We start from the raw sequence: 124087 nt of genomic DNA on the forward strand, positions 1-124087 counted from the left end.
GGTACATAGCTCACATGGTACATAGCCCACATGGTACATAGCTCACATGGTACATAGCCCACATGGTACATAGCTCACATGGTACATAGCTCACATGGTACATAGCCCACATGGTACATAGCTCACATGGTACATAGCCCACATGGTACATAGCCCACATGGTACATAGCTCACATGGTACATAGCTCACATGGTGCATAGCTCACATGGTACATAGCCCACATGGTACATAGCTCACATGGTACATAGCCCACATGGTGCATAGCTCACATGGTACATAGCTCACATGGTACATAGCTCACATGGTACATAGCTCACATGGTACATAGCCCACATGGTACATAGCCCACATGGTACATAGCTCACATGGTACATAGCCCACATGGTGCATAGCTCACATGGTACATAGCTCACATGGTACATAGCCCACATGGTACATAGCTCACATGGTACATAGCTCACATCGTACATAGCTCACATGGTACATAGCCCACATGGTGCATAGCTCACATGGTACATAGCTCACATGGTACATAGCCCACATGGTACATAGCTCACATGGTACATAGCTCACATGGTACATAGCCCACATGGTACATAGCTCACATGGTACATAGCCCACATGGTGCATAGCTCACATGGTACATAGCTCACATGGTACATAGCCCACATGGTACATAGCTCACATGGTACATAGCCCACATGGTACATAGCCCACATGGTACATAGCTCACATGGTACATAGCCCACATGGTGCATAGCTCACATGGTACATAGCTCACATGGTACATAGCTCACATGGTACATAGCCCACATGGTGCATAGCTCACATGGTACATAGCTCACATGGTACATAGCTCTCATGGTACATAGCTCAGATGGTACATAGCTCTCATGGTACATAGCTCTCATGGTACATAGCCCACATGGTGCATAGCTCACATGGTACATAGCTCACATGACACATAGCTCACATGGTACATAGCTCAGATGGTACATAGCTCTCATGGTACATAGCCCGCATGGTACGTAGCTCACATGGTGCGTAGCTCACATGGTGCATAGCTCACATGGTACATAGCTCACATGGCACGTAGCTCACATGGCACGTAGCTCACATGGTACATAGCTCACATGGCACGTAGCTCACATGGCACGTAGCTCACATGGCACGTAGCTCACATGGCACGTAGCTCACATGGTACATAGCTCACATGGTACATAGCTCACATGGAAAAGTCATACAGAAAGAGGAAGGTCAGGCTACAACACATGTTAGTTAAGTGTTCCTGGCTAAAAGAAAACAGAAAAATACAAAGGTGTAAGATTACCAATCAGAAACTACAGCGATCATATAATACAAATAATAACAACAAATGATGCTTGATTAGAATAATTGTACAAAGGCCCTTTTGTGAGAGTCCTACAGTCAGGCTGTCAGGTATTCTACGAAGTAATTCCAACTTCCTAGAACCACAGTTCCTCTACAGCTCATTCTTGCCAACATGCCTCATATGATGCTGTTTCACTCGTCAGAAATATATAATCTTTGAGATAAAGATCATCTGAGCTATTTCCCTGGTAATACATTGAGAATAACAAATCTGTGTTGACATTGGAGAGCTCATTACCGTTAGCCGTTAGCTAGGGCTGAATGATTAATCGATTTTAAATCGAAATCGCGATTCTAAATCATGCAATTATCAAATCGCAAATCTGGGTCCAGTGTAGTGTTTTGTATTATTATTATTTTTATTTTTTTGTTTTGTTCTTGTGTGTCAGTCATCCACACCAATCAGAAGTGCTCTGCTCCACATATACCAGTCATTGTTAATCAATCAGAAGTGGCCCATGATGGAGGCGTGTGGCGCAGTGGATAGAGCCTTGGTGTTGGGATCAGGTTAAAACCCCACTGCAGTCAGCATGTCGTTGTGTCCCTGAGACACTTCACCCCAAATTGCTCCCGTGGGGATTGCCCACAGTATTGAGTATGTAAATCGCTTTGGATAAAAGTAATAGACAGATTGACCCAATCACCTGCCAAGTGCTTCTGAAAGTGCCTGCCCTTTCCAAATGGCTTCCAATGGAGCTTTAGATGCTTTGGTGAAACAAAGCACCTGAGTCAGGTTAGTAATGCTCCATCACATGTTTCTATTACAGGGAGAATCTTAAACTGAAGCTTGACTTTAAAGCAACCCAACGGAAGTTTCATGTAAGTTTAGTTCTTTCACTCGTAGCTCGGGCTGCGGGGGTGCTAGAGACGGGAGCACGTTGATGCGACCTTCCTAGCCGGAGTTATGGCCGCATTTTACAATAAACTTCCGTTGGGTCGCTTAAAAACAAATATCCAGAATCGAATCGCAATATCTGTCAGAAAAATCGCAATTAGATTATTCCCCCAAATCGTGCAGCCCTACCGTTAGCAGCTAGCAGGCGGTTAACGAAGCGAGGGGCTTTTGACCTCATTTATAATGCACTCAAGTACTACTAAGTAAAAATGTGTATTTTTACTGTCATTTCTGACGATTTACTTTGTTTTTAGGATGGATGAACACATTTTTCAGGATATGCAAATCAGGAATGAAGTCATTTTAAGTATATTTTTAATCTTATTTTTCGCTTCATATCACCTTGATCTGAAGTCAATTTGACATTGTCTTTTATCTCTCTTGCAGTGGAGTTGTATAATACAGAGATCACATCACAGTCTGAACCAGCAGGAGACGTGACTGATGTTACAGTATATCACACATGAGTATTGTATTATGATCCTTTAAAGGTGACTGATGGATCGGATATCTCAGCAGCGGAAACAAGCTTGAGACTGGAATTACATCTGTGTGTGTGTGCGTGTGTGTGTGTGTGTGTGTGTGTGTGTGTGTGTGTGTGTGTGTGTGTGTGTGTGTGTGTGTGTGTGTGTGTGTGTGTGTGTGTGTGTGTGTGTGTGTGTGTGTGTGTGTGTGTGTGTGTGTGTGTGTGGTGTGTGTGTGTGTGTGTGTGTGTGTGTGTGTGTGTGTGTGTGTGTGTCCTTGTGTGTGTGTAAAGGCTTTTAAACATTTATTTGTGGTTTAACTCCTTTTAGCCAGGAATAGAAAGGATGAAAAGACAAAGGGAAAGAAAGCAGAGTCGGGAAAGCTTTAAATAGTTCAGTGAGAGCTTTTTCATGTACTGTATGTACAGTATTTGTTGTAGTTATTTATTTTCCCTAAGGTTTTTCTACACATTATATCTAAAGTTTCCTATACTTTTTCTGAATGGACAAGGTTAAATATCACTGTCCCACATTATGCCATAGTGTATTTTGCATTGAGCTGATGCAGAGTCAAAACATTTAATATATAGTTGTTCCTTTTCATTGAGAGGTTTAATTTAAATAAACTTTATTGGCACGAAAGACCAAAAACATATTGCTAAGCAGTACAGAAAGTTGTTATCAATTACAGATGATTGGCAATAATTATACGATCATGTGCACATATCAAAATATCTAATACAATATATAAAAAAGGGATATTTCTAATAAAAGTTTTAATTTTTAGTCACATTTACTTCACTGGAGCTTTTCTCCTTGGATGTGAGAACAAACTTCTTTATCAAGCAAAAGGTAAAGAAATACATTTCCATAACGACAGTTTAGCCATCCATTGATCCTTCTTAGAAACGGTCTGTTCTGCTTAGAAACAGTTTGTTAGCTAAAATTAACAACCTCTGGCGTGTCCATATTGACCAATCAGAATTGAGTACTAACTAAGAATAGAATAGAATCGTTTAATGTCATTATACATGAACAATGAGATAATAATAAATGCTTCTCCCTTTCAAGGGTGCCATCAAAACAAAAACATCACAACATAAGACAACAAAATAAGCCGCGTATGAAAAAATTAACAACCTCTGGCGTTTCCATATTGACCAATCAGAATTGAGTGTTCAACTAAGCCGTGTATAATGCTGCTTGTGGAGCGGACAGTGCTGTTTGCGTGGACTTATTTAAAAAAATGGCTGTTTCCTTTATACACTTGGGAGAGAAATAAGGAAATAAGGTCCATCTTAAAATAGAACTAACATTACATTTAAGATTGAATTCTTTATATTTCCATTCCAAGTGAACTTTGTTAACAATATTTGCTTCGTAAACCCTTTTCAAAGTTTGTTGTACCATTGTGATAAACCAGTTTCATGCAATTCAGCAGATGGTCAACAGTGTGTATGAATGTTTAATGTACAGTACGACCAGCTCAGCAGACACGAAACATCAGCCGTGTGTGTGTGTGTTTGTGTGTGTATTTTGGGATCATTCTGCTTGTTTCTGAGTGTTTAGAGGTCTAAATTTAGCTTTGCACAGCATCCTGCTCACATGTCCTATTGATTCTTAGTTTATATTTACATTCGGGGGTCTACAGATCGATGTGGAGTCATCGGATCACGCTGCCGCATCACAGGGTCGAGTCCGGGTCATCGCAGGATATCATAGAGTTTGATTTTGTGGTGGGTGTGTTTTTTATATGTCCATAAAGCCGTCAGTCACGTGCATGCTGAGAAAACATAAGGGAGGATTGCTGACATGCTGCGGGGTTGTGGTCTAAACTTTAGGTCCATTATCTTCTCTTAGTTGTACCACTCTAACCTCTGAATGCTGACTCAGCAACACGGCTGATAAACACACAGGGAGGAGTACGGTATGATGTTGCATAAATCTGAGCTGGTTTTAGCAACCCTGAACTTCTGGGGTCAGAAAGTTTGAGATGTTGAGGCTTAAAAGGGACAGTTTCCATATCCCTTGATTGAACAATAGGAAGGTTTCCATCGTAACAGTTAGCACATTTTTACAGAATTTCTAGAAAATCGGGAAATCAAAATGTGGATAATTGGTGTTGCTGTGAAGTACTGTTTTGTGATTATTAAGATATGGTAACTGAGATAAAGCAGAAGTTTACTCCACTCAGAAAACCATTATATCATTGTAGAAGAATAGGGGGCAACAAGATGATGTAATAAAGTGGTGCAGGATTGTGTCCTAAAACCCGGAAAACGACTTATCATTTTACCACTTCCGGTTCCTAGTCTCAGAATAAACAGTTTTTAGAATGTTTTTGTGTTGTGACGACTAAAATAAGGTTTGTGGTTATCAAAAGTGCCAATAAATACCCCACTGGTGGATTTTAAAGCGGTGGTTGCTAACAAGTGTCTAAATGAGACGACTAAACATCATCACGCCCAACATTAGCCTCCTTTAGCTTAGCGGTGGTGACGTGAAGTCATGTGACCGTGCTGTAGTTCCTTTGTAGCCCAACATTAGCCGCCTTTAGCTTATTGGTGGTGGCGTGAAGTCATGTGACCGTGCTGTAGTTCCTTTGTAGCCCAACATTAGCCGTCTTTAGCTTAGCGGTGGTGGCGTGAAGTCATGTGACCGTGCTGTAGTTCCTTAATAGTCCAACATTAGCCGCCTTTAGCTTAGCGGTGGTGGCGTGAAGTCATGTGACCGTGCTGTAGTTCCTTTGTAGCCCAACATTAGCCGTCTTTAGCTTAGCGGTGGTGATGTGAAGTCATGTGACCGTGCTGTAGTTCCTTAATAGTCCAACATTAGCCGCCTTTAGCTTAGCGGTGGTGGCGTGAAGTCATGTGACCGTGCTGTAGTTCCTTTGTAGCCCAACATTAGCCGCCTTTAGCTTAGCGGTGGTGACATGAAGTCATGTGACCGTGCTGTAGTTCCTTTATAGCCCAACATTAGCCACCTTTAGCTTAGCGGTGGTGACGTGAAGTCATGTGACCTTGCTGTACTTCCTTTATAGCCCAACATTAGCCTCCTTTAGCTTAGCGGTGGTGACGTGAAGTCATGTGACCGTGCTGTAGTTCCTTTGTAGCCCAACATTAGCCGCCTTTAGCTTATTAGTGGTGACGTGAAGTCATGTGACCGTGCTGTAGTTAATTTATAGCCCAACATTAGCCGCATTTAGCTTAGCGATGGTGAGGTGAAGTCATGTGACCTTGCTGAACTTCCTTTATAGCCCAACATTAGCCTCCTTTAGCTTAGCGGTGGTGACGTGAAGTCATGTGACCGTGCTGTAGTTCCTTTATAGCCCAATGTTAGCTTTGTACTTCAGAAATCATAAAGTGGTGTTAATATGTTGAGATTATCCTGCTGAACAAAACGTGTTAGTATCATAAACTCGTCAGTCAGTTTGTAAAAGACCTCTTGTTTCCAAACTGGTCCAGTGTAGTATATTTAGATTTTTTTTTTTTTACAGTTATTAAGAGTTTCATCTATTCTGGTCTGAGTCTTTGAACCTGAAAACCTCTGCAGCTTTAAATAACAACTCTTGTGCTGAAAATAGACTCAGCGTGACTTCATTCTTTCTATTTATTTTCTGCTTTCATTTACTGTTACTTAGCCTCTTTTCCTTTTTCACCATCTCTTTCATATAGTTCTGGTTCATTCTCTTTGTTATGTCATCACCGATTTTCCTTTCTTTTAATTTATTATGCCTTCAGTGAATTGCATAAAGGCACAATCTGCACATTTTTGAAGAAGCTTTAACAGGCATTAACAGTTTGCTGTCTGTTTGCAGACTTGTTACTGTATAATTAACCCTTAGACGCATAAGTGGGTCTTTGTTGACCCGGTGAGGTGGTTTTCTTGAAGTGTCTTTGTAATTACATTTTTTTATCATTTCATATTCCATCTATCCCTCAAAAAACATGTTTTGGATATCATGCTATTCAAATTTACATTTACATTTTAAGAAATTGTAGTTTTTGTATTACTACCCCAAGCTTCCATAAGTGGGTCAAAAATGACCCGCATGCATTTTCTATGGGATCCTCTGGGAACCTTTGATTCTTATCACCTGTTGCTGTCAGGACTACATTCACTGTGGACCACACAGACGACATCACAAGTGACACCTCTCAGGAAGATTATTTCACACAGCAAGATCTGATACCTGTCAGTATAATAATAATAATAATAATACATTATATTTGTATGGGGCTTTTCAAGGACTCAAAATCGCTTTACAATATAAGGGAAGGTTAGGGTGGGGGGTATAGGACTATCAAACTTGATCAGCCGGCATGGATTGATGGGGGGGGGGCTATGAGTAGACAAGAGGAGAAGAGATGAGTTTTGAAAAGGGACTGGGATACTGTGAGGGTCTCAGAATCGCGGAGATCTTTGCATCGATATGTTCAAAACGTTTTTTAATGTAAACAACATTTCTAAAATTATAAATAGTGAAAAATTAAATATAAAATATTTCTAGTTTGAACCAAAATATAATACTAAATGTTATACAAGTGATTTTTCTTAACCAAAATGACAGAAATGGCATAAAAACACATATTATTCTAATACAGGTCCTTTTTGACCCACTTATGGAAGAGCGTAGGGTCCAGCCACTCTAAGGGCATCTAAGGGTTAAGAAGTAATGTTGCTTGTCAGTTAATCCTCATTGTCTCTCTGAGGTCACATTGCATTGTGGGTAATGTAGAAGAAAAGGAAGAAGTAGGTGTGGATGGTATCTTTGGTTTTGCTGCATTGATTTTGATCTTTTTTATCTGAGCTGTCCATTTTGAGTCTGACAGTGTTATAGGAGCATAATGATAAACCAGTGGAGCGCTTTCTTGAGATAAAACTGTGTCTTGTTCAATTTGTTATCACCAGTTACTCATATTTCTGTGCGGAGAGTCGTTCAGTTATAGGCTGATCCTTATATAGAATATATCATTTAGTACCTTTTTTGGACCTGAAGAGATACCATTATCTATGTACTCACAAACTTTCATCATCACTCCATCAATTAAACATGGAAGTGGATTACACTGGAGGAGGAGGAGAAAGGAGAGGAGAAAGACCTGAGGAGTTAGGGAAGGTGATGGAGAGGATGGAGGGAAAGAGGAGGAGAGCAGGGAGGCTTTTAGCAGCCGGCTGTAACCCAGAATAGAAGTTTTCGAAGGGGGAAAACAAACCGAGCCGCTGATCAAACTGGACCGGTCGATATGGGTGTCCTTGAACAATCCTGGACCCGTCAGTCCGAGGCAGAAGAGGAGCCTCGAGCGGAAACAGAGAGCAGCAATAAGCACTAGAAACATATTTAAATTAAGTAGAAGCTGAGGGACACCTTTACACAAGGCCACAGATAGATTATATACTCAGGGTTTTAGTCTTGCATGAATAAAAGATGTGCCTGAGTAGAAACTGAGCCAACCAGCAGAGTACATACATGTTTTCATATTTAAATCCACTTTTGTACATGTTCCATCCACAATGAAACAGAAAATGGTGATGTACATTTTCCATGGTTCATTTTTTTATTAAATATTGCATAAGGGACATTTCCTTTTAAGAAGAGAGAGAAAAAATACGAGGTCATTAATGCAGATTATGAGACAGTAGACTCCTGGGCACAGACTTGCATAAGGCTACAACACTTCATTGCAAGAAACATATTTTTGATTTATTTCACAGTCTAAGAGTATATCATTGTCTTAAAAGCTGGCAGGTTGATATCATTCTGAAGGTTACACATTATATAGATGTACACCTACTGTATCTATCTGTATAAAAAAAGCCTAAAATGTGTTTTTGCCTAATTTAGAATACGTTTTAGAGTGTTGCTGGAGCTGCTTCCATGTTAGCATTTAGCCCTGTTCAATCTAAACTCCACTCAGAAAACAAGCGTTTTATAAATTGTCCTGTTGCGGAAAGCCCTGGCAAGTTTTGAAATTAGACTTTTACCAAGTCAACATCATGATGTAGTTATTTTGGCATCCTTTTGGTCACTTTGCAATTAAATCAAAGTCAAATCTGTTTATTTTTGGTTCATACCAATCCAATAAACCTGATTGATTCCTCCGTGGCGTGAATACATCTTGTGGTCGAACTCACACAAGTTAAGTGAGGATACAATGCCCTTTGTGTTTGCTGTAAACACAGTATTTGATGTTGAACATGGTGAACAGCAGCGTTTCCGCGTCTTGCCGTCATTTGACGCCCTTATTCAGCTCGGAACGCCCTGAACTTGAGCCGAGGGCGTCCATTGTATTAATTGAAGATAAGATCGGAGTATTGAAGATAGTTTCCCCGACATCGGCGGTGCCTGCCACAGGGCAACACGGAACGTGCGTGATTTGGACGTGATGAGGGGGGACGGGTTCTAGTGGAGCATGCACGTGAACTGCGAGCGCTGGAGCCTCGCAGCGGCAAAACTGAGGCTCCGTGGTAAACTGTGGTAACATGAAGAGCCGTTTGGGAGGCGAAAAAAACGGCGCTTTAAGAGAGCCGAGCCAACCAAATGATCCGGCTCACTAACGTAAAGAGATAGTATCTATAAGGGGCGGCTCAATACAAAATTCAAGCCCCCCCCCCGCTCTCGGGGTGGACGCCCTCTCAGCCCTGGTCTGGCGGAAACACTGGTGAACAGTATACCTGCTAAACATCAACGTGTTAGCATTGTCACTGTTAGCATCTACGACTGTTTCAATGAGTGTTTTGTGTTGTATTTGTTCCCAGTTCTCTCTTCCAAATGAAGGTTTGACCTCAATGAAACCCCCTGAATAAATAAAGTTAAGCTAACGAACTAAAGAAGGATAATCTGAAGCAGCAGTTTGTCTTTGCTGACTCTATAAAACACTCTGATGCAGTTAAGATATTCTTCTTCTCTGATCGGAGCGTTCACCCCACGGTTTAATTGCCCTTCCTGCTCTCCTCTCAAAACTAATTACCATTGGCTGTCTGTCCGTCTATTAGATTGTGATTGGCTGGCTCCAGTGTTACAGGTGGGAGATAAGAATCGGTCTGTGTGTTCGATTGGCTACTTCAGCACTAATGTTTCCTTATCTGCTCCAATCGGGAAGCAGCAGACAACCGTCTCCTCAGCGTCTCCTTTGTTTTTCTACTTAAGAGTAAATTATTATTGTCTTCTTATCTCCTGTGGTTATTTACCTTTTTTTTCTTCTTTAAGTCCATACTCAAGCACTCTGAGGTACAGTTTTGGGGTACTTGTACTTTACTTTATGCTGTACATCTCAGAGGGAACATTTTACTTTTGCCTCTACTAATATTTTACACAATTTGAAACAATTAGATGTTCTCAAAAGTAAAAAGTTCTCCAACCTGGTATCTTTCATTACTGCATGACATTGCCAGCTATTACACCACTCCTAGAAAAGGAAAACCTTGATTCAAACACACTCAGTATCTTGAAACCAATATCTAAACTCACCTTCATCAGGAAGGTTAAACATCAGCAACTTAATCGCTATCTTACACACTTGTTTCCGATTGTTTCATAGCAAAGAAACTGTTTTTCTTAAGGTTGTTAATGACATAAGTATCAACGTTGACAATAAAAAAAACTCACTTTTAATACTCCTAGACCTAAGCTCCACTCTGGACTTGATGGATCTGCTGGAAAAGCTGGGAAAGTGGCTTGATCCATCTCAATTTCCACTCCAACAATCACAAATTGGTGTTTGGGGTCCCACAAGGCTCTATCCTGGGTCCTCTTCCGATTTACCTATATATGGTTCCTCATCAGCTTCCTCAGTTACACCAATGTCAAACAGCTTCTCATCTAGCTATCTAACAATGTCTTTCAACCCTCTGCTTCCTTATCAGCTATACTTAGAATAAATCAACGATTGGATGGCAGCAAACTTATTTTAGCTGAACACGGAGACAACTAAGATCTTTGTAGTTAAAACACAACTCAAAGAAACTCATACATACGTTATATAAAGTTATGAGCTTTCCCTATACCTGCTGCAACATCATAGTGATACACATTAATGCATAAAACATACAACTACATAACGAGTACTTTTACGTTTTGTTACCTTTAGTATGTATACACTACACTTTTAATATTGATACTTTAGATATATTTGTATGCTTATACTTCACTCGGGGAAGATTTTGAATGAGAAGGTCTTGTTTGTACACTGCAGTGCTGCTTCCTTGAGTAAATGATCTGAGTTGCTCCACCTCTGGTCCGTGTCTTCGTATCGTGGCTCGGTGCAGGATGACATAATCCTGACCATGAAATATTTAAAGTTCTGGGAGAGCGGCACAGAATAACCGGGCTGACCCGGGACTCCTGAGATTCCCCCCCCCCACGCTTGGTAAAACCTTTATTTATTATGACAGATGACTCCGGCTCCTCGGAGGGTCACATGGTTTACTGAGAGGCCCATCGGCAGTCTGATAGTTGGTGAAACAACGATGCATTCTTCACTGCATTGTTCTTGTTGTACGTCGATTTTTAAAAAGCTCTGAGCGACTGACTGACTGTGGTAGCCAACGTTTTTAAAGGAACATTTTGTTTTCAAACATGCAGTCTAAAACCTAAATCTTTTAAGAACATTTCTTGCATGACCATGTTCCTGAAAACAATAACTAACGTCCTCCACTGCATAGTTATAGAAACATGGATACTGAATTATAACATACTTTTGTGCGTCCGGCATATTGGAGCGAGCAACAGAAATAAGCTATTTAAATTAAGCTACAGACCTGTAACTGTAATTCATTCAATTCTGAGGAGTCCAATACATTTAGTTTATTATTGATGTAAAAAAATTATAGATTCGTGTACCAGTGATCCTTAAACCAACTTTATCTTCATCTGGACTTGTATTCACTGCACACATGCCCACATCTACATTTCTTATGTTTTATTGTGCAAAATGTTGTAGTACGCTTGTTATTTGATTCATTTAGGCACATGGCGAAGTGACTGATTTTGTGTATTCTGTATTCTGCTCAATACAAACTCGTTAGTGGAATAAACTGAAGAAAAAAACATTTAAATACAGAAACTTAAGTTTAAAGGCCACAGAAGCGTCACATCAGGATCAGAACAAACTATGTTTTTATTTACTATTTTGTGCTCATTATGTCTGATTATTGTGTCGTATTTATCTTTCCTTTTGCTTTTTGTTTATTTCTCCTCTCTCACAGTCCTTCTCTCCCCTCCACTACTTTCCCTTTCCTCTACTTCCACTTGTATTCATGTTATTCTCTCCATTTCCCATTTTTCCTTTCCCGACATCTTCTTCCACCCACCCGACCGTTATCTACCGACGGATTCTCATACATAAATATTATTTCATAATCAGATCTTAAAAGTACTTTGTGGGGTTTCTGTATACATTCAGTGTTTATGGTCCAAACCTCTTTGTGTATTTCTAAGCTGTTTGATGCATTTCTGTCATCATTTGCGAAGAAGATTAATCTTTCTTTTTCATTTAGAAACCTGCAGTGTTCACATGTTTGTAACCTTTATCTAACCCCTGAGTCTCTTGAGATGGAAATCTTTTTTCCAAGGGAGACATGGCATAGACAGTGCAGCAGATACAGTTATAAAACACATCAGACAGAAGGAAATCTTTGAACACACACACGATGAGACTGAATCCAGCTGGAATGAGGCTGCTGCATTTCTCTCTTACATGAACTTTTCCATTTTCCCAAGAGGACTAGATTATTAAAATCGAGTATGCTCTGCAGATTACTTTAAGTATTTATAAGTCCAGGGAGCATGAAGGAGAGGGATTTCCACAGTTCAGTGCAAACCCTGGTAACCTGGTATGGAAGCCTCCAGGTGGAACAAAGCCGGGGGAAATGTAAAGATCAAGTTGTCTTTGTAGACTTTGTGACGGACAATTTACCAAACCGTAATGCGTACAAGGATGAGTACGGGAAGGAGAGTTAGGTAGAATTGGGAGGGATGAAACCCTCTGTAATGGTCACACATGCAGAGCACACAGCACACACAGTGTCATTTGTTCTCTGCTTTTAACCCATCCTAGCAGTAGAAGCAGTGGGCAGCTATTGTACAGCGCCCGGGGAGCAATGGGAGTGGGGGGGGGAAGGGGAGTGTCCGGGGCCTTTCTCAAGGGCACCACGGCAGGGCAGGAGGTGAACTGGGACCTCTCCAAGTAGCAGTTCACACTCCATATTTTAGGTCTGGTCGGGGACTTGAACCGGCTCCCAGTCCAAGCCCCTACTGACTGAGCCACTGCCGGACATGTTATGAATGTAGAAGTGTGTAAAAGAGGCAGCATGCGTGTAGACAACGCCATAACCTTTATTTATAACTGGATGTCATTCAACTTCTATTCTCTTGTATTGTTCGTTAGTTGAATAAATTAATTCAATGTAATGTCTTAGAGGAGATTGAAATTGCTCTTGAGCTCAGTTTATCTTCTGGCACTGACTCCGGACACTTTTTATTTGCTATAGCTTTCTAGTTGGATGTGTGTTTCGGTATTAAGTGATGATTGAAAGGCAAATTATTGTTTTACTTTTGGGAGAATCCTTGTCATTCTGCCTTTTGTACTTTGATCACCTTACGAAAAACCTAATAAAAACATAACAAAATAAAGCATTTAACCTGCTCATTAATTGTCCTGAACCTGTATTATTTATAATTAAAGAGTTACCTGATTCAATAATGACTAAACAAATAAGAAAATTATTTTTATTTTTATCTTACAAGTTACTACAGTTTTCCACGTGAGTGTTGGAGGGGAAATTGCTCTTGACCTCCGTTTATCTCCGGCCTTGACTCTTATCATATTCACAGATACAAGATATTCTCCTCTACCTCTTCTCCTTTCTCCCACTTTGTCTCCCCTGACCTCTCCTTGTTCTCTCCTCCTCTTTCCTCCCCCCTTCCACTCATCTGTCCTCACTCAACCTCCATTCTCCTCTTCTTCCATCCCTCTCCACTTCTGGCTTGGTGTCAAACTACCACTCGATGTGTTGTCCTCCTCTTCCTCCTACTGCAGGACGGAGACTTGGCTCACGCAGCTGCAGATAATGACCCCAGAGAGAGTGGGTGAGGAGGGGGAGGAATCTGAGATGGTTTCGGGGGGGGGGGGGGGGGGTATACAGAGAGGAGAGAGCAAAAAGGAAGGAAGAGGTATAGAGGCCGGAGGGATGAAGAGGGAGAGAATATAAACGTTCTCCTCGCCTTTTCTGCTAACCAGCTACAAGCGCTCTAATGCTACCATCCATTATTCAACATTAGCAGCTCCAGGCTCACACACACACACACACACACACACACACACACACACACACACACACACCTCTCTGCAGTCACAACCTCCGACATTTTATAGTTACACTTACAAAAAAGTACACACTTTTGTTTGATGTCAGCCTCCTGTTACTTCATGTATTTGGCGTTGTCTGTATGCTCTTAGAGTCAATGTATGAATCTTAATCTCACACACACACACACACACACACACACACACACACACACACACACACACACACACACACAGAGCTAAGTCTAATCACCTCTCTGCAGTCCCAACCTCTGACATTTTAAAGAGTAACTAAGGATGCTTGTTTCACTGACCTCTGCTTGTTTCACATCAGCTGCAGGGCGGGTCGAATATTTACGGTTCAGTTATTGTGGCCACAAATAGAATAATAAAAAGTTGTATTGCAATATTCTTCCCAGAGGATAAACTTTATTGAATGTCACAGTAACAAAGACGCAGACAGAGTAACCTTGAAAAACAGAATGCAGTTGTTAAACCCCTCGAGCTAGATAGATTGATGATTTCATTATTTACAATTATTTTATTATGATTTAAGTTGAATTTGCATTTTTGAATGACTACATTTGAGGAATGTTAATGATTACAATTATTGTAATTTATGTGGTTAAGGTGGATTTATAGAGCAGCGATAGTGCAGTCGTGATTCAAATTATAATTAGTAGTTGAACACATAAATAAATGCATGATCAGAAAGCCACATTATATACAGTTTATACAGTTATTGCATCATTTATTTGAATGATACTGACATAAAAATGTTGTTTTGTGTGTGTGTGTGTGTGTGTGTGTGTGTGTGTGTGTGTGTGTGTGTGTGTGTGTGTGTGTGTGTGTGTGTGTGTGTGTGTGTGTGTGTGTGTGTGTGTGTGTGTGTGTGTGTGTGTGTGTGTGTGTGTGTGTGTGTGTGTGTGTGTGTGTGTGTAATGCATAATGTATATGTAATGTATGTTTGTATATATACACAGTGTAAAGGAGCTTTACAATACACAGGTCGAGGTTATCTCAGTAGGTTGAACATGCTTTGTGTGTGTGGGGGGGGGGGGATGCCTGCGGGGGATTCTTGGCAGTAATTGGTTGAACTCTTGACCTTCTTCTTTCTTCTGCTACCTTTATTCTCTGTGCAGACTATTTACCGCAGCAGCAGCGCAGGAAGAGCATTTTTAATCAATCTGAAGGTGTTTTTAAGCTCATTTAAAGATGGACATTGATTTTTTTATGGCACAGAAATCAAAGTTGTACACGTTGTTGTAGAGATGAACACACTTTAAATTACTTGAATCACACACAACTCTGACTGCTGACGTTTGTTCCAAGTTCATTAAGGGAGCTTCATCACACACACACACACACACACACACACACACACACACACACACACACACTCACAAGCTAATTTATGGTCCATTAAAGGAACATTGTGTGTGTAGTGTAGCAGTCTCAAGGCTGCTACAGAATTATTGCTGCTCTCTGGTAGTAAAACACACACACACACACACACACACACACACACACACATACCAGCAGCCTGATGCTTTATGGCTGCAAGTGTGTGTGTGTGTGTGTGTGTGGGTCCTTTTAAAACGTACTTTATTGTGTGTGTTTAAAGCTAATTGTGTGTATTAGTGGAGATCCAGGGTCATTCAAGGATTCAAAGCTTATTTATCTTTTAACAACACAATGAAATGTAGCCAATTTATGCTAAACAAGAAAAACATGTCATGCATTCCTGATTTATTTTTATTTGATGTGCATCAGTAGCAACAACAACTCCATGGATTCTCTGGGAAAGACAACACTCACTACTCATTATTGCCCCCATAAATAATCCCATTATTATTTTTGCCGTTTTTCTCAGAATTCGGTTTGAATCTGCGAAACATTTGGCAGTAATTCTGGCTAATGACGTGAAGCTGCTCTTCCATCTCCTCCTCTCTTGACTCTGGATAAAAGGCTGACAACAAGAGGGTTTCACTGAATGTTGAAGTGGTTATTTTTTAATCGATAATAATTACAGCTTTTCTCTGCTAAAGTGCCTTTCTCCGAGGCACTCACGATCACTCCTGGTATCCCAGTATAGCTGACCAAAGGTCGGTCATCATGGTGGCTTCTGGTGTCAATAAGAGCTGGTGGATGCATGATATTTTTTTTCTTGTTAACAGATAAATAAAAAGAGGTGGACAAAATGGAGCTTTTAGCTTTCCAGAGAGCCACAAGTTTGGTTATCAATCTGGGTTTTATGGCGTGCTGTGACTGATCTGGTGTCAGGTCGCTGTGATTCTGTCTGATGTAGGTTAGCTTCTTCTGTCCGCTGGGAGCTGAGCTATTATCGGATCAATTAGATTGACAGGGACACACACTTACTGCAGGTGTAGAGCACATCTGTTCAATACAGTGCAACACAGTGGAACAACCCTGCAATCAATTATCACCTCTGGGATGTACTTACAACTCCTGCAGTCATGTTCCTACCTTGGAAATGTTTTGGTTGCTCTAATTATCAATTTATTGAGTACAAATCCTGTTTGAATGGGTTTGATTTGTTTGTTTAATTAGATCTAATTGGATTTAGCTTCACTTGTGCAAGTTCTTCCCATGTGTTCAATTGGTTTGCTTTCATATCACTTGCGAAATCTAATTTAGGAGTTTTCAATATTTGCAAGAAGCTGTAAATTGGTAAGTTTAATAAGCATGGAATAAGAAAAGCTAGGTTGAGACAGAATGAGAAACACAATATGCGTCGTAATGATGGTGGTCGTGAAGTGGTGTTACCTGATGTGCATTATTTGTATTTTCTCTAAACAGTCAGAACTTAGCACATAAGGTCAATAAACTGTTAGCTAATGAGGCAGCCGTGAGCTAACAGCTGGCAGATGCTCCCGTCTGCCGTCAGCTTCATTTATTTGCATGTATTTCCACATTTGCATCCGGAGCTGTACTCACAGGTCTGTCAGCAGCTGGCCCTCTCTCTGTTTCCCGTTTGTTTAGTGTTATTGCTCTCATCCACATTATTCTGCATTTATTTGCATATGGAAAGTTATGAATATGGGACTTTTGAATTGGCTGCAGCTGATAGTAAGTTACATTTTCTTAGACAAACTTTAATAAAACGAAATTGTTAGCTGCTAAACTAACCCTTTGGCTAACTGTAACACAACATTTTTGGCTGAGAACAGATCGATGGATAGATAATGTAATGTAGACTGAATGAATGTTTTATACATCAGGACGGCAGATAGCTTGCACATCTTCCGGCGCAAACTGAAAACTCATCTCTTTCGACTCCACTTCGAGCGATAGAACTATTAACAAAGCACTTATATACTAATAAAGGACTGGCTTACCTAAAGCCAGTTGAGTAGCACTTGAAATGTTTGGCTCTATGAAACCTGATGTACTTATATGATTCTGTTTTCTTCAAGGTTGTGTCTTCCTGGTCGAATGTACTTATTGTAAGTCGCTTTGGATAAAAGCGTCAGCTAAATGCAATGTAATGTTTTGGCTGCTGATAAAGCTTGTTAGTTAATCTGTATTCAACTGTTAGTCCTCAAACTGAGCCGGTAGCGAATCTAAAAACCTATTGTTTTAGGTCAATTTGCCTGTTCGCTAACATGAGTTTTCAGCTGTATGTGACCAACATTTTTATCCACTAAACGTATCCATTACAACCTGATAATGTTAAACTAAACCAGCTTTAAATAGTTAAGTTATGTACAGCTAAGCCACTAAACTGACTAGTTAGCTCAACTGTACCTTTAATTAGCTGCAATCCAGCTAACTTGAACAATGCTACCTCAGCTAAACTGATCTGTAAGCTAAACTAAATGAGACAAAGTTGACCTCAAGCTAACCTGAACAAGCTATTCAAGTAGTGATGATCCTTCGGTTGGACTGAATTGAGCTTTTATAATTTATAACTTGACCCATACTGTTTTTATCCAACAAACGCACCCATAAACTAATCTAAGTGGATCTGTTTTAGCTCTTAACTGAAACATTAGCTAACACTTTTAGCTGCCTAAATGCACAGATTTTAACCAAATTGTTAAGTAAGAAAACATAAAAAGCTTTTTAGTGGGACATGAGTCTGAACATTTTTATAACCCATTCATAGTAGTGATGATTCATAAGTTGAACTGAATTTGACCCATAGGCCTACTGTTTGTAGCCAACGAACGCACCCATAAGCTAACCCAAATGGATCTGTTTTAGCGCTTAACTGAAACATTAGCTAAAATTACCAAACACTTTTAGCTGCTAGACTGATTTTAAACAAATTGGTAAGTAAGCAAAAATAAACAGCTTCCTGAACTTTATCAGATTACATAAATGTGAAAATACTGTTACCTTACCTAACTACTTGATTATGTTGTTCTGTATACAGGGCCGATTCTAGAGTATGTGGGGGCCATGGGCGGATCTACGGGGGGGGCAAGGGGGGGAGAGCCTTGCCCCCCAGCTGCCCCCCTAACTTTTGTTTCCCTAAAACTGTACTAAAACAAACCTACACTATTTCCACAAGCTTCTCAAGCAACAAAACAAGCATTACATTAGTTAAAATGGAATCATTTTAAATATCATTTTAGGCCCGTTAAAAACGCAGCTACGGCCCTGCATTAAACTGCGGAGCGGCGTTCACACAGACCGCGGCTCACACCGCTGCAGAGAGGGAGTGAGCTGTCCCAGCACCTATGGATCAGCTTCCCCTGGGAGCATTTCCCTTTCCACTAGTTTTGTTTTTACTAAGGACGAGAGCTTGAAACTAAATATTAATAAAACGCTGCCGTTTGAATCGATAGCGTTTAACAGACGGGCGCTGTTTGGGGCGTTACGTTACAAAATACTACGCAGACAGCGTTAGCTGGGAGATCGATCACTTTGCTAAACTACGCGGTAGCCTACTATTAAATCCACGTAAACTACACATCACAGCAATGAGGCCAGATCAATGAAACCAGGATGCATCCTTTACCGTAAAAACTGGATCCAAACACAGCTGCCTGTGTGTGCTTGATCAATACTTTCTGATGTTATATGATATGCTACATATTAGCTAGGCTACATGGCCCTAACGTGTAAAGTTATACAAGCATTTGTACCAGTGCTTTTCACAAGTAGACTCTTGCAGGCCAGAGTATAGGAGTGATTCAACAACAACAAAAAGACATATGATAAGTGATCAGGACGAACAGAAAGAGGAAAAGGAAAAGAGAGATGAAGAGACCAGGAGGGTCAGAGCAGGAGGAAGAGGAGGAGATGAAGACATTAGTGAAGAAGAATAAATATATGTGAGGAATAAAGATGAAGTATCAGAAAGAGGGCCAGAGGCAGGGATCAGGAGGCAGATGAAACTCCAGCTGGACCACATGGTATGTTCTTATTCTCCTTACATATTCAATTACAGCAGCTCAATCTAGCAGCTCTTAGTATTGACAAATATTGATTGAAATGTGTTGCTGCACAGGTCACCTGTAGCTCTCTGAAGAGATGGGTGATGTCATTTGTGTACTTAATTATAATTAAGTACAGTATGCATAATTCTGAGTATTCTCTGAATCGGGTGCCTTTTGGGTCTTTATATCTTTGAAAAATGAAACCAAAATGTTTGGTCATAACATCTGGGAGTGGACTACTTACATGTTCCCACCTCAGGCACAAAATATAAATAATTACTAGGAATTTCCTTGAAAAAATGTAACATGGTTGAAGTTTTTGACAAAAAGTAGGCATGAGACCTTGTTTAGCTAAGATATGGCACCACATGGAAGTCAAGGACATTACAAAATTGTAATATTTTTCAAAACTATTAATTATTTACTATTATTAATTCATATAACAGAGTTGAAATGTTGAGTTTATCAATCTTAATCTGAAAATACAAAAACTGAAATATAGGTAAGAGAAGAAACGGACACTTTTGTGATGTAATTCCCTCAATGCAGATCACACATGGACTGATCCACACATGGACGGATCCACACATGGACTGATCCACACATGGACTGATCCATTATTTTAATAGGAGGGTAAATGGTATGGCGTGACGGGGTTGAAACAAACTGAGGGACAATATTGCAATTTCATAGATAATTCAAGTATTTATTCAGAATTGATTTTTGATCAGTTAAAGTTGACAAGCATGTGATTTATATTAGCAGCAACATTTTGGGATAATTGGCCATTTTGATTTGTTTAATATTAAATTAATATGTAATAATGCTTAGTGAGGACATGCAAATATGTCTGTCTAATACTAAGACAACCAATTTTTTTTAAAACAAAATATATATTTAATTTTACATTGTAATGCAAAATAACCTGTTCCATTAATTCATTGCTTTAAAATACATTATGTAGTTTCCTTTCATTTAAAATGGTTGAGGTAAGCTTGGGGGACTCAAAGGGCACCCGATTGTTTGTCTGAACACCTTGTTTCTCTTGTGCATTAAGAATACTTGTGTTAGGGCATGAATTAACAATAAATAGGTTATATACAGTATAAAATACCACGTACTGCCCGCCCTCCTACTGTATGCCACCCTGGCATGACCTCTTGCCTCCCCTTTGTCCCCCCATGTAAATGTTCTAGAACCGCCACTGGTGGGGGCCCTAGGCAAACATTCACTGGGGGCCCCTCGAACCAGCTTTTCATCACCACGCACAACCCCCCCCCCCCCGAAACTTAACTTATGAAGCAGCATTTAACAGCGCGCTATGCATGGGGCACCCTAGAGGGGGTTTCCAGACATGTCATTGCTGTAAATTAAAGGGGGTTTCATGTTGTCGTTGCTGTGGACCTTCTCAATCGACCTTCTTTGGGGGCCCCCTTCTGGTCCGGGGCCCCAAGCAGTTGCATGCCTTGCCTGTCCGCAAGCGGCAGCCCTGTCTGTATACTACTTACACTTAGATATTCATAGTTGAAATCTTATTTATGAACACAAACACAGCAGGGATCCCCCCCCCCCCCCCCCCCCCCCTCTTGTTTTTATTTTACAAACTTTACATCCTGAAACAAAGCCTGAATAACTGAGCAGAATTTGTAGATAAATAATAACAGTAAAATGTCAGGGAAGCATCTGGATCGATACCAGGGTCCCGTTGATGTTCGGGTGGATCCAATTAGTGATCCGGCACAGATTCATCCCGCCTGTTTGGCCACAGTCTGACATCTCCGTCAATTCTTCGTTTTTGCCAACAATTACAGATGACTTATTTTCCGCTCGGGCCTCTCCGCCATTGATCCGCTCCTTTCTGCCAATATCTCTCGGTGCTGAGGACGCTGGAGGTCCAGTAAAACTGACCTGAGTGCTGGCATCCCTCCAAACTGAGTCTGAGCTCCCACAGTTACCCAGCGAATGACTGTCTGAGATTCACTGTCTCTGGATCAGTGGGACAGTGCATTCAAACTCAAACTAAGTAGACAATTAGGTTTCAGAACACCACACTGGAGGTTTCACATGTTTCAGCCCATTAGCTGCTCATCACGTCTACTCAAGCTTCAAGTTCTGTATAATCAAGTGGAGCAGTCTTTGGCGATGGATTTACTCCCACAATGCAATGTAACACAAACAACTATTTAAAAAACTACAATTAAAAGCAAGTTGAGACGACATACGATTGTTATAGGCCTTCAATATGAAAATGAATGATCTTAAATGTGTGTAGACAGTATTGCAAATCAATAAACTGAAGGTTAGCATGAATCCATGTATGCATAGTGATACAATAAATACTGTATACATATACAAACAGGTTATAAAGCATGTAGTCTTGTGTTTTATGGTTTACCTTGGGTATTTTTTTACAGAATTTGTAAAACAATAACAATCTGTCTTAACAATAATATGTAGGTGGGGTAGGTAATTCACTTCAGAAACACTTGTTGTTATTTTCCATGGAATGCTCTTAACATCCCGATAGCAATTCATATATTAAATGCTTTGACAATAAATACATTCAAAAAATATCATCTATGGAAGCCGTGGCGCTGTAAAAAGCACGACCAATCATCTGAGCCGGCCCGGCTAAAGTAACTGGATGGCCTACCTGCCTGTCAGCCTTCCATCTGGGCACAAACTTATCTCGTGCCCTCATTGGTCATGTGCACGTTCCTGTGTGTTGGAGGAGGGGCTCTGTAAGGAAGTCTGAAGGAAGGGGCAGATTTTTTCCTGTCGTGTATTTTCAAATTCTAGCGCACTCGAGCTGGTTCCTGTCCTTTAAGTAGAGAAGGTAATACTTATTAAAAAATAAACTACTTGTATTCTTTTAAACTCTTGCAAAAAAGTTGTAAACCAGTTTGGATATTTCTTCTTTTCAAGGCAGCTATTTGGTTTCTTCTGATGAAAAACAGCAAAGCCTTTAACAATTATAACATTTCGGCCCATTCCCAAACCGCCCCCTACACCCTACCCCTACACCCTACCCCTACACCCTACCCCTCCGTTTGCACGTTCTCGCGGAGGGTCCGCCATATTGAGGGCTGTTCCAAAGCAACGAGTGTGGAGGGGGAGTGGGCTATCAAGCCCTCAAACAGCGAGTCTGCAGCGGTGCTGACTTGAGACCGGTCTCTACCTGACCGGAGTCACGCTGTGTGTGTCCGTCTAAGAGATGCTGATTTGAAACCGTTGTTACATACAGTTACGGCATTTCCTGTTTCTGCCGGAGAGAGGGGAGGCCGTCCCAAAGCTTGCTGCTGTATTTACTCCCTCCATCTGACAGGAGGGAGCCTCGAGTGTGGCTACAGACGGAGTTCACTCCATCACGGAGGGGTAGGGTCGAGGGAGTGGTTTGGGATTGGGCCTTCTTTTCAGGCAGGTAGAGTCACATTCAGGAGGTTCAGGTTCCAGGAGTACAAATGTAAATATGTAACGTAAAGTGAAGTTAAACACGGTTTAAATCACACATTAAAAAAACGAACAATCCCTATAAATGTATTTAAATGTAATGCATAATGTTTATAAACCCATTGAGAGTTTAAATATATTCTAAGAAGTAGACAATCATCTCCCACAGCCTGCTTTAAATACCAGGAGACTCTTTATGAAACCACTTCTTTCAAATGAGCTTTTAAAGTAATAAGAAAGTAAATTAGCTCTCAGATATTCAGATATGAGCATTAACTCTGCAGAAAGGGTCGCGGCCTTTCTTCTGAAGGACTCAGACATAATCCAGAGCAGCAGGAACATCAGCGAGAGCTTCATCACCTTCAGGTCTGATTTACTGTAGACTGCACGCTTTGCATATTGGAGTAAGAAGGGTTTAATACCACAGAGACGTTACTCAAGAGAAGAGGCAACATGAATAACTTAATCACCAGGATATTAACAAAAAGTCATAGATTTTTAAAAGTAAAAAAATTAACTAATGTCATAGCTGTTAGATTTAAGATTGCGTCACTTTTTTTTGTTACTTTTCGCAGTTTTTCATGCTCTCCCTTTTTAGTAAATAACATGTATTTCCAGATAATTTTAAATACAGAATTATATTTTGTGGTTAACTGAAGGTTGAGGTGGAAACAATCCTAAATGTTAAGCTAAATAAATATTTTAAAAGCCTCCTGGATCAGCAAGAAATGGCATTGTCACAAAGCTGAAAACAGTTTTTCTGAGAAATGCATAAAAAAGAGGATTTTTTGAGATACGCGGTTCCCACAGGACATACACACATTTGATGATCTTGAAAAATATATGATGCGACCAAATATAAAAGGTAATCAAAGATCTACCACAGTAACATGCTGACATCTTTGGGAAAAATATCCAAAGAATGTGTGAAAAACATCTGAAAGAATTACCCAGAAATATAATTAAAATGGACCGAAAATATGTTGAAGATGTCATTTAATATTGTGAACTATGTCAACAACAATATATACAACATATGATGATCTTACAGGATATGATGCGTTGCTGCAGATTAAATTACTCAACCGTTTATAAAGGAGGTAAGAACATCTACAGCAGTAAAATGCTGAACAATATTGGAACAATATCCAAATAATATGTCAATAAAGTCTGAAAAATTCCCTAAAAATGTCTGAAACATTTCTAAAACTGTTTGGAAAATGTCAGAAGAAATGTCCTATAAATATGTCTGAAAAAATGACTCAAAATGTTTCGGAAAAATACATGTTAAAGGTGGGGTAGGTAATTTATTTCAGAAACACTTGTTATATTCCATGGAATGCTCTTAACATCCCGATAGCAATGAATATCTTAAATGCTTTGACAATAAATACGTAAAACAATGTCATCTGTGGAAGCTGTAGCGCTGTAAAAAGCACGACCAATCATCTGAGCCGGCCCGGCTAAAGTAACTGGATGGCCTACCTGCCTGTCAGCCTTCCATCTGTGCACAAACCTATCTCGTGCCCTCATTGGTCATGTGCGCGTTCCTGTGTGTTGGAGGAGGGGCTCTGTAAGGAAGTGTATTTTCAAATTCTAGCGCACTCGAGCTGGTTTCTCCAAAATTACCTACCCCACCTTTGAATGTCTGAAAAAAGGACTGAAAAGTAGTGATGGCGAGATGAAGCCTTATGAAGCTTTGAAGCTTTCCAGCCAATTGGTTCGCAAAAGGGTTCATCTCATGAGGCTTCATCATGGGCTTCATTTGAACACAAACCCCCTGTTGGTCAAAGTGTGTAAAACAGGCAGATTGGACATCTCAACAGTGTGCTCCATCTCATACCGAGTTCCCATTGAGTAAACCCTTAGAATAACTCTAAACAACGAACATTAAATCATATCTTCATGTCAACAATATTGTTTTTATTCCAGTTGAATGATTGTGATTGAAAAGCCTAAGGAGGCTGGTAAACATTGCAAAGAGGGATTTGCATTCCTTCGTAAACGTAACCATGTTGTAGCCTGAGAAAGGCTAAACCATATCAAAGAATACATTTGTTAACTACATTATCTCATTTAGCTGTAGCTTTTATAAACAACAACAAATACGTAGGCCTATTGACCAGTTGTTGAACCAGGGACCCTGCGGTCGTGAGTCAACTGCTTTCCAGCTGAGCCCCATACTGAATCTCCCTGAAAACACTGCACGATATGTATTCATTTATTTATTCATGTTTTCATTCCTACATTTATTTATGCTTGTATCTATTTATACTTATGAGTCATGACATGTTATAAGTGAGGGTCTGAGCTCTCTTAATTCCATCGTGTCACCGGGCCCGGGTACAGGAGGGGTAATATGGTTCTTCTTATTATACATCCATGGGTATGAGCGTTGTGGTTCAACGGTTCAACCGATCTGATTCGCTTCGTGAAGCAGTCACGTGGTATCAACAGGCAGCGAGGCTTCGTTTGTCATCGGTGACGTCACTGGCCCAAAACGATACAAGCCTCGATACATGCTTCACAAAAAGCTTCGGGGATTACTCGACACACGCTCCGAAGCCTCGGCGCAATCCGTAACATCACTAGTGAAAATATGTTAAAGGTGACATGTCATGCTTTTCCGGTTAGTACCCGTCCCCTTGTGTGTTATGAAGGTTTTTATGAATGTAAACGGTCTGCAGAGTCAAAACCCTCAAAGTACACCCTGTAGCGAGTAAAACTCTAACACAGAAAATACCTCCCCAAAACGCCTCGTTGGAGATACGTCACTGTCCATTTGATTCTTCCGGGTACATCATGATGTCATGTCGTCCCCGGAACGAAATGGACCAATCCGTGGAGCCGTTACGTTACGTCCGCGGAGCCGTTACGTTAAGCCCCCACTGATTGGTCCAAATTGACCAATCCACAGACTTCCTCACACACACACTCAGTGCAGGCAGCTCTGCTGATCTCTCCTCCCTGGCTGCAGGCTAATAACAGACAGTTGGGATCGCGGCGAAATTCTCTCTGCAGACCCATTCTCTCTGCAGACCCATTCTCTCTGCAGACCCATTCTCTCTGCAGACCCATTCTCACAGCGTTTATCAACCTTTTTCTTACTCAATATCAAGCCACACTTATTGTTTTTACTTCGGCTGTGACTTTGTGTGCTCAGGACGAGTTTGGCTGTGTTTCGATGTGTATCGCTAAACAAGGAAATCACACCTCCACGGAGCTCAGCGCGATTCACAACGTCCCGACTGGTCCCGACCAATCGGAGCACACTGGGCTCACAGGGAGGGGGGGGCAAGAGCTGCAACGAGCCGTTTAGTGGAGAGAGTGAATACACGTACTTTACAGAGATGCTGTATGCGAAACAATGTGAGTTTGGAAAATTGCACAGTATAAATCTATTCTAGTAGACCTCAACAATGGAATTATGATCAGTGGAAATGGCCATGACATGGGACCTTTAAAAATGTCTTGTAAAAATGACCGAAAACATATGATGGTCTTCTAGAAGGTGATGCATTGCTGCGGATTAAACTATTCAACAGTTTATAAAGGAGGTAAGAACATCTACAGCAGTATTTTGCAGTGGGGTATTAGTACTTTAACTGCAGATAAGGATCATAATACTTCCATTACCACTGAGAACAATGTTGTGTATCTACCAGAGGTGTGGACTCGAGTCACATGACTTGGACTCGAGTCAGACTCGAGTCACCAATTTGATGACTTGAGACTCGACTTGACAAAATCACAAAACACTTGCGACTCGACTTGGACTTGAACACCAATGACTCGGGACTTGACTTGGACTTGAGCCTTCTGACTTGAGGTGACTTGATCATTTAATTCAGAGGTCTCCAACACGCCGATCGCGAGCTGCCGCTAGAAGAGCAGAATCTTCAGCTGCTCCTACTCTTGCTGAGAATCCTTGCAGGCAGGGGCGGGACTTTATTTAGCTGGGCCACCATGCGCCCAATCATATGCGAGGACACACTAGGATCATACCATTATGTGAAAGAAGGGTGGGGGGCACAGCAGGTATAGTGGTACAGGCCAGCTGCACAGAGCGACGGGGAGACGGATTTAAATGCAAGCGCGTCGGAAAAAGTCAAGAAATTAGCGAAAACCGGAAAAAAAAGCAGCATCTGGCTGCTTTTCAATGATATTCAAGAAAGCAAAGCTGAGTGCAGGATTTGTAAAATGAAAATAACCTTTTTTGGTTACCTTTATTTTGGTAACCACTCAGGATTTACTGTCAGAGGTGGGAGAAGTTCAGATCTTGTACTTGAGTACAAAAGTAGTGTAGGAATAGTCGGTTACAATAAAAAGTCCTGCATTCAAAATGTTACAAGTAAAAGTACAAAAGTATTAGCATCAAAATATAGTTAAAGTACCACCTGCAGAGGGATCTAGATGCAGGTGTTCTTTTCCCCATAGGGGATAATGTGCCTGGCTGCACATTATCCCTGGCATAAAGATAGATTGTGGGTCCCTTACAACATGTTGTACACAGTGGAAATAAACATTCTGGTTACCTCAACATCAGGGATCTTATACATTAAACTCCTTCTGAATCAAACTGTCACGGTAGCCTTACCTTACTGATCCCTCTTAAAATAGAAAAACACACGTTACTTTACTTAATGTGACTAATAAAGAGCAGTTTGATTATTAAGTATTATTCTGTTGATCGATGTCATTACATTTGGTGAAAAACACATAATGACTTGTTTATGACTCGTTTTGTCAAAGTTTAGGACTTGGACTTGACTTGAACTTGCCCATCCTGACTTGAGACTTGACTTGAACTTGAGCGCAAAGACTTGAGACTTGACTCGGACTTGCAAAACAATGACTTGGTCCCACCTCTGGTATCTACCGTACATTAAAGCTTGTATCTTATTTCATATCTGCACTTTACGGGAACAGTAAAAAGCCAAATCTTTTCTCGTCTCCATTAGATATTATGAGTGGGAATCAACTCGTCCCTGTAATTGGAATCAGCAGCTGTAATGAAACGTACAAATGATAAAAATGAATCCTCAGGTGAAGGTAATGTTTGGTACAGTAAAACGTGGATCAGCAGCTGTGAAGGCTCTGAGCAGAATCACACAAACCATCCTGGCCTTCTGCCCACTATCTAATCTCCTCTTCCTCCTCTTCCTCCTCTTCCTCTCACTACCTGTGATTTATGGCTCTGCTATGAAAGGTGAAGGCAACAACCGGTGCAGCAGCAGAGAGACAGTGATATCTGGGACAGCATTTCCCATTTGGTTTCTCTCAGCTGTTTTTTTCAATCTCACCCTGCTGCTGTTAAACTACTGAATTTCCCCACGGGGATTAATTAAGGTCCATCTTATCTTATCTTATCTTATATGCAAGTGGTTAAGGACGAGGGGGTGTTATGGTTTAATGCTGGGGATGTTTTGATGATGCCTAATGGAATTTAAGGGTGGGACCAGTTGGCTTTTCTCTCTAGTGGGACTGTGAGCTGTGTTCGGGGTGCAGAACTTCTCTATCCTCTGAGGAGGGAGTCGCTCTGTTCCTACATTTGAGATCGATTTCACTTTCTTTATGACTTTATTAAATATAACAAAAGACAAACTTTGTCCATTTATCAGTTTCTCTTAAGAATTTCCTCCACATTTTACTTTTATGTATGCACCGTGACACCAAGTCAAATTCCTCGTACGTATCAACCTACCTGGTAATAAACCTGATTCTGACGTGTCTCCCTCTCTGTCTTATGAATCTCCAAAGATGAGCTGGAGGACAAAGACAGGGATTTTCTTGGTTTTGCTACCTAGAAAAGCTGCAGAAAATGGACGATGTGTGTCCCTCTCTGCAGGTACGGAGACATGGTTCCTAACACCATCGCCGGGAAGATCTTCGGCTCCATCTGCTCGCTCAGCGGCGTGCTGGTGATCGCTCTGCCCGTCCCCGTCATCGTGTCCAACTTCAGCCGGATCTACCACCAGAACCAGAGGGCGGACAAGATGAGGGCGCAGCAGGTCGGTTACTAAGACCACTTAAAGAATAAATAATGATATGTTATGTTGATGAAGAGAATAGTGAAACATGTCACGACGATGTGGTTAAATGTCTTGTTTGTGTCAGTCCAAAGGCAAAGTATAGACCAGGGATGTCCACACCTTTTCCACTGAGGGCCACATACAGAAACATATATATATGAAGGGTTGGGCCACTCACTAGAGCAGTGTTTCTCAAACTTTTTCATACCAAGGACCACTTAACCAATACAAAAACACTCGCGGACGACCTAACTCCACAAATATCAAAAAACACATCGTTTTTCTAGAACAGATTACAAATCGCCTGAAAATGGTACAAACAAGTGGCAACATGTGTGACGAAGGTGTTGCGCTGGGCTATATCATGCAATCGAAAGTGAAACTTAACCACGCTCCTTTGCGGAGATATTTCCGCGAGAGTGAGGAAAACTGAAATTAATGTATTTATTTCAAATGTGAAATGTTACCAATATACTCACGGACCACTAGGGGGCGCTCACGGACCACACTTTGAGAAGAACTGCGACTGGAGGTATACTGCCTCATAAGTTCAGTTATAAAATGCTTTTTACTTTATTGTGTTAGCAGCTCATCCCTTAAAACAGAAGCTTCAGATTGATTATCATGAGAGGAAATATGAAGGGTAGATTTGAAGGTTGTTATGAACATTTGTTATTGGGCTTTTTTCTTATCAACTTGAACATGTTTTCAACTTTAATGGACTGAATTTATTTGAAAGTTGGTCTTATTAACACGTGAAAACTGTGTAATATATTTGAACATGTATATTTAAGAAGAACAATATAAGACAAGCAGAAGTTTATTATACTTCAGTCATTATACTTTTTGAATTAGCTGAGGGTCAAAATAGTCCGCGGGCCGTAGTTTAGACACCCCTGGTATATACAGTTAAAGATTCAAGGCTTTTACTGTCATGTGTACATAGCTACAGTGTAGTTATGACAATGAAAATCTTAGGTCACAGGCTCCTCCAGCAGTGCAACACAATACAACAGATAATAGTGCAAGTAAAGAAAATAGAATATAATAGAAATAGTGCAGAATAGTCTCTATGCAGTCATTTGAACATTGATATAAGTGGCAAACAGATGAATGTTATGGACGTTCTTTCAAAAGTGCAGGTGTTTAACAGTCGTATGGCCTGAGGGATGAAACTGTCTCTGAGTCTGGTGGTTTTAGACCTGATGTTGCTCATGAGAATTAAGAATAACTAATGATAAGTTAATAAAGATAACAGTGAAACATGTCAAGAGGATGTTGGTAAAGGTCTTGTTTTTGTCAGTCCAAAGCACAAAGTATATATAGTATATATATATTATATATGTATGAAAGAAAATGGTCCCTACTTATATACATTATATTTTCAGTCAGAGAAACAGTTTTTTATTTCCTGCAGAGCCTCGAACTATTCACATTTCTGGATGTACCCTATAAACTCTCATCCAAAAAGAAATGTGATTCACCAGACAAGAGATGAAGTCTGACAGGCTTTAACCTTAATACTCCTCTGTGTGTGTGTGTGTGTTGTGTGTGGTGTGTGTGTGTGTGTGTGTGTGTGTGTGTGTGTGTGTGTGTGTGTGTGTGTGTGTGTGTGTGTGTGTGTGTGTGTGTGTGTGTTGTGTGTGTGTGTGTGTGTGTGTGTGTGTGTGTGTGTGTGTGTGTGTGTGTGTGTGTGTGTGTGTGTGTGTGTGTGTGTGTGTGTGAGATGTGCTGACGGTGCTCTTCTTCTCTCTCTGTCCAACAGAAAGTGCGTATGGCTCGGATCCGCATGGCGAAGAGAGGAACAGCCAACGCCTTCCTCCAGTACAAAGAGGACCGAAACATCGGGGTGAGACACACACACACTGTCAGTCGATAGTTTCTCACTATCGAGCAGGAAGGGTGGATTACGGTCCGGTTACCTCAGACAGTGATGGAGCGAGGTGGAAAGAGGACCAAAGAACAGATAGAAAATGAGAAAGACAGGCACTTTTTTTATTATATAAAAACCACAATTTAACTACAAAGTGCTTCTAGATCCTTTTACAAAAAATATAATGTCTAAGGGCCAAAAAACATTATAAAAGGACATTTAAATACAATTAAAAAATGTCATAAAAGAGCCCAGCAATCAATCATAATCGTTTTTTTAACATACATACATATAGTCTGAACTACAAACTCCTCTTTAACTTAATTAGTTCATTTATTTTGGTGATTTTAAATCTTCATTATCCAATGTTGTTTTTGTTTTTGTTTATTTATTAATTTATTGTCGATTGTGGTTGTCTAGCCTTATACAGGTGATATGTGCTAGTTAACTAATTTGCATATATTTGTGTTTTTTATTGTGTGTGTGTGTGTGTGTGTGTGTGTGTGTGTGTGGTGTGTGTGTGTGTGTGTGTGTGTGTGTGTGTGTGTGTGTGTGTGTGTGTGTGTGTGTGTGTGTGTGTGTGCGTGTGTGTGTGTGTGTGTGTGTGTGTGTGTCTGGTGTGTAGGACCCTGACGGCTGTGTGAAGAACAGATCAGCGTTCGACCAACAACACAACCACCTGCTGCACTGTCTGGAAAAAACTACGGTGAGGAACCAAAACATGTCACATATTCAGCTAAATATTCAGAGCAAGAACCAACACTCTGGCACCAAGACTCGGCCCTCGTTTGAATACAGATCTGCAGACAGACCTGTTTTACCATCAGTGCTCGACACTAATGGCGTCTTATGAGAGGCAGAAAAAGTCTTTAGGACGCTTTAAACTCACTGTCAACGAGTCGAGGGGATGCAGCTTGATTATTCTACATTATGATCAACACATCTGTGTTAAATCAGCAGAAGGAGAGTTAGTTCTCACCGTGGTCTCTACTTCACTGGTATTTGTATCCGCTACTACATGGTTCTGGTGTCATGAGATATGCACAGAGACCTGAAGTTCAGATCTGCTTTCACAGTTTTTGGACAGAAGTTGTTAAAACATCTCTCAAAATCTCACTCAAATTTTAAATGTACGTTTATTCAGGAAATTATTAAACGGTTCAATATTCATATCACTCCGGATTAATACTGTTCCTCTGTGCAATTTGAGGATTATTTTAGTTTGTAGCAATAATATCATCATTATTAATTAACACATCAAAGTCAACTTTATTGTCAATCTTTCAAGAGATCGAAATACCGTTTCCCACAATCCCGAAAACACAAATACAAATATATATAAAAATATGTATACAAAGATGTATATCCTATACACAATCAACAGACACATTTATACACATATACATATTCGTTGTTTTTATAAACTGCAATACAATGTGATAATGTGACCCCCCCCCCTCTCTGACAGAACCATGAGTTCACCAACGAGATGAACTACAGCGAGCTGTGCATGACGGAGTCGGTGGGCTTTAAGACGAGTCGCAGCACGTCCCTCTCCAGCCACCAGGGGGCGCAGAACAACTCGTCCGGCTGCTGCCCGCGCCGCGCCCGCCGCCGCGCTGCCATGAGGCTCGCCAACTCCACCGTGTCCGTGAGCCGGGGCAGCGTGCAGGAGCTGGACACGCTGCACCTGAAGACCACCTGCATACCCCCTCAGACGTAAAGACCACCAGCACTGACATAAATGATTCGTCTATTCTAACATTATTAGAATGGAGCGGTGCAGGGATGACGGATTTATCTGGAAGGAAGCTGCTGGTTCCCTCGAGACAAAGCAACGGGATTTCTCCATAGGATTTTGGAAAATAGCTCGAAATAAGATCTGTGGAAAACGAGCCTGTTTGATAAATGCACGTTTTGTTCAGCCGGATCATCTCCACATGTCTACCCTACTTTTATAATGTTCAAATCATAAATCTAATCTCCAGAAGCAAAATGCTAACGTTATGCTACAAAGGAACTACAGCCGAGTCCAGCAGCACGACTTCAACGTCACGCCAACTTCAGATCCATATTCAAACACACAGATTCTAGATGGTACGAGTTGAAGCGTTAGTTTGAACAGTTAGCAGGAGGCAGGGACTGGCTTTCAAGCAGAACAGAAACTAACTTAGAGGAGTGTTTACGTGTTCGGCGTAATGACGTACAACGTCCTCGACAACTTCTGTAGTCCTATTCAGCCACTTGGTAACAACCATCGTTTCTCAGACACGTCAACTCTTCAGAAATCACCAGTGGGGTCACTGCTGATGGATTTAATGTCGTAGAACAAAACGTGATCCGTCTCTTCAATGTGTCTCAACCACAGAGCTTAGTTCAGATAGTTTCCTAAATCCTATGGAGAGATCCCATTGGCTCTGAGACGAGGGAACAGGAAGTGGTGAAATGCTGACTCACTTCCTGGTTTTAGGATTCGTTCCTGCACCGCTCTATTATACCATTTATAATAAAACAAGTGTGAAACATTTCCATTAACTCCAAAGTGTTGCAAAAATCTACATTTTAATCAAAAAATATGGATGTATTTATTTGCAAAGATATTTGTACACAACCAAATACTCTGCTTTAATTAAAGCTGAGGAGTTTAGCCTTTAAAAAAAATCCTTGAGAAAATGAGTGGTCTTTTTTGCTCATTAACAATAAAACCATATATGTTGTGTTCCTCTTCCTCTCCTCAGCCGCTCCAGTCTGAACGCCCAGATGTGCGACATGAAGCTGAACTGCGGGGATCCGGACTTCACGGCCGCCATCATCAGCATCCCAACCCCCCCCGCCAACTCCCCCGACGAGAGCCTCCCCCCCTCGCCCGCCCCCATGCTGGGCATCCTGAGAAACACCCGGGCCACGGCCTACATCCAGGACTCCGTCAAGATCTCCTCCTTATAACCTCCGACCTCCTTCCTCCTCCGTTAGTAACCCACTCTTCCCTACCTCCTATTCCCTAATAACCTCCATCTGAACCCCTGATCCTGAACGCAGGGCACTGAGGCGGAGATCTTGGGGCGAAATACAGATACTTTGGGTTTTCTCTCACTTCCTTTTCCCTTTTTTTGTGGATTAATGGAGATAAGCTTGAGAAAAAGTGGTAGAAAATAAAGGAAAAGACGCAAAACTGGAGCTAGGAAATCAACTTAAGGGATGAACTAATAGGTTTTTTTCTGGATCCTTCCCTTATGCATTTTGCCCCGTCACGCACCCCCTCCCCTGCACAGTGTGGACCCTTTGAATCTCATTGCACAAATCTCGCTGGGGTTCAAACGACAGAAAAGAAGCCAAGACTCCCAAAGAAAACATTTAGCGTCCCGAAACATGTGACATCGGGTCGATTCTGAGTGCCACTGAACGTAACGCTTTACAATGGGGAACGAAATGACCCAAAGGAAGACAAGTTGACGGGTTGGTCTCAGAAACAAATCTGAAGGACTGTCGGACTAGACTCACCTGTGATTGGAACAAGACGATCTGTAGACAACCCAACAACCCTCAGCGGCTCCTTTAGCTACAACTACTTTACTTTGGATGTTTTAGGTTGCGGGGAAATACGTGAGAGGAAAACCAAAACACGTACGGATCGGTGTTTTGGCTTTATTCCAAGCAGGATGGTTTCGAAAGACCTTTGAGCCTGAGTGCAATGACAACAATACTCAGTTGGACCTCTTAAGCTTGAAATGTACAGGATGGAGGTTGAGAAAAAACCCCAAATATCTACAAGAAGAGGATGAAACATGAATCCCAAATCCGATGGAGTTCAGGAGTAATGGATGGTCTCTTCACTGGCTCTGGTTCAGCAGCTGAAGCCCCTTCTGGTCACATTTTAAGGAGAAGTAATGAAACTTTGATCAGAATCCAGATGGACGACGGGGGAAGAAACTTGAAAATGTGTGGAACCAGACGCTGCTAAAAACGCATGAATATCAAACTGATGTCTGCCGAGCCTTTTCACATCCCTACACTGAGCTGATCTGAACTCTAAGAAGCTGAATCGAGCAAAAACTGAGCAGCGCTGGACTGGGTTTTTCTAAAAAGGGACTTAAGATTCTGGGCTGGATTCATCTGGTCTGAGATGGACTCGTCTGGTCTGGCTGTAGCTTCTCACTGACGTCCAGACCGGGGAAGCCTTTTACTTTTTCAAAATATGCAACATTACAACAAGCAGGAAAAATAGCATCAACAAATGAACATAGTAATACCAATAATAATAATGTGTGTGTTATAAAAGAAACTACAGTAATTATTGCAGGGAAAGTAAAGCAACGTAGACATCCTCTTGTTGTTCGATCTCTTCAGAGAGAACAGGACGAGTTCTCTGCAATACATTAATGCAGCGGGAGAGGAAACAAAACGCCGAAATATCCTCAGCGATGTCAGCCGGTGACGTGCATTCTGGGTAAAAAAGAGTTGTTTTTAACTTAATCATGAAGGTGGTGAAGATCCATCTGCAGAAGTTGACATCAAAGTCACTTATGTATTTATAATGGGTGCTCCATCTTGAGCGTCAGCAGTGGAAAGTAACCCCTTAATATGAAGAGCTACGCATGTGAAGTGTGCAAAGACAGGAGCGTTACTTTAGGCGTGCGCCCTCATACCAAAATGCAGATTTCACCCGTAAAATGCTAAAGTGATGCCAGAAAACAATATTTCTGTTCATCAAAAATGGTATAATTACTGTCAAATTGTGTCAAATAGAGCGTCCAGTAGGTCTGCAGCAGGCTGACACTGAAACTGATATTTCTGAGTTTCTTTTACTGTCCTTTTCTCTGTAGAGGAAGTAGAGAAACCGTAACTCGAGATTTCTTTGATGTTTGAGGTGCAATATATGACTCAGCGGTTTTAAGACATGAAGACACTTTTATTTTCAGCTTCGCTCTAATGCAGGAGAGTCCAAACTTTAAAGTTATAAGTTAGCAAAATCAATCCAATGTAGGTCATTTGTTGGAGCAGGGTATATCTCGTGCACAGAAAACATCAAGTTAAATGTATCTATATAGCACATTTAAAACAACCTCAGTGGACCAAAGTGCTTTCCTGTTTTAAAATAAGACAATCAGAAATCAATAAAAGATTAAAGACATCATTGTACACGGGTAAAGATAGATCAAACGAAAATAAATACAATAAACGTTACAGTATAAATCAATTAAAACCAAGATAGCTTGCTGGGGCTGAACGCCAGAGGAGACATGGGTTTAGTATGAAGTAAAGCTACTTTAAAGAGTCCTCTCCTGCTGATGTTCAGGTGTATATCAGTATGTAGTGTCTCTACTTTAAAGAGTCCTCTCCTGCTGATGTTCAGGTGTATATCAGTATGTAGTGTCTCTACTTTAAAGAGTCCTCTCCTGCTGATGTTCAGGCGTATATCAGTATGTAGTGTCTATACTTTAAAGAGTCCTCTACTGCTGATGTTCAGGTGAATATCAGTATGTAGAGTCTCTACTTTAAAGAGTCCTCTCCTGCTGATGTTCAGGTGTATATCAGTATGTAGTGTCTCTACTTTAAAGAGTCCTCTCCTGCTGATGTTCAGGTGTATATCAGTATTAGTGTCTCTACTTTAAAGAGTCCTCTCCTGCTGATGTTCAGGTGTATATCAGTATTTAGTGTCTCTACTTAAAGAGTCCTCTCCTGCTGATGTTCAGGTGTATATCAGTATTTAGTGTCTTCTACTTTAAAGAGTCCTCTCCTGCTGATGTTCAGGTGTATATCAGTGTGTAGTGTCACTACTTTAAAGAGTCCTCTCCTGCTGATGTTCAGGTGTATATCAGTGTGTAGTGTCACTACTTTAAAGAGTCCTCTCCTGCTGATGTTCAGGTGTATATCAGTATGAAGTGTCTCTACTTTAAAGAGTTCTCTCCTGCTGATGTTCAGGTGTATATCAGTGTGTAGTGTCACTACTTTAAAGAGTCCTCTCCTGCTGATGTTCAGGTGTATATCAGTATGAAGTGTCTCTACTTTAAAGAGTCCACTCCTGCTGATGTTCAGGTGTATATCAGTATGTAGTGTCTCTACTTTAAAGAGTGCTCTCCTGCTGATGTTCAGGTGTATATCAGTATGTAGTGGTCTCTACTTTAAAGAGTCCTCTCCTGCTGATGTTCAGGTGTATATCAGTATGTAGTGTCTCTACTTTAAAGAGTCCTCTCCTGCTGATGTTCAGGTGTATATCAGTATGTAGTGTCTCTACTTTAAAGAGTCCTCTCCTGCTGATGTTCAGGTGTATATCAGTATGTAGTGTCTCTACTTTAAAGAGTCCTCTCCTGCTGATGTTCAGGTGTATATCAGTATTTAGTGTCTCTACTTTAAAGGTCCTCTCCTGCTGATGTTCAGGTGTATATCAGTATTTAGTGTCTCTACTTTAAAGAGTCCTCTCCTGCCTTGATGTTCAGGTGTATCAGTATGTAGTGTCTCTACTTAAAGAGTCCTCTCCTGCTGATGTTCAGGTGTATATCAGTATTTAGTGTCTCTACTTTAAAGAGTCCTCTCCTGCTGATGTTCAGGTGTATATCAGTATTTAGGTCTTTTTATTACCTTGTAATAGTAGTCCTCTCCTGCTGATGTTCAGGTGTATATCAGTATTGTAGTGTCCTCTACTTTAAAGAGTCCCTCTCCTGCTGATGTTCAGGTGTATATCATGTATGTAGTGTCCTACTTTAAAGAGTCCTCTCCTGCTGATGTTCAGGTGTATATCAGTGGTGTAGTGTCACTACTTTAAAGAGTCCTCTCCTGCTGAGTGTTCAGGTGTATATCATGTGTGTAGTGTCCTACTTTAAAGAGTCCTCTCTGCTGATGTTTCAGGGTATATCAGTATGAAGTGTCCTACTTTAAAGAGTTCTCTCCTGCTGATTGTCAGGTGTAGATCAGTGTGTAAGTGTCACTACTTTAAAGAGTCCTCTCCTGCTGATGTTCAGGTGTATATCAGTATGAAGTGTCTTCTACTTTAAAGAGGTCCACTCTGCTGATGTTCAGGTGTATATCAGTATGTAGTGTCTCTACTTTAAAGAGTGCTCTCCTGCTGATGTTCAGGTGTATATCAGTATGTAGTGTCTCTACTTTAAAGAGTCCTCTCCTGCTGATGTTCAGGTGTATATCAGTATGTAGTGTCTCTACTTTAAAGAGTCCTCTCCTGCTGATGTTCAGGTGTATATCAGTATGTAGTGTCTCTACTTTAAAGAGTCCCTCTCCTGCTGATGTTCAGGTGTATATCAGTATTAGTGTCTCTACTTAAAGAGTCCTCTCCTGCTGATGTTCAGGTGTATATCAGTATGTAGTGTCTCTACTTTAAAGAGTCCTCTCCTGCTGATGTTCAGGTGTATATCAGTATGTAGTGTCTCTACTTTAAAGAGTCCTCTCCTGCTGATGTTCAGGTGTATATCAGTATTTAGTGTCTCTACTTTAAAGAGTCCTCTCCTGCTGATGTTCAGGTGTATATCAGTATTTAGTGTCTCTACTTTAAAGAGTCCTCTCCTGCTGATGTTCAGGTGTATATCAGTATGTAGTGTCTCTACTTTAAAGAGTCCTCTCCTGCTGATGTTCAGGTGTATATCAGTATGTAGTGTCTCTACTTTAAAGAGTCCTCCCCTGCTGATGTTCAGGTGTATATCAGTATGAAGTGTCTCTACTTTAAAGAGTCGTGTTTAAAAAACGACAAAACCTTTTTGTCCGAATGCACGCCATCAGCCAAACTCCAGCTGCGAGTATTTCAGTGAAGCGTTTTTTTCCCTCGACCGCTCAGAAGCGCGTGCGAGTGAGCGATGGGAGAAAAGAAGACGTACATACTGTAACATATTTTGTATCATAAACTTTCACCTGCATCTTCCAATCAAAGTCCTCAAACCAAAAAAAAGAAAAAGACAAAAAACAGTTAGGAAGCCGCGGTGGTCCTGGCGGCGTTCTGTGCATGAGTACGGTAGAAGTAGCACTACTGATCAGAGAGAAGACACACGACACGATCTCATCATCTGTTATTTTGCATGATGTCGTTTCATTTTCCTCTCATTGGTTTGTTTTCCTCACCCCCCCCCCCCCCCCCGTCCCGTCCCGAATCTTTTCAAGACGAGTGTTTGCACCGCGAGAAATAAAAACAGATTATATAAATTAATTTCAAAAAAATCATTCAGGCATGTTCCTCGCCAGAATGCAAAGTGTACATGTGTGTGAATGGGCAGGTGTGTGTGTGTGTGTGTGTGTGTGTGTGTGTGTGTGTGTGTGTGTGTGTGTGTGTGTGTGTGTGTGTGTGTGTGTGTGTGTGTGTGTGTGTGTGTGTGTGTGTGTGTGTGTGTGTGTGTGTGTGTGTGTGTGTGTGTGTGTGTGTGTGTGTGTGTGTGTGTGTGTGTATGATGAGCAGTCACAAATATGCATGGATACCGTTATAGGTATTTGATCTGTTTTCTCCTGCAGTTAGAGGCGACTGAGAGGAGGCCGAGCAGACGTCTGTTCGCTGGACGCTCATTTATTTAACTTTTGTCATTGTTTTTTATTTATAAAATACGTCTTACATAGTCGTGTCTTTATGTTTTAACTTGTGTCTGTAGCTGTGGCTCTCAGCTGGACTTTACATCGTTTATTTTAGTAATAAATACGAGTAGTTTCTGAAATAATTAGCACCATAAAATGTTCTAATTTGTACGTTTGAATATTTACTAATTGGTTTCTTTATCCCACCTCAAGGTCCGCTTACAAGCTTTTACCGGAGCGTTCAATCAGAGTCTATGCTAAGAATTGCTAAAATGTGGTTCAGATTGATCGTAAACAGAGAGAACATTTATTAATTTGAACCCTTTAAGATTGTAATTTAGGCTGGAAGTTACCTCTCTCAAACATTAACAAACCCCGACTTAATCGATACATTTAAGACCATGAAATGTTGACTACATTCCCTGTTATTGCTAATTAAAACAATCCACAATGAAACTGCCAAATGAATTCATGCCCCTTTGGTCTTCCATACAACAGCACCTGGTTTGTAATCCATCACACAGACAGCAGTTTTAGCAGAATTGATTCCACATTTTTGTTATTTTCTACATCACGAACCAGGGGTTTGAAGTGTGTATTCTAAATTGCTGAATTGAAAGGGAATTACGTTACTTTTCTTGTCATTAATTTGATCTTTGGTTGACCCTGGATTTGCAAACAACGCTTCATTGGAGGCGTGTGGTGCAGTGGTTTAGTGTGTTGGGGTCACAGCCCTAGTTCAAACCCCACTGCAGTCAGCGGCCGTTTCTCAATCGCGAGGATGCTTGCTTGGTAGCACATGTCTTCCGAGTCACTTCCTTCAGAAGCGAGGCAAGAATCCTTCCTGGCATTCGGAAAACAAAGAGTGGACCAGGCGAGCAAGTGTGCAGGTGTGCGTCATATGAGAGGCCCCGCCTTACATTTTCCGCCACAGATTTGGGGAAATTGTCCGTGCGCAAAGCATTGTGGGGATTTTAAGACCGCAGAGTCTACCCATGTGCAGCCTCGAAATTACCCCCAAACCAAGGACGCGGCCTCGGTGGAATTCCAAGTATACTGGAGATTGGAACAGTCCTTCGGCGGCACTCGATGACGTAGCATCCTTGAAATATTGGCTTGGAAGCCAGTTTCCTCGAGATTGAGAAACGGCCATAGTGTCGTTTTGTCCCTGAGACACTTCACCCCAAAGTGCTCCTGTGGGGATTGCCCACAGTATTGAGTATGTAAGTCGCTTTGGATAAAAGTGTCTAACATGTGACATGTAATGTAATGTAATATCTCTGTCATTTTGTAGGAACAAAAGTTTTAAATATTGTTTTATTAAAAGTATTATATTGATTTAGAATCTCATATTTTTAAGATTTTTTTTTTCTATGAATTAAAGCACTTGCTCTCCATCAGTAGCAATTATTAATATAAAGTTTGATAGTTTAGTCCAGAGGTTCTCAACCTAAGGGTCGTGCCCCTCCAAAGGTCACCAGGTAAATCTCAGGGGTGGAAAGAAGCAAATGATTTCTAAAACATAAATCTGTTTTCCCTTTCTAGACATGTCTCCAACATTGTATTTGTAATGCAATAATGATTACATTACATGTTAGACGCTTTTATCCAAAGCGACTCACATACTCAATACTGTCCCCACAGGAGCAATTTGGGGTGAAGTGTCTCAGGGACACAATGACATGCTGACTGCAGTGGGGTTTGAACCTGATCCCAACACCAACGCACAACCCACTGCACCACACGCCTCCCTAGGGTCAAAAACACTCCACGGGGAGGACTTTGTTGATTTTATGGGGTATAAAACATGTTTCTTTATTCAACACTTGGCTTTTATCTCAGGATGTGTCTTCATTCATGTGGAGAAATATTAACAATGCATAAAAGAACATTTACCCCAAAAAGAAAACAGAAGATTTACGGGTTACTCGTACAGTTTATCAGATGTTTTTCACTGTTATGCATTGAATATAAAATGAAATATCCTTTCCACTTTGTCGGGGGTTGTCCCTTTACCCAAGGATTACAAAAAAATTACCACTGTCTTAAAAAATACAAAATATCCAGGTATTACGATCTGTCTTAGGAGTCCAGCACCCGTAGACAGGGTTTCATTCGTAACCCGTGTGTTCTTCTGAAGCAGGATGTTAAATAGCTTTTTAACTTTCCAAAAGCTCTTCCACTTTATCCGCATCTGGAGTGGTGTTTATGCAACAGATCCGTAAAGTGGAATCCCTCTTCTTCAAATCTAGCAAACTTTATTTATCTGACAAAGCACATTGGTCTCGTGCAGAGGAGACGGAGAGAGGTGAACACATAATGAAATGTGAGCTTCGATGATCTGTTGAGATAATAAGCAGCACTTCAGATGCTTCTGTATATGTTGTGTCCAGTGACCTGATGTCGAGTCTCAGAGAGCGTGGTGAGCGAATGAATGAAGGAGAAAACAGCATTAAAGCACAGAGGTGTATATTCCATTCCACTAATAAAGACAACAGAAATATGAAACACGGCTGCTTGTTTTCTGGACTGTTGCTCATGGATATCACTTAGAAAACTGATTTACACACTGTACATTTTACTCCAATGGGAAGTACATTTACTCAAGTACTTAAGTACAATTTAGAGATACTTGTTCTTTACTTGAGTATTTCAATGTTATGCTACTTTGTATTTTTACTCCACTGTATTTAATAACTTTAGTTACTTCACAGATGTGGATGAATGACTTTAATTTAATTTAGTTCCACCTGGAGTAAATCCACCAGCTACCCTGCAGTCTACAAAGTCATTCAGACTAGCTGCACCTTTACCAGCTTTGAGAACACTTTCATGTTCAATCATTATAAAACATATCATATCTATTATTCTGAAATGGACCAATCTGCACAACGACTACTTTTACTGTCACTACTTTCACTATATTTTGATGAGAATACTTTTCTACTTTTACTTGAGGAACATTTTGAATGCAGGACTTTTACTGTAACAGAGTATTCCTACACTCTGGTACTTCTACTTTTACTCAAGTACAAGATCTGAGTACTTCTACTTTTACTCAAGTACAAGATATGAGTACTTCTACTTTTACTCAAGTACAAGATCTGAGTACTTCTACTTTTACTCAAGTACAAGATCTGAGTACTTCTACTTTTACTCAAGTACAAGATCTGAGTACTTCTACTTTTCCTCAAGTACAAGATCTGAGTACTTCTACTTTTCCTCAAGTACAAGATCTGAGTACTTCTACTTTTACTCAAGTACAAGATCTGAGTACTTCTACTTTTACTACAAGACCTGAGTACTTCTACTTTTACTCAAGAACAAGATCTGAGTACTTCTACTTTTACTCAAGTACAAGATCTGAGTTCTTCTATACTTTTACTCAAGTACAAGATCTGAGTACTTCTACTTTTACTCAAGAACAAGATCTGAGTACTTCTACTTTTACTCAAGTACAAGATCTGAGTACTTCTACTTTTACTCAAGTACAAGATCTGAGTTATTCTATACTTTTACTCAAGTACAAGATCTGAGTACTTCTACTTTTACTCAAGAACAAGATCTGAGTACTTCTACTTTTACTCAAGTACAAGATCTGAGTACTTCTACTTTTACTCAAGTACAAGATCTGAGTACTTCTACTTTTACTCAAGTACAAGATCTTGAGTACTTCTACTTTTACTCAAGTACAAGATCTGAGTACTTCTACTTTTACTCAAGTACAAGATCTGAGTACTTCTACTTTTACTCAAGTACAATATCTGAGTACTTCTACTTTTACTCAAGTACCAGATCTAAGTACTTCTACTGTTACTCACAGTACAAGATCTGTAGGAGTACTTCTACTTTTACTCAAGTACAAGATCCTGAGTACTTCCTACTTTTACTCAAGTACAAGATCTGAGTACTTCTACTTTTACTCAAGTACAAGATCTGAGTACTTCTACTTTTACTCAAGTACAATATCTGAGTACTTCTACTTTTACTCAAGTACAAGATGCTGAGTACTTCTACTTACTCAAGTACAAGATCTGAGTACTTCTACTTTTACTCAAGTACAAGATCTGAGTACTTCTACTTTTACTCAAGTACAAGATCTGAGTACTTCTACTTTTACTCAAGTACAAGATCTGAGTACTTCTACTTTTACTCAAGTACAATATCTGAGTACTTCTACTTTTACTCAAGTACCAGATCTAAGTACTTCTACTTTTACTCAAGTACAAGATCTGAGTACTTCTACTTTTACTCAAGTACAAGATCTGAGTACTTCTACTTTTACTCAAGTACATGATCTGAGTACTTCTACTTTTACTCAAGTACAAGATCTGAGTACTTCTCGCACCTGTGTATTCCTCTTCAGGACAGAAAAGGCACATATGGATGTGTGATTAAATGCAGTAACTGATGTAACAGCGACATCTAGTGGACATACTGTGGATTACAAGTATATTTACTTACTGCACACACACATTTGAGATACTGCTGTTAGTGTTAAATGTATCATTCACTCAAAAACATTTAAATATAATAAACTTGTAATCTATATTTCAATCGGTCATGACTGGACAAGGTTTCTATACTGTCTTAAATTAAATCGTCTTATTTAGTTCGTCTCCATAAAAGTCATTAGAATCAATTCAAATAATCCAAAATGTATTCAACAAATAAACAATGATGTTTTATTATAGATTGATTTTTTCTGATCATTGGGAGTGAAAATATGCAAATTACCATCCAGTTGATTAAATATTGCGCAAATGATATGATAAATGAGTTTTAGATTATATTGTAAACTATTAATCTTGATCTGAATCTTCAAATAACTTTGAACTGTCAAACACATATTTTAGTTACCATATTTTAAATGCAGGAAATGAACTAAAGTACGTAGGTAAGTGAAGTGTACTAATATAGAATATGTTTACTGGCCACCAGAGACTCTCAGTATATTGTAATGCCAATACTTTTAAATAAATTAAATCAATACAAAAATTAAATGCAAAGACTTTGACAGAATGTTTCACATGTTGGTTTATCTAAATAATTCATGAGAGCTTCCTCCTGCTGCTGTTCTGCAACAAGAGAACACCAACAGCTGTGAGGCTTTCATTGCCGCAATGCATCATGGGAGATTAGGTGGTTCCTCTACCTGCGGTGACTCTTCTCCTCCTTTATCCTCTCTGGCTCTCTCATGTTGCCTCCTTTTCTTTACCGGGGTGCATTTCGGGTTTTCTCCCGATGTGGACGCGTTTAATCCGGCTCTGAAACTCGACCCGGTACCAGCACCGGAACCAGGGATACAAACTCACTTTAAAACACCATCAATCGTTGTTTTTGGCACATTTTCTCCATTTGTTCTACCTGTTTCTGAGGACAGAAGCACCTGTTGCTCACCTGTCAGCAAGGAAGTGAGGAAACACGAGAGGAGCCGAAGAAGGAATATAACTAAAAAAATATATATAAAGGAGGGACAAACACACTTTTAGTCAACATGGATTTAATGGATTCAGGACCGAAGTTCAACCCGAGACAGGTGAGTTCTTACCTGTAATATTCACCCGTGCGTGACGTCACAGCCCGGACAGGTTAGTCGGTTTCACTCGAGATAAAAAAGTGAAACCGAGCAGAGTTTCTGTGTAGATGTGAAACATAAGAGTATTAATACTCGTCATGTGATTTAACATAATCCATAGTGGGTTTTATCACAGACTGTAACGTGTTTCCCAGCAGGCTGCACTGGTTCCAATGGTTTTGTGTCATTAGTAATGGTTTACATACTATCTGTCATGATGGTGTTGGATTACAGTACACACAATATGCTTCAGATATAACATCTTTACAAGCTATTAAAAATATCAATTATACACGTTAACAGTACAGATATTACTATTTGCTTATGTTGTGTCTGTTGTTTGCACTGGTTTTAATGGCTTTGTATTGGTCTATAGTAATACTTTCTAATGGATAATACTCAAACATACCATACGTAGACTACATATGACATAAAGCAATCATTAAATGACTGAATAAAGCACATTAAAACACATATTTACCTTTTGTATTTGCTTATTATGTCGATTATTGTCATTGTTGTTGATTATTATGAAATCAATAGAAAAACAACACATTTTAAATCATCTGTGTTTTTCAGTACAGAATACTGTTTCTATTGTGTCTACTGCATCTGAAACTATTAGTCCTTTAATTAAGTAATTAATTGAATTTAAACTACCATTTAACAGTAGACCATAGTGACTAAGTACTCGAGTATTTCCATTTCTACTACTGAATACTTCTACTCCACTTCATCTCAGAGGGGCATATTGTACTTTTACTGCTCAGATAATAATACAAAATATATTTAACAAATATATGATGAGCAAATATTAAAGATTATTTTCTAGAGCAATGGATGGATGGAAAAATGTCGTGTGTGTGTGTGTGTGTGTGTGTGTGTGTGTGTGTGTGTGTGTGTGTGTGTGTGTGTGTGTGTGTGTGTGTGTGTGTGTGTGTGTGTGTGTGTGTGTGTGTGTGTGTGTGTGTGTGTGTGTGTGTGTGTGTGTGTGTGTGTGTGTGTGTGTGTGTGTGTGTGTGTGGTGTGTGGTGTGTGTGGTGTGTGTGTGTGTGTGTGTGTGTGTGTGTGTGTGTGTGTGTGTGTGTGTGTGTGTGTGTGTGTGTGTGTGTGTGTGTGTGTGTGTGTGTGTGTGTGTGTGTGTGTGTGTGTGTGTGTGTGTGTGTGGAGGTGCAGCAGCTGTATGTCACACAGGGTGTGTATCACAGGATTAAACAAGTCAGTCAGCTGCAGAGAAAACATTCCTGCCAACACCCTGCTGCACTTTCTCAGAATAAACAGGTTCACACACACACACACACACACACACACACACAAGTCTACTAGATATTGTCCAACTCTTTTTTTTTGACAAATCCTATGTCATTTGTCGGGTTGCTTTCAGTGGAGGCTTCCTGCAGGATATGAGTCCGATTGCTTCTGGCTTTCACCATCTGAATTTTGTAAAACATCCAATCAAAGCGATGTTTCTCTCTGAACTGACTCAGAAGTGACCAAAGTATCCTTTCACACGCAAACCAACAACCTTTAGAGCCAGGAGAAGAGGCAGAGGTCACTTGAATCACACAATGCTCAGAGCGGGTTATCATAAAGATATTGTCTCCCTGCTCGTCATGAATCAATAAGTTCTCATTTTAGTACTCGAGTCAAATTATTTATATTAACATGTAACGTTCTTTTGACTCCTTAGAGCAGCCTAAATGATAAATACAGCCAGACTACATGTCTCCCTGACTGCTGTGTATCCAGATGTTATGTGTTTATCTGAGCTTTGACAACATTTACATTTTATGAACGTGTCCTTCTACAAACGATGTCTCTGTTACTCTGTTTTAGTCTAGAGAAGCTCTACCTGCTGACTGTGTGTTCTGATGTAATGACCAACAGCCAGGGGCGGTTCTAGGGGGGGGCCAGTGCCCCTAACACTGACCTCTGTGGCCCCCCTAACAATGAAAAGTTCTTTTTTTTTTTTTTTTAAATGTTAAATGTGTTAGTGCAAACATTGCACTATAACTTAAGCTGAAGCTAACAGTAATAACTATAAGATCTATCTGACATAAATAAGTGTACTGAAACAAATACCAATAACTGTATTGCATTGTTTTCTTATGCGCAATTACTTCATACTGTCTAATTCTCTTTTTCGTCCTGCATTTATTGTGCCCCCCTCAGAAAATAACTGGCCCCCCAGTGGCCCCCCCAGTCAAATTGGTCTAGAACCGCCACTGCCAACAGCAGCTGATGTTTCAACAGATAACACAGAAGCATTTAGAGGGACGAATAAACCTCACTCTCTCTTTAATTATATCCTACTTTTAAACTTTGTTAGCTGTCATTTGGCCCTTCATGGTGTTTGTTTGACAGATAGTCCACGTACTGCACGTCCCTGCAATGCCTCGTTTTAACTTACGATAAGATTTAAGTAAATGTTCTCTTTACACCATGTAAGCCGAGGCATTGCAGATAAATGGAAATTAAAAAGTGTGGGAAATAAAGAATTATGAAATATAAACATCTCAAAATGGAAAACACAAATGGAACTAAAACAGTAAAAAATATACAAGTTGACCGTGAAGATACTCATCTGTAAACTACCTGACAAATTAAACAATATTGAAGGGCTAAATTACAGCTAACAACATTTAAAAGTAGGCCAGTATTTAGATTTAGTACACACATCCTGTACTCAAGTAGAAGTACAGATACGCGTGTTTAAAAATACTGTGGTAAAAGTAGAAGTACTGACTAAACTTCTTTACTCAAGTCAAAGTAAAGCGGCTTTGAAATGTACTTCAGGAAAAAGTACCCATAACTAGCAGCTGTTTTAAAGAGTACCTGACCTCCCTTTATATTAATAGAACAATAATGTCATTGTTAGCTAATTAATGTTTCCATGCTGAACAACGGCAACATGACAACGTTTCCATTGGTCCCTCTTCTTTAGAGAAGACCAGGAAATGATGGATACACGAATCGTGTTCAAATCAATAGGCACGCAATGACTCTAAATAATAATGATCACGCACCAAACACACATTCAGACTAAAGGAACCAGCTGTTTGGGAAAATGAGAGAAGTAGAAAGTACAGGTATTTGAGTTCAACATGTAAGAAGTAGAAAGTACAGGTATTTGTGTTCAACATGTAAGAAGTAGAAAGTACAGGTATTTGGGTTCAACATGTAAGAAGTAGAAAGTACTGGTATTTGGTTGGTGGTGGTGATTGGCTAATGGTTACACAAGACAACACATTATGACATCATAAAGTGGCCAAAATCTGATCAGCTTATTTTCAGACAGGTTTTTATAGAAATGGATCAAAAAGAGAGAGAATCTTTGTTCCTGAAACTTTCAGAGTCTCTTTCCACAGAGGGGACACATGTTAATGTAGAAGAGACATGAAGAAGAGGGGACACATGTTGATGTAGAAGAGACATGAAGAAGAGGGGACACATGTTGATGTAGAAGAGACATGAAGAAGAGGGGACACATGTTGATGAAGAAGAGACATGAAGAAGAGGGGACACATGTTGATGTAGAAGAGACATGAAGAAGAGGGGACACAAGTTGATGAAGAAGAGGGGACACATGTTGATGTGGAAGAGACATGAAGAAGAGGGGACACATGTTGATGTAGAAGAGACATGAAGAAGAGGGGACACATGTTGATGAAGAAGAGACATGAAGAAGAGGGGACACATGTTGATGTAGAAGAGACATGAAGAAGAGGGGACACATGTTGATGTAGAAGAGACATGAAGAAGAGGGGACACATGTTGATGTAGTAGAGACATGAAGAAGAGGGGACACATGTTGATGTAGAAGAGACATGAAGAAGAGGGGACAGATGTTGATGTAGAAGAGACATGAAGAAGAGGGGACACATGTTGATGTAGAACAGACATGAAGAAGAGGGGACACATGTTGATGTAGAAGAGACATGAAGAAGAGGGGACACGTGTTGATGTAGAAGAGACATGAAGAAGAGGGGACACATGTTGATGTAGTAGAGACATGAAGAATAGGGGACACATGTTGATGTAGAAGAGACATGAAGAAGAGGGGACACATGTTGATGTAGAAGAGACATGAAGAAGAGGGGACACATGTTGATGTAGAAGAGACATGAAGAAGAGGGGACACATGTTGATGTAGAAGAGACATGAAGAAGAGGGGACACATGTTGATGTAGAAGAGGGGACACATGTTGATGTAGAAGAGACATGAAGAAGAGGGGACACATGTTGATGTAGAAGAGACATGAAGAAGAGGGGACACATGTTGATGTAGAAGAGACATGAAGAAGAGGGGACACGTGTTGATGTAGAAGAGACATGAAGAAGAGGGGACACATGTTGATGTAGAAGAGACATGAAGAAGAGGGGACACATGTTGATGAAGAAGAGGATTTTGTGTAATAGGTGACCTTTAAGTATGTCTTATCTGATCGCATCTTGCACCCCAGGACACGGACTGGGACGCGGCCTTGCAGTTCCTCCCGGCCCCCGACCCCCGGCAGCATCAGAAGAAGCCGGGTCAGAGGAGGCAGATGTGGGTCGGAGTCGGTCTCCTATTGGCTGCTTCTGCTGTCGCTCTCATCACCGGCCTGCTGGTGTGGCACTTCCACTGTGAGAACTATCACACACATGTTAGCCTTTGCAGACCATTTACATCAGTGGTGTCCAAACTACGACCCGGGGGCCAAATGCGGCCCGCGGACCATTTTGAATCGGCCCTCAGCAAATGAAAAAAAGCATAATGACTTAAGTAAAATAAACTTCTGTCTTATATTCTACTTCTTAAATATATATGTTCAAATAGATAACACAGTAGTATTCATGTGTTAATGAGACCACTTTTCAAATAAATTCAGTCCATTAAAGTTGAAAACATGTTCTAACAAATCTTAGTTGATAAAAAAAATCCCAATAAATCGTTTCCATAACAACCTTGAAATCCATCCATCCAACCATCTTCTCCCGCTTATCCGTGGTCGGGTCTCGGGGTAGCAGTTCCAGCAGAGAGCCCCAAACTTTCTTTTCCCTGGCGACATCAACCAGCTCTGACTGGGGGATCCCAAGGCGCTCCCAGGCCAGCGAAGAGATATAATCCCTCCACCTGGTCCTAGGTCTACCCCTTGGTCTCTTCCCAGCTGGACGTGCCTGGAACACCTCCCTAGGGAGGCGCCCAGGTGGCATCCTAACTAGGTGCCCGAACCACCTCAACTGGCTCCTTTCGACGCGAAGGAGGAGCGGCTCAACTCCGAGTCCCTCCCTGATGACCGAACTTCTCACCTTATCCCTAAGGGAGACACCAGCCACCCTGCGGAGGAAACCCATCTCGGCCGCTTGTATCCGCGATCTCGTTCTTTCGGTCATGACCCATCCTTCATGACCATAGGTGAGGGTAGGAATGAAAATGGCCCGGTAGACAGAGAGCTTTGCCTTCTGGCTCAGCTCTCTTTTCGTCACAACGGTGCGGTAAAGCGACTGCAGTACCGCTCCCGCTGCTCCGATTCTCCGGCCCATCTCACGCTCCATTGTTCCCTCACTCGAGAACAAGACCCCGAGATACTTGAACTCCTTCACTTGGGGTAAGGACTCATTCCCTACTTGAAGTGGACAGTCCATCGGTTTCCTGCTGAGAACCATGGCCTCAGATTTGGAGGTGCTGATCCTCATCCCAGCCGCTTCACACTCGGTTGCGAACCGATCCAGTGAGTGCTGAAGGTCGCAGACCGATGAAGCCATTAGAACCACATCATCTGCAAAAAGCAGTGGTGCAATCCTTAGTCCATCGAACTGCAGACCCCCTCCCCCACGACTACGCCTCGAAATCTGATCCATGTATATTACAAACAGGATTGGTGACAAAGCGCAGCCCTGGCGGAGGCCAACCCTCACCGGAAATGGGTCCGACTTACTGCCGAGGACCCGGACACAGCTCTCGCTTTGGGAGTACAGAGATTGGATGGCCCTGAGTAGAGACCCCCTCACCCCATACTCCCGCAGCACCTCCCACAGTAACTCCCTGGGAACTCGGTCATACGCCTTCTCCAAGTCTACAAAACACATGTAGACCGGATAAGCGTACTCCCAGGCCCCCTCCAGGATCCTTGCGAGAGTAAAAAGCTGATCCGTCGTTCCACGACCAGGACGGAATCCGCATTGTTCCTCCTCAATCTGAGGTTCGACAATCGGCCTGACCCTCCTTTCGAGTACCTTAGAGTAAACTTTCCCGGGGAGGCTGAGTAGTGTGATGCCTCTGTAATTGGCACACACCCTCTGATCCCCCTTTTTAAAAAGGGGAACCACCACCCCGGTCTGCCACTCCTTCGGTACTGTTTCCGACTTCCACGCAACGTTGATGAGACGTGTCAACCATGACAGTCCCTCAACACCCAGAGCCTTCAGCATTTCCGGGCGGATCTCATCCACCCCCGGGGCTTTGCCACTGTGGAGTTGTTTGACGACCTCAGTGACCTCCCCCCGGGAGATTGGTGTTGATCCCCCGTCATACTCCAGCTCTGCCTCTAACATAGAGGGCGGAGTTGTCGGGTTCAGGAGTTCCTCAAAGTGTTCCTTCCAATGCCCTAACACTCCATCAGTTGAGGTCAACAACGTCCCATCCTTACTGTACACAGCTTGGATGGTTCCCTGCTTCCCCCTCCTGAGGTGTCGGACAGTTTTCCAGAACAACTTTGGTGCCGCCCGAAAGTCCTTCTCCATGTCTTCTCCGAACTTCTCCCACACCCGCTGCTTTGCCCCGGCCACGGATGAGGCTGCTGCCCTTCGGGCCTGTCGGTACCTTGCAACTGCCTCGGGAGTCCCCCGGGATAACAAATCCCTGAAGGCCTCCTTCTTCAGTCGGACGGCTTCCCTGACCACCGGTGTCCACCAGGAGGTTCAAGGGTTACCGCCCCTTGAGGCACCTAGGACCTTGAGACCACAGCTCCCCGCCGCGGCTTCGGCAATAGAGGCTTCGAACACCGACCACTCTGGTTCAATGTCCCCAACCTCCACAGGAATGCCCGAAAAGCTCCGCCGGAGGTGTGAGTTGAAGGCCTCCTGAACTTGGGCCTCCTCCAGACGTTCCCAGTTCACCCGAACTACACGTTTGGGCTTACCAGGTCTATCCAGAGGCTTCCCCCGCCACTCGACCCAACTCACCACCAGATGGTGATCAGTTGACAACTCCGCCCCTCTCTTTACCCGAGTGTCCAAAACATACGGCCTCAGGTCCGATGATACGATAACGAAATCGATCATGGACCTTCTGCCTAGGGTGCTCTGGTACCACGTACACTTATGAGCATCCTTATGTTCGAACATGGTGTTTGTTATGGCCAATCCATGACTAGCACAGAAGTCCAGTAACAAACCACCACTCCGGTTCAGATCAGGGGGGCCGTTCCTCCCAATCACGCCCCTCCAAGTGTCTCCATCATTGCCCACATGTGCGTTGAAGTCTCCCAGCAAGATTAAAGAGTCCCCTTCAGGAGCCCCATACAGGACTCTTTCCAGGGTCTCCAAGAAGGCCGTATACTCTGAACTGCTGTTGGGTGCATAAGCACACACAACAGTCAGAGTTTTCCCCCCCATAACCCGCAGGCGTAGGGAGGCGACCGTGGCAAGCCCGGCCACCAGACGCTCGCCGACGAGTCCTCCTTCTGGGCCTGGCTCCAGAAGGGGACCCCGGGCTTCCTCCGGGCCGGGTATCCTCACTTCTTGTGTCGTCTTTCATGAGGTCTTTTGAACCAATCTTAGTCTGGCCCCTTGCCTGAGACCAATTTGCCATGGGAGACCCTACCAGGAACACAAGGTTCCAGACAACACAGCCCCCAGGTTCATCAGGGCACACAAACCTCTCTACCACGGTAAGGTGCTGGTTCTTCAGAGAGGCCTGCTGGTGTGGCACTTCCACTGTGAGAACAGCTATCACACACATGTTAGCCTTTGCAGACCATTTACATCAGGGGTGTCCAAACTACGGCCCGGGGGCCAAATGCGGCCCGCGGACCATTTTGAATCGGCCCTCAGCAAATTTAAAAAAAGCATAATGACTTAAGTAAAATAAACTTCTGTCTTATATTCTACTTCTTAAATATATATGTTCAAATAGATAACACAGTAGTATTCATGTGTTAATGAGACCACTTTTCAAATAAATTCAGTCCATTAAAGTTGAAAACATGTTCTAACAAATCTTAGTTGATAAAAAAAATCCCAATAAATCGTTTCCATAACAACCTTGAAATCCACCCTTCATATTTCCTCTTATTATAATCAATCTGAAGCTTCTGTTTTAAGGAATGGGCTTCTAACACAATAAATGAAACCCTCTGGAGAGCTGTGTTGTAGTCTTTTTGTTTTCCTAAAGCATTTTCAAGTATCAAGAATAATGTATTGATTGATTTTTCTAACTTATAACTGAACTTATGACGCAATATAACTCACCTCACTTCAGCGGCCCCTTCGTATCTTTTTCTGTTTGTGGCCCTCAGTGAAAACAGTTTGGACACCCCAGGTTTACATGCACAAAAACCTATAGATAAGATTGGAAGTACTTTATTGATCCCAATTTGGGAAATGTTTGCGTTGCAGCAGCATAAAAAACAAGGCATTGGAGAAATTAAAAGAAATAAACAATCCACAATGTAAACGTCTCAAATAGAAATAAAATAGCATTTAAAGAATTACATGTGGAAATACAAATTCTCAGTAACAAAATATAAGCAAGATATTATATATGCATTAATTGTGCAAGGAATGGATTGTGAAATATTAGATTGAATATGAATGTAAAATGTACAGTGTGATTTTGAGTCCAGTTATCAAGAGAAGCTCTTTTTAAGAATAAAAGACAGCACAGATGAATACAATTAAAGATAAAATCAAAGATAACATTTAAATTTTATACAGTAACTTTAAAATAAGAAATGATTAAAAATGAACATTATACATATTTGGGTCGTTTAATACATATTAGATATATTTACATGTATGTGTGTCGGTAAAAAGTTATTGTGAAAACAGTGTGTGTTTTATGGCTTTACAACCAGGGCTTAACCATGTACTGTAACACACACAAAAGTACATGTATTGTATATCAAATCTGCTCTATTTGCACAATAACTTTGACTTGTATACATACATGTCAATATATTTAACAATCCAGACTCAAATATGTATATATGTTTAATTCAATTAATTAATTTCTTGTTTTAACAGCTACTTTCCTGTATATACTTTTAATTGTATCTATCATTTTATTAATCTTGTGGGAATCTGTACTGTACTTTCGCTCTCACTCTGTTGCTACTTAAACTCCTCAATTTCCCCACGGCGATTAATTAAGATCCATCTTATCTTATCTTATCTTATCTTATCTTATTACGCACTACAGGAAAGAGAAACCCCAAAAAGCAGTAAAGGGCCGCTTCAGTTCTTTCCAGAATAATATTTGTGTAGTTGCTGTGTGACTTTGACAATATTTTCCTATTCAAATGTGATGATTTGGGCATTGAAGGATTGATATCCAGCATCGTGATTAACAGTGTAATCCTCCGTCTCTTCAGTACGCAGAGACGTCCGAGTGCAGAAGATTTTTATCGGCTCCATGGGGATCGATAACCAGCCGTTTGTCGCCGAGTACGAAGATCCAGAAAACCCCAAATTCACTCACCTGGCGTCTCTGGTCAGGAAGCAGGTGAGACTGAAGATCATCTGCTCAAGAACCGTGTTCAAGCAAGGGACTACTTTACGTACCATTTTATGATACATATACTTCTACGCCACTCCATTTGAAGGCACATTGTGTACTTTACACTTCCTACATGTATTTAACACTCCTTTGTTAATAAAAACACATGACATGCTTACAGTATTTGATATAAGGCATTACTGCACTACTAATACAGACAAACTACAATGTTAAAATTATAAGAACGTTTTTAATTAATGTATTTTATAATAAAGTTATACTGTGAAAGAGCCAGTCTGCATACCGAGTACTTTTACTTTTGATACCTGGAGTACATTATGCGGATAATACTTTTGCTTAAGTAACATTTTGTATTCAGAACTTAGACTTGTACTTATGGCTGTGCGATTATGGCAAAAATCATTATCACGATTATTAAAAACGATTATCCATTTACTTTGAAAACATCCATTTATTGAAAAAAAAAGAAAGTGAACCGTATGTTTTTAAGAGTTGATTACCCTGAACTTTAAGTATAATTCAACTGAAAAAACAATTAAAAAAAATAATCATTTTATTTCGATTACATTGCTTTCGTAATCGTTGTTAAAATACGATTAATTGCACAGCCCTACTTGTACTGCAGTATTTTAAGATTTCAGAACTTCTTCCATCACAGGATTGTAGTATTTTTACAGTACTGATACTTTCTGTATTTGTTGATTTAATGATCAACTGGACGGATATGATAATGTTTTTATTTTTTTTTCTGTGCCTTCTGTCTTTCAGCTGAAACTGATTTACTCCAAAAACTCTGTGCTGGCCAAACACTTCAAAGGCGCCTCAGTGCAGGCCTTCAGGTACCGACCACACACACACTGAGATGTTTAGACTTTACTTAAGGTGAAGTATTTAATTAAAGAGGAACTGAACACTTATCCACTCTCCTGAGTTACTCTCAAACTTGATCAACCGGCATGGATTGATGGGGGGCTATGAGTAGACAAGAGGAGAAGAGATGAGTTTTGAAAAGGGACTGGAATACTGTGAGGGTCTCAGAATAGCGTAGATCTTTGCATCGATATGTTCAAAACGTTTTTTTTGTTTTTTTTGTTATTATAAATAGTGGAAAATTAAATATGAAATATTTCTAGTGTGAACCAAAATATAATACTAAATGTTATACAAGTGATTTTTCTTAACCAAAAGGACAAACATGGCATAAAAACACATATTATTCTAATACAGGTTCTTTTTGACCCACTTATGGAAGAGCGTAGGGTCCAGCCACTCTAAGGGCATCTAAGGGTTAAGTAACTATGTTAATTTGGGCATTTTTCCTGTAATGGAGATTAACACCATAGTATTTTCTACATTGAACACGTTATGAAATTATAGTTAAATACATAAAAAAACACCCAAGAGAATACAAATTATGACAATCAAAATTAGGATAAAACGGGTATTAAATACAATAGTATATCTCAGTGCAGGGTCAGATATGAAAAGTTATTTGATGAAATAAAAGGCAGTGGTAAAAATATTTTTAAGAGTTTTTGCAGGATATGTTTTCTTTAGTAACTCTTCTTGTTGTCTCTGCAGTGAGGGAGACAGCGGCACAGACAGCGTCATGGCGTATTATCAGTCGGAGTTCGATGTTCACGTCAGCCAGCAGGCGGCGCTGGACGAGGCCATCGAGTCTCAGCAGGCGACGGCCTCGCGTCACTCAGGACGACACGGACGAATCCTGCTGAAACCTGCCGACGCTCTGAACGTCCACAACGTCGTGTCCCGAGGTCTGAATCCATCCCAATGCTTATATCGAATATATAATAATTCAAAGTCGACTTTATTATGTATTTATCTAACAGGGACAGTGCACATTAATTAAAATCCAAGAGTATATAACTTATATATAAATCACTAATATTAATGTTTGATCTTTCTGTCCACAGCTATAGACCCACGCTTGAACAGGAACTCTTTATTGGGTGAGTTTGGTGGTGTTTATTTTTTATTTCTCATATGAATATCCTTAAAATTATTTTGACACATAAAACCAAATATGTATTGGTTCTTTTTAGTTTTTTTATTAGTTGCCTTATTGATAATCAATTACATTTATAGTGAAATGTTTACAAAATATGTGTCTAATTTTTCGTTTTCTTATGTACTTCTAGTAATTTAATTACATGTTTTAAAGACATTTGTTTGTGCTTTTGGTTGTTCATGTTGTGTATTAATCAATCAAAATGTGATCACAAAAAAAAAAAGTTGATTGTAGTAACATAACATTTCCCCTGTTTATTTTCCAGTGAAAAAGTCGTTTGATGTCCACGTCAAAGAGCCCGGTGTGGTTCAGTCTCCGGGGTTTCCGGACTCTTCCTACCCTCCGAACGTGTTCCTGCAGTGGAGGCTCCGGGCCGACCCAAAGCACCGCATCTGGCTGGACTTCCACACCCTGATCCTGGAGGACGACTGCCAGCAGGACTTCATCCAGATCTACGACTCCCTCGCCCCCATCGAGCCCCGCGTCCTCACTGAGTGAGAACCGCATACTTTAACAACTTCTCCAGCAAATCGTAAAAATATTCGTTGATAACCAAATGAAGAGGGGAAATATATGTCTCACAGAGGACATATTCTGCTGATGTTCAGGTGTATATCAGTATGTAGTGTCTCTACTTTAAAGAGTCCTCTCCTGCTGATGTTCAGGTGTATATCAGTATGTAGTGTCTCTACTTTAAAGAGTCCTCTCCTGCTGATGTTCAGGTGTATATCACTATGTAGTGTCTATACTTTAAAGAGTCCTCTCCTGCTGATGTTCAGGTGTATATCAGTATGTAGTGTCTCTACTTTAAAGAGTCCTCTCCTGCTGATGTTCAGGTGTATATCAGTATGTAGTGTCTCTACTTTAAAGAGTCCTCTCCTGCTGATGTTCAGGTGTATATCAGTATGTAGTGTCTCTACTTTAAAGAGTCCTCTCCTGCTGATGTTCAGGTGTATATCAGTATGTAGCGTCTCTTTAAAGAGTCCTCTCCTGCTGATGTTCAGGTGTATATCAGTATGTAGTGTCTCTACTTTAAAGAGTCCTCTCCTGCTGATGTTCAGGTGTATATCAGTATGTAGTGTCTCTACTTTAAAGAGTCCTCTCCTGCTGATGTTCAGGTGTATATCAGTATGTAGTGCCTCTACTTTAAAGAGTCCTCTCCTGCTGATGTTCAGGTGTATATCAGTATGTAGTGTCTCTACTTTAAAGAGTCCTCTCCTGCTGATGTTCAGGTGTATATCAGTATGTAGTGTCTCTACTTTAAAGAGTCCTCTCCTGCTGATGTCCAGGTGTATATCAGTATGTAGTGACTCTACTTTAAAGAGTCCTCTCCTGCTGATGTTCAGGTGTATATCAGTATGTAGTGTCTCTTTAAAGAGTCCTCTCCTGCTGATGTTCAGGTGTATATCACTATGTAGTGTCTATACTTTAAAGAGTCCTCTCCTGCTGATGTTCAGGTGTATATCAGTATATTGTCTCTACTTTAAAGAGTCCTCTCCTGCTGATGTTCAGGTGTATATCAGTATGTAGTGTCTCTACTTTAAAGAGTCCTCTCCTGCTGATGTTCAGGTGTATATCAGTATGTAGTGTCTCTACTTTAAAGAGTCCTCTCCTGCTGATGTTCAGGTGTATATCAGTATGTAGTGTCTCTACTTTAAAGAGTCCTCTCCTGCTGATGTTCAGGTGTATATCAGTATGTAGTGACTCTACTTTAAAGAGTCCTCTCCTGCTGATGTTCAGGTGTATATCAGTATGTAGTGTCTCTACTTTAAAGAGTCCTCTCCTGCTGATGTTCAGGTGTATATCAGTATGTAGTGTCTCTACTTTAAAGAGTCCTCTCCTGCTGATGTTCAGGTGTATATCAGTATGTAGTGTCTCTACTTTAAAGAGTCCTCTCCTGCTGATGTTCAGGTGTATATCAGTATGTAGTGACTCTACTTTAAAGAGTCCTCTCCTGCTGATGTTCAGGTGTATATCAGTATGTAGTGTCTCTACTTTAAAGAGTCCTCTCCTGCTGATGTTCAGGTGTATATCAGTATGTAGTGACTCTACTTTAAAGAGTCCTCTCCTGCTGATGTTCAGGTGTATATCAGTATGTAGTGTCTCTACTTTAAAGAGTCCTCTCCTGTTTGTTTGTTTGTTTGTTTGTTTGTTTGTTTGTAGCCTTTATTTAACCAGGCGAAGCCCCTTGAGATCAAAAGATCTCTTTTTCAAGGGTGACCTGCAGGACATTAGTTACACATGTAACATAAAAACAACAGAACAACAATAAGGATGACAAACAACATAATGTACAGGGTACAGTTTACAAACTCTATTTACAGAGACAGGTACCATGTGTATCAAACAGCATGTCACCCAGCCGAGTTTTAAAATGATGCAGGGGAACCAAAGTGCTCAGTTTTAAACATGTTTGCAGACTGTTCCAATTTAGTGGAGCTGCACAACTAAAAGCTTTCTTCCCTAAGACAGTCCTAGCACTTGGTACATTTAATAAAACAACATCATGAGATCTCAGGCAATATGTACTTTCAATTCGTCCAGAGATCAGAGAGCAGATATAAAAAGGTAGTTTACCCAACATGGCTTTGTAAATGAACATGTACCAATGACTGAGCCTCCGTACAGTTAGTGAAGGCAGACCTGCTTTGGCATACAGGGTGCAGTGATGAGTAAGTGCTTTACAGTTAGTAACAAATCTCAGGGCACTGTAATAGGTGGCATCTAACTTGCTCAGGCAATAGGCAGGTGCATTCATATAGATCAAATCACCATAGTCCAGCACAGGTAAAAAGGTCACAGAGCCTTTTCCTGGCCTCAAAAGAGAAACAGGACTTGTTTCTGAAAAAGAAACCTAGCCTAATCCTCAGCTTTTTAAGCAGGTTATTGACATGAAGTTTAAAAGTAAGACAATCATCAAGCCAGATACCTAGGTATTTATAACTGGTAACCACTTCAAGTACTTGTCCTTGCATAGTAACAATATCCAAAACAGGCTCTGGTGTCTTTTTAGCTTTTGAAAATAGCATTACCTTGGTTTTATCAACATTTAAAATAAGCTTAAGTTCAGAGAGCTGAGTCTGAATAATGTTAAAAACAGCCTGTAATTTAACACCAGCCTCCTGAATGGAGGGACCTGCACAATACATCACGGTATCATCCGCATAAAAATGTAAAGTAGCTTCATCCACATTTTCACCTAAACTGTTGATATATATGGAGAATAAAAGTGGACCTAAAACAGAACCTTGAGGAACACCATTAGCAATGTTTAACCACTCAGAAGACAGCCCATCAAAATGAACACATTGGGACCTTTCAGAGAGGTGGTTCACAAACCACCCCACTGCATGGCTGGACATGCCGATACTGAGTAGCCTCTGCTTTAAGATGCGATGATCGACGGTATCAAACGCTTTGGAAAGGTCAATAAATAGAGATGCACAACTCTGCTTATTGTCTAAAATACTTGTAATGTCATTCACCACTTTCATTGTGGCAGTGATGGTGCTATGTTGTTTTCTGAAGCCTGACTGATGTTTAGACAGGATGTCATTTTTACATAAAAACTCCTTTACCTGTTCACTCACTAGGCGTTCGAGCACCTTCGCCAGAACTGACAACTTAGAGATTGGCCTATAGTTATTTAAAATAGTTGCCTCTCCTCCTTTTAGCAAAGGCAGGACATAAGCTGACTTCCATACTTTTGGAATTGCATTTGTGCTGAGGGAGAGGTTAAAAAGAATAGTAAGAGGAAGAGCAATCAAATCTGCAGCTATCTTTAAAAAGAAAGGTTCTACGTTGTCTGGGCCAGCCAGTTTCTTAGGATCTAGCTTAGATAAGGCTTCATGAACAACATTGACAGTAAAAGGAGTAAAACTGAAAGGGTCCTGCTGATGTTCAGGTGTATATCAGTATGTAGTGTCTCTACTTTAAAGAGTCCTCTTCTGCTGATGTTCAGGTGTATATCAGTATGTAGTGTCTCTACTTTAAAGAGTCCTCTCCTGCTGATGTTCAGGTGTATATCAGTATGTAGTGTCTCTACTTTAAAGAGTCCTCTTCTGCTGATGTTCAGGTGTATATCAGTATGTACTATGTAGTGTCTCTACATGTCTCCATGCTTTAATGTTCAAAAAGCTCTTTATTTGTCTCATACTGCCTGTGCTGCAGCACCTCTTTTCACCCTCTGTCTGAAACCAGAGCCCAGTCTGCTCTGATTGGTTAGCTGGCCGGCTCTGATGTGATTCCTTAACTATCTTAATCATCACATTAAATGTGTTGAAGTGCTAGCCAATAGAAAAGCGAGTGTGATTAACCTCCTGGTGTCCACTCTCTCCTCAGACAGTGTGGATATCCTCACGGCTCTCTCTCCTTCGTCTCCTCTGGAAACGTCCTCCTGCTGACGCTGATCACCAGCGAGGAGAAACACTTCCCTGGATTCAGAGCCAACTACTCCCAGATCCCTCTCACTGAGCAAGGTACGACAGGAAGTACAAACACTGCAGTCATATTGTACATCACTGGTCCACTGAAACACATTATATTCACACATCTAAACAAAAAATAGACTTCTAATATTGTTTGATTCCTTAATTTGCTCTAAAGATGAATTCCTCCCATAACGTCATTTCTGTAAAACCTTCAGTGATGACATCTCTTACTATAGCCTGAGCAAGCAGTTGATTGACAGAAAAACAACTATTTATAAATGGTACATTGTGAATACAATGTGAATACAAGTAATGTTGCAATGCTTCTTTGTGCTGCATGTGTGATACTCTTAATATCTTTTGGGATTTAAGACACTATGGAAAGCAGGATGTTTGCATCACGGATTAATTGTGGCTGTTAACATTCACTAGCAATTTGTCTAATAGTTATTTTTTTGCTTGCATAAAATTACCTGAAAGGATTATTAATTATTACAATTAGATAACATGGTAATTGCCTTAGTTGTTATGGAGTGTTAACTCTTCTTAACGCCTGTTAGAAAAATATCCCTCGTCACCTTCTTGAGCTTCAACCTCAGGATCCATGTGTTTCTGATCCTCTCTAGAATGGAAGTAGTCATCACATATGAGCATCAACTAGTTCCTGAACAGTGTCCTTCACATGCTGATATCCAAGAGGGAGTTACACGGTCACAAGATGGAGGAATAGATATGACTTTTTCTCAAAATTCAGACTTTTTCTCAAAATCTGAAAATTCTGACTTTTTCTCAAAATCTGAAAATTCTGACTTTTTCCTCAAAATTCTGACTTTTTCTCAAAATTCTGACTTTTTCACAAAAATATGACTTTTTTACAAAAATCTCAAAAGTCTGACTTTTTCTCCAAAATATGACTTTCTCTCAAAAATCTCAAAAGTCTGACTTTTTCGCAAAAATCTGAATTTTTCTCAAAAATCGGACTTTCTGAATACTTAACATTTTTAATAATCACTGTTCCCCGGCTTGAGCTTCAATCTCAGGATCCATGTATCTGTGATCCTCTCCAGAATGGAAGTAGTCATCACATACAGAGCATCAACTAGTTCCTGAACAGTGTCCTTCACATGCTGATATCCAAGAGAGGGAGTTACACAGTCACAAGATGGAGGAATAGAAAGCAGTATTCAATGTTTACTTCAGATTAGCTCCACGTCAGAAATGAGCATGCTTGATGTCTCTCTCCATAGAGGCTGAATCATCATGTTAATCACATAGCTATCATATGCCTCAAACAGTCCTGATGCTCTTCTAGGTAATCACACATCCTGTCATGTTCACAGCTACAGTTGGGATACCTTTGTTATCACGTTACTCTCATGTTGGAAGAGGACATTCAGTATTTTCCCAACAACACCTGAGGCAATTTATCTCCATCCATGATCGCTGTATCATCAGTGAGGTATCAGTGTGACCTCAAACCTCTGTGCCGTTAGTTGTGATGTTATAGAAGTTGATTCTCCTTAGTTTAAGTTTCCTAAATGTCTAACATATCAGTGTTTATTTCAGTGTGTGGAGGAGCACTGACTGCAGACAGAGGCTCCTTCTCCTCGCCGTTCTTCCCCTCCAACTATCCTCCAAAAACCACGTGTGTGTGGACCATCGAGGTGAGGAACCATTTTAATTGGTTTATTAAGAATGAAAGTCTTGTTATTGTTCCCTACAGGCTCCCATTAACTCTATTGTCTCTTTTCAGGCTCCAAAGGAGAAGTTTTTGAAGGTTCAGTTCAACAAGTTCTTCCTGGGGAAATACAGCAGTCAGTGCCAAAATGATTATGTGGAGGTCAACGGTCAGAGGTCGGCATTTTGTCTCTCTTCATATTTCCTCTCTTTCAACGCTGGCTCTTAATGAAGGTGTCCAACCTTGAAATTACTTTTTTAAAAACCACTTCTTTGAGGATTGCAATTATGTGATTATATTCCCGTTTGATTACATGTTTCAGTTTTACTCTCTGTGTTCAGTTTAGTTTTTTAATTTAATTTAATTCTCTGTGGGTTTGGAATTCTGTTTGTATTGGTAAGTACTTAATGACGTCTATATACTGTACGGTACTATGTAAAACAAATGTATTATTGTTGTTTCTATTACCTTATAAGTCAATATACTGTACACCTCTTTAAAGAAGCGAGCGTTTTGAATCTAAATTGTGTTGTTGTGTCTGTTTGGTGTAGATTGTGTGGCAGTAAACCGAAGAGCACCGTGGTCACCAGCCGGAAAAATAAGATGACGATCACATTTAAATCAGACTCGTCTTACGTAGACCAGGGTTTCATCGCAGAGTACGAAGCATTCATCCCGAATAACCGTAAGACTGATTTAATTTTCATTTTGAAATGCCACTTTGTCATGCTAACCTTCAGTTTTTAGATTGATAATCTTCTTTTTGGTTGTCGTTGATCAGCGTGTCCGGGGAGGTTTCAGTGCACCAACAATCTCTGCATCAACAGCACGCTGCAGTGCGACGGCTGGAACGACTGCGGAGACGGCAGCGACGAGGACGACTGCAGTGAGTCCCAAACACACTGCCTGACGAGTGGCTTTATTTTCACACAAGATATACAAAAAATTTAACTGGATGGATCGTTTTCAGACAGAACATTAATCTACAAAATCCCAGATCCTACTGCTGTAAATACTGACTACAGCATCAACTGTGCATTAATAGGCTGCTGGAAGTAGTCCTAAAGATATGCACTATTTCCTCCTGTCACCAGCTGTTTAAGAAAGCTTTTATTTTCTGTTATGACACTATTGCTGCGTTCACACGCTCCTCAGATGGTCCCAAGTCTTTCTTCTGACTTTGGTGTTTTCATGATCTTCAGGTCGTAAAGTTGAAACAGCATGGACTCTACAAAGAGGATGTGTGTTGCTCTTTATTTCTTGAAGTGTTGCTAGCTTGTTCCACTATTGGTTATCCTTCTAAGTTGTTAATTGTACATTCAAGCCCCTTAAATGTTGCTTTACCTCAGGTTTGGAGGATTAACGCTAATAAATAACTTCTCTAACCCTATTCACATCCCTCTACGACGTAACACAACTAACGATTTGTACCTACGCTTACCGTATAGTAATATGCAATACTTAAACTATTTGAAGGTCTCCTTGCATCAATCCCACATTTACTTGCCTCCGCCATAATATAATGCCAATTTGGTAAGTAGTGCACCAATATTTTTGCAGACTTTCCAAGTTGTTGTTTTCGATTTATTTGAGAGAGCGTTTATGGAACTTTTAACGTCTGAAGTAGTAACCAATGGGCTCCAAGCTGAGAGCCACAAACAGGAAGTTAGAAAATATTGAAAGACACACTAACACATGACCTGTTTTTCTTTCAGAGTGTGAGGCGGTTCAGATGAAGTGTAAAAACGGCCGCTGCAAACCCAAGTTCTGGGAGTGTGACGGGTTTGACGACTGTGGGGACAGCACTGATGAGGAGAACTGTGGTGGGTTACTTTTTATTTTAATTTTCCAGAACATTTTATATTGTTTTGTTTATAATATTTGTAATTACATTTTTAATTGTTAGTCTACCTACCTACCTACCTACCTACCTACCTACCTACCTACCTACCTACCTACCTACCTACCTACCTACCTACCTACCTACCTACCTACCTACCTACCTACCTACCTACCTACCTACCTACCTACCTACTACCTACCTACCTACCTACCTACCTACCTACCTACCTACCTACCTACCTACCTACCTACCTACCTACCTACCTACCACACACCCACACACACACACACCCACCCACCCACCCACACACACACACACACACACACACACACACACACACACACAAGCATGTCCACAGAAGCATGTCCACAGAAAGAATACATTATGAATATGTCTCTTAATAATGCAGATAGGGTTTAAAAATATCTGAATGTTAGAAATTGAGTATCACACTGTTTGATATGTTCCTTTTAGTGAAATGCAAACCAGGAGAGTTTTCCTGCAGAAACAACCGCTGCATCCCGGAGAACTTAAAATGTAACGGAAAGGATGACTGCACAGACGGATCAGATGAGTCCAAGTGTGAGAAATGTGAGACAAACAACACTTTTTACTCGAGTCAATTCTGTTTAGGCTTGTCACCACTAGCTTAGCTTAGTTTAGCTTAAGTGCTTGGTATTAAACTTTGCATAAAGAAGCCTAGCTTGCAGTGTTTAGCTTAATCGTAGTTAGGGGTGTAACGGTTCACAAAATTCACGGTTCGGTATGTACCTCGGTTTGGGGGTCACGGTTCGGTACGGGTTCGGTACAACAAGAAAAAGCAAAAAAAAGTCCCAAATGCATAATTCCAGGTTTGTTGTTTATTTATTTTGAACAGTAATGCAAATTTCAGTTTACAAATAAGGAAGTCTAACATTTTGAATAATTAACTTTATTACACAGTTAAAAAAAAACCACACACACAGTACCACACACACTCAGATGGCCATATTATCTATTATGGGTTGAAACAAAAAGGTTCAATAAGCTGTAAAACTAAAAAGAATGTCTTGAAAATATTACAAAATAAATAATAAGATCAACTTTCAATCACAATCAATAAAAGCCGGGGTCCTCTACAGTGGTTCTCAAACGTTTTTCAATAATGTAAAGAGGTACCGTACAGCGCTGCACCATCAGAGTCTGATTTATTAAAACAACAATATTGTAACTGAGAAACACTTAAATGCTACATTTCAAATGTTTACAATCCATCACTAAATTCATAGAAACCAATTTTAACATCATGCAATAACACTAAGACGACATTAGTTGCATTGAACTTATCTTTTTAATAAGTTGTACTTACAATGTAGTGAAACATGTGCTTGAGCTTCACTGAGGACCTTTGTTATTCTGACAGGGAGGCAAACTGCAGTTATTACACTTCGCGTTTTGAAATATGTACAACTCAAATAAATCAAAACAACTGTACATTAATTAAATACATTTGACATTTAGCTTGAGCTGGCTTTAATACTTTCTTTATGGTATTCAAATTGGGCTCAAGTAGAATCTTTACCCATGTATTTAGCTAGTTCTAAAAGAATAATCAACATTAAAAAAGAAAAAAAGAAAAAGCACTATAACACCTATCAGCGGACACCAACAGGCAGGAACAGGGAGACAGAGCACAGCACCCAAGGTTGTAGGCTACTTTGAAAAATATAAAATATAAATCATATACTGGTTTGTTTACCACATCATTCCATATTATGTTTTTTCATAGTTGTGATGTCTTCGGTATTAATCTACAATGTAAAAAACAATGTGTGTGTGTGTTGCATGCTTTTTTTACTTCTTGCAACACAATTATTTCTCAATGTTCTTCCAATGAAACTGTCACCCTGTCAGGGTATGTGACTTCCACAGAACTGATACAAACACTCACACCCATAAACACGCATGAATTCAGTATCATTTTCCTTGGAATATGACTCCTCCCAGGCAGCGTTTCCGCCAGGTGGGCGTCTTGCCGTGATTTAACGGCCTTATTCAGCTCGGGACGCCCTGAACTCGAGCCGAGGGTGTCTACAAATATTAATAATTCGAGAGAAGATCGAGAGTTTTTATCGCTTGAAATTACGAAAAGGAAAAATGACAAGGACATCTCTCTGTTGGAAGGGCAAAGGAGTCTGGTGGGATTATTTTCGGAGTATTGAAGATCGTTTCCCCGACATCGGCGGTGCCTGCTACAGGACAACACGGAACATGCGCAATTTGGATGTGATGAGCGGTGCTAGCGGAGCACGCGCGTGAGCTGCGAGCACCAGAGCCTCGCAGCGGCGAAACTGAGGCTCCGTGGTAAACTGTGCTAACATGAAGAGCCGTTTGGGAGCCAGAAGAGCTGGCGCTTTAAGAGAGCCGAGCCAAATGATCCGGCTCACTAACGTAAAAAGACAGTATCTATAGGCGCGTTCACACCGGAGTACTTTTCCCGTTTAGTTACGTTAGTACCTCTTATTTTGCGTTCACACCAAAAATAGTACTTAGTGCCGGGAAGTTTTACCCCCATTTTTAGTGCCTGCTATACCTCATTCACACCAACGCAACTCCGGTTCAAGCTCCGTGCTAGAGCTTTTCAGGTTCAGAACCAGTTCTTCGGTTTAGCTCTGGCTCTTTTCACACCGCCCAGAGTCCGACTGGTAATGCGTCGTTGCGTCATCGTTTGCGTCATGACGTAACCGTTTGCGTGCCTGCTTCATAAAGCCAAACCGTGCGGATGAAATCAGTTGCATTCATTTCTTATGGCTCTATCTGCAGCTTTTCCGGAGTCATTTCTGTGGTTTAGTTATATTCTTATAAAAAAGTGTACTCGTGTCAATAAAGGTTTTTTTTTAAAACACAACTGCTTCCGAGGTCGGTCTTATTTCTTAAGGTGGACTGAACCATGAGTGTGGAGTAACGTTGTATCTTTCATTTAAATGAGCTGTAACCTTCACCCAGGTATGTAACAGCTGTTCTCAAATGAACACGTTAAGTAAAGTTTAATATTTATAGTTTTATAGATTTATAATGAGAGGTGATCAACGTGAATGCTCAGGTTCCACCTTAACACGCAGACACGTTGCTTCACCATGAGCAGAAACCTACAGTCTATGGCTGAAACTCTGAAACTCCTGTTAAGTTTCTCCATCGTTGTGTACAAACTGGATACAACGCAGGCTTTTTGTTGTTGTTCAGGAGTTGATCTGTCTCTGCCCCTGCCTCGACGTAAGCGTGACGTATGTGGTGCTTTTGCTCTGGCCGGACAATTTTTTGGTGCTTGAAACGAACCGGATTCCGGAGCTAAGAGGCTGCTCCGCTGCGGTGTGAAGAGGAAAACCCGGTGCTTTTCAAGCTCCAGCTCCGAACCGGCTCTGAAACACCGTTGGTGTGAATGAGGTACTAGAGAGGTGGTACCATCCTGGGGAGAAAAAAGTACCAATTTCTATTGGCTGGGCGAATTGCAAACCACGCCCTGTAAAAAAAAAAAAAAAAAGATTGAAGCATTATTAGCATTAGCATTAACCCCGCGCACCAACGGAGAGAGACTAACTTATGGCAACACAAAAAAAACATGGGAGCGGTGGAGATGTCGGCGTTATGACGATTTACTCGGAAGGCTTCAGTAGAAGCTGCTGGGAGTCCCAGCAGCTTCTACTGAAGCCAGTCCCCAACTCCAGGGACTTCCGGCCGGGGACTTCGGGTGGCAGTATACGCCGTGAAGTGGTTTGCGGCCTGCCAGTAAACCCAGAGCAGACGTCAGCGGCTTCATTTGCGTAATCTTCCCTCAGGGAATTTATTCCGGTGTGAACGCGATCTGTATTTATTGCCATGGGGGTGTTGTGTGAAATTATGCACCCCCGTCGTGAAATGCACCCCCTGGCCTGCCGTAAAAAGCGCCCCCCAAAAAAATATGCTTCTATTAATCCCACCCTCAAGCGCTTTGGAGGGTATAGTTGTAGGACTAGTACCAATAAATTGAGCAAGTTTCATGTATGTGACACGTGTATTGTCAGAGATAGCAAGGGGTGCATATCGTGGCAACCAGGCTGTTCATAAAAAGCACCCCCCAAAATAAAATAAATGATATTAATCTCAACCTCAATGTACACGCCCCGGATTCCTATGACGAAAATGATAGAATGTAGCCAGTTGTTATGTTTCAAGTTATACTGCAACACCGGCACCTCGTCCGATCCACTCGCACTCCATGTTATTCCACAGTCCACAGGGAACCCGAAATGTTCCCACATAGGCCTATCTGATTTAAAAGAAGCAGGTGGGTCTTCTAGCTCCTTTGTGTTATCTGAACTCACAATACTAACTTTTCTTCTTCAAGTGTTTTGTACGTATTGTTGCTTTTTCTTCTTCTTCATTTGTTGTTTAAGGGCGGCTGGCAAACAGCTTTTAGGCGCAATACCACCCCCTAGATGATATATAGTGTAGTGGATACTGCCCTGAATGACAGACTTTTTTCCCACTCGTAAAAGAAAATGCGTATTCGTCGTGTGACTGCACCGAACCGTGACGTCCGAACCGTGACGGTACGGGACGAATATGGATACCGTTACACCCCTAGTCGTAATTCTTCTACTCTTGCTTTGTCACTTAATCTAATGATAAAACACCACAGTTGAATTTGAGTCAGCATGCACATTTTTACAGACTTTAACAGAGCAGCTAATATTGCTAGCAACCAGTTAGCATGCTGTTTGTAAATACTCAAGTTTATGGAACACAGAGATTAAAGGAGACGAAATAAAGAAGCATGACAGCAAAAGGCAGTAAAGACTCTGAAATGAAGATAGAATGAAAGGATACCATAAAATGGTGTGTTTCTTTCTGTTGTACTGATAGTGTGTGTGTCCTGTGTTCAGCTTTGGTGCTGCAGACGTGTTCAGAGTTCACTTTTCGCTGCAGCAATGGACGCTGCATCAGTAAACTGAACCCGGAGTGTGACGGAAAGACTGACTGTGAGGACGGATCTGACGAGGAAAACTGCGGTATGTTTAACACACACACACACACACACACACACACACACACACACACACACACTAGACCATGCACTAAATTAGCTAACTGTTAATGTAGGAGTGGTGCAGGAATGATTCCAAAAACCTAGAAATCAGTTAGCATTTTAGTCCTTGTCTGGAGGTCAATGGTTAGGCCTACCTGAATGTGTTTTTGGTCGATGAAATAAGGTCTGTTTTGTTCTATGACATAAAAACAGGTCAGTAAATACCCCATTGGTGAATAAAAAAATGCCGGTTGCTAACCAAACATCATCAGGGCCAACATCACACGCCTTTAGCTTAGCGGTGGTGACGTTTAGTCATGTGACCGTGCTGTAGTTCCTTTATAGCCCAACATTAGCCACCTTTAACTTAGCGGTGGTGACATGAAGTCATGTGACCTTGCTGTAGTTCCTTTATAACCCATAATTAGCCGCCTTTAGCTTAGCGGTGGAGACGTTTAGTCATGTGACCATGCTGTAGTTCCTTTATAGCCCAAAATTAGCTGGTTTTAGCTTAGCGGTGGTGACGTGAAGTCATGTGACCGTGCTGTAGTTCCTTTATAGCCCAACATTAGCCGCCTTTAGCTTAGCGGTGGTGACATGAAGTCATGTGACCTTGCTGTAGTTCCTTTATAGCCCAACATTAGCCGCCTTTAGCTTAGTGGTGGAGACGTTTAGTCATGTGACCGTGCTGTAGTTCCTTTATAGCCCAACATTAGCTGCTTTTAGCTTAGCGGTGGTGATTTGAAGTCATGTGACTGTGCTGTAGTTCCTTTATAGCCTAACTCTAGCTTTTTACTTCAGAATCATAAAGTGGTGTTAATATGTGGAGATGATTCTGCTGAACAAAACGTGTAAGTATCATAAACGTTTGTTTGACAGAGATTATTAACTGCAATAATCCAAAATCAGAGATATTCCATTCGCTTTTTGTGGAGGGAACCAGGAAGATGCTAACTTCAGGGTCGACCTACAGTAAAACGTCATCACTGCACCACTTTATGTCTTTTATCTGTGTGTTTTTCAGGGTGTGGGACGAGGCCGTACCGCAGCTCTCGCATCGTGGGGGGCCAGGCGTCCCGGGAGGGGGAGTGGCCCTGGCAGGTCAGCCTCCACATCCCGGGGGTGGGTCACGTCTGCGGGGCGTCGGTGCTGAGCAACCGCTGGCTGCTGACCGCCGCACACTGCGTGCAGGACAGCGGAGTCAACAAGTATGAGATACTTGTTCAAGGCATCATTTCTGACATGTTGCGTAATCAATATTGTATTAACAAAAATGAGTTTATTGACTTGAAAATTATCAAATTGTTTCCACTAAGAAAATACAATGACTGGAACTCCGACAACAACAAGTGAATTTAAAATGAAGGCAGTTCTGATAGAGGTCTTCTGTGACTGTCCAAGTCTGTTCACAGTTTCTGTTCCACAAACAAGTCCTTAAACTCTACAGAGCGCACCGTGCTCCTGTTAGTGTTTACTTCCTCTTCTTCTTCTTCTGGTGATTTATCTGACGTCTAACAATCCGTCTTTTAACCTATTCTTGATTCTCCTTATGAGCGGTGTGTTATAGAGTATTAACAACCTCTGAAATTTCCGAAACTGACCAATCAGAATCGAGTATTCAACTAAGTTGTGTAATAAATATATATAAGACATATAACAATTAAGAAATACAAAAATAAAATAGTGCAAAGAATGTTGCAAGACCTACGTGCAAGTTGTGTAGGGGAAGTATAAGATGAGTTAAAGATAAATTGTTAAAATGAAATGCTGTACAGGAAAATTAAATACTGCTCATTATAATAATAGGTAAATCTGTGCGATGCAAACCAATGAATGGTATGTAGCTAGATTAGCAGAACATATGTTTGTAATTAGCTGTGTGTGTGTGTGTGTGTGTGTGTGTGTGTGTGTGTGTGTGTGTGTGTGTGTGTGTGTGTGTGTGTGTGTGTGTGTGTGTGTGTGTGTGTGTGTGTGTGTGTGTGTGTGTGTGTGTGTGTGTGTGTGTGTGTGTGTGTGTGTGTGTGTGTGTGTGTGTGTGTGTGTGTGTGTGTGTGTGTGTGTGTGTGTGTGTGTGTGTGTGTGTGTGTGTGTGTGTGTGTGTGTGTGTGTGTGTGTGGTCTGGCATTACTATACTTGTGGGGACCTAAATCTGTTTACACAGTCACGTGTGGGGACTCGCCTCCCTTATGGGGACAAATTGGAGGTCCCCATGAGGGGGATCATTAATTTTAGGGTGAAGTCTTGGTTAGGTTTAGGGTTAGGGTTAGGCATGTGTTGGTTATGGTTAAGGTTAGGATAAGTCTCCAGGAAATGCATGTAAGTCAATGTAATGTCCCCTGAAGTGATGTATACGTGGTGTGTGTGTGTGTGTGTGTGTATGAACAGGGGTATGTAAGTGTGTATGAATATTTGTGAAATCCTCCCTGTTTAATTCGAGCCATGACGAAATATGAACTGTGATTCATTGCTTTGTAATGTAATAGCTTTAATTTAACTCTAAATATAATGCTGCTTAGATTTAATTGTTGTCTTTGTTTCTTCTTGTTTTCTTTGTTGTGATTTACCTATGCTATATGTAATCATATGAGTTTATATTCTGAACAAAATGCATCTGTTTGATGAAATTTAGCGGCACTTTCATTTTCTGGTATTAGTCTTCTTGAATTTGTGCAAATGCTTCCTCCATCCGACGTGACCTCTGACCTGTGTTTTGGTGCTGCAGGTACTCTCAGGCGGACCAATGGGAGGCCTTGCTGGGTCTGCATGTTCAGAGTCAGACCAACGAGTGGATGGTGAGGAGGAAACTGAGGCGGATCGTTGCTCACAAGGACTACAACACCTTCACCTACGACAACGACGTGGCTCTGATGGAGCTGGACTCGAACGTCACGCTCAACCAGAATATCTGGCCCATCTGCCTGCCCTCGCCCACATACGACTTCCCAGCAGGCCAAGAGGCGTGGATCACCGGCTGGGGCGCCACCAGAGAGGGAGGTGGGCAAAATCAGGGTGACGACTATAAAGTGGTGCCGGAATGAGTCCTAACAAATGGAAATGAGTCAGCTTTTTAGCAGTTTTAACCAGAAAGTGGCTATATCACTGTTAAACACCTGAACTAAGAACATCCATAACATTCACCTGTTTGCAACTCACGAATGATGTATCAATTGTATATAGACTCTTATGGCGCTACTTCTATTCTACTTTATTGTATTTACTTGCACTATTTTATCTGTTTTATTGTGTTGCACTGTTGGAGGAGCCTGGGACCTAAGATTTGAATCGACATAACTACACTGTAGCTATGTACAAATTACAATAAAAGCCTTGAATCTTGAAAATATATTTCTAACCCCAATGGGCTGATTTTACCAATTTTGGGTCGATCTTTTTGATCCTAAAATCAATTATTCTCAATTTACCTCGAAAAACCACACAAACAATTGTCCAACTCGGCCTAGCAATTTGTTAGCTATTGTCTGCATATGCTAATTATTGAGACTTATGCTAATTGTGCAAATTGCCCAACATATGCAAGTGAGCATCCATACGTTTCTATGTTCTGGGGACCCATACTTTACATTTCTATCATAAAACTTGGGGGTACTCAAAATGTCAGGGTTCACAGTGCTGACTTCCTGTTCCTTAAAACCTAAAGTTTCTACAATGAGTTTTAAGCAGGAAGCAGATCTTCAACAGTAGTCTATCTGATTTTCAATCTAAGATTAATTTGGATGTAAGAGTTGACTCGTTAATTTGTATTCATCCATTTTAAACCTTAGTTTACTCACATGTATGTTTCTTACTTTGGTCATCTTGTCCGTCAGGCGGTGTTGCCCCCATCCTCCAGAAGGCGGAGGTTCGGGTCGTCAACAGCACGGTGTGTAAGACTCTGATGGACGACGAGGTCACCGACAGGATGATCTGTGCCGGGGTCCTCAAAGGAGGCGTGGACGCATGTCAGGTAAAAAAACGCAGAGCAAAATGTCTACCTCCTATATAAGATCATGATTACTAATGCATGCCAGACAAATATTTAGTGTGTCCTTTTCCATACTATATCAAATATCAGGACGTCCTACTGCAGACAGACGCTTTACGAAAGCCAGCTTTTCTGACACCTGATTATTGTGTGGTTTAAACAAGAGTTATTGTACTGTTTCCAGAATAATCCAGGTATTCTACAAAGTATATCTCAGCCTTTTAAGGACCCTAAACGTATTTAAATGTGTCAAAAATATCATTGGGCAAAACACCTAACCCCAAATTGCTCCCGATGGCCAATAGTGTGTGAATGTTGTCTTCCTTGAGCATGAATGGCTGAATGCTGACGTGTATAACTAAAAGCACTTAGAGGCGTTGTAAAGACTGGATGAAATGCAATCCTTTTACCATTCACCTCCATTTGAAAAGGTTTTGTTCCAGGGATTTTTATCTTACATTTTGTGGGTTGCTAGATGGAATTAAGATCACAATTCAAAAGGTGTCAACTACAATTGTGGATATAAACATGGAGAGAATCAAAGCTATGATAAGAAAAGTCAGTCTTATGGCTCTTGTAGAAACGGAGTAACTTCTTGATGAACTATTCCCCATTTTTCTCTCAGCTGCAGTATTTGACATACTCCCTGTCTTCCTCTGATTTAAGCCTCTCAGAGGGGATCGTTGTTTCTCTGTCGCGGCTCCCACACTGTGGAATAATCTGCCCCTGCACATCAGACAGACCTCCACACCGTCTGCTTTTAAATCACTTCTTAAAACCCACCTTTTCTCCTTAGCGTTTTGACATCTTGTAGATTATTGCTTTTAAATTGTCTATTGTTTTTACTTGTACTTGTTTTATGGTGTGTGAGCTGAGCTGTGTGAATTGTGTATGTTTGTTTGTTTATTTGACTGTACAGCACTTTGGTCTGGAGGTTTTAAAGTGCTTTATAAATAAAGCTGTATTGTATTTGTGATGGAAACTTCTGAAGAAATGGAGAGTCAGAGACACACGGGAGAGCTGGAACTTTGATGGCAAACACTGATGGTTTATTTGGAGATTCGGCCGGAGACATGTTCTGAAGAACTCTACCCCAGACCCATGTATTTAGCTGGTTCTGAGAGAATAGTCAACATTGTGCATAACAAGATAAAGCACTATAATAACATCAGCTGACGCCAACAGGCAGGAACAGGGAGACAAAAGACTGAGAGCAGCCCAAGGTCACAGACTGATAAACTGGGTCAAAGTAATGGGCCTAGGAAAACATTTCCCCAACAGTGTTGTAATGTAACCCTCCTCTCTGTGTCTCTCAGGGAGACTCCGGGGGTCCGCTGTCCGTCACCGGCTCCAGTGGGCGGGTCTTCCTGGCCGGCGTGGTGAGTTGGGGCGACGGCTGCGCTCGCAGGAACAAACCCGGCGTCTACGCCCGGATCACCAAGTTCAGGCGCTGGATAAAGGAGAACTCAGGAGTGTAGAGGACGGGTAACTCTCAAGGACATCTATACCTGACTCAATTCGTTGTATTGGAATACGCAGTAAAAACCTGTGAAACAGACTTTCATTTTAGAGGTTTTTCTAAGTTTACAAATGTTCTTTAAATCAAGAAAGCAGTTGACCGCACTGCTTCTGCTCAGAAACAGAAAAACACTTTCCTGCAAAATGTCGTATCGTTCATGTTGGGGAGTAGGGAAATATTCTCATGTATATATTTTTGCTATAAAATACTTAATAAAATAAAAAATGTGTTTGGAGATGAAACACTTGAAATGTTTCCCCAAGCTCAGAGGTGAAATATAATTTAGTACATTAACTCCAGTACTGTACTTAAAGTTAGGGTAGGTAAGTTTCAGAAGCCGGCTCGAGTGCACTAAAATTTGAAAGTACACAGCCGAAAATAATCCGCCCCTTCCTTCAGAGCACCTCCTCCAACACACATGAACGCACAATGACGGCACGAGATACATTTGTGCGTGCAGGAGATGGAAGGCTGACAGACAGGGCGGCAATCCAATCCGTTTAGCCGGCCCTGGCTAAACGGATTGGATTGCCGCCCTGCCTGTCTGTGTCATGCCTGTCTGTTTTTTGTCTGTCGTACTTTTCACAGAACTACGGCTTCCACAGATGACATTTTTTTATGGATTCTTTGTCAAAGCACTTAAGATATTCATTGCTATCGGGATGTTAAGAGCATTCCATGGAATATAACAAGTGTATGTCGAGCCGGTTTCTGAAACTTACCTACCCCACCTTTATGTACACATTTGAGTATTTCAATGTATTGCTACTTCATACTTCTACTTCATGAGATCTCAGGGGTAAATAAGGTACTTTTTAATCCACTACATTTGTCTGACAGCTTTAATATGTTTTAAGATCACGGTTTTTCTTTCCTACTCTCATTTCTATGTAAAGATTTTGAATGTTTGTTATGAATTGTAGCTTTGTGTGTCGAGGAAACGGCGCTGTTTTCTGAGATACTCATTCAAGTGTCCTCACCAAAGACATGTGGTTGTCACAGGACAAAGCCATGATGATCTTATAGAACAAATGTGTGTTTTAAATAGAATATATAAAAGCGTCTCAGGTTTAACAGAAATGTTATTAGTAAATTAGGAAGATGTATCAGTCATCCAATCTGTATTTGGAGGATTGTAGATTTGCATATTGTGTTTCTTTGCTTATATTCTCCCAAAATAAGATTTGATTTGTTGCGCTCTTATTGGACAGCCTATTTTATTGAAATAGATAGAAGTAGATTATATGTTACCGTGTTCGTAGACATTGTGATGATTACACCAATAGCTTTAGATGATTTATCAATAATAACAGATTATCTGAATAAATAATATATATATAGCATTTTTCTGTTTGTCACCATAGTAAAAACACAAATTCAGTTGGCTACGATCCAGCAAACTGTAAACAAGAAGCACTTTGTTGTTTTGTTGTTGTGTGAAATGTTTTTTCATTGATAGCATTTCTTTGTTCTCTATGTTTGAGAACCTAAAATGTTAAGTTTTTGTTACATTTCTTGTTTTTTAAGGCTGTGTTTTGCCCTCTCTGCGGTGACACATTTTCTGCTGAATGTATTTATTATGTGAACAGACTTTCCTCCTTCATCTGTCTCTGAGGTTTGGTTGCAGGGTTATTGAAAACTTTGCAGATATGGTAATAAAATTCAAAGGATGACGCACAGTTGCAGAATGAAATACTTAATCAAATATATGTTTTTTTATTCATCTATTCATTTTTCTACGTTACGTTGGAGACTCTTATGTGATTTATTTTCTGGTTTTCGTGGCATGATGAGTTGAAGTGAATATAATCACTAATTATACAATCAGTACACATATAGAAATATTCTTCTTATTTTGATGGGTTTTAAAGGTCACCTATTATGCAAAGTCCTCTTCTTCATGTCTCTTCTTCATCAACATGTGTCCCCTCTTCTTCATGTCTCTTCTTCATCAACATGTGTCCCCTCTTCTTCATGTCTCTTCTACATCAACATGTGTCCCCTCTTCTTCATGTCTCTTCTACATCAACATGTGTCCCCTCTTCTTCATGTCTCTTCTACATCAACATGTGTCCCCTCTTCTTCATGTCTCTTCTACATCAACATGTGTCCCCTCTTCTTCATGTCTCTTCTACATCAACATGTGTCCCCTCTTCTTCATGTCTCTTCTACATCAACATGTGTCCCCTCTTCTTCATGTCTCTTCTTACATCAACATGTGTCCCCTCTTCTTCATGTCTCTTCTACATCAACATGTGTCCCCTCTTCTTCATGTCTCTTCTACATCAACATGTGTCCCCTCTTCTTCATGTCTCTTCTACATCAACATGTGTCCCCTCTTCTTCATGTCTCTTCTACATCAACATGTGTCCCTCTTCTTCATGTCTCTTCTACATCAACATGTGTCCCCTCTTCTTCATGTCTCTTCTACATCAACATGTGTCCCCTCTTCTTCATGTCTCTTCTACATCAACATGTGTCCCCTCTTCTTCATGTCTCTTCTACATCAACATGTGTCCCCTCTTCTTCATGTCTCTTCTACATCAACATGTGTCCCCTCTTCTTCATGTCTCTTCTACATCAACACGTGTCCCCTCTTCTTCATGTCTCTTCTACATCAACACGTGTCCCCTCTTCTTCATGTCTCTCTACATCAACACGTGTCCCCTCTTCTTCATGTCTCTTCTACATCAACATGTGTCCCTCTTCTTCATGTCTCCTTCTACATCAACATGTGTCCCCTCTTCTTCATGTCTCTTCTACATCAACATGTGTCCCCCTCTCTTCATGTCTCCTCTACATCAACATGTGTCCCTCTTCTTCATGTCTCTTCTTCATAACATGTGTCCCCTCTTCTCATGTTCTTCTAATCAACATGTGTCCCCTCTTCTTCATGTCTCCTTCTACATCAACATGTGTCCCCTCTTCTTCATGTCTCTTCTACATCAACATGTGTCCCCTCTTCTTCATGTCTTCCTCTTACATCAACATGTGTCCCCTTCTTCTTCATGTCTCTTCTACATTCAACATGTGTCCCCTCTTCTTCATGTCTCTTCTACATCAACATGTGTCCCTCTTCTTCAGTCTCTTCTACATCAACATGTGTCCCCTCTTCTTCATGTCTCTTCTACATCAACATGTGTCCCCTCTTCTTCATGTCTCTTCTACACCAACATGTGTCCCCTCTGTGTAAAGAGACTCTGAAAGTTTCAGGAACAAAGATTCTCTCTCTTTTTGTTCCATTTCTATAAAAACCTGTCTAAAATGAGCTGATCAGATTTTGGCCACTTTATGATGTCATAACGATGTTTTGGCTTGGTAACCATCAGCCAATCAGCAACCAAGGTAACATTTAAATATTTGTTAAAAAAAAAAAAAATGTCCAAAGAAAGTATTCAGAGTCGTTCTTATTACAGTTTTATTATTATTATTATTTAATATATATATATTCCACAAATGATCTGCTTTGACTGCAGCTTGATAAACTTCTGGATTCAGTTTGAAAGCGTCCTTTTTTTACTTTAAACATGATCTTTAATAATGTTGTAGTTTAGTTGAACTCTGAGAGGTCGACTGGCTGGACTCCTCACTGGGACTCTGGTTCTGGACCAGCTTGCAGGGTCCAGGAGTTCTTGGAGAGAAGGAGCGCTTCCTGCCGCAGGACTCGGGGGATGGGAGTTCCTGAACATGGAGAAACAGCTTCAGTTATTATGCTCCAAATATCTGGAACAAAGTCACAGAAAGAATGTGTCGGCAGCTCAGAGAGTCCTGCTGGGAACCCACACATGTTGAGGAGCCCAAAGTGTGATGATAGACATGTACAGTACGGGTCCCCAGCACATAGAAGCTGCCGGATGCTAACCTGCATATGTTGGGAGAGCTTTACAGACCAGGAGAGGAACTAAGTACATTTACTCAAGTACTGCACTTAAGTACAATGTTGAGGTACTTGTACCTTTCCTGAGTATTTCCATTTGATGCTACTGTGTATTTCTAATCCACTACAATTCAGAAGTACATGGTGTACTTTTACTCCACTACATGTATTTAATCCCTTTAGTTACTTCACAGATGTGGATTAATGATGTGAAATATAATCAAGTGTTGAATCAGACTTTAGTTCCACCTGGAGTAAATCCACCAGCTACCCTGCAGTATACAAAGTCATTCAGACTAGCTGCACCTTCACCAGCTTTGAGAACACCTTAATGATCAATTATTATAAAACATATCATATATATTATTCTGAAATGGACCAATCTGCACGATGACTACTTTTACTGTCGCTACTCTAACTATAATTTGATGAGAATACTTTTCTACTTTTACTTGAATAACATTTTGAATGCAGGACTTTTACTGTGACAGAGTATTCCTACACTCTGGTACTTCTACTTTTACTCAAGAACAAGATCTGAGTACTTCTACTTTTACTCAAGAACAAGATCTGAGTACTTCTACTTTTACTCAAGTTCAAGATCTGAGTACTTCTACTTCTACTCAAGTACAATATCTGAGTACTTCTACTTTTACTCAAGTACAAGATCTGAGTACTTCTACTTTTACTCAAGTACAAGATCTGAGTACTTCTACTTCTACTCAAGTACAAGATCTGAGTACTTCTACTTTTACTCAAGTACAAGATCTGAGTACTTCTACTTTTACTCAAGTACAAGATCTGAGTACTTCTACTTCTACTCAAGTACAAGATCTGAGTACTTCTACTTTTACTCAAGTACAAGATCTGAGTACTTCTACTTGTACTGAAGTATATGTTGATGGTAATACTGTAACAGACTGGTTATATTGTTGATGTTTTCATGTGTTTTATTCTTCAGAGTTTATTTACATTTTACAGAGTGTCAGTGAACGCGTCACTGTGTTGATAGACAGTTCTTATGAAGAGAAACAGCCAAAATGATGAAGAGAGAAACAAGAGTGTTGTTTTCCTCTGAGGACATGCTCCATCAAAGAGTCTCATATCTGGATGAATGGAGGATATTCAGTACTCACAGGTCTTCTGGATCTTGGCTCTGATCGTCTCATCATTGATCCTGTAGGGATGAACACAATCCAACAGTTATGGATCCAGTTTAAAATAAGTGTTTGTTCTTTGAGTCAGCTTCAGAGTCCTGATCTCATGCTTTACATCCCATCATATCTTCTCTGCAAACACTACGACTGACTGCCACAGCTCTCAGCTGCATGACAGGAAGTAACAGTCATTAGTCAAGGAACTAAAAACATCCCATCAAACACAGACTACCTTTTCCACTCTTCTGTCAAACCCCATATGTCTGGTGGAAAGTTGATCACTTACTAAATGTGGCTTTGCATTTCCAGCTGGCCTTCTCTAGTTGATGGAAGAATGAGAGAGCCTGCAGTCAGTGGGTAACATCACTGATCTGTTTCCCCAGTGAGAGTAACACCTCCCTGTGTTTCATACAATACTGCTGAACCAGCAGAGACCCCTTACTGACCTGAGGGTCTCCAGTCTGCAGTCTGGACTCTCCAGAAGATCTCTCAGCAGCTCCATATCTGAATCCTTCAGAACATTGAGACTCAGCTCCAGATCTCTCAGATGGATGTTGGACTTCAGAGCTGAGATCAGAGCAGAACAGCTGATCTCTGACAAACTGCAGTCCATCAGTCTGAATAAAGAAAACATGATGTCACTTTAGAAAACAAAGTTCCTGTTTGAAATAACTCCAGGTTTAATAATCTGTTCAGAGTCAAACAGGGTTTTAATGTCAGAGATGATGCAGAAACAATCCACTGATAATCTGGAACTCTAACTTTGATCAGATGTTGAACAACTCCTTCCTCTCCCTCACAGCTCCTCAGTACTGACAGCATCTCCACTGACTCCTGGAGCACAGGGTGAGTCTGTGGAAGCTCAAACTCTCTCCCTCACACATTCACCTTCTCTCTGTTACTCTGATCAATATTCAGTCATTAGCAGAAACGGAACAAATAACAATAACATTGTATTTGTTCAAATTCAGAAAATCATAAACACAAACAGATCAATATGAACTGCAGTCAGTGAACTGACCTGAGAGCCTCCAGTCTGCAGTTTGGACTCTTCAGTCCAGAACTCAGCAGCTCCACTTCTGAATCCTTCAGAGCGTTGTGAGTCAGCTCCAGCTCTCTCAGATGGGAGGGGTCAGACTTCAGAGCTGAGGCCACGACTTCACATTCAGTCTCTGAGAGTCCACATAGAGTAAGTCTATAATAAAACATATATTACAACATGTGTTCAAAAAAGAGGAAACATTATATTAACATCAAGCATTTGATGAAAAAAGATTTGGCATGTTCTGATAGACCTTTGCTGTTAGTCTATTTAATATAATAAATTATAATAGAGTGTAATGAGTTGTCAGTGTGATCTGATCTCATGTCTGTGCTCCTGCTGTCACTGACTGTTACCAAAAGAAACAGAAATTAAATGAATCACTTGACGATATTAGAGATGTACATATTTAAATGTTAGTTAATATTTGGATGTGAATGATGGATGAAGGATGTTTTGGCTTCTCTGAGCATCTGGACATTTATTGCGCACAAAAACACAATTAACAAACCAATAAAGATTCAATGTGTTCAACTTGATACCATCAGATGTTCCCAGTATATCAGCATTAAGACATAACTCTGTTGTTGGTGGAAATTATATAGATCTGATTTTAAACTAACACATTGTGATCAAAACGTGTGTCTGTTTAATGATAAAGAAACTACTAGAAAGTAATAATAACATGTTTCTGTGATAACTGTAAGTCCTGCTGTGTGGTGTGATCACATGCTGAGAAACCTCTCAAGTCCTTCATGTGTTCGACATGTCGCCTCCTTCACTCAATATGAAGAGAGGAACGCTTCAGTTTAACTATCATTATAAATAAATAGAAGAACAGTGTTGGTTTTATTTTGCTCTCAGTATTTAAACAGCAGAAATGTTATCGTGTTTATTTGAATAATTAAACTCCTGATCCACTTTAGTTTATAAAGTTAATCACATCTGGACTTACTTGAACTTCCTGCAGTTCCTCACGGCTGGAATCAGTCTCCGTCGTCCCTCAGGTGATGTGTTGTACTTCATCAGGTCCAACTCATCCAGAACCTCCTCTGACATCTGCAGCATGTAGGCCAGAGCAGAGCAGTGGATCACAGAGAGTTCCTTCTCTGATCTGTTCTCTGACTTCAGGAACTCTGTGATCTCCTGATGTACTGAGAGGTCCTTCATCTCTGTCAGACAGTGGAAGATGTTGATGCTCCTGTCAGGAGAGATTTCATAACTGCTCATCTCCTTCAGGTTGCTGATGGCTCTCTGGATGGTTTCTGGTCTGTTATCTGTGCGACCCAGCAGGCCTCCTAACAGTCTCTGGTTGGACTCCAGAGAGAGGCCGTGGAGAAAGCGGACAAACAGGTCCAGGTGGCCATTTTCACTCCAGAGGGATTTCTTCATGGTTCTCTGCAGGAAGACATCCAGGGATGGGTAATCCTGATCTCTGCTGTTGTTAAAGTCTCCATGCAGGAAGTCCTTCAGTACCTCTGTGTCTCTGTTGGTGTAACAGTGCAACAAGTAGACTGCAGCCAGAAACTCCTGAACGCTCAGATGAACAAAGCAGTAGACTGTTTTCTTGAAGATCACACTCTCTCTTTTGAAGATCTCTGTACAAACTCCTGAGTGCACCAAGCCCTCGTTGACATCAAGGCCACAGCGCTGCAGGTCTTCTTGGTAGAACATGATGTGTCCTTTCTCCAGACGTTCAAACGCCAGCCTCCCCAGCTTCAGAAGAAGCTCCCTGTCAGCCTCCGTCAGCTGCTGTGGACTCGTCTCATGTCCCTCTTCGTACTTCTGCTTCTTCCTCTCGGTCTGGACCAGCAGGAAGTGTGAGTACATGTCAGTGAGGGTCTGGGGCAGCTCTCCTCTCTGGTCTGTAGTCAACATGTGGTCCAGAACTGCAGCAGTGATCCAGCAGAAGACTGGGATCTGACACATGATGTGGAGGCTCCTGGAGCTCTTGATGTGAGAGATGATTCTGCTGGACAGGTCTTCATCACTCGATATCCTCCTGAAGTACTCCTCCTTCTGGGCGTCAGTGAAGCCTCGTACTTCTGTTACCCTGTCCACACACTCAGGAGGGATCTGATTGGCCGCTGCAGGTCTGGAAGTTATCCAGACGAGAGCCGAGGGAAGCAGCTTCCCCCTGATGAGGTTTGTCAGCAGCACGTTGACTGAGGACTGCTGAGAGACATCAGACACAACCTCATTGTTTCTGAAGTCCAGAGAAAGTCTGCTTTCATCCAGGCTGTCAAAGATGAGCAGCACTTTGCAGACAGCCAGCTGCTCTGCTGTGACCTTCTGTAAGGTTGGATGGAAAACATGGAGCAGCCTGAGAAGACTGTACTGCTCACCTTTGATCAGGTTCAGCTCCCTGAAGGAGAGCGGGGTCACCAGACTGACATCTTGGTTTCCCAAACCCTCGGCCCAGTCCAGAGTGAACTTCTGCACTGAGAAGGTTTTTCCAACTCCAGCGAATCCGTTGGTCAGGACCGCTCTGATGGGAGTCTGTTGGTCTGGTAAGGCTTTAAAGATGTCCTGGCACTTGATTGGAGTGTCCTGGAGGGGCTTCTTCTTGGAAGCTGCCTCCAGCTGCCTCACCTCATGTTGGGTATTAACCTCTTCACTCTGGCCTTGTGTGATGTAGAGCTCAGTGAAGATGCTGTTGAGGAGGGTTTCATTTTGATCAGTTCCTTCATTCACACGTTCACATCTCCTCCTCAGACTGATCATATGTTCATCTAAAACCTCCTGCAGACCACTATCTGCTGGAAGAGAAGGAAACGTGAGAGAATGAGGAAAATGCTCTGAGAATCTAATTATAACAATAAAACAACAAAAAACAGACTGAGTTTAAATGTTTGGTAACACTTTATATGAAGGTACACAAATTAACCATCAACTAGTTATTAATTAACATGCATATTAGCAGTATATTGGCTCTTTATTAGTCATTATAAAACTCTTATTAATGCCTTATTCTACATGACCATAATCTACAAGTAATAAGCCATTAGTTGAGAGTTTTTCCTCAATAACCCTCTAATTAGTGCTTATTTATTTCAAGAATGGAAGTTGTTGTACATGAGTTTTGGTCTTAATATGCTCTGCTCAATATGGGCCTAATAAGGCAGTAGTACCACAAGAATAGTAATTCTCCCATAATAACACTTAACAAATTGATCCATTCTTATGTAACAAGACATGACACTATAAGTGTTAATTGTGTCTAAATAACTCAAAATTAGGTATTTATATCTAAGAATATGTTTTGGGGTATTGACCCTTCAGCTACCAATAGCAAGGTGATATTGACCTGTATGTTTCATATTTGCACATTTATATTTTTGTGAAATTTGTACTTAAGGTTAGACAGGAAACCGGGTACAAGAAGTAGGAGAAAGTGAACTGAATAGCATGGCAGTAGACTACTAATTTCCCCTATGCAACCTGAAGAGTAACTAGGTCAAGTCCATCAGAAAGCATTGACTGTAAGTATAAGTGTAAGCCTTACACTTACACTGTAAGGATTAGTAAAATGTATTGTGTTTATGGGATGACATTTAGAGATGTTTAAACACAATGAGAAAATGCATTAGCATTCACGCTAGCATTTGCGTCAGCATTCGCGCTAGCGTTAGCATACACGGTAGCGTTAGCATACATGCTATTGTTAGCCATACTAGCCTGTAGGCCTATGTATGCTTATTGCACAGCATAGCATTAGCTATATTTACCTTGTTTACACTTAGCGGTCCTATGTTTTAATCTGTGTATGTTACACTTGCATGTATGAGATCATTAAGTGCCTTGTAACTTCTTTTTTTATAGTTTCACTCCGTTTGAATGTCAGTGGACTGCAAATAAGTCAATAAAGGAGCATGCTGAAAAAACCAGCATAGACCAGCTTAAGATGGTTGCTGGTTTTAGCTGGTGTTAGCTGGTGTTGGGCTGGTGTTAGGCTGGTGTTAGGCTGGTTTAGTTGGTTTACCAGGCTGGACAAGCTGGCCAGGCTGTTCTTGCTGGTTCAAGACCAGCCTGGTCAGCTAAACCAGCATAGCCCAGCATGGATGTCATGCTGGTCTATGCTGGTCTATGCTGGTGAAGCTGGTATTTATGCTGGTCTACCAGCATTCTTGCTGGCGAAACTGAAACAGACACAGACAGACAGAGAGGGCGGGACACGGGGAACGGCGAGACTGCAGTGGTTGAAACAAAGCGGTATGTTTTGACCAAGCGGCAAACTCTGGGCCACTTCCGGGATGCAAATCAGGAATTGCCTCAAACTGCAGTTCATCTAGTGGCCAGTAGGAGCAGTCTGCAGAAAGGAGCAATTTCCATAGACCCTAATGTTAAAATGCCCAACTTTACAGCAGAAATAAACATGTTTACATCGTACAAACATTTTATTCTCAGTATAGTTAGATTCCCCCTTCCTGTCTATGGATCCTGGAGTGAATTTTTTCTCAACTCATCTGTTTAATTAATATTCAGTCTTAAAGTTATGCATAAATTAGGGCGTGGTCACTTTGAGTGACAGCTCTGTCAAGTGACTGCTGCTGCTAGCTTCTTGTCTCTCTGCTAGCTGCTCCGTGAAGCTAGCTACAGGGACTCTGCCTGGTCAGTTCATCCAGGGAACACAACTTGAAGCCGGCCGTGGTTGTTTGTTCTTCATGCTTATATATCGGACTATTGTGACTCGCTCTGCGGTTAAAACAGACGGTGCATGAATGCGGTTTTGCGGTAAGTGAAATTTGAGTACTTTATTTATGTGTTAATGATTTTAATCAGCTACGTAATGAATGTTAAGGCTTGGGTTAGCGTGTAAGCGAGTGGTAGCTACATCGGTACTAACGATGCTAATAGTAGCCTCCAAGTGTTAAGCGTTAAGTGGGATAACACTGTAGAACAAACGGCTTCTGTTTGAGGTTGATAAAATAAGGTCATCCTTGTAACTTAGAGAGATATTTTATTATGTAGGTAGGAACTGTATGCATCGCTAAGGTTCATTTAAATTGGCTATGCTCAAGTATGTAGACAAGCTAACGTCGAAGTAGTGTATGTGAAATCAACTTCACAATAAGATGTGTGTATATTACAAATAATAATGTCATATTTCAAGATGATTAGGTTAGATATTACAATATGGTTGGTTGAGCTAGAGTTCATTATCTGAAGAACAAACCCAAACCTTGTTGTTTTTATTAATTGCATTACCAAATGGGTATCAAATAAACAGTAAGCATTGGTAACACAACTTCCAAAGTTACAGTAAAATAAAAAGGACCCTGACTCGGACAATACACAATCCAACATGTTCAACAGAAGATAATCAGTTATATTGTTTGTACACATGGTACTTTACATATATATATATATATATCTGTTTGTTTAAGGTGTCTATGTGATGCAGACAGGCTGGACCAGAGAGTGAGAGACAGAACTGGACTCCTCACAGCAGTGAACTTCAGCACAGGTACAACGATTCTATTTGTCATACTGTACAAATAATCAAGAAAGATATTGGTTTAAATAAATGAAGCATTGACTTTAATACACTGATATACATTCCATTAAACAATACTAAATACTAGATCACATCTGTTAAGTTGAGGGGTTTTTCATGCAAAAAGTTACATTTAGATATTTAGCAATATGACTTTGTCAGCTTTCTAATTTAATGTATTGAAGGCAAAGATATTAGTGAGAACTGCTACTATTTATCTCTCAATATTGTGTTATTATTTCAGTGAGACAACAGAGCAATCTTCTACAGTTGCACTACGTTTTGTAACAGTTAAATATTATTTTGATAACATATATTTCAATGTTGATGAACTTCATACTGTTCATTCATAATCTGTTTGTCTTTGTAGCTCTGTTGAAATAAAAAAAAAACATTACAATTATAAAATAATTATATCTACAGCCCCTAAACACACAAACACACCACTTTCATAAATAACACACTTGTTCTGCAATAATATGTTTTATGTTTCCTGTCATTTTTGTTAGGAAAGGACATGCCTGAAAGACACGACTCAACATTTTCTCCTTCTCTGAGGGTCAAGAAGAACATCCAAGAGCAACATTAAAAGCTGATGTTATGAGATTTTAAGACCAGTACAGGACATTCACTAAGAAACTACTTTTAGTCAGCTGATCGAATGCAGCTATTTCCACATCTACACTCCATCAGCTGATTATTTCTATTTGCCTCACTTTATATCACTTGTACCGCAGAGTTTGCAGCGTCACAAATAAATGGGGCCAATCTTCAGTCAGATGTGAATGTGTAATCTAACATTTTCAGTAAGAATAATGGACGAAAGGAGTGCAAATACAAATACAATTTATTGAAATGTGAACCAAAACTTAATCAAACATGTTTTAAATAAAAAGCACATATGGACAGAAGGTGTAAACCTATAATGTATAAGTAAACACATTTAGTCAAATAAAGTGACAGACTAGGCCTGTGCAGTTGGTATCAGCTGTGCCCAGCATGGGCTCCTCCATCAGGCCTGGTCCTCCTCGCTGAGGGAAGACCCTCAGTCCTCTCCAAACCAACAGACAGGACGTCCATCACGCGGAGGTTTCTCCCTGAAGTCTCTGCAGCTCTCTGGACACCACGCTGTCTCAATCCGTCCACACTGAATATGAGAGGGGGAAAATGAAAATAATAAATGCTTTAGAGTAGACAATAAGAAATATAAAGTTGACTGTTGAGTTGCTCAGTTTTTTTAGGTTGTCAATACTATTACTGTATAACTAATATCTCAGGTTAAGAGGCACATTGAAATAAAGATTGGTCTTTAAATACATTTTGTCTTTTGAATTGTTTGTCTAAAGTCAAGGATCTAGAACTGGTACTTAGTTCTAATGATACAGTCTGGTTATTATGCTGTTTGGAGGAGGCCTCACAGGTAAGAGCACTAACTAGCTACCATCACATGTACCTTAGCTTGACTTAAATGTATTAAACGTATAATTAAGTGATATCAAAATATAAATAACTAATGTCATGCAAACATATTAATATTTGCTTGATTGCAGTGTTGAATTTAGCACAATTGCATACAAACGTTAAGGGATTTTAAGATTCTGAAGTATTATGCTAAAAACTCAATAACTTAGATTATTATTTATAGTTTTGCTGAATAGTTTCATGTCCGCTTACCTTAGAAACGTAAAATGCGACGGCAGTGTGCAGATGGGGAGCATGTTAGCTTAGCTTGGTAGCTTCAGCTAGCTCTGGAACTTCCAGTTCGGTGGCAGCAGGTCCCGCCTCGGCTCCGCCTCTTTGCCCTTATTTGGAGCAGGCGGGAGTTGAACTCTGACGTCACTGTCGAGCCGTTAGTGGCCGACTCCGCCTACTAAGGGCTTCTCGGCAACTCTGCAGAATCCTATGGGTGACGTCACGGACCCTACGTTCATTTATATATACAGTCTATGGTTTTGACTGGCACTAACGGTACGTCCACACAGCCGCATTAAAAAAATCTTGGAGGTGGGCGTATCTGAAGCTTGGGAATGTTTTGCGAGCAACGCGACCAACCAATCACATGAATCTCCCGCCCCCGACATACAAAGCAATAGCAATGTTAAAACGAAGTAAACTAGATATAAAATCCCCAAACAGGTGAAAACCTACCAGTTTCACCCACTGTCTCTGCCTCCTCCCTCCATGCCTGGTTCCTCCGGTTTGTATCCCGGTAAGTTAATAGGGACTGGTCATAAAGAACCGGGTGATTTGCTACCGCAATAACTAATTTCTCCTCCATTTTCAGGAATATAGAAAATGAACTCCGGTATGTCACTCCCAGCTTGCACGCGGTTTGATTGGCTAGCGCTTGTACTGTCAGATTTGCATAAACGGGATTTGATTGGCTGACGCTTCCACCTCAGGTTCAAAAGTTGAACATTGCTTAAAGGGCCCATTGCATGCTTTTCCGGTTATTACCCGTCTCCTTGTGTGTTATGAAGGTGTCCATGCATGTAAACAGTCTGCAAAGTCAAAACCCCTCAAAGTACACCCTGTAGGGAGTAAAACTCTAACACAGAAAAGACCTCCCCCAAAAGCCTCGTTGGAGATTTCTCAGTTTCCATTGTTTACTTCCTGCCCCGCGTGACGTAGCTGCACCGCGTGACGTCACTTCCTCTGCCAGCCGACCATATTAAGTGTCGTAAAACCTGCTTCTTTTCAAAGCTCTATCCAGTCATGTCGCGGAGGGTCTGTTGCCTGTCTTGTGTGGAGAAATCCACAATGTTTGCAGTACCGAAGGCAGAACCACGACGAAGTCAGTGGTTGACATTCCTTTTTAACACTGTTCCAGCTGATTTACCAGCCGGTACTGTTGTGTGTGCGTGGCATTTCACGGACCAAAGCTTTAAAAACTTAACAATGTTTAGCTTCGGACTTGCAAAGCTGATATTGGAGGACGATGCTGTTCCTACTTTGTTTGGACCAGCGGGAGATTCGGGTACACAACCTGTAAGTATTCATTGTGGTTTGTGTATTTATTCTGTTTAAAACAAACAATGTATCTACCACGACTGTGTAAATGCTATGCTATGCTAATGCTATGCTACCGAGGTAAACACGAGGGCTAACGAGCATTCCCAGATCTCAACACCGATGTTAGCACATGGCCTTACATGTATCTCATAGCAGGAGAATGTCTGCAAACACACACGAAATACTCATAGACAGTATACTCCGGGTGATTTAACCATACGGTCAGTAATTACAGTTGCCGTTCGTGTATTCTACCGAGCTACCATTAATAAGATAAGCTAGAAGCTCTAACCTAGAGATGTTGTGAAAAACATTGTTTTCATGCCAGCTACAATGAATGACCGAACGTAGCAGACTAACTGTATAATATTGCAATTGTAAGATGTTCTTGCTAAGCCTAGACTAGCTGTTAAACTGCATATTAGGTTAGCATATTAGCTGGCAAGCTAACTGTTGATTACTGATAGATAATCATAGCTGGAGAATTTCGTCTGCAAACACACACGAAATACTCATAGACAGTATACTCTGGCTGATTTAACGTACGGTCAGTCGCCAAACATAATTACATTGAAGTTGGCGGTCCTAGCAGCTATGCTACTGAGTTACAAAGAGTCTGAAATATTACGCTACATGGGAAAAGGTAGCAGACTATCTGTAGAACATTGTAATTGTAAAAGTGTTGCTTTTATGAAATTGACTGTTTTCCTCGGATACAAAATTAATTGTATGAATACTATGTGTATCTTTCTTAGAGTACATCACAGCAGGAACACAATACCCACCGCTCCAGTACAGTCGGATGTCAAACAGACCGTCCACAGACTGTGTGGGAACTCAGAGGGTTGAGACACGGTCTGTGGGAACACAGACAGTGGAATGTAAAGTGTCCGCCATTTCTGTTGCTACACAGTTGGCCCGGGGAACACTGAAATCGGCACACGTGAGAAGCAAAGGTACAGTAGACTATAACACTGACAAATCACAGATACATTACCTTAATTGTGCTTTTATTACATGTACAGCACTTGGGCTCGACCAAAAATCGTTTTTAAATGTGCTCTATAAATAAAACCTTATTTGATATTATTGTATATCACAGAAATACTGTTATGTTGACTACAAGAAATACAGTGCTGTTTGTAGTTTGTACATTTTTCATGAATTAATCTGTCAGATGTACACAAGTTGTTGGCCTTTTACAATGTATTAGTGTCTTATCTAATGTACATAGTATTTATGCACTTTTCCCTTTTTATTAACAGGCATCCAGGCCACGGTGTCTTTCAAAAGTGTTGGCACTAAAACTTCCACCTACACAGAAATTCCCTTGTCCTCTACACCAATAAAGGGCCCAGGATTGGGACCTCGCAAGAGACCTCGACTGGAGTTGGAGGAGGAACAAGCAGAGACGTCGACAGAATTTGAGGAGACTCTGGGTTCGAGTTACCACCCTGATGATACTGTAGAAGAATGCGATGTATCGTATCACTAATCCTAGGATAATGTGAGTACTCTTTAGAATGGGAATTTACAGTGATATGAATATGTATGGAGGTTTCCTGGCTATGAAATGTTTTCAGACAGAAGGGTGTCGCACTGACAGGCAATTATCATATGTATGTTATGGTTGATATATGAAGTGTGGAATTTCCACCACACCCTTGAATGTTGTCCATCACAGCACGTCATTTCCACACTATGGCTTGAATATTAACTTGTGCATGTGCTTTTTTTTTTATCAGGTTTGTCCAAGAAACTTCTGAAACTTACACAGAACAAGGACTGTGACACGAAGTTGAAGAGGTGGCTGCGCAGCATAAAAAACCATGTCTACTGGAGTGCGACGAGCACAACCTCGGGGCCGGAGAAGGTGGCAAGGTGGACGTCACTGGTCAACCACCTACAAAACGTTCACGTGCATGATGAACCCCTGTTCCCCAAGTGCACACATCCTGTAGGAGCCGCAAGCGATGCAAATAAACCTTACCTAAAAGGTGGTAAGTTCAATATTTCACTTCCTTCTTAAGATCAACAATATAGAATGTAAATATAACATTGTTGTTATGGCAAATTATTGTTGTAATGTTCTAATGTGCTGGTGATTTACCTAATGTCTTTGTCATTTTACTCAAGGCTCAATAACACTCGCCAGAGTTGAAACGATACTCACCAACAAGAGAGTTCTCAAAGATGTGCTAAAGCTAAGCCATCACTACCAGACCTCATCCCTGGAGTCCTTCCACAACTTAATTCTGCATTTTACCCCAAGCAATGTGGTTTTCCCCTTCATTGGAATGTTGTGCAGGTAATACACTGTATACTTTATTCTGTAGCATCTTATAACACAGTCACTGTTTAGTGGCATGAGAGTTTTATTCTGTCATAACACAAAATCTCATTTTATTTTGCTATTCTATAGGTTGTGTCTAGCAGCAATGCATCACAACGAGAATGCTGGGCGTGACCAAGCGACAACTGCTGCAGGAAAACTTGTCTTCAAATTGGCTTATCCAAAATCAAAGAGGGGAGAGTGTACGGTCAAGCCTGTTAAGAACGACCCTACATACAGTAAGTTGTGAAATATTTGTTTTTATTTGTATTATTATTAACAGAACTTACATTTCAAATGATTAAAGATACAATGAACAATACAAGTATTACATTAAATACAAAAAGTGAATAACAATAACAAATTATTTATACAATGCTTTCTTTTTCAGTCTATGTGGATGAGCTGACGAGGCTTGTGTTTCACAAAGTCTTTCTGGACCCTACACCCTTTGTGGACGAGCTGAAACGAATCCACGTCCCAGAGGACCTGTCAACTCAATTTGACAGGCCCCCCAAGGAGGAAATGATTGTCAGCCATTTCTCCCGTTTCCCCCCAAAGGAGGTCGAAATCCTACATATTGTCCAGCCAGATCTGGAAACTCCTGGCGGATCCGGAGCACAACACACGACGGAATCACCACTCTGATGCCTCGCCCTAAATATCCCCAGCACCAGCTTACAAAGCTGCGATACGCAAGATATCGAAAACGCCTATCAGGAGAGGAATGGATGATGTACAGTGTATAAATATACATTCACACATTTTGTACATTTGTAAAAATAAAGTTTGATGGAAATACTTAGTAGCCTTTCTTTCCTGAATTATTTGCTCCTATAACATATCATTCATATATAGCAAACCATGATTTGATTTTTCATCAAACGGTAGTAGTTTATTACAGGTAACAATAACTTACTCTTCTTCCGTTGTATTTGTCAAAGGTCCGAAACTGTATTTATAAATATTGTGGAGATTCTGCAGGGTGTATGGGTTCAAGCAGTTAGGCTCTAGTCCTGGGTGGTCAACCATGCAGTTAATGGGTTCTGGAACTTGCAGCATGCGTGTTACAACCTATGAAGGTAAGATGTGTTACAAAACACGTTTAGCAATTAAACCAACTATGGGAAAGGTTTACAAAATAAACATTCAATTACTAAGGAAGTAATAAAAGTGCATATAATAGTCTATTGACTTTAAAAATATGTATGCTGTATATCTTGGCAAATGTGTTGTCCCTATCTCCACTTAACACCAATTCAGACATCATGACACAATTCCATCAGATTAATGATAAAAACCTAGAGGACATTATTCAACTTCTGAAATCCTCCTCCTGCTGCCTTGATATTATTCCAACAGGATTTTTCAAAGATGTTTTTCCTTGCATGGCCTCAGATCTACTTCATATAGTAAACAAATCTCTTCACTCAGGTATTTTTCCACAGGCCCTGAAAACTGCAGTCATTAAACCACTCTTAAAAAAGAAGAATCTAGATGCTTCAGTAATGAACAATTACAGGCCCATATCAAACCTGCCATTTCTAGGTAAAATCATTGAAAAAGTTGTTTTTCAACAGTTGAGTAATTTCTTGCATTTAAATGACTGTTTTGATGTGTTCCAGTCAGGCTTTCGTCCAAACCACAGCACTGAGACTGCTCTTGTAAAGGTCTTCAATGACATCCACTTAAACACAGACAGTGGCAGAACTTCAGTGTTAGTATTATTAGATCTCAGTGCTGCGTTTGACACTGTTGACCACAACATATTACTAGACCGACTGGAAAACTGGGTGGGACTTTCGGAAACAGTTCTGAATTGGCTTGAATCCTACTTAAAGGACAGAAACAACTTTGTTTCTATAGGTAAATACACATCTGAGTTGACAAATATGACATGTGGGGTTCCTCAAGGCTCCATCTTGGGGCCTCTTCTCTTTAACATCTACATGCTACCACTGGCTCAGATAATGAAGAACAACAAAATAAGTTACCATAGCTATGCAGATGACACACAAATTTACGTAACAATTTCACCAGGAGACTATGCTCCAATTCAAACACTGAGTAAGTGCATTGAACAAATCAATGACTGGATGTGTCAGAACTTTCTCCAATTAAACAAGATAAAAACTGAGGTAATGGTTTTTTGGAGCCAAGTCAGAACGTATAAAAGTTAGCGCTGAGCTTCAGTCTGCAATGTTCAAAACAACAGATAAAGCCAGAAATCTAGGTGTAGTCATGGACTCTGACCTGAGTTTCAACAGTCACATTAAAACAGTTACTAAATCAGCCTACTATCACCTAAAGAATATATCTAGGATTAAAAGACTAATGTCACAGCAGGATTTGGAAAAACTTGTCCATGCTTTTATCTTCAGTAGACTCGACTACTGCAATGGTGTCTTCACAGGTCTCACTAAAAAATCTATTAGAAAGCTGCAGCTAATTCAGAACGCTGCTGCTCGAGTCCTCACTAACACTAAGAAAGTGGATCACATCACTCCTGTTCTGAAGTCTTTACACTGGCTTCCTGTGTGTCAAAGAATAGATTTCAAAATACTGCTGCTGGTTTATAAAGCACTGAATGGTTTAGGCCCAAAATACATTTCTGACCTCCTGCTAAATTATGAACCATCCAGATCTCTCAGGTCTTCAGGGACTGGTCAGCTTTCTGTCCCCAGAGTCAGAACTAAACATGGAGAAGCAGCGTTCAGTTATTATGCTCCAAATCTCTGGAACAAACTCCCAGAAACCTGCAGGTCCGCTGCAACTCTGACTACTTTTAAATCCAGGCTGAAGACTTTTCTTTTTGTCGCTGCTTTTAATTGAACTATTCATATCTTAGACTGCACTGTAACTTTTATCCATGTACTTTTTTTCTTTTTTTTCTTTTAATGTTTAATTGCACTGTAACTTTTATCCATGTATTTTTTCTTTTAATGTTTATTTTTATTAGCTATTCTTTTTAATGACTGATTTTAAAATGCCATTTTCTTAATCTCTTTCATTTTTTGTAAAGCACTTTGAATTGCCTTGTGTTGAAAAGTGCTATATAAATAAACTTGCCTTGCCTTGCCTTGCCTTGCCTTGCCTTGCCTTGCCTTGCCTTGCCTTGCCTTGCCTTGCCTTGCCTTGCCTTGCCTTGCCTTGCCTTGCCTTGCCTTGCCTTGCCTTGCCTTGCCTTGCCTTGCCTTGCCTTGCCTTGCCTTGCCTTGCCTTGCCTTGCCTTGCCTTGCCTTGCCTTGCCTTGCCTTGCCTTGCCTATATGTGTGCTACTGTTGGTGTTTTCAGCTAGCTGCCGACATAATGTAACTAAGCTAGGCTACCTTTCTTATGCTATTGCAGCACACGTTTTCTCCGTCACTTGGCATCAAAGCGCAGTTTCCACAACGGCACCTAAATAACAACAGTTGTAGGTACATCTGATGACATCTGAAATGTAAGACATATACTAGATAAAAACGTACCACAATGACACTGTTTGGTCTGCTCTAGTGAACGGCGAGGCAAGACTCGCGATTTGGTCTATTCTAGGATCGAACGGAGGTTCGAAATTGTATGCTCCATACGCCATTGTATGCTATATGTAAGCTATCTATTTATCTATATAACTCTATCTATCTATCGATTCTCAAATCTAGTATTGCTATGTTGCTAAGTACCCGCTAAACCACTTTACGGCAGATGTCAACAGGGGCAGAGCCTCTCTGGTGGTTGACTAATCAGAACAGAATGGCAGAGCTGACCAATCGGAGCACACTGGACGCACAAGAGGGTGGGGGCAGGAACTCCATCGAGCCGTTTAGCACAGGGAGTGAAAACTCATACTATACAGAGATAATGTATGAGAAACCAATCTGTGTTTGGAAAATTGCACAGTATTTTTCTATTGTAATATCCCTCAACAATGGTATTATGATCAGTAGAAAGGACCATGCAATGGGCCCTTTAACTTTTGAATCCTGAAAATCCTGGAAATCTTCGCTTTGCTTCCCACAATGCAGTTCGGCGAAAAGTGAGGCAACGTGACGTCACCCCATTCAAAGTGAATGGGCAGAAGCGTTGGAAGATTTCTTAACGCTGCTGTGTGGACGGGCCGTAACGGAGCGTCCACACTACAGCTTCAAAAAAAGCTCGGAGCTGGGCGTGTCTGAAGCTTGGGGATTTTATTCAAGCAACGCGACCAACAACCAATCACATGAATCTCACGCCCCCGACATACAAAGCAAAAACCCCCGGGGATTTTATGGGAGCAATATATATATCAACTCCCCAAACAGGCGAAAACCTACCAGTTTCACCCACTGTCTCTGCCACCTCCCTCCATGACTGGTTCCTCCGGTTTGTATCCCGGTAGGTGAAGAGGGTCTGGTCATACAAAACCGGGTGATTTGCTACGGCGATAATTAGTTTCTCCTCCATCTTTTTTTTAAAATATAGAAATGAACGGCGGGATATCTCTCCCAGCTTAGACGCGGTTTGATTGGCTACGGCTTGAGCTGTCAGATTTTCAGAAACGGGATTTGATTGGCTGGCGCTGGCTACTCCGGCGTCTCCGGCGGAGACGGACCGCTATGCTACCCACAATTCAGTTCGGCGAAAAAGCGAGACAACGTAACGTCACCCCATTCAAAGGTAATGGGCAGATTGAAGCTGTCGACGCTGTAGTGTGGACGGGCCGTAACGGTCGTGGAGTGAAGATCAGTTGAACGTTTCTGTGACTCCGCCCAGCAGCTGCTCTTCTGAGAGGCACCGCTCTGACAGCTCTGTCTACTGGGAAACGTGCTAAAAGTCCTTCTGGAGGTAAGCTACACTACACAATTTCACCAAGTCTGAGAGTAAAAGCTTTCTCGAAGGTTCGTTTTGCTTTCTTACAACGTTACATTAATGTTAACTTAACCTTACGTTTGCTAGGAGGCTAGCTGTCTTAGCTAACAACAGTTAGCAACTAACGTTTTCTGCAGTTTGTGTTTCCCCTGAAAAACGTGATGTAGTTATTTAAGGGTAAGTTAACTTAACGTTATCTTACAAGTTGAGAGAGTTTCGTTTTGTTTAAAATCGTCAATGTAATGCCATTAGAGGTGTTGTGTTGAACATGAAGTTAGCTAACTGTAGCTCTCTACCAAAGGTTAGCATGTTAAGCTGTACTTCTGTGGCAGCTAGCTTAATACAAAGAGGGTTTTTGTGCTTCATTGTAAACTTTTCTTACAAATGTGTGTTAATCTACCTGAAATTGTGGGGACAGTTTTTTTCTACTCAATGATATTATGATAATATGATTTTTTTGGGGAATTTCAGTTTTATTGGACAGTAGAGATCTACTGGAAACAGTGGAGAGGGAGGAGATGATATGCAGCAAAAGGCCGAGCCGGATGGTTGCTGCTCCGTGTGGAACGTGTTCTATCAGGTAAAGCACTTTGGTACCCAGTTATTTATGGTATTGAGGTTGAATTTAGCCTTTGGAAGGTATTTTCCAACAGTGCATTGTAAAGACTGAAAAAGCAGGCTCAGGTTAAAGCTTGACATGATTTGTTCTTTTACTTAAGAGGATGTTTGTCCTCCTGTCTTCTCTTATTTCCTTATCTTTCTTTCAGGTGTAACATCTACTAATGGTTGTACATGACATAGACCTCCTCCACCTCTTTGCTGTTCTACTAGTCAACCCTCCTGATCAGAGCCTTTCATAAATAGTGGTAAGTTGTTTTACAGTTAAGTGTACGTTAATTTAGCAACTTAATGCTTTACTGCTGTTGAATAAACCCTATATATATATTAGGGGTGCAACAACTAATCGACTTAATCGATTAAAATCGATGACCAAATTAGTTACCAACTAATTCAGTCGTCGATTCGTTGGTGACGTGTGTTTTACGCACCGTTAAGCTCCAACGTTATCGGTCTTTTTATCGGTGTAGAGGAAACTTCTGTGTAGCTATTCAGTGGGAGTCACCGACTCAGGAAGGAGACACGGTAGGAGCAGTAGCTTTGATGTCAAACACTGATGGTTTATTTGGAGTTACGGCTGGAGGATTCACATCACAAGTCCAAGAGTCAGAGGTTCTGACTTCACGGTAGAGTTGCCACGTCAATTCTGGAGAGCCTCTCTCTTGCCAGCCCATTTAACTGGTTCCACAGAGAGTCATCAACATGTTTTGATAAGATAGCTTTAGATAGTTTGGGCACACTAAGTTACCAGCTTCCGCCACTTATGGCCTTGCATATGTCATGCCCTGGAGTCCTCAGACAACAGAGAAGGAAGTGTCCCAGTGTACCCACAATACAGACCATCTGTGACCCAGTATTGACCTGTCACAGAATGGGAACAATAACATTATTGGCTGAAACAGCCTGTGTCCTTAAAGGAGGTAAACAGACGTCAAGGTTTGTCCTGTACGTCATATCTAGGAGTCTAGGACAATTATTTCCCTAACAATCGGTACTGGAGACATTTAAAAAATATATGTCATATGTATTATTGCTACAAAAACATTATATCGCAGTCTTAGTGTCGCCAACTCGTTTCTAATGTGCAAAAAGACAAAGAAATGCGTCTATGATGTATTTTCGATCTTTCCAATCCAGACGAAATCTCTCTCCCCTCTGTGTGCGAGGGGGCAGGGCAGTTTACACACACGCGTTTAGCATGTAAGGGCGGTAACACGAGCAATTTGTCTAAACATTTAGCTAAAGTGCACCACATTCAGACGGAGAAATGCACCGGGTTCGACTGTCTTTCTTTCTAGCCCCATCCACGAATAACTTTTCCACGTCACCAACACACGGAGTTAACAAATTATACAAACATGGGTTAATGATTAGAGGTAACTGAGTTATTTATTTTGTTAAAGTTTCAGCTATTCTGTTCACAATTCTGTCATCAGATTATTTAATACGATTTGTTAAAACATTGTTGTTTCTTTTGATGTGAAATATTATTTATTTAATTGAAATAAAAAGCAATGTTAATTTTGTTCACAACTTGTTAAGTTAATTTAATAATATATGTATTTTAGAATCAAGTATTCATCTTTATTGTCTTCATTGTTAGTTTCAGGGTTCGTACGGTCATTGAAAACCTGGAAAAGTCATGGAAATTCAAAATGCAAATTCCAGGCCCTGGAAAAGTTATGGAAAACAATATTTTTCCCAAAGTTTTGGAAAAGTCATGGAAATGTAACTAAAGTTGCGTCAAATATAATTTACATTTTATCTAATCGCCAAAATAATCTGCGGTCGCGAGCTGTTATGTGCCATCATGACGCGCATGGTGTTATTTTTTAATATATGAAGCGCGAGCTGTGTGCTCGAGTCTTCCTGCCTGTCGGCTGAACTCTGCTGCTCCGGGATGAGGGTCAGCTACATTATCTACGGTGCGTTCGTTAACTGTGCGGAGTCACTGTGGCACAGACTGCACCGCTGGTGAACAGCTGTTAGAACGGGCCGTTCAGGTGTTCAGAGCAGAGCGGCAGAGCGTGATGTGAACTGAAACGTTTTTCTGTTGCAATATTATTTAAGGAATCGTTGAGCTAGCTAGCATACATTGTCACTATCTGCTAACGTTAGCTTTAGCCTTCGTTTTCTAATAGTTTTTTTCATAGGCTATAAACAGAGGTGGTATAAGTATAGATATTGTGCAAGAGTAAAAGTAGAAGTACTCCGTCTCAGATCTTGTACTTTAGTAGAAGTACTCAGATCTTGTACTTAATAAAAGTATAGTACTCAAATATTGTAGTAAAAGTAGAAGTACTCAGATATTATACTGGAGTAAAAGTACCAGAGTGCAACAGTGCAACATAATAATACAGAAAAACAGTGCAACACAATAATACAGAAAAACAGAAAAATATAGTGCAAGTATTCAAAAAATATTAAAAACTAAATACAAAAAGAAAAATAGTTTAAAAAAAGTGAAATAGTGAAATAAGAGTCTATATGCAAGCTATTGGAATGATATATTAGATAAATAGATACATAATTACTAAGTAGCAGATGAATGTTATGGATGTTGTTGTGGGATGAAACTTTCTCTGAATCTGGTGGTTTCTGTCCGGATGCTGCGGTAACGCCTGCCAGGCGGCAGCAGACTGAACAGTTTGTGGCTGGGGTGGTGGGGGTCTTTTATAATCCGGACGGATTTCTTCCTGAGCCGCTGGGAGTAAAGGTCCTCCATGGATGGCAGCTGGTGATGTTCTGTGCAGTTTTCACCACCCTCTGTAAAGCCTTACGATTGAGGGCGGTGCAGCTGCTGTACCAGGCCGTGAAGCAGCCAGTCAGGATACTCTCTATGGTGCACCTGTAGAAGTTGCAGAGTATCCTGGAGTCCATGTTGAACCTCCTCAGCCTGCGGAGGAAGAAGAGCCGCTGTCAAGTTTTTTGGTGATGGTGGTAGTGTGAAGACTCCATGTCAGGTCCTCAGTGATGTGGACACAGAGGAACCTGAAGCTGCTGATTCTCTCCACCGTAGTCCCATTGATGGCGATGGGGGCGTGTCCCTCTCTCTGCTGCTTCCTGTAATCCACAATCAGCTCCTTTATTTTGCTGACGTTGAGATGGAGGTTGTTATCCTGGCACCAAGATGTCAGGTTTTCGACCTCCTCTCCGTACGCCGTCTCGTCGCCGTCTGTGATCTGGCCGATGACGGTCGTGTCGTCAGCAAACTTCACGATGGTGTTGGAGCTGTGTATGACCACGCAGTCGTGAGTGAACAGGGAGTAGAGGAGAGGGCTGAGCACGCAGCCTTGAGGGGCTCCGGTGTTGAGGATCAGGGTGGAGGATGAGATATTTACCACCCGCACTGCCTGGGGTCTGCCTGTCAGGAAGTTCAGGATCCAGTCACAGAGGGCGCTGTTAAGCCCGAGGTCTCTGAGCTTGATGACCAGCTTGGAGGGCACAATGGTATTGAAGGCTGAACTGTAATCAATGAACAGCATTCTCTATGTGTTCCTCTGGTCCAGGTGTGAAAGGGCAGTGTGGATGGTGAGGGCTATGGCGTCGTCTGTGGACCTGTTTGCTCTGTAGGCAAACTGCAGGGGATTCAGATAGTCAGGGAGGGAGAAGGTGATGAATGATTTGACTAACCGCTCAAAGCACTTCATAATGATGGAGGTGAGTGCTACTGGGCGGTAGTCATTGAGGCTGGTGATTTTTGTCTTTTTGGAGACAGGAACGATGGTGGAGTGTTTAAAACATGTGGGGACTACAGACTGCAGCAGGGACCTGTTGAAGATGTCTGTGAACACCTCTGCCAGCTGAACTGCACACATCCTGAGAACACGGCCAGGGATGCCATCAGGTCCAGGAGCCTTGTGTGGGTTGGGGCAGGGCTCCTGATCCTTCTCTGTACCCCCAGCCTGGCTGCTCTCAAATCGTGCAAATAAACTGTTCAGTTCATCTGGAAGAGATGCGCACGCCGACACTCCCGCAGCACCACCCGCTGCTCCTTTGTAGTCTGTCATTGTTCTTAGTCCCGCCCACATGTTCCGGGTGTCACAACCTCTAAAGTTAGATTCCACCTTCTCTTTGTACTGTCTCTTTGCACTGCTAATTACTCTCCGCAGTTCATACCTAGAATTCCTGAACTCCTCCAAATCTCCAGCTCTGTGCGCGATAGTGCGCGCTTTCAGTGTGCCACGCACCTCGCCGTTTATCCAGGGCTTTTGATTTGGGAATGTTCGTACAGAAACCTTCGGTACCACGTCATCGATGCATTTCCCAATGTAGCAGATGACCGTATCCGTGTGTGTGTTGATGTTATTGTCCTCAAACACACTCCAATCCGTAGATGCAAAGCAATCCTGCAGTGATCACAAATACATAAAATCTGACATGTTTTGGTATGTGTCTGAACCTCTCTTTAGTGGTTCATTAATAAAACAGACAGTTCAATGTGTGCCTACTTTGTTCATGTGCTGTTGAGGTTCATTTCAGTAGTTGTGTGCTATAATCAGGACTGCACATAACTGGTGCGCAGATGCGCATGCGCACCTCCGCCAAAAAAAGAGCACCGGGTCATTTGAAAAAAGGCGCATTTGCGCACCAACATTGAGAGAGAGAGAAGGGAGAAGAGAGGAGAGAGAAGGGAGAAGAGAGAAGGGAGAAGAGAGGAGAAAGGAGATAGAAGAGAGAGAGAGAGAAAGATATTTGCGAGTTGCATATTAACTCTGGGCCGGCCCGTAGCACTGGCATTATAGATGTTCGCCTAGGGCGCCAGATCTGTGGAGGCGCTGCGCTGACAGCTCTCGGAGGGAAACAAAATGTTTTGACCGTTGGCGCTCATCCTAATTTTCGGCCTTGATGTAACAATATTCATAATTAAGTAAATGTAACACCCTTTTCACCCCGGTTACACGTTTCATTTGCCCTGTACGATGGGATGTTGGCTTTTCTGGCGCCCGCAGCTCACAGCCAAAATGCGAGTGAGCGTGGGAGAGAGGGAGGGTTGTTAGGGCTGTTGTTATTAGAATCTGGTGCTAGCTAAGAAGAAGATGTTTCTACAATAATGTGGAGGAGAGCTCTCTCCAGTCAGACTGAGAGGCTGATAACTACAGCTCAGTGAGGCAAAGGACTCTTGAGTGTTTAGATAGTTCACTTTAGTCTAAGTTCAAACGATTTGGTCACAATTTATGTAAACACACATTTCCAAGGCACTCCTTTATAATTATTGGGATAAACAGGTTTGAAATCATTCCAATGTATACTATAGGACAGTAACCAAAAATATCCTTTAAAACTGGAGAGATAAAAAAAAAATGCATAAATAAATAAATGTTGAGGTAAAATAAGAATGAACAACACAAATAAAATAAGTTTAATTTTTTATTGGCTATGATAGGTTATTGGTTATGTTCACATACTTATTTGATTACATCCACTTGTCTAAGATGACAACAGAGACTTTCGACCCAAAACCAGCTGTTGACTTGTGGATGCAAGCATCTAATCGCAGACTCAACCAGAGAGAAAGTAGTAGGCCAACATCATCAGCTACCATGTCTGACAGAGAGGAAGACAGTGAGGAGAACAGTCAGGAGGGTAGTGATGACAGCTTGTAGGATTACTGGTCGTGCTAATGTTGTCTTGTGTTCACCTCTGCATGTGTGTTCTCTGTTCACCTCTGCATGTGTGTTCTGTGTTCACCTCTGCATGTGTGTTCTGTGTTCACCTCTGCATATGTGTTCTGTGTTCACCTCTGCATGTGTGTTCTGTGTTCACCTCTGTGTGTTCAGTGCCGTGTGTCTGGCAAATAAAGTCAAGACCCCCTCAAAAGTTACGGTTTATTTCATTTTAAGGATGAGCACCAAGCAACATCTCCAGGTGCTCCTTTGAGAACCAGGGCAAAAAAGTTATGTGCACCCCTGGCTATAATGTATTTACAAAGTGTGAAGAGGAGGCAACTTTAGAATAGGGAACCTGTTCAGGTCAATTAGAGTCAAACTACTAGCGTATTGGTTAACTAATAATAATAATACATTACATTTATAAAGCGCTTTTCCTAGTGCTCAAAGCGCTTACAAGCAAGTAAAACAAAAATAACAACAAAAGTAGAAAGTGCTAAGCTAGGTGGAATAAGGGCAAGGGGTTAGTTGATTAGGAGTTGAAGGCAAGAGTGAAAAGGTGAGTTTTGAGGGATTGTTGGAATGATGTGAGACTGTTGGCGGATCTGACGTGGCTGGGGAGAGAGTTCCAGAGTGTGGGGGAGGCTGCTGCGAAGGCCCTGTCACCCAGGTCCGGAGCTTTGTCCTGATGGGCTGCAGTAGGTTAGCTTCAGTAGACCTGAGGCTTCGGGTGGGGGTGTGTCGTTGGATGAGGTCACAGAGGTAGGAGGGGGGCAAGGTTGTTGAGGGCTTTGAAAGTGAAAAGTAATATTTTAAAGTCAATGCGGTGTTTGATGGGGAGCCAGTGGAGGTCATAAATAGGGAACATATTCTTAGATAGAAATACCTAATTAGAGTCAAACTACTAGCTTATTGGTTATGAACAAGACTTCACTTTAAAATAGGGAACATGTTCTTAGATATAAATACCTAATTCTGAGTTATTTAGACACAATTAACACTTATAGTTTAATGTATTGTTACATAAGAATAGATCATATTTGTTAAGTGTTATTATGGGAGAATTATTATTATTGTGGTACTACTGTCTTGTGTATTAAGACTAAAACTCATGTACAACAACTTCCTTACTTGCAATAAATAAGCACTAATTAGAGGGTTATTGAGGAAAAACTCTCAACTAATGGCTTATTACTTGTAGAATAAGGCATTAATAAGTGTTTTATAATGACTAATAAAGAGCCGATATACTGCTAATATGCATGTTAATTAACAACTAGTTGATGGTTAATTTGTGTACCTTAATATAAAGTGTTAACAAATGTTTTAAAAAACAGCTTACTGTGTATGCTCTACCATAGTATACAAAAAAAAATTAAACCAGTAAGACGAATAAAACGCTGCATGTGTTCGGCCTCTTACCTCGTACAGTTCTGGGGACTCATTTATAACGCCGTGCGTAGGATTCACGTGGGAAGGTTGCTTACGTAGTAGAAATCCAAAAAATAGGTACAGAAATGTCCCGACATTTTCCGATTCACCAAACATTGCGCACCGGCGAGGAAAGTGCGTACAGCACTTCTTACGCCGGTTTCCTTTTATAAATCACAACCTGCGAAATGCGGTGCAGCTTTTGCGGGCTTCGCGTAACGCCCATATTTGCCTATAAATAGTCAAAGAAACGCCCATTCATTCATTCATTTTGACTGACTGCATGAAGAAGATCGCAGGAAATGACGACAGAACAACTAAAAAAGACATCTCACACCGTGTCAGATTTTGGTTATTTTGGGGAGGTCGAGATAAATCATATTGTTTGGTGGATGCAGTTTGAACCAGAGTAGCAGCATGGAGATCGGATCGTCACCAAAATAAATAAATAAATGGCCCGAAAAAGGTTAATGACAAAATAAATACACATGACATAGCCTTCCTCAGGCAGTGTGTTTGTACCGGGGACAGGAGACACACCCTTGATGAGAAACTGTAAGAAGTGAACGGGGAATCCCCCCGGTGTGGAGTCATGACGACTGGATCTGAATTATGTTTTTGTATTTGGTGGTTTGTGTTCCAGTCGATCAGCTGTGCGCAGCGTCTCCACTGCAGCCTGTGCGTCTCAACCCCCCCGCAGCAACCCTATATCCACCAGTTAAAGGAAATACAACTAATGTGTTGTGTTATATTAGCTGTACAATTGACCACATATGGTGTTCTTAGTTTCCATACCTCCTGTGTTTTACGAGCGACTTATCAAGTCTTGGCAAACGGCATAAAACACGATTAAACATGGTAGTATATAAAACCATGCTCGTATCTACAACCTGAAATGCAAAACGGGGTCAGTTTACACGTAATTATATCCTTCTGCTTACCGCATCATTTATGAGAAAACATTTCATAACATTAACACAACATATTCGAGGTGGTTTTCAATAACATATCCGTATTTATTTATTTCTCCAAGTTATGTTTTTGTGTGCACTGAGGAGTCGCAAACAGGCGTTTGTTTAATCATTTTAAGATTGGCTTTAATCAATTTGTGAAAATGAATTCTTCATATATGATAAATGAGAGGTAACATTTTATTTATGGTATTATTTCCACATATTTCTCTCCATTCTTACTTCTGCCAACGGTGTCGCAGTTTCTCGTCTCTCCCGTTTTTGTGCTTAGTGCGTACGCATGGGTTAGAGTTTGCGTGGAGGACCGCACATTTTCCCGTCAAGTTAGTATTTTATAAATCGCAAACATTGCGTAGAAACTGGCGTACGCCATTTTTTGAGCGTATATCCCTTTATAAATGAGGCCCCTGGTCTGACTGGCTGTCTGCAGTCCAGCTCTGGTTCTGGATCTTTCTCCACACTGGGGACAGGATGTCTCCTGATGGAGGTCTCTGCTCCCAGTATGAGGTGATGCACTGTCTGCAGAATCAGTGTCCACAGCTGGCAGAGACTGGATCCTTCAGGATGCCCTGACACAGAGCACAGCTGGAATGCTGCTCCTCCACAGGAACACCACTCTTCCTCTTCCCTCTGTGGAGATGAACACATCCTTTACAGCACTTTACTTTAGAGGCGCTGATTCTCACCAATGGGCAGAGCGCTAAACTCAAACTATATGCTGCTTCTAATAAACATAACAAGAAACACGGGAGTTGTCTGATTGAAATAATGTTAGCTTTGCTGCTGCCTTTGTTCTGTCAAACTGCTCACATGATATCATTAAAGAAGAGTTTAATGTGTTAGATTATATAAGAACTGAATCCTCTTCAGGTCAGTTTACAGCAGAAACAGACTCTTACTTTGTGTCTGAGGGTTCATGACTGAATAATAGAGGTAATCCTTTCGACCAGTCACTCTTCAGAGACAGACAGCTGGAGACTGAAGATTTGTCCTCTTCCTCATCTTTAAAATCACTCATCTTCTCCAGTCTGAGACATAAACCAGTAACACTGGAGACACACACACAGACATTATAATAACACACTTGTTTCAATCTAGACCATCATAATAATAAACGTGGTTAAAATACATCAAATCAGTCAGACTTCAGACAGGCCGCTCTCCATTTTGACTGCGCTGGGCTGTCGCATGTTATGTTGCTTTGATGAATCAGAAAACAGGAAATAAAAAAAGTTTACACCACTTGTAGAAGTCTCTTTGGACTCTAGGACGCTGATATTCTGACATCCAGTAAAACGGAGTAAATGTGTTAAAAAGCAGATCCTGGTGTTAACACTCACCCTGTTGTCCTCCTGCTCCGTCCAGGTGTAAAATGGCGTCTGGAAATCTGACTTCATACTTGGACTTTAACACCCTCACCTGTGTGCACTCCTCTTGATTCATAACCAGCCTTATCAGCTGAACCAGTTCACTATGTTCAGTGAGATAGAAATAAAGCTAAAAACAAGCTCAACAAAGTTATTTAAATAAATATATTAAAACCACAGTGTGAAAATAACCCAGTACAAGTAAACATGCTCTCTTCAAAACCTCACTTAAAGGGGACCTATCATTCAAAATGCACTTTTTGATGTCCTTTATACATAAATATGTGTCCCTGGTGTGTCGGGGAACTCACGCAGCGTCAGAAAATAAAACCCTTTCTCTTTTACCCAAATCTTTTAAAAACAGGGGTACAACGAGCGGATACAGATTTGCGTCCGATATGACGTCAAATCGGCGGCGGACCCACAGAAAGTTGCTATCAGAAACAATGCCTGACGTGTTTTGGACGTAATCTCGTCTTTGTTTACATTAGCAAGCCTCACTAACACTCAGAGCTAACCTGTACTGTAGAGCACATTTGTTTAAAAAGCAGGAAATAAAAAAAGGAACTCACCTTGTGATAAACCCGCAAGAGAAAAGGCATTTGAGCTCCATACTGTTTCAGAAATAATCCTTGATGTGGTTTAGAACAGGATGGCGTTTTATCACAGCAGAATTTTACTTTATCTCCGGTAGAATTCTGATCAGGCATTAGCTCCGCCTCCTCTTTTTTTGATGTGCAGTACTTGAGTAAATGTACTTGTAATCCACAGTATGTCCACTAGATTTCACTGTTACATCAGTTTCTGCATTTAATCACAAACATCCATATGTGCCTTTTCTGTCCTGAAGAGGAATACACAGGTGAGAGAAGTACTCAGATCTGGTACTAAGTAAAAGTAGAAGTATTCAGATCTTGTACTTGAGTAAAAGTTGAAAAAAGTTGAAGTACTCAGATCTTTAGCGTGCATCAAATGCACGCTAACAGGTCATGAAAATGTTTTCTCTCAGTGATTGTGATGTTATGTTAAATATTCGTTGTTTGTGTTTCATATATTGTGGATATGTTTCTATGTTGGTGTTGGACATGGAGCTGCTGTGATGCAAGTCAAATTTCAGACTTGAACCGACCAATAAAGTATTATCGTATCTTGTACCTGAGTAAAAATAGAAGTACTCAGATCTTGTAGTAAAAGTGGAAGTACTCAGATCTTGTACTTGAGTAAAAGTAGAAGTACTCGGATCCTGTCTGCCTCTAACTCGTCTCTCCTTCTTCTTGAATTGAAAATCCCTTTATAATTTAAGATTATAGGTCCGGGTCCGTACAGGTCGGTGATGCCCGCACTATACTTATACAGTCATATAATGGCAAAAGTTATCAAGAACATACATGTTAATAGGTAATGATGATGATTGTTTTTGTGAAACCTTGCATATACACACTCGTTGTACGGCTCCGTTACAATTAGTCATCTTAAATTACAGTAAATAATATTAACGTTGGTTATTGTAAACTTGTGCTAATACACTGATATATCGCAACCGTTATCAGTAACGGCCCGTCCACACAGCGGCGTGCGTTGATGCTTGCCGGCGGGCGTGTCTGACACTCGACCAACAACCAATCACATGAATCTCCCGCCCCTGACACACAAGCAGCGGTTTGATTGGCTAGAGCTTGTACTGGCATATGATTCGATTGGCTGACGCTTCTGCCGAGGCGTCAAAAGTTGAACATTGCTCAACTTTTGCAGCGAGCCACGCCAGCAACGCTCCGCGTCGCTACCCACGATGCAGTTCGGCTAAAAGTGACGTCACCCCATTCAAAGTGAATGGGCAGAAGCGTTGGAAGCTTCAACGCACGCTGCTGTGTGGACGGGCCGTAACAATAGCACTACGTTACAGTGGCTGTAGCGCTAACATCGGCACTGCTGCCCACCCATAGATTACAGTATGTCTCTTTCCATATAGACTTCTATCTTATTTAGTCCATGTAAAAAATGTCAGCGATGCTTTCTATTTCTTTCTCTCTGTGTATACAGTAATGCAGCAGAAGACATCACAATGACAAAATTACCGAGCGACGGATGTAAATACAAATGTTGAAACCTTACTTTGAGTTGGTATGTTGCACTTTGCGACAGGTCCAATGTTATTATGTTAATCATCAACATAAGTGAGGCAGCTCTGCAGTGAGTGGCTCTGTCCAATGTCACCCTGCAACGTGATTGGCTACAATGTAAACCCGCAGTATGATTGGTTTAGGTCCAATTTCACATTGAACAGGGAGTATCCTAAAGATCAGGTACAAATTGAAAGGAAACTGAGACGTTTTATGGGAAATGGCAGCCCTTTATATCATATTTAATTCATTAAAAGTCCTACCCCCTGACTAAGTCTATACATCCCCCCTCTAGTTATTATTTTTTTATTATTATTATTTACTTTGTATTTTATCTTTATTAAAAAATTTTAGTGTTTTTAATTAATTATAATTTGTTTTAAATGGTGTTGCTCTTTATCATGTGACATGTATCAGGATGTGTAAGCGATACAATGCTGTGACCAATTTTCCAGGTCTTGTATGTGTAACAAAAGAGGGGTAGTAGTGCAATTTCCTGTAATAAGAAAACCAACTCCTGGAAATTTGTAAAATGGTTGTATTGTCTATTAAATCTGCACTCCTTAATAAAGAAATTAAAACAAAACAAAAAGAACAGGGAGTATCCTGATTGGATGAGGAAAGTACGAATTGGTTACCTGATTCTGCGCCAAGTGGGAATGCAAATCCATTGATCTCTAACCTGTGGGTTTGACTCCTCGTTTCAGTTGGGTTTTCCAAATAAGCAACGTTTCTTCCAAAGAAATCAAAATTCAAGTCAAAAGTCAACTTTATTGTCAACCTAGAAGTAGTGGAGTACCAATACTTTGTTTCTGTACTTAAAGGTGGGCTAGGCAAGTTTGAGAAACCGGCTCGAGATACACTTTTTGTTATATTCCATGGAATGCTCTTAACATCCCGATAGCAATGAATATCTTAAGTGCTTTGACAAAAAATCCATAAAGTCATCTGTGGAAGCCGTAGTACTGTAAAAAGTACCACCAATCATCTGAGCCGGCCCGGCTAAAGTAACTGGATGGCCTACCTGCCTGTCAGCCTTCCATCTGTGCACAAACTTATCTCGTGCCCTCATTGGTCATGTGCGCGTTCGTGTGTGTTGGAAGAGGGGCTCTATATGGAAGTGGCAGATTTGTTCCGGTTGTGTATTTTCAAATTCTAGCGCACTCGAGCTGGTTTCTCCAAAATTACCTACCCAACCTTTAATTACATTTGTCTGGTATCAGTACTTTACTCCACTACTTATTTTTTAACACAAATACCTGAACTTCCTACTTCTTACATTTTCCAAACAGGCTGGTTACTTTAGTTTTAATCTGTGTTTGGTGGCGTGATCATTATTATTTAGAGTCATTGCGTGCCTATTGATTTTAACACGATCCGTGTATCCATCATTTCCTGGTCTTCTCTAAAGAAGAGGGACCAATGAAAACGTTGTCATGTTGCCGTTGTTCAGCATGGAAACATTCATTAGCTAACAATGACATTATTGTTCTATTAATATAAAGGGAGGTCAGGTACTCTTTAAAACAGTTGGTAGTTATGGTTACTTTTTACTTAATTCTCGATGGGGCCCCTACCCTCTCCTGCGGCCCCCTTCCGACGGCCCGTTCCATGGCCCGGCCCTCACCTGCGGACCCACCCTCCTAGGCCCCTGTGGTGCTTCCTCCCGGACGTGAGGATTGTGTCCGTGGTTGAATTCTGGGGGGGCTTGTGTAGTGATCACTGATTGACATAATTCACTCATGGAACTACGGGTTGGGGGTATTGTTCCACACGGATATATATGTTGTCTGTACCTACTGTGTGCCCTCCTTTCTTCTTCCCGGGCTTCGACCCGACAACTGCTGCTCAATAAAGCCAACTTTGTACCTTAGATACACCGCCTCCGACTCCCGTCTCTCGGTACTACAGTGTTTACTTTTGCCATCTCTGCCCACATGGCTGTGAAAGTAGGGGAGAGATATACCTGGATTCACGCCAGCCATTGCAAAAAAGTTCCATCACCAGAAGTTCCCATTCAGGACACCAGGTAACCCTTTCACGTCTCCGGGTGATCAGTGCCCGTTCTCCTTTGGTTCCTGGCGGTCTTTCAAGGGATCCTGTTCGTGAAGCTGTTTGTGGTGGAAATGTACCGAGACAAACTAACAGATAATAATAAAATGGTGAGGAAACTTTTCCGTTATACTGAAATGAAGATTCGTGGAATAAGACGGTCTTTTAGGGAGTTTATTCTTGCAAGAAGGTAAATCATTACAGAGTCAAGCAGTCTGCATCAGAAGGTCTGCAGAGGGTCTGATATTCACATGTTCACACCAATAATAGAAGAGGAGGGGCTGAGACATACAGAAAAGATAAACATACTATATATAGGATTCTTTTAAACACATCTGCTAGGAAATTGAGAAACATCATGTCTACACTCCACAAAAGATAAGACCATTAACCTCTAACACCATTTATGACTCATTTATGACATTTGGTGCTACCTGTTAGAAATAGCTTGAAAAAGAAGAACAGATTGTGAATTTTAAATGCTCCCTTAGCATGATACAATTTTCCATTACACTCTACACTTCTGATCATAATAAAATAAGATAAGATGGACCTTTTTTGAAATTCAGTTGTACAAGCAGCAACAGGGTAAGCGTGAAAAACAGGACAGCACAGATTCACAGAGATTAATAAAATAAAATCAAGAAAAAAATTAAAATAATAATGATAATAATAATAAAAAACTATGAAATAGGAAATGAGTAAAAATAAGAGTAAAAATAACTGTGAGAATATATACATATTATCCCCCGATAATACATATTGATCACAAAATATAGAAGTTATATATATTATATATGTTATATCATACAAGGTTCTACCTTCATCAGCATTACAAATTCACAATGATTCAATGTAATACATCACTGTGTGTGATAGAAGAAAAAAACATATTCCATATTGCAGTCACTGGGATATATGAGCAAGCTAATCTGAATGAAATAAAACAAAAAGGTATTTAGGCAGATACATGCGTCCACCTGTGTTTCAATGTAATCCCGCTGCATGATTGGTTTAGGTGGGAATGCTAATCCATCGGTTTATACACCTGTGAGACTCCTCGTCTCGGTTTTCCTAATAACCAAAATGTCTTCCAAAGAAATGACTTGTTTAAAATACTTCCACATGCACTGAGACGAAACTAAAGACTTGCTGTTCTCTTGTTCACTCATGTTGTTGAACTAAACATCTGAACAGGAGACTACAATGGAAACTCACAGGGGGGGTCAATGGAGCTGTTTTGCTGCGGCAAAACTGGCTGGATTAAATCAAACAGAACTCTAAACACATTTCAGCTCTGCACACAATCTGCACTTTATAAAACACTGCACTTGGATCTCTGAGTAAGACACAGAGATCTGACATATTCACCTGTTAGCCATTTTCAAAACACTGCCAATGAACAAATACACATGCCAGCTGACCGTTACCGCCTTACTGCTTTACTCATCAAGCAGGATATAAGTAATACAAATTGGATATTTATTTTTAAAACGTGTGTTTTTATTACAGAGCTGAGAAAATAATATTTAGTCTTAATAAAGTTACGTGAAAAAAAAATCTAATATTCTATAGGATTATGAAATACACAAGAAAAAAAACAAGATTTAAGTCGTTAATTCATGAGAAAAGCACTCAAAATAAGACATCACCAAGTTTAAGGGGATAGACTATTACTTCTTTCAATTTTAATCCAAGGTACATTGGTGCTTTCATCAATCCAGTTTTTCAAAGCTCGAAGCGTGAAGGAATAATAATAGAGCTAGAGATTGGGAACATTAAGGCCTCCACTGTTTTTGTCATATTGTAGAACTTTGTATCTGATTCTTGGGTATTGGTTTTTCCAAATATATTTTTAAATCCTATTCTGAAGTTTGCCCCAAAAACCGTCTGGTGGAGATAAAGGTAACATACTACCCTCATTACTTCTGCCCGCCCTACCACCTGTCCTCTGGACCCTATCCCTTCAAACCTCCTTCAGACTATCGCTCCTGATATTCTACCGTTTCTCACCCATTTCATCAACACTTCTCTAACTTCTGGTCACTTTCCAAACAGTCTCAAGGAGGCAAGAGTAAACCCTCTCCTAAAGAAACCCACTCTCAACCCGTCTGATGTTATAAACTACAGGCCTGTCTCTCTCCTCCCGTTCCTGTCTAAATAACTTGAACGCGCTGTCTTTAAACAACTCTCCTGTTATCTCAATCAGAACAACCTTCTGGATCCGCACCAGTCTGGTTTCAAGGCAGGTCACTCCACAGAAACTGCTCTCATTGCTGTCACGGAGGAACTGCACACTGCCAAAACTGCATCCCTCTCCTCTGTCATCATCCTGTTGGACCTGTCTGCTGCATTCGACACGGTGAATCATCAGATCCTCCTTCGCACTCTCCAAAAACATGGAGTTTCAGGCTCTGCTCTTTCCCTCCTCACCTCATACCTGAAAGACCGTACCTACAGGGTGACTTGGAGAGGGTCTGAGTCCGACCCTTGTCAATTAACTACAGGGGTCTCTCAGGGCTCTGTTCTTGGTCCCCTCCTCTTCTCCCTGTACACAAACTCGCTCGGATCAGTCATTAGCCCGCATGGTTTTTCTTACCACTGCTACGCTGACGACACCCAATTAATTCTGTCCTTTCCCCGCTCAGAGACCCAGGTCGTTGCACGCATCTCTGCTTGTCTAGCTGACATCTCTCAGTGGATGTCTGCTCACCACCTCAAGCTCAACCTTGACAAGACTGAGCTGCTCTACCTCCCGGGAAAAGATTGTCCCACTCTTGACCTAACAATCAACATCGGCACCTCAGTTGTTTCCCCGACTCAAACTGCAAGGAATCTGGGTGTGACCCTAGATAACAACCTGTCCTTCACTGCAAACATCGCTGCTACAACCCGTTGCTGCAGATACACGCTTTACAACATCAGGAAGATACGTCCCCAGCTGACACAGAAAGCGACTCAGGTTCTGGTCCAGGCTCTCGTCATCTCACGCCTAGACTACTGCAACTGGTCTACCTGCATGTGCCATCCGACCTCATCCAGAATGCAGCGGCTCGTCTGGTCTTCAACCTTCCTAAATGTTCCCACACCACGCCGCTCCTCCGCTCCCTTCACTGGCTTCCGGTAACTGCTAGAATCCACTTCAAGACACTGGTACTTGCTTACCATGCTGCGAATGGATCTGGCCCTTCCTACATCCAGGACATGGTTAAACCGTACACCCCAGCGCGTGCACTACGCTCTGTATCAGCCAAACGACTCGCTGCGCCCTCGCTTCGAGGGGGACCCAAGTTCCCATCGGCAAAAACACGTGGGTTTGCTGTCCTGGCTCCAGGATGGTGGAATGAGCTCCCCATTGACATCAAGACGGCAGATAGCTTGCACATCTTCCGGCGCAAACTGAAAACTCATCTCTTTCGACTCCACGTCGAGCGTTAGAACTATTAACGAAGCACTTTTATACTAATAAAGGACTGGCTTACCTAAAGCCAGTTGAGTAGCACTTGAAATGTTTGGCTCTATGAAACCTGATGTACTTATATGATTCTGTTTTCTTCAAGGTTGTGTCTTCCTGGTCGAATGTACTTATTGTAAGTCGCTTTGGACAAAAGCGTCAGCTAAATGCAATGTAATGTAATACTAGCTAAGAAATTGACTCTTGGTAGAATATTCATCTTTAAGATTGAAATTCGTCCTGCTAAAGAAATTGTTATATTAATCCACTTGTTTAGGTCATCTTTAATTGTTGTATACATTCTTTCGTAGTTCTTTGCTACTATTGTGTCTAATGAGGCACATATATCGATTCCCAAATACTTAAAGTGTTGGACGATCTGCAATTCTGTATTTAGGTTTAGTTCAACCATGGCACTATTGAGGGGTAAAATACATGATTTATTCAAATTGATCTTGTAACCAGATATTGAACTAAATTGGGTACAAATATTTAACAGCTTAGGAAGCGTAGTTGGTACCTCGTCCAAGTACAGTAGTAGATAATCCGCATAAAACGAAATGTTGTGGTCTGTCTCTTTTACAACTATCTGTTTTACTTCTTTGGATAGTCTTATTTTCTGTGCAAGCGGTTCAAGAGAAATTGCAAACAGAAGCGCGGAGACAGGGCAACCTTGCCGTGTGCCACGTAGAATTAGAAATCTAGGTGACCACTGATTGCCTGTCAGAACCATAGCACTTGGATTATTATATGATCTTCAATATAATCATACATTTTGCCCCAAAACCCATTCTTTGCATTGTATGCCACAAAAATGGCCATTCAGCCTGTCTTGCCCGAGTCGGAGCGCCAATGTACAAGTCGAGTCCGAGTCATCGTGGGGGGGGGGGGGGGGGAAATTCACGAGTCCGAGTCCAAGTCAGCGTGTGCGAGAATTCACGAGTCCAAGTCCGAGTCGCGTCAATCAGTGCGCGAGTCCGAGTCAAGTCCCGAAAATCGGCACTCGAGTCCGACTGAAGGGTCTGCTTTATGGGCTCCGCACAGTAACCCTGCTGCGAGGCTCTGGCGAACAGTTCATGAGCGTGCTCACTAACGCACCTCCCCCCCCCCCCCCGTTCATAAAGTCAAGGAGCCTACCCCTCAAACAAGTTCGGTTTATTTCATTTTAAGAATGCGCACCAAGCAACATCTCCAGGTGCTCCTTTGAGAAGCAGGGCAAAAAAGTTATGTGCACCCCTGATTATTATAATGAAATGAGAAGCAGTTGAACACAGGAGCGGGTTGCAGCTATCATCATACCTGCCTATTCAGCGGACTTGTTTAAGTTTTTTATACAAATGACCTGCTTTGACTGCAGCTTGAGAAACTTCTGGATACAGTCTGAACGGATCCTTTTTTAACTTTAAACATGATCTTTAATAATGTTGTAGTTTAGTTGAACTCTGAGAGGTCGACTGGCTGGACTCCTCACTGGGACTCTGGTTCTGGACCAGCTTGCAGGGTCCAGGAGTTCTTGGAGAGAAGGAGCGCTTCCTGCCGCATGACTCGGGGGATGGGAGTTCCTGAACATGGAGAAACAGCTTCAGTTATTATGCTCCAAATATCTGGAACAAAGTCACAGAAAGAATGTGTCTGCAGCTCAGAGAGTCCTGCTGGGAACCCACACATGTTGAGGAGCCCAAAGTGTGATGATAGAAATGTACGGTACGGGTCCCCAGCACATAGAAGCTGCCGGATGCTAACCTGCATATGTTGGGAGAGCTTTACAGATCAGGAGAGGAACTAAGTATATTTACTGTACTTAAGAACAATGTTGAGGTACTTGTACTTTACTTGAGTATTTCCATTGTATGCTTCTTTGTACTTCTACTCCACTACAATTCAGAGGCAAATGGTGTACTTTTACTCCACTACATGTATTTAATCCCTTTAGTTACTTTACAGATGTGGATGAATGATGTGAAATATAATCAAGTGTTGAATCAGACTTTAGTTCCACCTGGAGTAAATCCTCAAGCTACCCTGCAGTATACAAAGTCATTCAAACTAGCTGCACCTTTACCAGCTTTGAGAACACTTTAATGATCAATCTTTATAAAACATATCATATGTATTATTCTGAAATGGACCAATCTGCACAGCGACTACTTTTACTGTCGCTACTTTCACTATATTTTGATGAGAATACTTTTCTACTTTTACTTGAGGAACATTTTGAATGCAGGACTTTTACTGTAACAGAGTATTCCTACACTCTGGTGCTTCTACTTTCACTCAAGTACAAGATCTGAGTACTTCTACTTTTACACAAGTACCAGATCTGAGTACTTCTACTTTTACTCAAGTACAAGATCTGAGTACTTCTACTTTTACTCAAGTACAAGATCTGAGTACTTCTACTTTTACTCAAGTACAAGATCTGAGTACTTCTACTTCTACTCAAGTACAAGATCTGAGTACTTCTACTTCTACTCAAGTATATGTTGATGGTAATACTGTAACAGACTGGTTATAATGTTGATGTTTTCATGTGTTTTATTCTTCAGAGTTTATTTACATTTTACAGAGTGTCAGTGAACGCGTCACTGTGTTGATAGACAGTTCTTGTGAAGAGAAACAGTCAAAATGATGAAGAGAGAAACCAGAGTGTTGTTTTCCTCTGAGGACATGCTCCATCAAAGAGTCTCATATCTGGATGAATGGAGGATATTCAGTACTCACAGGTCTTCTGGATCTTGGCTCTGATCGTCTCATCATTGATCCTGTAGGGATGAACACAATCCAACAGTTATGGATCCAGTTTAAAATAAGTATTTGTTCTTTGAGTCAGCTTCAGAGTCCTGATCTCATGCTTTACATCCCATCATATCTTCTCTGCAAACACTACGACTGACTGCCACAGCTCTCAGCTGCATGACAGGAAGTAACAGTCATTAGTCAAGGAACTAAAAACATCCCATCAAACACAGACTACCTTTTCCACTCTTCTGTCAAACCCCATATGTCTGGTGGAAAGTTGATGACTTACTAAACGTGGCTTTGCATTTCCAGCTTCTCTAGTTGATGGAAGAATGAGAGAGCCTGCAGTCAGTGGGTAACATCACTGATCTGATTCCCCAGTGAGAGAAACACCTCCCTGTGTTTCATACAATACTGCTGAACCAGCAGAGACCCCTTACTGACCTGAGGGTCTCCAGTCTGCAGTCTGGACTCTCCAGAAGATCTCTCAGCAGCATCACATCTGAATGCTGCAGATCGTTCTCTCTCAGGTCCAGCTCTCTCAGATGGAGGTTGGACTTCAGAGCTGAGATCAGAGCAGAACAGCTGATCTCTGACAAACTGCAGCGCCTCAGTCTGAATAAAGAAAACATGATGAGGATAAACATCTGTTTATAATCCAATCAGATGTTTCTCAACATTTAAATGAATGAACAGAAACATCTGTCTTCTTCAGAAAGTGAACTTTATCATGTGAAACTAAAATGACTTCAGATGACCTTCATTCAGACGTTATCGTTTACTAAATAATAAAAACATAGATTTACTTTTTACAACTAACATCTATTAAAGTTACTTTAAGAGACACTCAACATTTATGTCTGCAGTTCTTACTTCTTACTCTTAAAAATGAAATATGAATAAAAGGAGATTTATAACTTTATGGATGAAAGTTATTAATGAATATAAATGAGGTTCAGTTACAAAGTGAACATGTGAGATCTCCAGCAGTAACAGAGAGTCAGTGAACTGACCTGAGAGTCTCCAGTCTGCAGTCTGGACTCTTCAGAAGATCTCTCAGCAGCTTCACTCCTGAATCCTGCAGAGGGTTGTGACTCAGCTCCAGATCTCTCAGATGGAGGTTGGACTTCAGAGCTGAGACCAGAGCAGAACAGCTGATCTCTGACAACATGTAGCCCCACAGACTGAAGAAAGAAAACATGATGTCACTTTAGAAAACAATATTCCTGTTTGAAATAACTCCAGGTTTAATAATCTGTTCAGAGTCAAACAGGGTTTTAATGTCAGAGATGATGCAGAAACAATCCACTGATAATCTGGAACTCTAACTTTGATCAGATGTTGAACAACTCCTTCCTCTCCCTCACAGCTCCTCAGTACTGACAGCATCTCCACTGACTCCTGGAGCACAGGGTGAGTCTGTGGAAGCTCAAACTCTCTCCCTCACACATTCACCTTCTCTCTGTTACTCTGATCAATATTCAGTCATTAGCAGAAACGGAACAAATAACAATAACATTGTATTTGTTCAAATTCAGAAAATCATAAACACAAACAGATCAATATGAACTGCAGTCAGTGAACTGACCTGAGAGCCTCCAGTCTGCAGTTTGGACTCTTTAGTCCAGAAATCAGCAGCTCCACTGCTGAATCCTTCAGAGGGTTCTCACTCAGGTCCAGATCTCTCAGATGGGAGGGGTCAGACTTCAGAGCTGAGGCCACGACTTCACATTCAGTCTCTGAGAGTCCACAGAGATTAAGTCTAAAATAAAACATATATTACAACATGTGTTAAAAAAAGAGGAAACATTATATTAACATCAAGCATTCGATGAAAAAAGATTTGACATGTTCTGATAGACCTTTGCTGTTAGTCCATTTAATATGATGTATAATAATAGAGTGTAATGAGTAGTCAGTGTGATCTGATCACATGTCTGTGCTCCTGCTGTCACTGACTGTTACCTAAAGAAACAGAGATTAAATGAACCACTTGACGATATTAGAGATGAACATATTTAAATGTTAGTTAATATTTGGATGTGAATGATGGATGAAGGATGTTTTGGCTTCTCTGAGCATCTGGACATTTATTGCCACAAAAACACAATTAACAAACCAATAAAGATTCAATGTGTTCAACTTGATACCATCAGATGTTCCCAGTATATCAGCATTAAGACATAACTCTGTTGTTGGTGGAAATGATATAGATCTGATTTTAAACTAACACATTGTGATCAAAACGTGTGTTTAACGATAAAGAAACTACTAGAAAGTAATAATATGTTTCTGTGATAACTGTAAGTCCTGCTGTGTGGTGTGATCACATGCTGAGAAACCTCTCAAGTCCTTCATGTGTTTGACATGTCGCCTCCTTCACTCAATATGAAGAGAGGAACGCTTCAGTTTAACTATCATTATAAATAAATAGAAGAACAGTGTTGGTTTTATTTTGCTCTCAGTATTTAAACAGCAGAAATGTTATCGTGTTTATTTGAATAATTAAACTCCTGATCCACTTTAGTTTATAAAGTTAATCACATCTGGACTTACTTGGCCTTCCTGCAGTTCCTCACAGCTGGAATCAGTCTCCGTCGTCCCTCCCATGATGTGTTGTACTTCTCCAGGTCCAACTCATCCAGAACCTCCTCTGACATCTGCAGCATGTAGGCCAGAGCAGAGCAGTGGATCTCAGAGAGTTCCCTCTTTGATCTTTTCTCTGACTTCAGGAACTCTGTGATCTCCTGATGTACTGAGAGGTCCTTCATCTCTGTCAGACAGTGGAAGATGTTGATGCTCCTGTCAGGAGAGGAAGAACCTCTCATCTTCTTCAGGTTGCTGATGGCTCTCTGGATGGTTTCTGGTCTGTTGTCTGTGCGACCCAGCAGGCCTCCTAACAGTCTCTGGTTGGACTCCAGAGAGAGGCCGTGGAGAAAGCGGACAAACAGGTCCAGGTGGCCATTTTTACTTCTGAGAGATTTCTGCATGGCTCCCTTCAAGAAGACATCCAGGGATGGGTAATCCTGATCACTGATGTTATAGTCTCTCCTCAGGAAGTCCTTCAGTACCGCTGTGTCTCTGTTGGTGTAACAGTGCAACAAGTAGACTGCAGCCAGAAACTCCTGAATGCTCAGATGAACAAAGCAGTAGACTGTTTTCTGGAAGATCACACTCTCTCTTTTGAAGATCTCTGTACAAACTCCTGAGTGCACCAAGGCCTCGGTGACACCAAGGCCACAGCGCTGCAGGTCTTCTTGGTAGAACATGATGTCTCCTTTCTCCAGATGTTCAAACGCCAGCCTCCCCAGCTTCAGAAGAAGCTCCCTGTCAGCCTCCGTCAGCTGCTGTGGACTCGTCTCATGTCCCTCTTCGTACTTCTGCTTCTTCCTCTTGGTCTGGACCAGCAGGAAGTGTGAGTACATGTCAGTGAGGGTCTGGGGCAGCTCTCCTCTCTGGTCTGTAGTCAACATGTGGTCCAGAACTGCAGCAGTGATCCAGCAGAAGACTGGGATCAGACACATGATGTGGAGGCTCCTGGAGCTCTTGATGTGAGAGATGATTCTGCTGGACAGGTCTTCATCACTCGATCTCCTCCTGAAGTACTCCTCCTTCTGGGCGTCAGTGAAGCCTCGTACTTCTGTCACCCTGTCCACACACTCAGGAGGGATCTGATTGGCCGCTGCAGGTCTGGAAGTTATCCAGACGAGAGCCGAGGGAAGCAGCTTCCCCCTGATGAGGTTTGTCAGCATCACGTTGACTGAGGACTGCTGAGAGACATCAGACACAACCTCATTGTTTCTGAAGTCCAGAGAAAGTCTGCTTTCATCCAGGCCGTCAAAGATGAGCAGCACTTTGCAGACAGCCAGCTGCTCTGCTGTGACCTTCTGTAAGGTTGGATGGAAGACATGGAGCAGCCTGAGAAGACTGTACTGCTCTCCTTTGATCAGGTTCAGCTCCCTGAAGGAGAGCGGGATCACCAGACTGACATCTTGGTTTCCCAAACCCTCGGCCCAGTCCAGAGTGAACTTCTGCACTGAGAAGGTTTTTCCAACTCCAGCGACTCCGTTGGTCAGGACCGCTCTGATGGGAGTCTGTTGGTCAGGTAAGGCTTTAAAGATGTCCTGGCACTTGATTGGAGTGTCCTGGAGGGGCTTCTTCTTGGAAGCTGTCTCCAGCTGCCTCACCTCATGTTGGGTATTAACCTCTTCACTCTGGCCTTGTGTGATGTAGAGCTCAGTGAAGATGCTGTTGAGGAAGGTTTCACTTTGACCAGTTCCTTCAGTCACACGTTCACATCTCCTCCTCAGACTGAGCCTATGTTCATCTAGAACCTCCTGCAGACCACTATCTGCTGGAAGAGAAGGAAACGTGAGAGAATGAGGAAAATGCTCTGAGAATCTAATTATAACAATAAAACAACAAACAGACTGAGTTTAAATGTTGTATAAACAGCTTGCTGTCTCTGCTCTACAACAGTATACCTATTCAGAAACAAAGGAACCAGGAAGAGGAATAAAACGCTGCGTGAGTTCGGCCTCTTACCTCGTACAGTTCTGGTCTGACTGGCTGTCTACAGTCCAGCTCTGGTTCTGGATCTTTCTCCACACTGGGGACAGGAGGAGTCTCCTGATGGAGGTCTCTGCTCCCAGTATGAGGTGATGCACTGTCTGCAGAACCAGTGTCCACAGCTGGTAGAGACTGGATCCTTCAGGACGTCCTGACACAGAGCACAGCTGGACAGCTGCTCCTCCACAGGAACACCACTCTTCCTCTTCCCTCTGTGGAGATGAACACATCCTTTACAGCACGTTACATTAGTGGAGCTGATTCTCACCAAAGGGCAGAGCGTCACCAACGTCTCTCTCAAGATGAAATGTGTCACGCTGCACGAATACGCCGGTGACATGAATTTCACATCTTCACTTTCTTGTTGTTGCCAGGCACGGATCTGGGTCTTTGCATTGACTCTACATGTAATCACACAAAGCTCTGTTATATCTGCTGATGCTAAACACAACCAGCTCACCAGGTTTATTATTGCTATTATAAAAAACATCTTTATAGAAAAACAATTCCCAAGTAGTAAATAATGTTTTGGACGATATATTTAGTTTCTAGTGAGTATTTATTAATATTTTTGCCATTTAAAACCTTTGTATGCCACTGATACAATGATGCTATAAATGCATATTGAAATATCCTTAAATGGGGCGAAGCCTGCGAGTTAGTTCAGGCAGTCAACTCGAGCACCAATGATACATTTACATGTGACGCACCTCGTCCCTCTTACAACCAACCAATCACATTCTCCTAAACCTGCCGCTCTATTTAAGCTGCAGATCTGCCGCCTCCGCCTCGCTAAATGCTTCCTCCTCCACCACCCCAGCTTCAACCCCAGGTTCCACCTGTAGGCTCGGGGGGGGGGAAGAGGGTATCTAATCATCACTCGATGTTCTGGGTAAATCTGTGGAGTGATGAGGCCTTAGCCTAGACGCCAAACTCAAACTATAAGCTGCTTCTAATAAACATACCAAGAAACACGGGAGTTGTCTGATTGAACTAATGTTAGCTTGCTGAACTCTGCTGCCTTTGTTCTGTACAAACTGCTCACATGATATTATTAAAGCACAGTTTAATGTGTTAGATATACGGATACCGTTACACCCCTAATACAAACTGAATCCTCTTCAGGTCAGGTTACAGCAGAAACTCTTACTTTGTGTCTGAGGGTCCAGGTTCATTACTGAAGTCTGGAGGTTGATGTTTAGACCAGTCACTCTTCAGAGACAGACAGCTGGGGACTGGAGACTCTGCTCTCTGTCTGGAAACAACACATGTTTTAAACATCATTAGTTCATTCAGAGAACAGATTTGAACTTCTGTCTGGATGTAGATTATTTACTATCGCTGATGACGTCAGGGATCAAGAGTTTAAACGTTGTTACTGAACTGTTTGTCGAGACGAAAGTCAGTATAAAAAGGATGAAAAATAATATCTGATGAAAACGGAGGGACAAATAATTATTTGTATGTATTTTCATTTAGATTATTGTTATTATAGGTGTTCAATACCAAGAGGGGGTATTCGTTTTTATTTTGAATAGCGTAGGCTACTCTTCTTAATAAGCGAGCTGTTATTAAAAAATATGAATGCTGCTTCCGGTAACACGGCAACAAAAGGGGCAGGAATTGTGATGGCCGGTCTCTTGTTCCCAAAGCCACGGAGCGAGAAGTTGGCGACAGTGTGTGTGAGGCTCCAGAGACGCCGTTGGTATGTTTCTCCGGTGTTTATTGTGTGTTATGAACTTGATCTGTTGCCTTACTTTGTGAGAGTGCTGTTGCGCAATCGACGGCTTTTTACGCAGCGTGGTCTGCCTGCGCTCCGTTTGTTTGACGTGTATTTTAGACAGCGCAGGTGTTCAGTTGAGCTTTTCTCTGGTGCTTGTTTCCAAGTAGAGAAAGCACTCTTATTAAATCATTCAAGTTAATGATGTGGGTGTAAAATAACTCACAATGTATCCTTTTAATTATAATACCCTAAAAATGGAATGTGACTGAATTATTATTATTGTTATTATTGAGAAAAATGCAATGAGGCATGCTAAATGGTTGTAATGTGTGTTTGCATGTGAGCTAACATTTGTTTGTCCTTTGTGTTTTGAAGGTTTTCAACCTGATGAAAATTCTTGGAGTTGTCTTTTTAAAAATAAAGACAAAAAAGAACAAAATTCGAGTTGTCCAAGCGTCCTCTGTTGCCCTCCAGCCTCTCAAGTTCGGGCTAAATCACTATGTGCATGCCAAAACCCTGAAGAACTTGACACTGTTA

General features: G+C 41.2%; 3 protein-coding genes and 1 pseudogene across 4 annotated transcripts in view; 2 read left to right on the plus strand and 2 right to left on the minus strand.

The window, feature by feature from the left end:
- The window catches only part of kcnd1 (potassium voltage-gated channel, Shal-related subfamily, member 1), a 92124-nt gene extending 55955 nt beyond the window's left edge, over positions 1–36169 (plus strand). For both annotated transcript variants that reach the window (XM_034232788.1, XM_034232790.1), the window contains exons 5-9: positions 28765–28927; positions 30714–30797; positions 31447–31527; positions 32290–32540; positions 33560–36169. In XM_034232788.1, the coding sequence (XP_034088679.1) occupies positions 28765–28927; positions 30714–30797; positions 31447–31527; positions 32290–32540; positions 33560–33767 (787 nt within the window). In that variant the 3' untranslated portion in view covers positions 33768–36169. The remainder of the gene's footprint in view (positions 1–28764; positions 28928–30713; positions 30798–31446; positions 31528–32289; positions 32541–33559) is intronic.
- Positions 36170–44478: 8309 nt separating this feature from the next.
- Positions 44479–76825, plus strand: LOC117557107 (suppressor of tumorigenicity 14 protein homolog). The gene is made up of 19 exons (XM_034232792.1): positions 44479–44865; positions 49368–49530; positions 54480–54610; positions 55394–55464; positions 56207–56400; positions 56560–56595; positions 56920–57148; positions 60996–61132; positions 62651–62748; positions 62838–62938; positions 63314–63447; positions 63544–63648; positions 64478–64585; positions 65080–65196; positions 69507–69632; positions 70674–70857; positions 72372–72643; positions 73477–73613; positions 74948–76825. Exons 1-19 carry the CDS (start codon positions 44824–44826, stop codon positions 75107–75109), a joined length of 2547 nt encoding a protein of 848 aa, XP_034088683.1. The 5' UTR covers positions 44479–44823; the 3' UTR covers positions 75110–76825.
- A 1726-nt stretch (positions 76826–78551) lies between these two features.
- On the minus strand, positions 78552–109030 carry LOC117557105 (protein NLRC3-like). The gene is made up of 6 exons (XM_034232791.1): positions 109006–109030; positions 82182–83985; positions 81206–81379; positions 80631–80801; positions 80164–80204; positions 78552–78831 (listed from the first exon to the last, which is right to left on the minus strand). Coding segments are annotated over exons 2-6 (2157 nt in total). The 5' UTR covers positions 83951–83985; positions 109006–109030; the 3' UTR covers positions 78552–78829.
- A 6623-nt stretch (positions 109031–115653) lies between these two features.
- LOC117557106 lies at positions 115654–124070 on the minus strand (annotated as a pseudogene).
- Between the last annotated feature and the right edge of the window lie 17 nt (positions 124071–124087).

This window comes from Gymnodraco acuticeps, unplaced genomic scaffold, assembly GCF_902827175.1.
Source record: "Gymnodraco acuticeps unplaced genomic scaffold, fGymAcu1.1, whole genome shotgun sequence".
Lineage (NCBI taxonomy): Eukaryota > Metazoa > Chordata > Actinopteri > Perciformes > Bathydraconidae > Gymnodraco > Gymnodraco acuticeps.

Coding starts and splice junctions, on each gene's coding strand:
- LOC117557107 (XM_034232792.1), top strand. CDS start 44,824: ATGGATTTAATGGATTCAGGACCGAAGTTCAACCCGAGACAG. Junction 63,649..64,477: donor CAGCGACGAGGACGACTGCA/GTGAGTCCCAAA, acceptor TTTTTCTTTCAG/AGTGTGAGGCGGTTCAGATG. Junction 70,858..72,371: donor CAGGACAGCGGAGTCAACAA/GTATGAGATACT, acceptor TTGGTGCTGCAG/GTACTCTCAGGCGGACCAAT.
- LOC117557105 (XM_034232791.1), bottom strand. CDS start 83,950: ATGATCAGTCTGAGGAGGAGATGTGAACGTGTGAATGAAGGAACTGAT. Junction 80,802..81,205: donor TGCAGACTGGAGGCTCTCAG/GTCAGTTCACTG, acceptor TTCTTTATTCAG/ACTGATGGACTGCAGTTTGT. Junction 80,205..80,630: donor TGCAGACTGGAGACCCTCAG/GTCAGTAAGGGG, acceptor TCATCCCTACAG/GATCAATGATGAGACGATCA.